The sequence below is a fragment of the Hibiscus syriacus genome, unplaced genomic scaffold, assembly GCF_006381635.1.
Source record: "Hibiscus syriacus cultivar Baekdansim isolate YM2019G1 unplaced genomic scaffold, ASM638163v2 tig00111621_pilon, whole genome shotgun sequence".
Taxonomy (NCBI): domain Eukaryota; kingdom Viridiplantae; phylum Streptophyta; class Magnoliopsida; order Malvales; family Malvaceae; genus Hibiscus; species Hibiscus syriacus.
Genome location: NW_024063138.1, coordinates 2,093,635 through 2,222,343, shown reverse-complemented (window position 1 = coordinate 2,222,343; position 128,709 = coordinate 2,093,635). Strand labels below are relative to the sequence as shown.

General features: G+C 33.9%; 5 protein-coding genes, 1 long non-coding RNA gene and 5 pseudogenes across 7 annotated transcripts; 8 read left to right on the top strand and 3 right to left on the bottom strand.

Moving 5' to 3' along the window:
- Positions 1-9,364: 9,364 nt before the first annotated feature.
- On the top strand, positions 9,365-10,837 carry LOC120166000 (FCS-Like Zinc finger 8-like). The gene is made up of 2 exons (XM_039175416.1): positions 9,365-10,650; positions 10,753-10,837. Exons 1-2 carry the CDS (start codon positions 9,944-9,946, stop codon positions 10,820-10,822), a joined length of 777 nt encoding a protein of 258 aa, XP_039031347.1. The 5' UTR covers positions 9,365-9,943; the 3' UTR covers positions 10,823-10,837.
- A 4,630-nt stretch (positions 10,838-15,467) lies between these two features.
- On the top strand, positions 15,468-19,935 carry LOC120166043. The gene is made up of 5 exons (XM_039175432.1): positions 15,468-15,472; positions 15,750-16,119; positions 16,202-16,259; positions 19,274-19,392; positions 19,549-19,935. Exons 1-5 carry the CDS (start codon positions 15,468-15,470, stop codon positions 19,705-19,707), a joined length of 711 nt encoding a protein of 236 aa, XP_039031363.1. The 3' UTR covers positions 19,708-19,935.
- A 3,946-nt stretch (positions 19,936-23,881) lies between these two features.
- Positions 23,882-24,953, top strand: LOC120165924 (annotated as a pseudogene).
- A 6,516-nt stretch (positions 24,954-31,469) lies between these two features.
- Positions 31,470-33,945, top strand: LOC120166042 (annotated as a pseudogene).
- A 363-nt stretch (positions 33,946-34,308) lies between these two features.
- Positions 34,309-35,813, top strand: LOC120165993. 2 transcript variants are annotated; one of them, XM_039175411.1, is made up of 4 exons: positions 34,309-34,692; positions 34,848-34,955; positions 35,271-35,304; positions 35,650-35,813. In XM_039175411.1, exons 1-4 carry the CDS (start codon positions 34,415-34,417, stop codon positions 35,731-35,733), a joined length of 504 nt encoding a protein of 167 aa, XP_039031342.1. In that variant the 5' UTR covers positions 34,309-34,414; the 3' UTR covers positions 35,734-35,813. The 2 variants fall into 2 exon arrangements, 1 of the variants encoding a protein (XP_039031342.1); XR_005519884.1 differs by having other exon boundaries at positions 34,312-34,692; positions 34,848-35,010; positions 35,163-35,304.
- Positions 35,814-43,202: 7,389 nt separating this feature from the next.
- LOC120165899 (mavicyanin-like) lies at positions 43,203-44,063 on the top strand. Its single transcript, XM_039175330.1, has 2 exons — positions 43,203-43,463; positions 43,548-44,063. The coding sequence occupies exons 1-2, from the start codon at positions 43,295-43,297 to the stop codon at positions 43,928-43,930; spliced, it is 552 nt and encodes a 183-aa protein (XP_039031261.1). The 5' UTR covers positions 43,203-43,294; the 3' UTR covers positions 43,931-44,063.
- Positions 44,064-57,894: 13,831 nt separating this feature from the next.
- Positions 57,895-58,744, top strand: LOC120166040 (annotated as a pseudogene).
- A 4,015-nt stretch (positions 58,745-62,759) lies between these two features.
- LOC120166039 lies at positions 62,760-64,622 on the bottom strand (annotated as a pseudogene).
- A 2,668-nt stretch (positions 64,623-67,290) lies between these two features.
- Positions 67,291-68,856, bottom strand: LOC120166002. Its single transcript, XR_005519887.1, has 2 exons — positions 68,768-68,856; positions 67,291-67,834 (listed from the first exon to the last, which is right to left on the bottom strand). It is a non-coding gene; the product is annotated as an uncharacterized LOC120166002 (long non-coding RNA).
- A 5,627-nt stretch (positions 68,857-74,483) lies between these two features.
- On the top strand, positions 74,484-75,254 carry LOC120166038 (protein FANTASTIC FOUR 2-like). The gene has a single exon (XM_039175431.1). The coding sequence runs from the start codon at positions 74,484-74,486 to the stop codon at positions 75,252-75,254; it is 771 nt and encodes a 256-aa protein (XP_039031362.1).
- A 39,256-nt stretch (positions 75,255-114,510) lies between these two features.
- Positions 114,511-120,874, bottom strand: LOC120166037 (annotated as a pseudogene).
- Positions 120,875-128,709: the final 7,835 nt, after the last annotated feature.

The following is a 128,709-nucleotide window of genomic DNA, read 5'->3' as shown; positions in this document are numbered from 1 at the left end:
TTCATTATTATTATTATTATATTAATACTTTTTGTTTTATTTTTTTATTTTTTTTTTACAATTTAACATTTTTGAATTTTTAAGGGATAATTTCAATCGATCAAAGGTAAGTAATTTGAATTTAATTTTTAAATTTTAATTTCGAATTTTCGCAACTAAGACAACCGACAAATTAATTGGTATCGAAAGGGCGGTTCAAGGGTGCTAATCCTTCCTTGATCGTAACCGACTCTCGAACTCGACACATTTCTGGTAAAAACGCAGATCAGATAAGATGGTGTCCGACCCACCTAAATTCGTTTTAACGTGGTCGGTGGCGACTCCAATCCATTTAATTCAAGTCGAAGCCCAATTCTGGGTCCAACCGAAAGACGGTTCCGACAATATGTAACATGTTGAATTATATATATCTATATATCATTTATTTAATTTTAAAATATATTTACATATTTTCTATTAGTAAAATGTTTATAATTTTTTTCACAATATATATATATATCACATATTTTATTTTTGATATCATTAGTCGTCTTTTATAATTTTTCTTTAACTACTTAAATTATAACAACATAATATTTTCAAAAATATTTAACAAAACAAATTAATATTTTAATATAAAAACTTTTTAGAAACAAATCTTAAAATTTATCATTCAATGATTCTGTTTAACAAAACAAATTAAATGATAACTTTTAATCAAATGTCATTAGAGATTCATTCTCCTTTTATTCTTGGTGTTCAAATCTAAAACTTCAAAAAAAAAAATAAAAATAATTTATCTATTATTAAAGTCGTTTAATTCGTGGTCCAACGAAAATTAGAAGTAAGAAATTGTTAAAAAAAAGTTGTTTTAAATATTAGAAATAAGAAGATAAAAGCGACGCGTTACTATAAAAAGGGGGCAGCACTTCCACTAATGGACCCAATCATACAAAAGAAAAACATAAATAACTGGTGGGCCCAACTTATTTTGTTTTGATGCTGAATTTGTTGATTGGTAAAACTGGGGGGCATATCTTCCACGTGGTTTTGTTTCCTTCTGTTTTAGGGTTATCATTACAATTGACATTTGTCATTTCAAGTGTAACCTATACCCTACAGGTTACGTCCATTAAATTTAAATGCCGTATTACATATTAGTAATTTATTTTATCTGTAGCTTTCTTTTATTTGAATATAATAAGTTATCCCACTCTTATCATGATTTGGATTGTTCTTTTCCTATCTCAATTGGCCTTAAATGTCAAACTATTGGTTTTTTTTAATGATGTGGGGTTATAAGATAGAACATATGTATAAATATGTTTTTAACATATTATTAGCGTATATAATATGCTAATCTAGTTATTCGAATTTAATATTTTTTTAAAAAAGCAAACCCTTTTATTACTATTCCACCAATGGATTCATAAATTATTTGAAAAAATACCCCCAAACTATTTATGTAGGACTACCCTACGTTTCGTAAAACGTGTAAAAAACCTCACGTTTTATAAGCACGAAACTCGTCCGACATGAAAGAACTTTTCAGATGAATTAATTTAATATTTGGATAAACGATCTCACGTTCTTCAAAACACGAGGTCCACAAGAAATTGAACTGATACTCTCATGGCAGTACCATACTGCCTTTTGGTTTCAATGTGTTTAGATTCCAATAAGCAAAATTAGTACCGATACTCAATGGAGTATCGACACTATTGTCATCCGATAACCGATACTCCCTCGTCTAGGCAATTTTATTTTGTAAAAAATCAATCTCCAACGCTCCAAAACATTCCAACGACTAGAAACGGTCACAAACTCATTCTAATATATAAAAATAAGTTGAAGATGCTTGAGAAATGTTACACAACACCTATCAAAGAATTGATCATCAAGAGAAAAGCTTTTCACTCTTTATATTTCTTTTCTCTTGTACATAGTGTTTTTGTGAGCTTGATTTGTAAACACCCACATTTTAGAGGTTTTCTTTTTTACGTTTCAGTTATCCTTTTGTAAAAGGGAATTGGTTTTATCTTAGTCATTCAAAAGATAGGGATTTATAAAGGTTACTATTGAGCCTAGAAAAAAAATGACAAATTAGTGAATTTGTTAGAAATCCTTATTGTGGAGCTAAGGTAGTAGATGTAGACTTAGTTTAAAAGTCAAACCAGTTTAAATCATTGTGCAAATTTCTTATTCTCTCTCTCTCCATAATTCCTAAATTTTTATTTGGCCAATTCAACCCGTCTTGGCACCATTTTCGGTTGATCGATAGAGCAACAAAAATCTTAACAAATGACGTTCATGATAAAAGAACTCGTTGTGGCTGTCATTAAGAACTATAATATATGTCGCTCAGATACGTCGACTGTGAAAAAAAACATATGTGATAAGTACATTGTTGAATGTGTCCATAAGAACTAGGGATGTAATTGGAGGGTTCATGTATCACGCTTGAAGATGATAAATAACCTATGGAAGCTGACAAAAAAAATGTCTAACCTCATACATGCACCATCAACAACCTCAGTCAAGATCATTATAACTTGGATGTGCACATGTTTTGTGATGCATTCATTCCACTAGTCAAAGCAAATTCACATATAATAGTTGGCACTTGTATTGCTATAATTACATTTCACTACGACTATAGTTGAAGCATGGTATGCAAGGTCTCGAGCTCAACAAAAATTGTATGGCCAAAGTGCGGAATCGTACAAATAGTTGCGGTCGTGGCTAAAAATGATGCAGAAACGCATACCGGGAATGGTTATGAAATTGGAAATGGTACCAATGTACAAAAATGACTGTGTCATAAAAGGTATGTGCCAATTCTACTGGTTATTTTGGACACGCAGTGCTTTAATGCATTATACCACAAGCTGATGGTTTATAATCACAACACTTGGTTGTACAACAAATACACACAAATATTGTTATCAGCGGTTGCGCAAGACTACAATTGGAAAACTATTCCAATAACCTTCGCAATAGTCGAAAAGGAAGATATAGATTCTTGGAAATTCTTCCTTAAGAACTTATGAAGACATGTTCTATCACATGTTTTGTGTGATAGAAATAATGTGATATATTATTTCTGGCAGATGCGTAGGGATCAAATACGCAATCTAGCGTATGGGACAGTCTTGGCAACCTCCATATATTTATCAATGGTATTATTTACACCATATGGTGCTTCGAATGAGTACGTATTCCACTCTTTTGGGTTTAAAATGTCTTTTCATTTATTATTTCTAGTTAACTATTGCATTTTTAATGGATATGCCACACACATTCCGTACGTGAGGATGAGGAACTGCTTCTAGAATTGAGAAACAAGAATTTACAAGGCTATAACTACCTTGCTAAAATCCTAAGGAAGAAATGGCTTCGATCATTTGGTGAGGTATACGATATGGTCATATGACAATGAACTTGACTGAGGCGATCGATTCATCACTGAAGGGAGTTCGACATTTGTCTATCACTTTCGTTGTCAAAGCGATATATTATCAGTTAAAACCCTTTTTGCCACCCATAATAAATTCAATTTCTCGTGGTCCTTGCGTTCTGCAAAATGTGAGGTCGTTTATTCAAATATTAAATTAGGTTATCTAAAAAGCGCTTCCATGTCGGACGAGTCTCACATCCTATATAATGTGAGGTCCTCCTATGTGTTTTGTAAAATGTGAGGTAATCATACATGGAAAGTTTGAAATTATTTTTTCAAATAATTCTTGTTATGAGTCATTTTTCTAATAAATGAGTAAAAATGATATTTTTAATAAAAGCGCCCAAAAAAGGTGCAGTTTTGAGGTTCCATTTCATGTCCTTCCACACCAACACAGCTCTGTTTTAACTGGGCGTCAGAGTTTGGACAAGGAGAAATTACATATTAAACTTATTCAAGATGTAACATTGCCATAACAGATAATCAACCCACGGCTCTGGTAAGATTATAATTCATTAAATTAATCTCATTGCAAACAAACCTAAGAACTCTCTGGGAACACTTCAAGGCTTCTCAAATACTCTACCAATAATAATATTGAGCAAAATGGCCAACATATGATGAATTGTTTATTTTAAATGAATGCCCCCACCATATAAATCACAGAGTTAACTGTATCATATGTCCCTAAGTTATGACTTATTTCAAATTAGTCTTTAAATTTTTAAACATTTCAATTCTATTCTTAAACTTCGATTCTCATTCTAAATCATTCCTTAAACTTTTAAACATTTAAATTTCATCCCCAAACTATGAATCTCATTCTAAATTAGTCCATAAACTTTTAGATCTTTCAATTTCATCCCCAAATTCATCCAAATATGTAATCTATTTCAACTATAGTTTAACCTAAATTTTATTTTTTTCCAACCATATAATAATATAATTTGCTTAATGATTTTATTAATGAGATATGTGATTAGTACATACGAATAATTTAAGATAGAATTGAAATATTCAAAAAGTTTAAGACCAATTTAGGATGAAGATCATATCTTGGGGATGAAAATGAAATGTTCAAAAGTTTGAGGACTAATTTAAAATAATACTCATAACTTAACGATGAGATTATAAACATATAATGCAATTAACCCTAGATTACATAAACTACCATTTCACCTTTCGTATCTCATGCTTGTTTATTTTCATCCACGGAAATGAGTAAATGATTTTTTTGGCCTGCCATACCACGTAGGCTCGAATTTGGTGAACGGTGGAAAAAAATAGTGTGAAAAAAATAGTGTGAAAAAAATGGTGTGTAATAGTTGTTCATTTTATAAAAGGTACTGATTCTAAAATTTTATTATGTTTATTTTAAATTTTTATATATTAATTATTCATTTAACTAAGATATCAACTGTAACACTCTCAACCCGGATCTGAGTCCTAGGTGTCACATTGACTTTTCAAAACATTTTCCTTTACAGGTGGATAAAAATTCAACTCACTATTCGATAAAATTAATATTTTTCATTAATTGACATAACTGGGTTTTACAAAACATATCAAAGCTTATACTATTCAAATCTTTATACTACATGCCAACTACATTCTAATAAACATAATACATATATTTAATATGTTTCTGATCCGATATTCGTAAGGAAGATGCTGACATGTCTTGCTCCTCTTAGCTTCTCTTCTCGCTTCTATAACCTACGTGTGAAACAATCACACGCTAAGTCTATGACTTAGTGAGGCTTATAAAACATATAATATAAACTAAACCTCTAACAATGCATATGAATAATTAATGCTATTATAACATACATCTTCATGTACACTTCATAAAATGAATACATACATACACAAACCTTATAATATCACATATGAGTTTTACTATTTCATATTCTTATCATCATTTACTTTACACTACTTAGCTTATATCACATTCTACAATCTTCATTTAAATCGTTTACTTACCTTATTCTTAATCCTGTAATTTTGATCGCAATCCTACATATCTTATCTCTCCTTTCTATATGTTTCTATTTAACATTTCACCCATAAATTTTCGTTACATATTCTAATATCATAATTTCTTATATTCTCTTAATTCATTCCTCACCAAATCTTCATTTAATAAACACACATTTGCATAACTTATTGTCATTTGATTCCTCTGGTATTCTCATATGATTTCTTAGATTCTTATACTAAATTTCATATCCCTTACGAATTTAGCAAGGTTAGTTCACAGTTCTATTTTAAACGTATATACCTTCTTACACAACTTATTTAATATCCTTTTATACTTATTTATATACCTTTTTTCCTCAATTAATATACTATATGCTTTGTCTCAATTCTCATTAATCATATAGTTCACCACTTCATTATCTATGTATATATATGTATATAGCGTTCACTAGATTTCTCATGGAATTACTTCTAACATATCATATAATTATATTATATTCACTTACATTCCCATATATCATATCAACATATTTCACATAGAACATATCATATATGCAATAAATGAAACTCATACATTCACATCCAAATGTTCAATCACATATGACAATTATGTTAAGTTTATGTATATTATTTCTTTATTGACCCATGTACATCTTGGAGAACTAAAGATATGTGAGTTCATCGTTGTGCACTGATGCTGTCACCACAGCTCGAATAAATTCCCACTAGGGGCACTATATATTTGTCCCGAAGGACCACTATGTCCCAAAGGACCACTATGTCCCGAAAGACCACTGATTTGTCTCGAATGACCACTATGTCCCGAAGGACCACTCCTTAAGAACCATACACATAATACAATGGACTAAATAAGTGTACCGAAGTACCACATATATGTTCCACAGAATTACATATATGTCTCAAAGGACCACGTAGAACCCTCGACTCTTGGCATGCCAACTATACCTCTAGCTCTCATGTCACGTAACATGGGCATTATTATTATGTTTACCATATATTCACATAGCCATATCACTTAAACATATGTTCTTATCATATCACTCATATCATATGGCTTATCTCTTGAAATCTTGCAATCATATCACTTATACTCTCATAAATCATATCTACATGGCTTATCTTATATACATATGTTCACATACTTTAGCTTACTTCACCTTCCATATATATCCATACAATTCATTATCACATGATTGATATCTTAATCACATAACAATAACATACATTCACACATATCATACCATATATACAATAATATATCATAATTATGCCCATATCAATAACATGCTTATATGTATGTTATTATAGGAAATAGACTTGTCGCAAGTCTTATTTCTATTCATCATAATATACCAACTAATACGCACTCACCTTAGCCTTGCTTGCTTTGACTCGATCATAATCTTTCGATTGTTCCGGAACAAGATTACGTTCTAAATCTACATAGTAATACATTGACACATATCAGCATACGAATTGATATATTCTAAACTATCACTCCTTAGGCTAAAAAGAAAGCTATTTTCATCTTTTAATGAAGGTATGCATCGATGCACTACACCATGTATAAATGCATCCCTTGACGGGTGCATCGATGCACTATCTATGCATCGGTACATAAATCCCATTCGATGTTTGTATTTTAAGGGGGGTGCATCAATGCACTCTTTATGCATCGATGCACTAATTGCATTCGATGTTCATTTATTTGAGAGTGCATCGATGCACATTGAAGATGCATCGATGCACACAACCATAAATTCCATTTTATGCACGAAATTCACTCTCTTTTCATCTCAACTCTTCATATTTTACCTCATTTAATATTCCTAACTTTCATACACACACTTAAACTCATTTCTACTCAATAATCACTTCTTTAAACTCAACATCCTATCCTTTATATGGCATTCAAGAATTACACTCAATTTCCAACATGTTCTAAATCTAATTCTAACACTTCATATCCCTTAATTTAACCATCGACAAGTCAAATTCATCTTCAAACTCTATTAACTCCTTCTATTTCAAATATTCACTTAAAACTCATTTTTCTTAATTTCTCATAACTTGTTAATCTTTGAGTTTTAAGCCACTTAAAGCTTTCCTTAATCTTTCTTAACATCCCAAGAATCAAAACAAGCTTTAAAACGAAAGAATTAACCAACTGAAGACCCACTTACCTTATACAAGATTTCACGGTGGAGAGGAGAAAGAAGAAGACTTAAAAAGGCTCTGGAGAAATTATCTCATTTCTCACGTGCTTATTACCTTTATAAAGGGAAAATAAAAATCTTTCCTGAAAAATGACCATAATACCCTTATTACTCTCAAACTTTGTTATTAAATCCAACATCAACACTTTTCATTTAAGTCCCCACTTCCAATCTTTTCTGAAATTAGTCACTAAATTTACCAAAATTCTATTTTGGTCATTGACCCGACTTTTGGAATGTTACATCAACCCTAAAAATTTATTTATATCTATCTTATATAAAATTATTTTTATTATTAATATATGTATTCATTTTTAAAAATATTTTTGAATCTTCGTGTGTGTTTGTGAGAAAAATACTGTAAATACTCAAATGCTAGACGGTAAAACTATTTTGTGGTCACTTGTTATACAATGATCATTCCCTCAAGAGTGAGTGCGTTTATTTTTGAGTTCGAAAAGCCCTGCACACAACAGTCAATGACTGACAGCACAACAAGAAAGTCTGGACAAAATACCATTAAAATCTGTACCTCCAAAATCATTTTAATAAAAGGAAAAAATACAAATGAGATTTTTCTTTTTTAAAAGATAAAAAACTATAATGAATTATACAGTGTAATCAAAAGTTGTCTACAAGTGCTGATTTTTCAAAAAGTCTCACACATGAACATAGTTGAAACCATTTTTTATTTTAAAATATTATTGTGGCATAATTACTTTTTAAAACATTAAAACAAGTACATGATAATTTTGTATTCATATAATTAAATTTATTGGTATATTAAAATCTTTTTGATACTTAAATTAACTACATGATATGACTTATTTTTTTCAAAATCTTATATTTTTAAAATCACAACCTTCAATAATAACATCAAAAAAAATTCTAAGAAGAAAGGTAGTCTAAGGGTTGATGATTTCTACACAGCTTATTTTTAATCTAATTATATAATTCATTATATTCTGTTATATATTTTTTTCTTTTCTTTAAAAAACTTAAAAATGAAAAAAAAAAGAATGGTTGACGTTAGTGTACCACTTTTACGGAAAAGTAAAAAAGCCCACTAACATACGCCTCTGTCTTTAAAAACCAGCTTAATACAAAAATAATTGTTTAAATTTTATCTCTAAAAACATTTTAATATTTAAAAAAATTAGTTAAAAATATATGAGTATAATATTTAAAAAAATTAGTTTGGAGTAATTTTCATGATTTCTACTTTTTTATATGGTTCCTGTCATTTGAATTTATGAAGGCTTAGAATCAAGGTAGCAGAGTAGTGTTACCTAAGTTTAAGTTTTAACCCAATTGACTTTATTCTTTCGCGTAACTTGCTATCGCTGACTACTAAATATCATTCTCTTCATATTTTCTTTTTTATTTAAATCTAGTCGGACTTACGTTTCTGTTTATATGTAGAGATTTTTACACAGGGATTTATTTACAGAGATTACTTCTCATTATAGATGTGCATATGAAGACTACTTATGAAGACTGTTCAACTATGTATTTATTTATTTATACATGCATTGTATTTTATCTTTATTTTTTAATTTTTGACTGCCGGAGGTCTTTCTCGAAAATTGTTTTCTACTTAGTGTTGGAGACAACATACTACTCTACCTCCTCTGATCCCATTACATATGGAAATAGGGTTTTGTTGTTGATTTATATTAATCCTTAAAAACCAGCATCCATCGACCAAACTCTTACCTGTTTAAGCTTCAACTTGTTTTTTCCTTTTCTCTTGGCTCTTGCACTTCTCTCTCTTTTCGCACATTAGTGGGGATTGTTGCAAGAGCTGAAAGGAACTGAATAAAGAAAGAGATTGTCAGTGGAACAGTTAAAGAGCCGACTAACGGAAAGTAAAAGTCCCATAGAGAGAAAGAAGAATGCGCAAATTTATGCCATTTTTGCCTGAGACAACCATATAGTTCCTTTGCAGTAACAGAGTAGTTATTCGTGCCTGCTCTTGATCGTGTGCTGTGCATGCGAGTTATTATGATGGCTCTCCAGTCTAGTACTTGTTGAGCCAGTCGATCCAACAATCTGGGGGGGGGGGGACAAAAGAAAATAGGGAAACCCAGTTTTTTTCTGTTTCTTTTTCAATGTTCTGTCATGGAGGCTACAGAGATTTAGAAAGCATTTCAATTTCCCAGATTATGTGTTTCTGCTTTTTGAAATAATTATTAACATAAAAACTTTCATTTTTTTCTTCAATTTATCCTTGTTTGTGTTTTATGTTTGAACTTTGTTGGGTCTGAGTCTGATTTATATAAGCTTAGTTATGCTGAGGAATAGGTCTAGAGCAGTGACCAGCAAGCAAGCTTTAATGGCTGATCACAGCTCTCAAGCATTCCCTGCCCAGAATTACACTAACCCAATCCCATCTTTCTTCGATTCTTCCAGATTCAAAGCTTTCACCTCAAAATCCCTCCCTGAAACCGAAGTTATCAAGAGCCCTACTTCAATCCTCGACAACAGACCCTTCTTTCCCTTGTGTAATACCTTTGCCTTAACTCGTCCAAAATCGCCGAAAGTTTTCTCTCCTGGAAATCCAGAACCAAAAGGTATCGGTCTTGCTATACTCGAAACATTCATCAACGATAACCGAAGTGAAAACAATTCTTGCGAGCCAAACAAAAGAAAGGTCTTGTTTGGGACGGAACCCAGAGTCCAGATTCCTCCACTCACACCTACTGGTTTTGGAATCAAGACCAGGAATTCACATCTATCGCAAACATTCGGGTCCCCTGGTTCTTGTATCCATACGAAGGATCTTCCCGTTACTGAAATGGAGCTGTCCGAGGACTATACATGCGTGATATCTCACGGTCCTAATCCCAGAACCACACACATATTCGGTAACTACGTCGTGGAAAGCTACTTTACTGTACCGGATAATGAGCCCAAGCCTGCAACCGGGAGTTTCCTTAGCTTTTGTCACACATGCAACAAGAATCTTGAACAGAAAGTTGACATTTACATTTACAGGTGAAAACCCAAGTTTGTTTTACAAAACGAACACACGATTACATTAGGTTTTAATGCTTATTCTGATCAATTTTTTATGCTTTCTTGTGTTTGCCATGCCAGAGGTGAGAAAGCTTTTTGCAGTCCAGAGTGCCGATATCAAGAAATGCTCCTGGATGGAGACGAGAATTAAGAATTTTCTTCACTTATTCTTATTTTGTTCATCTTTTTTCCTCTACCTGCAGATCTGAGATAAGAAGAGGATGAGAATAATTTTTGTTTGAGTAAATTATTTAAATGATTGGCTTAATTCCATACGTTAAGTGATGCATGATTGAGAACTAAACTCGCCTTTATCTTTCTTTATTCCTATAATTACTTCACTCATACAACTGTCTTCCTTTTCACTTTGTGATCATACCGTCTACCCAACTATGGCGTTTTTTTAAATAAAAAAAAACCTCATTTATTATTTTATTAGAAAAACAACCCCAGACAATATTAATCGAAAAAATTCACTCAAACTGTATGATCTCGTATTCTGTAAAAAGTGAGGTCAAATCTCGAGTTTTGCAAAACACGAGATCTGTCAACTTTTTAAATGACTTAATTTAATATTTTGATAAAAGATACAATAAATACTTTAAACTGCTTATCGTAAAACATAAGGTTTGATTTTATTTTTCACAGAACACGAGACCATAATTTAGGAAGTATTTTTCAAATTAACTATGTTTGGATGTTTTTTCTAATAAAATAATAAATTGAAAATCTTCATTTAATAAATCCCAACTATGATTTATCTTGGTTCAGAGTATATTGTCACGCCCCCAGAACTTCGACGCCTCACACCGTCGGAATATCAGAGTCAAGGTCTGACGGGTCGTGCGGCCTTAGACGCTTTAGACGCTCCTTGGTCTTCTCGGCGACTAAGTAAGCCTTACCCAAGCTAAGTGAGTGTGCAAACTCACAAAGGTTGGAACCAAGCCCTCAAGGCTTCAGATTGCGGAAGCTTTAAACACCAACGTGGCTACTCGGAGCCACAAGGTCGGACTATCGTGTGGAAGTGCTAACACGAAGGTGGCTACTCCTGGCCACCAAGCTAGGCAACAAGAACAAAGAAACTAAGAACTCAGAAAGAATAGAGCAAATGCCTCAGAGCTTTATTATTCTCTCACAAAGAGAAGAATGGAATTGGGTCGATCATTCTGCTTCCCATTACCCCCTGCTGGCTTGTTGGAGCCTCCTCTGGCCTTCTCTCCCCCACCATTACCTTTGGGTTTTGGCTTTGGTTTGTGAGAGTCGATCTTCTTTATTTCAAATAGGGAAATGGCCTCGGCTTCATCCAATGCCTTGGAGAGAGTTTTCACTCCCCCTCCTCTGGATCTCCAAGTTGGCCCACCGTTGTAGTCCATCCATGAATGCAAAGAACCCTTCTGACTCACCTAAGTCGGGAATTTGCATCTTGATCTCAGTGAAGTTCTTGACATACTCCAAGATTGTACGGTCATGCTTCAACTGTTTCAGTTTTGCTCGAGCCTCGAGCACAGCATTCTTCGGGTAGAAATGCTCTTTGAGTTCGCCCACGAACTCCTCTCATGTCCCAACCGGATCCGTCCTCTCGGAACACCTGTGTCGCCACCATAACATAGCAGCATCAGCAAGATAATTTGAAGCAACATTTACCTTGGTGGCATCATCCCCGATGCCCATGCCTCGGAAGAATTGCTCCATGCCCCAGATGAAATTCTCCACATCTTGGGCAGTTCGACTCCCCTTGAACTCCTTCGGCTTAGGGACGTCGATCCTGGGTCTTGGTGCTTGCGCCTCCCCAGTCACTCCATTCAACACTGCAGCCTTGTAGACAAGCAGCTCACTCTTGAGCTCCTTCATATCTCCCGCATCAGTTCGGCCCTCATGGCCAAGTACATGCTCTCGAGACCTCGGGTACGCTCATCCACCGTCTCTGTCATGTCGTTGATGAGTGTTTGGGTTTCTTCGCGAAGCACATCCTCCACAGACTCCAGTTTCTCCAAGCGAGATTCAACCGAGTCTTGAGTCTCCTGAACTTCGTTATATCGATCTTCCAATCTGCCAACCCTTTGCTCAAATGATGCCACGACATCCTTCGAGCTTCCACGCTTCTTCGCCGCAACAGCACGAGTCTCCATCACTTCACTGGCTGCTGGGACCTCGTCATTGTTGTGTTGTGCCATTTCTCGCAAAACTAGCTCTGGTACCACTTGTCACGCCCTTGGAACTTAAACACCTCGAACGTGCGGCCTTAGTCGCCTTCTCTGTGATTGCGGCTAAGTCAGCCTGAAAACAACCCAAGCAAAGATGCTTAGATTCCCAACGGAAGCAAAAACAAGAGAACTTAGCACAATAAGCAAGACTTCTTCATTTTGAGAAATCACAGAGCATTCTCTCAAAGTTCTCTTGTCTTGCTTATTGTGCTAAGTTCTCTTGTTTTTACTTCCGTTGGGTATCTAAGCATCTTTGCTTGGGTTGTTTTCAGGCTGACTTAGCCGCAATCACAGAGAAGGCGACTAAGGCCGCACGTTCGAGGTGTTTAAGTTCCAAGGGCGTGACAATATAAAACAACCCTTAATCATATCTTAATTACGGATTTAGTTTTGATGAAATAGATATGAACTCTTGTCTCTTTCTAGATCAATTCGTAGAGGAGTGAAACAAATAAATAATTAGTAGTAGTTGAGAAGTTTGATACTTTGATAAGTCCAAATTTGTGAACGTGAATTGATTATCATGACCCCTAAAAGGATATATTTAAATGATGAAGAGGCATCACAATCATGGACTGTGGTGCAAAACTCATTCCACCTTTTGTCCAATTGATGATCGGATCTCGCTTTCCCTTGCTCATCTTTTTTAATACAATATGGTGTTGCGTGTGAAGGATGTAATCCATAACGTATACAATTATTTGAATTGAGATGAAAAATACTTTTCAATAGTAAAAGATAAAATTTATCAATAGGGGAATAAAGTGTAGAAGCTTCGCCCACAAAACTAGCCATACAACACAACTTCAAATCTTCAATGACGGAGGGAACCGCCAGATTTTGAGACCGGCCGGTACGAAACCAAAATGCACCTCTTTGTAATTCGATGGAAACCAATATGTGCCACCCGATGTAATTGATAATATATATGATTAATATATTACTTCTATATATTAATTAATGATTTTATTAGGTTCGATTTTTGATCAATTGAAAACCGTCAAAAGAGATTAATTGGCTTTTGAAAATATTTGGTGTGAAAACAATAAAATATAGAAAATTTAACAAGATTTATAGTAGTTTGATTTCTTAACCAAATCTATATTCACTACCTTAACTCCACACTAAGGATTTTCTAACAAATTTACTAATTTGTTCTTTCCTTTCAAGAATAAGGTATAATTTTTACAACTCTCTAGTTTTTCTAAAGGTCAAACTGGAATCTCTCCTCTTTTTACAAGATTTATATTGTATAAACAAAAAAACTTCTTATGATAAGTGTTTATGAGAATTAAGCTCACAAAAAATAAATTAAAAAGATACACAATAAACTCCATACACTTATGTAGAAGATAAAATGAAAAAAAATAAAGAATGTATTTTTTTTTCTTTTGATCTCTAAGCTTAGATAGGTGTAGTAATCTTATTCAAGTGTCATTGACTTATTTTTATAATATGGAATGAGTTTTTAGCCGTTTATGACAGTTGGAGATAAGTTATAACCTTTACCTACAACCAAAAATAACATTTAATGCACAAGGGATCAATAATTTTTCAAATAATTAGACTGTTGTAAGAAAGGGATCGATATTTTTTCGAATAATTCGCCCGTTGCAAGAAAGGGATTGATCCTTAAGGTGAAGAGATTGATCCTTTTCATCGAGGGATCGATCCAAAATTTACTGGAATCCAAGGGATCGGTTATTTTTCTAGGAGATCGATCCTTTTTCAAGGGGATGGATCCTTTGGTAAAAGAGATTGATCCTTTTGCTAAGGGATCGATCCTTTGAGCCAAAAATCCTTCAACATTAACGTGTGAAAACGGTCGAGTAAGTTTTTGAAAAGTTTAATTAAGTTAGAAAACATTTAAAACATATTTTTTTAAAGTTAATTTAGACTTTGAATTATTTTTACTAAATTATAAATTTATATTATTATATCAAAAATATTAATTCAACAAAATTATAATACTTTTATTTTATTTAACAAATAAAATAAAATTATAATTAATTTAAAATTTACTGTTTAGAGTTTACTTCAACTTAAATGGTTAAATTATTATTTAACTTTTGAAATAATAATAATAAAGGCAAATAACTTTCTCCTTAGGTTTGGTGAAAATTTCACTCACCCCTATTTAACCCAAGAGATTTTTTAATGAAGAATTTACCCTTGATCAATTGTTTATTATTTTATTTATGTTTATTATCTTTAATATTTTTATTGAATAAAATTTAATTAAAATTAATAAAAGCATAGTTAGTTATAAAATCATTTTAATTATTAATAAAAAGATTTATAGTTTTATGTTAAACATATATTTTTTAATCTATAAATTTATGATACATATTTTCAGTTTGTTTCAATGTATTAATATTGTAGCTTCAGATTTGTATTATTTGTTCTTTAGTTCAAATTTTTATAGCTTTAATAGAAATTTTAATTATGGGTCAATCAAGTGATTCGAAATATAAGACATTTATAAATTCTAAAGATATTTTGTATCGAATTAGGATGCTACAAATTTTATTTGAGCTTAAATCTTATTGTTTTACTTGCAATAATAATGCAAATTAAAATTCGTAAAGTAATATGAAGTGTCTACTTTATGTGTTGTTTCTTGGTATGATTATATAAATCAATCTATGTTTATATTCGGACTCGTAATTATAATGTTAATATAATTGGAGACGATAAAACTTGGGCTGTTGCTCGTATTTGGAGGCTAAATATTACGCCCGAAACTCCACCACATATGCTCCAAATGTCTCTTTACACGGCTGAAACATGCAGACTAAGTTACATGTAGAATACGCATTTATATGCCCTCTAATGCTTCTCCCGAACCCTCCAAGCCTTCCAAAAATGAGCCAGCGACAACCCAGAAGACCCAGCCTTCTTACCAGGAAGGCATCAACTTCGGCGATGTCTTCAATGTCATCGGTGCTGCGCCTTCAACCCTTTCCCCATCTCCAACTCCAACTTTGGTAATGTGCGACCGGCACCTGCAACGGCTGCGGTTGATTCGAGTGGCATCTCCATAGGAGAAGCTTTGGAAGCAGCTGCTATCTCTGTCGGCGACAAACCGGTCGACCGAGGCGTTGTAGCAGCAATACGAGCAGCTGAGGCGAGAGCCGCGGGTAGTAACGTAGCCGGCCTTGGGGCCAAAGCTCAAGCTGCCGTTAATTTCAATGACCATGTGGCTTACGATTACAATAAGATCACTATATCTGATGTTTTGTCGGTAATAAATCATTTAATCGATTAGATTGCAGGCAAATTACCTAGTTATTTCCCAATTAATTGGTCCTTTTGAGTTGGGACAGGATGCTACTGCACAATCAACCCAACATTATAAATGTTACTATATCATCCATTATCCCCGTAAGAGTTTTTAAGATTAAATATACTCGGTAAATCGACCGACTGTTAATTGAATTGCGACCATTAAACCATTGCTGTCCTTGGATCTCATAATTGCTCGAGAATTTTCTATATATCTCCAGGCTGGGCCCTAAGATGGTAAAATCAACCCACATGAATTCAATGAAAGCTGGAAATTTTTTAAGATGAAATGCATTCCCCGTAATAATATAATTTAAATATTTATTTTTATATTAAATCTTGTTCGAGTTACTAAAATTTTGGCCTGACTGAGAACTATTTAGAGGGATTGCCAATTATCTTTTAACCCCTAGTTATAATCGGAACTCTAAATCATCTCAATTAATTTTAAATTTTTACTCATCTGCTAATTCCATAACTTTCATGTTATGTGGGGTATTAGTATCTTTTCAGGATTTAAAAAATAATATTAAATTTTAAAAATTTTAATAATGGGATAATTTAAAAATTTTAGACATGAATAGTTACGTTCACAATTATCATGCATCAAGATTAACTATATATATTTATCATTTTCTTCCCAAAATATCTATTTAATTAATAATATTCTACTTTTGTTTGAATACTTTTCATTAAATTTCAACATATACTCTTCATTCTTCAATCATTATAGAGCATATATATAATTTTAATTTTTTTAAACGGTAAACTACATAAATGATTATTTTAGTTTGAGTTTTATAAATTTTTCTTTACTAAATTCAAAAAATATAATATTTGCTCAATTTCATTTCATTTTAATTAACATGTGGCCAATGAATGTTAACAGTCGTTACACCTTTAACGGTTTATTGACATGACACGATAAATATATAAAATTAAAATTACATCATTTTCAATTTAGATAACACGTGGATTATGTTTTGGTCATTTTCCTTTCATATTTATATACTTTTGCTCACTAAATTAAAAAATATAAGTTTTGGTCACTTATGTTATCATTTTATTAAGTTTTGGTCACTTACGTTATCGTTTTATTAAGTTTTGGTCACTTCGACGGTAAATGCCGATAGTTTGATGACGTGGCCCGTTAGTAAAATGATTTAATTTTTATTTTAACCTACACTTTAGACAAAATATTGATTATTGGTCTTTTTGTAAACTCAAATTAATTCAGGGACAACTTTTTAATTGATCCATTTTTAATATGTTTTCTTCCCAACCCTATTATTATTCATCTTCTCCCTACTTCTTCCCAACCCTATTGTTATTCATCTTCCCTGCTTCTTCTTCAGACATCTCTGTTTCATTGCTCCATTTGTCTTCTTTCAAGGACTCATATTGCATTTCAAGAATAATACAAGATTTCCAATTTCCAATAACAAATAATAACACCACAAGTTCAAGTTCAGAGAAAAATGAGAGGATAGGCATTTAGAGATAAAATGAAGCATGGTAATCTCAGTTATTAAACTAAAATTCAATTTCCAAAGATTGAGTTTGCATGATATCAAATCTAACAATGAACAAGAAGACAAATCCATGGATACAAATAACCCGACAACCAGATATCACTATTTATGGTGATTTTTCCTTGAGAAAATGCCTCCGGTAAAACATAATCGATGGATCCTTTTGTGACGATCCGATCGAACAACTCACTGTCGGAGCATAACTCTAATATTAAGTGAATTTCGGCTTGATCCTCATAAACGTCGTGGAGGTCGATCACGTTCTGATGTGACGAAATGTTCTTGACAATCTTTCGCATCACGATAATTTTGTTGTTCAACAACGCACCGGAGATGGAAATCTGATACCGTGTCATCAATAACGTCGTCGTTGATAAACTCTAGTTTTCTTGGCTCGAGAAGGTGGCGTTGCCGTGTGTTGAATCTTTTCAGAATTTTGATGGTGTGTTCTCTACATTTTTCACGATCTTCATTACTTCTTTTTATACCTTTATTACAATTGAGAACTCACCTAATTTGACTTCAAATAATTACAAATAATAGTTAGAAACAAGAAGGCTATTGTAATGGAGCAGAGATGTCTGAAGAAGGAACAGAGAGGCAATATTAGAGGTTGGAGAGAAAAATATTAAAACATGGGTAAATTGAAATGTTGTCTCTAAACTAATTTGAATTTACAAAAAAGACTCATAATTAGAATTTTTGTCTAACGTTTAGGGGTTAAAATAAAAATTAAACTATTTTACTAATAGGTCACGTCATCAAACTAACGACATTCAATGTCTAAGTGACCAAAACTTAATAAAATAATAACGTAAGTGACCAAAACTTAATAAAACAATAAGTGACCAAACTTATGCTTTTTGAATTTGATAAACAAAATTGTACAAATATAAAAGGAAAATGATCAAAATTTAATCCACGTATTATTTACCAGAAAATGATATAATTTTAATTTTATATATTCATCGTGTCACGTCAACAATCAATAAAGGTTTAACGACTGTTAACCTTAAGTGACCATACCACAATTAAAACGAAACGAATGAGATCAAATATTATATGTCTTGAATCTAATGTAAAAAAATTATAAAACTCAAATGAAAGTGAACAATTCTACAATTTACCTTTTTTTAAACACATACAATTTTTTTAGAAAAAATTTTATTATGTAAAACAGAAACAGTTATTATTATTTATTTTTGAAAAAGATATGAACCATAAAAGCATGGAACACATTTGATAGAAGGCTTAAAGAAATGAAAAGACGTCTCTAATTAGCCTGCAAATGCCAGGCTGTCTCTCTCGTAAGCCGAAACGTGTAAATCCACGCGTCAAATATCAACAGGATTATAACTCTATCCTGGCGCATGTCCAGCATGTATTTATAGACGAGTAATTAAATTTAAAGCACCCCCAAATCTTTCACCCGTTGTCTCATTATCCCAAATTTTGGGTCTGGATCGATCGATCAATCAAAATGAGCCAACCACCGCCGATGAATTCTCAGATCGACAAATACTTCGACCTGGGACCCATCACCATCGGCGAAGTTCTAGAGACGGCAGCCGTATCTGTCAGAGATGAACCCGTTGAATCAAGCGACGCTAGTGCAATACAAGAAGCAGAAAGGAGATGCAATACAACCGGCGACGAAATGCAAGGTGGTGGGTTGGGCGGAAAAGCCTAAGCCGCCGCCAGTTTCAATGCCAATGCAGCGCGGAACGTTAATAAGTTCACCATTTCAGACGTATTAGCGGTAAATATTAAGATACCACGCACCTATATAAGATTACATATTTAGGTTAAAAGAATGCTAATTTATTAATCTGGGGAATTGTTTTTCATTGCAATAGGATGCTCTTTCAAAGTTGCCTCAGGATAAAGCGGTGACAAGCGAAGATGCTGAAGCGGTGAAAGTTGCAGAGCTGAGAGGGAGGAGTCAAGCCACCGCAAGGCCCGGTGGAGTGGCGGATACGATTACAAAAGCCGCTAAGGTGAACATGCACGATTAAGATGATTCCGCCGGAATGCCTGCATATATTAGCTTTTGTATTCGAATTTTGCAGCAAGCCAAGGGTCGTTTTGGAGATGATATAAATTATATAACCAGGAGCTTTTGGAATATCATGATATTTCAAGTTGCGAGTTTTATTATTGCTGTGGATTTTAATTCTTGTTGTACAGTCTTATGAATTAAGATGATACTCCTAATTTTAATTATATAAATGTAATTTTATTAAGTTTTAATTTTTAATTTAACATTGTTAATGATAAAATGCTGGTATAGTTTCTGATGTAGAGGTCACGAGCACAATTCGTAATTGGAGAAATGAGGTTTTTGTAAAAGGAAACTGAATTGGGTTGGCTCAAGAAAACGACTCCACAACGAAAATGCAAATATAAATTGAAGCTGCCATGTCAATGTTACTATTTGATTGGTTGAGCTTACAGTCCCATGTCGATATATATATGGATTAAGATTCATTTATAATATTTCAAATTCTTTTAATTTTATATTTTTTTATAATCATTAGATTGTGGGAAATTAAAAATTAAGATTAATTTCTTTTTTATTTTTTCAATGAATATCTTCTCATTTTCTATTATTAATCTAAATCTTTAATTTCTCTTTTTCAATATTACTAGAAAAATAAGTTTTACACCGTATAATTAGATCTTACTAATTTAAGATATCATAAAATAATATTTATTTATAGCTTTTTAGATATTATTAACATATATATCTTATAAATGTCACGACTCGAATACGGGTACTATTTATTTTTACTATTAAAATTTCTCTAAATTTTAAAGGACAAAATACATAAATGGTCCTCTAGTTATAAGATATTTTTTGTTTATTTCATAATTAATAAAATTACAAAATAGTCACTCAACCATTCATATGTTTCAAACTCGTTATTCATTATTAAAAAATCAACTGACATGACATGAGGTATCGAAAATATGACATAATGTGTCTTTAACTCAAATAGTTTTATGATCAAATTTTATAACATCACGGTTAACAAGTTAACGTTTAACTAATACGATCTTTAATTTCTTAATAGTAAAAGACGAATTTAGAATATATGAATCGATGAGTGATCATTTTATAACTTTTAATAGTTAAGAGACTCGACAAAAAATATCATATAACTAACTTACTATTATAGTTATGATAGTCGAAAATCATAATAAAGTAACATCATATAATCAAGTTTCTATTTATATACTCCACTCTAATTTAAAATATGTGGTTTTAAAATATCTAAAAAAATGATAGAAAGATTAGGTGAAAGCAGTGAAACATTATTATTTAAATAATAACAAAATCGATAACATATTTTTTTAATTATATATTAAGGATATCAGATTGTAGAACTTTATGCACATAACAGGCGACGAAGTTTTTTCACAAAGCACGTTTGGGTGGCTTATGGGGCAGAGATCCCAAACCACGACAGCTCCTACAGCTCGCTTCTAAGATCTGAAACCTCATCATCTGGTCGTACACATGACAAGTACGATAAATAAGCCTTCTTCTTTTCTTTAAATATTTATGGGTCAATGATTAGTCATTTTATGATCTCCCTGTCCTTCCATATAATTTATATGGATAATTATACGTTGGTACTTATACTACTATTTTTATTTCGTTTTGATACTCAAATTTTTTTTAAATCGTACTTAATGTTTAGTTTATATTTTAATTTGATACTTGTAATTAAAAAATAACAGAACATATGAGTTGCAATTACTTTATGATGACATGTCAACATCACTGTTAAGTTTTTAACGATGGGGTAATAAAATAAAACATAAACTAAACGTTAGATATGATTTTGAAACAAAATAAAGTTTGAGTACCAAAACAAAATAAAAGAAATAATCTAGATACTAAACATATAGTTTATGCTATTTATATTAGAGATTGCGACTCAAATTTATTTGTTCTAATCAGAAAAAATCATAATACGATCTACTTGATAAAAATACGATGTAATATTGAACACTTTGGGATAAGTTTTAATCCAAGCAACGAGTACAAAAACCCTTAGTTGCCATGTGATGAGCGATCACGTGTGGACGTTGCATTGAAACTTGTTGGTATTATTTATTGGACAGCAAAGTATATAATGTCATTGTTGTGATTGTGTGATATAATAAGAGCAAACTGAGACATCTGTGTGTTTGCCAGCAGAGTTTTAGCACGATTGAATTCACAGCTCTCCTACCAGATCAACGACGATTTTCATGCCCCAATGTTCTAATGAGTAGTAATTAGTTGCAAACGTGTCGTTGATATCTCATGCTCGACTTTTGATTTTGTAATGTGGCAGTGGTTGCAAACGTCCTTATCTGAGGACTAGAGCAGCAGCTGCTTATTTTCTTCACCGCTTCAGGGTTTGGAGTGGAAGTGGATAATCTGAACCGGTGGTTGCGGGCCCTTCGGAAGCAAGATGTGCATGTTAGTTGGATTGGTCCACCTTGGGGCTCCCACCACCATGTGCCTTTGGTTCTTTTAACATTCACTGGACCATCTTACTTTGTCTTGCAACCCACCACACTGACCTCTCCCTTTCTTTCTATCGCATTGCGTTACCATTTCATCTAAGACCCCCCCCCCCCTTTCCCTCTCTCAATTTATATATAACTCCACGACTCACAACTTTAACATAATATATTGGATCCAATTATAATAAATTTAACATTTGTTAAATTAAGTTTTATTTCTAAACATATTAATAACAAAATTTAATGCATGTTTAAAGTTTAACTTTAACTTTAAATATAATGACACTCAATCTAAAACATCAAATAGTGTGACATCATATTATCTAGTACATTAATAGTATATAATATATTCCTTGCACTATTTGATATATATATTTGAATTTGTCACCTTTTGTAATTGTGATACTTATGTTTTTTTTTCTTAAATTAATTTGGTATTTATATTTATCAAACGATAAATATTTGTCATCTAAATATTTTAATTTACAAATATGGAACATGTGCTTTCTTTTTAAACAATTTGATATTTATATTTGTCAAACATTATGCATTTAGTACTTATATTTATTAAATCAATGTAATATGTATAAAAATATGATATGGATTTCACATTCTAATATATTGTAATTTAAAATGAACTAAATATTAATTTAAACTTATTTTTTTATTTTTAATTATTTAATGTGGATTATTTTATGTAATGTTTTATAACTGTAAGTACTGACTACGTAATATTTGATTAATATAGATTCTAAAATCGTTTAAAAAACAAATAATATACTTATAAAAGGTGAAAATCTAATTACCAAATATATAATTTTTTGATAAATATAACTATTTTTTTTAAAAGATAAATACAAAATTTATCAAAAACGCCAAATATAAATATCGAATAGTTTATTAAATACATATAATATTATAAATGTATCTAATATAATCTTTAAATATAGAAGATCCTAAAAGTATACAAATAAAACATTTTCTTTAATTTGTGTTTAGGGAAGTGGCGGATCCAGAAATATTTTTTTAGGGTGGATATATATATATATTAACAACATAAAATTTTTAAATGAACTAGACACAAATAAAATTTCAGGCTATACACCGTTCTTAAAATAAATAATTAATCGAAGAAAACTTAGATTTCAGGATAGACACCATCAATAAAATAAATAAATAACTAAAGAAAATTAGAATTTTTGCCTATCTTAACCAAGCCGAAGTCATGGCTCCGCTACTGCTTTAGGGTTGTGGCGGTCTTTTTACGTTATTCTTAAAGTAAAGTTTTAAATTTATTCATTGAAAATGTAATATTCCTTATTATTGGTTGATACTTGGTATATAAAATTATAGTACTGGTGAATGATACCTGATATATAAAATGATTTTGGTACCGAAAAGTTTAGGTTATGATAACTCTCCTAATTTAAGATCGTGACATATCTAAAATTCAATTAAAATTTATATAAAAATTTATAAATCATTCATTAAAAATAACAATGATAGAATTTAAAATTAACCTTACCATATTAAATTATTAAATCTCAATTACTTTCGTCAATATTCTTTTTGACACCTTATATGTAAAATGATAGTACGGGAGTAATCGTCGTTGAATTTAAATGATGAATCATCAAAAACTTGGCCATCATCACCTCATCTCTGCCTTCCTCCAATATTCACAAATATTTTAATTCATCCTTCCCCTTTCATACTCCTCTCCACTTTCTTTCTAACCAAACAGCAACACCGAAATAATCAGAATTACTAAGCTCGCACTCCATTTTCCTTCTGTTTTTTTTTGGGGGCCAAAATTATGCCAAACGGCCTGGGCAAAAACCTTAATCTCTGCTTCAAAAAGATCAGATTCCCTTTAGCCTCCCAACCTTCCTCTTCGCAGCCGCTAACCCCAGATGATAGCCGCCGTCTATTAGCCTCCTCCGCGGCCACCACCACCGCATCATCAGCCATCTTCAAGAACTATAACTCCCTCTATGACAACACCTTCAACTACTCAACTTCCAAATCCTTAACCCACTCCTCATCTCTCTCCTTCGACCAAGAGCCCGAATCCGACTACGAACCCGACTTCGCCACCGTTTTTTCTTCACAGCGCTTCTTCTTCACTTCTCCGGGTACCTCCAACTCCATCATTGAATCAACACCGCCTTCATCAGTCGCCACTACGCCGGAATCATCAGGTACCGTATTAGCCAGCAGTTCTATTAACCATATCGATAACGCAAATGAATCCTCCAACGACGGTCACGAACATAGCCCCCCGAGACTACAGTAGACGACAGTGTCGCCGTCCCGACTGTTTCTCCCAACCCATACATTGATTTCAGGAGATCCATGCAGGAAATGGTGGAGGCGCGTGACTTATTCGACGTCAAGGCTAACTGGGAATACTTGCATGAGCTTCTCTTGTGTTACCTTGCATTGAATCCTAAAAGTACACACAGGTTCATTATAGGAGCATTTGCCGATCTTCTTGTTAGCCTCATGGCGGTGGAGGACAGCGGCGGTGGCAACGACGGAAAGATCGCTGAGGTTACCGGCGTTAAGATTAACCAAGATCGCAGTGCATGTAAAAATATGAACCACCAATTGGTTATCGATCAGAATATTAATTAATTATTAAATCCAGTAATATATACATGTGCGTGGGAACAGAAGGTTGGTCCCATTTTTTTGTCTTATATAATTACATATGCAATTATATTACCTTATCTTTTAAGCTGTCTTGCTTTGGTTCTGGTCCGAGACATTGCAAATTCTGACACAACAGCTAATAAAACACACTAGAATGTGCAAGTAAAGCTCATGTTTGGAGCTGTGTTCTCAATTCTCAATACACGCGAAGCTCTTCTGTGTTTGCACTGAAACAATTTTGCAAAACTGGCTTCTTGGTACTCGATTTCTTACATATTTTTGTCAAAGTTTCATATTTATCATTTGAATTTGAAAATGGGACACATATATCATCTGAATTGATGATACAATAATTTAGGTATTAATAGTTATAGGCAATTTACTCCTAATTTGGGTGGGTGGGAAGCTGTAACGATAATTTCAAATAGAAGAATGAGTCAAGGACAATGAATCCTCTAAGATTTAGTGAGTGCCAAATCTCTTTTCTCAGTCTTGTATGAAAGTTTATATATCGATTTTTAGAGATGACGTAAGTCGTAGGGTCATAATGATTACTCATAGATTGGCAGGAAAAATGAATATGATCGTTTGATAATATATTTAGCTTTAACAAAGCATGTGATTCTGTCTGAAATCATATCTGATCATGTCAAAGGATTGTGGATGGTTGGAGGCTCTAATCAATAGAAGAATTTCTCCCGAGATTTCGATTTCCAAAGGCTTCAATATGTTTAGGAGATTCAAAGGAATTATAACAATACTTGATTTCTTTATTCAAATTAATTAAAATAACGAATATCAAATCGAATAAAAAATCTATGTTTGAATATCAATTAGAACCAATATACTAAAATTATATATCTTTTAGGTACCAAATAAAATTTTCAATCTAAATTCAAATATCTAATTAAATAAAAAAAATCAAATTGTAAGACTAAAATATATATTTAATCCTCTCTTGTGAATAAGTCCTGCAAGGCGTCATTGTTTATATGATGGGCATTGTTTCATGGCCAAATATTTCTTGCATATTTTCAGTGGTGTTAGCATCATCCTCTTTTATTTTTTTAAAATAAAATTTAATTTACCATGTTATTCTCTAAAATTTATGTAAGCCATTTGCCTTTTACACGCACGGCCCGTCGTCTCTTTCGAGCTAAGTAACATTATTATATTGAGAAAATATTAAATTCCATGTGAGTATGGGATCAGCGAGCAATGGTGGTTGGTTTTCTAAGCACAAGAAGTCATGAAGGGGTAGGCATGGACGGTAGAAAGTTCACTTACTTCAATTGGACGCAGAAGCAAACACAAATCATTTTGTCCATTTTACATATGGAGCCAAAATTGTCATCATTTAATAAAATAAGCTTGCCGCTAAGAATCCTTTTCAATGCGGACAGATCGGAAATGGGTAAAAAAAAAACAATTACCATCCAAGCAGAACAGGAACGGGGAATCTTCAACTTTGTCCTTTCATTTTCTTTTATATATATATTGGAAATGGCATGAGAATAATAAGCTTAGTGCAATTTCACTGAAATGTGTCTTTGACGTGAAACCCTCTTTTGTTTTATGTTTTTTCCCCTCTAAGGCGTAATACCAAAACAAGTGTTCAAACTATACCTCTTTTCCTAAATAGTCGTCTAAACTATTTTTTTTACTCATCCCAGTACCTAACGTTACAAAAGTTACCCATTTTGGTGCTCAGACCGTCAACGGTGCTAATTCCTCCTTTTAAGTGACACATGTCACAACCTGGTAATTTTGAAAATTTTATTTAAAAGTAAAAAATTAAAAGTATATATATATTTAAAAAGAAAACACAATTTTTGAAATAAACTCAAAACTTTGAAAACCTTTATTTCAACCCCTAAACCCACATTGACCGCCACCTTTTGCCGTCGACGAAGCTCCACCTGACCTCCCCTCCTCGGGCGACCAAAACCCCCATGAAATCGTGACCAATCGATGACGAATCAATGTTTTATACCCCATGAACCCTAGGATAAAAATTGTGATCCCACGCGATTCCGACGATCAATCAACGAAAACTACGACGACTTATGAGTAGGAGGATGGTAGGGACTATGTCGGTGGCAGTGGTCGTGACCGAAAAGGGAGGCGGAGATGGATTAAGGTTAGGATTTAGGATTTGGGGATTGTTTTATAATATGAGAAAAGTTAGTGTTTTTTTATAAATATCATAACATTTTTAATAATTGTTTTAAAAATAAATTTTAAAATCACCATATTATGACACATGTCACTTAATGAGTGAAAATAACAATATTGACAGCCCAAACATCTAAATGAGTAACGTGGTAATATTAGGCACCTATTTAAAAAAACCGGTATAGTTTAGGTACTTATTTTGTATTGAGCCTTTTTCTAATAGTGGTTAATAGTTGTCTACATGATTAAAAAGTTGGCACGGAACATTGGTCCATTTTGTACCCATCGGAGATTATTGCTCTGAATTAAAGAGTGATCACATGGTTATATCTCTAGTGACAGGGAAGTGCCGGGAGAGTCTCATCCTCTTAGCTAATAATTATTGTTTTCTCTTTTTCTTTTTCCCCATCAACAACGCGTTAAATGATTTGATATTAAACCTTAATTTAATACTAATTTCAGATTCAATTCATATACAACAGCTGCTATTCTTTTTATACAATTCATGATAGTTTGAGTATCTTGAATCTAAAGAATATGAAGTGTTTAATATTAAATATTAATTGATTAAGAGTTATTTTTAAACATATACTATCTTATACATATTTTAGATTAATAAAAAAAAATTAAACAATGAACTCTTTAGATGCATATACATAAAAGAAGAAGCCATTGGATTGCATTTCGGGGCCCCAGATTGGGTTTTTCCCCACTAGGCTATCGGGTTTTTTATTTAGGGTTATAGGCCACCTAACTTTTATTTTGGGGAATACGATAAATGTTACGGTGTAGCTGGAGCTAGTCACCTCCTGATGAGTGCGTCCCACGCAGGGCATTAAATTATTGTATTAAATGGGACTTGACCCTTATTATTTTTTTAAAATAATTATAAAAATAATTTAAATTTTGAACTTTTTAAAAAATTAATGAAACTCATCATCTCGAGGTGACGAGTTCCCTCGAATTCAAAAAATATAGTCATTTATAGTTGTTGGTCAACGGGCAACAACAACGGTCACTTGGGCAACAATCATCATGGAACTCGTCACCTCGAGGTGACGAATTCCTCCAGAATTTTGAATCCCTTAGACGTTTATAGTCGTTGAGATTAGGTCTATAAATAGGGTTTTTATTTTTTCACCATCCACAGTTTTGGAAAAAATGAGAAAAATCATATTTTCTGTGAAAATCTCAAAAAATGATTTTTCGAGAAGAAATTTTACACCTCGATAATGGTCATTTCGTCTATCGAACTCCGGCCGGAAGAAGAACAGAGTATTCGTCAGCGCGGGATGACATTGAGAGATCCGCATTCGCGCATGATGATATATCTTAAGCAATTCGGTCTATTTCCAACCATATTTGTACATGCCTTTATGGTGTACCTGGCGTTGATTGTGGCTCTTATTGAACGTTGGCAGCCCAAGACACACACTTTCCATTTCTCGAGTGGTGAAGCGATTATTACTTTGGAAGACGTCGTTTACCAAATAAGTGTTCCTATGAATGTGCCACCATCGTGAGGCGGAATGATTACGATCCCATGATGTTTGGTCTACGAAGTTTTGGGAAAGCTGCCACCATTCGAGGTCATGGATGGCTATCAGATACGAATGACGTGGTTAGAGTCCGAATTTCAAGTGATGAACAACTCTACTGAGGACGAGGTTATTTTTGCATCCCGAACATATATTATCCAACTAATCGAAGGGGTATTATTACCGGATAAATCCGATAATTTGGTGCACACTCGGTATCTGCCTATATTATATAACTTCGCTGAGTGTCGTAATACCAATTGAGGCTTGGTCATTTTAGCCTTTTTTGTATCGGGAGCTTTGCAAGGCTGCAATTGTAGAGCGGGGTCGAAAAACTGATGTAGCAGGCTGTCTAATATTGTTACAATTGTGGGCTTGGTATCGGTTCCCTTTTATACTCCAATTACAACAGTCTAGTTGAATTTCCTCTTGCTAAAAGTTAATTTTTTAACTTCATTTTTCAAATATTTTTAATATATTTATTAATTTTTAATCATTTTTTTATTTTCAAATTTTTTAGATGGCGCCGTAAAATAACCAGGACGACGAATTATAAATAAATTTTCTTTGTAAACAATTTATTTTTTCAATAAAATTATTAATTTAATTTGTAATTATTTTTTTAAAAAATTTAATCTAGCATAGTTCGTCACCTCGAGGTGATGAGTTTCATTAGTTTTTTTTATAGGGTTTAAAATTTATTTTTTTAAAAAAAATACTTTTTTCATAATGAGTCCTATTAATTACATTAAATTAATAAACAAAATAATCTCATGCCACATCTGAGAAATAAATATTAATACCATACAATATATAATCGAGACCACGCCTCCAATAGCCAAACTGGTCCTATATCAGGTTAATATGAAAAAGAAAGATAGAAACAAAGTTAGCTACAAAGCTTAGTGTGACCTCTAGATTATATCAGGTAATATCAAAATGCAGAAAATTCAAAAGTGAAATAATAAACAAAATAATAATCAAACAATATTCAAATTCAGATATTTTACTAGCAGAATGTCCTAACAGAAATTCACAATCTTACCTTTCATTCCGAATCGACAGAATATGTACATTACCTTACAATGAGACATCCAAAACTGAATACCAAAATCAGAATGAGGATTTAGCCCTCCGTAGAGGATCCCAACAGAAACAGAACAGAGATATAATCTCATGCAGATGTCAGAACAGAGAATTAATCCCATGCAGATGTCAAAAAGGGGAATTGATCTCATGCAAATGTCATAATGGAGAATTAATCCCATGCAGATGTGGACTAAGCCCATACAAAAATTAGAAATGCATCAACATGCAAATTAATGGTGATGTCACAACATTCAAAAGTCAAATATGTCACGTATATATATATATATAATCAGATTACGAATATAGCAACAAATAACATAACACGTTCAATATATCAAACATGTCAAGGGGACACAACTATAAAAGATAATCAATATCGACTAGGTCTTATGTTTCCCACGATCAGTAGTACTAGATCCTACAGATCGGGAATCTAAAACAATACTCTTCCATAAATGCGGATGCCAATAATCTAAACATAAATATACTATAAAATCATTAATTTAATACTTACACGTATCTCGGGTCGAGTGAGCGGACTCAACTAAGCAGTCCGAGAATGATCAGGGTCTACTGGTGAGCGATCTGGAGACAAGAGGACACCTTCATAAAATTAGACCCAAAAGTGAGTTCAAAACCTCACAATTCACTTAACGTAATTAGGATTTAAAATGAAAAACGATGCAAAATAGAGCTTTCAGGTCAGAATTTAGCAAAACAGACTATGAAAACGTACCCAGGATGTCGAAAAATATCAAAATAGAGGTCTTCAGAAAAAAGTCAATGATCATCGAAAAAGTCAGTAGTCAATAGTCAAAGTTAACGGGTCGAATCGATCAAAGTCAATAGGTCAGGACTAGTTTAGGGTCAAATCGGTTCAATCAAATCGGCATAACGAAGATCACTCTCGTCCGACGGCACGTGAGGCGCATGGGGACCTCTTCCGGTGATCGAAAAAATACAAAAAATATGTTGAAGCACGAGAAGTCACTTACAATCATCGGTTTCCCGAAAAGGTCGACAGAAAAGAGATTTTCACAAAACCTTACTATTTGAACCTTCACTGGTTACAAACGGCGATGGTAAGAATACTAGATGAATGAGGTCGACGAAACGAACACAATAGTATCAGAGGTGTCGCACACCACCACACTTAGATAGAGAGAAACGTTTCTGGTTTTCACGTTCAGGGGAAAAAGAGTGGAGAAGAAAGGTGTCGGTTTTTAAACCAACTTAAACTTTTGGGTAAATTCTTCCCTAAGTCCCTAAACTTCTAGACTTTTACAATACTTTCAATTTAGTTCCAATTTGAGATGTGACATATATTGTCATGATTTTTTTTATTTTTGAGTATTTTTTTCTTGACCACTATTCATCCAAAGTATATATTTTTTTAAATTTTGAAGCAACATTATTTATTTATTGGTCAGTTTATGTTACGTCGATGACGGATGAACGAGATGATATTGATGAGAATAAAAAATAGTGACCGACATATTATTTGACCAAAAAATGTAAAATAATAATAGGTAGAAGCGTACGTGAATTGCAAATAAGGGAGAGACCCAGTTTGCCATTTCATTTTTATTAATTAATTTATTGAATTTTCTTCTGTTAAAATAAAATATTTAGGCCATTCCTCAGATGGACTTAAAATAGACATAGGCAGTAAAGCAAATCTAAAAGCTCCTCTCTCTTTCTTGTTTACAACCTTTGAAGTTGTCCGACACCCGTATCACTCTTGAGCATTGAGGAACACGGTTTTCAAGATTTTCTGGATTATTTTGTGTGTGTTTTTTGTTTTGACAGGGAGGAGGATTAGCAAAAGAGGGGTGGAAAAAGTTTTGCCTTTTATGGTTATTATAATAAGGGACTTTCCTTCTTGTTTTGGTGAATACGGTGTTCAAGTAGCCGATTCATCGTCTTCAAGTGCAGTCAAAGCTGCTCAAAACTTGGTGACTTGTGTTTATCAGTGTAAACTACAAGGTCGTTCATTGATAATTACGGTTTCATGGACCAAGAATCTGATGGGTCAAGGCCTTGGTGTTTCTATTGATGACTCAGCCAATCAGTGTTCGTGTAAAGTCCACATAAAGCCCTGGTTGTTCTCCAAGAGAAAAGGATGGAAGAATTTAGATGTAGATTTGGTAAAGTTGTTATATGTTGGGACTTGTGAAGCCAGACAGAATAACGATTATTCTGCAGGTTAGTTCCAACAAATGATTCACAATAGAAAATTCGTCCAAAAATCAGAGAAAAAAGTCTCTAGGGTTTAATAAAATATTATGAAATCAAAATCATCGAAAATCAGTCCACAAGTCGGACTGTTATAGCAAAAAATATTGTTTATCGAAATTTTATCAAAAATAGCAAAATCTCGAAAATCACTCTAAATTGAAATTTAAAATAAAATAAGCAATCTGCAAAAAAATCCGGCCGAAATCGGATTTAAAATGACTTTCTAATTGACAATCGAAATATTATCATAAATAGTAAAAATATTTAAATCTAGTGATTTGGAGGAGAAAACGACAGAATTTGAGGTCGAAAAAAGGTCACATGGAGCGTAGCTCGATGTGTACAGCGTGCGCGTCGAAAAGAGCTTTTCAGATTAGGGTCTTATGCGCGATTCTGACACCCGTAGCCAAAGTTATGGCCAAAAGGATGAAACACACTCAAAACGGCCCAATAAGAAACATATCACAATCAATTCTCGCATTTGCGTTGATCTGTCAACTCATGGTATCTCAACGCCATCAAGGTGCAATCTGACATCTCATCATCATCTGTCTCGGATCTCCAAGCATCAACTTGTCTAATGCTAGATTTGGTTCTGGTCCAGAACCGGTTCAAGGATTTTACCTGGCGGTTGCATTCGACCAGGAGATGGTGTTGCTCCTTGGGGATTTGAAAAAGGAAGCATACAAGAAGATTGACGTTAAAACTCCTGTGAATTCAGATGCTGTTTTCATTGCAAAGAGAGAACATGTTTTTGGAAAGAAGTTTTATTGTGCCAAGGCTCAGTTTTGTGGCAAGGGACTGATTCATGATGTTGTGATCGAGTGTGACGCTGTTGATCTTAACGACCCCAACCTTGTTATCCGCATCGATATTCGATAGTAAAACGGTGATGCAGGTTAACAGGCTCAAGTGGAAGTTCCGTGGCAACCAGACCATTTTGGTGGATGGAGTTCCGGTGGAAGTGTTCTGGGATGTGCACAACTGGCTATTCGGCAATGCTATGGCCACAGCCGTTTTCATGTTTCAAACTTGCGACGTCTCCACAGAGAAGTTTTCGACCGGCCAGTCTGCACTTGATCCGTCTGCATTGACATGGCCTTGCCCTCAAAAGTTTAGAGATCGCCAAGTGCAGAGTCTCGGTTTTTCATTAATCTTGTATGATTGGAAACATGAATAGAAGTAACATCCCCCCCCCCCACACAAACTTTTCTGCTATGATTTTTCACAGATGTGCTTCAAAAATAGTACAAGCAACATAGATGTTGACATGTTGTGGTTCATTTGTTTTGTGTCTTTGTCTTGTTGCTATTTCACGTTAACAGCATAAACCAACTGCTCTGGTTGCTTTCGACACATCAACCAGAGTTCTAATTAGTTTGGAGAATTGGTATGTAGACTAATGGATTGCAGGATCTGCTAGCAATCAGTAAGATTCCTCTTGTTCTGTCCGGCATTGACGTTTGCAAGAAACATGACCCTCTGTTATTGAAGACTTTCGATTCCTCAAATTGAAGGCCATGGCATTCGGGATCGATACAAATTGGATATTCTCATGAACTACAATACTACATTAAGGATGGTCATGGAACAGGTGTGCAATGTTTTTCTCATCTGCATTTATTTAGCTTCTTTTAAGGTGAAAAAGAGGAAGGTGACGGAATGAGAAGCAGTGGAAAGTGTCGATGGTATTGCAGGTACCATACTGCGTTTGAGTTTTGAATCCATGCAAACAATATGCGAATTGATCTCATGAAGCTATTCATGTTCAGATTCAAAACGTTTCCTTCAGATAATAAGATGAAGTTGGAAGCATAATTAGTGACAATAGTTGCAGACTAATCTGCAAATAGCTGTTTCTAGTCATCTGAGAGTTCTCCTTATCACACTCACATTAATGTCTTCAACATTTATTATCTAATTATCTTCATTATGTTTTCAGTGTCAATAGTGCAATTCAAAGCGGAACAACCTTACATAATACAGGTAGATTGTGTATATTGTTGCAGGGAACAAATCGGTCTCGCCGACGATTGACTATTTATTCGTTTTAATTTGAGTAAAGAATTGTAATCGACTAGAGAATGACGTTGACTATTATTTATTTACGAGAGAAATAATCATAAAGAATAAAATTGAGTGTGAATTATAAAAAATTCCAACTCTTAACCGGTGGTATAAGGAATAAGATAGGTTAAACAAATATGATAATCAAATCTCAAATTTTGTTTTCCCAAGTTCATGAAGCAGTAAACTGAAGAGTTTATGGAGGGTTCATCCTAACAAAGAGCTTGCCGCGTCGCCTTTAAGAGATTATTCTTCCCAATGACGACATGTATCCATTTTAGAATCCCAATTTCTTTATATTATCAGGATAATCGCCGCAGAGTCAAAAAATATCTAAAAGTATAGTCTCTAACCAGACCGAACGGCGTCGTTTGCTGAGACCAATAAAAGATCCTACGCGGAAGAGCTTTCAGTTGTACCCGAAAGGCCAAAAAAAAACATGGGAACTCTATCGTCTCTGTTCCCTCTCACACCGTCTGCAGTCCCAAAACCTCTCAATAACTTTGCCCCGAAAACCCACTTTTATGACCCCATTTTCTCCGCTACTTTCACTTCAAAGCTTCAATACAAGGCAGTGGCTTTCGCGGGGAATCCGAACGACCCCAAACAGAAAGAATACCTATTCTTGGACGAAAACGGTGTCGTCGAAGACATGGATGGTTATCTTGACAACCTATCTCTCGAGTATGAATCAGTTTGGGACACAAAGCCTTCCTGGTCACTTCTCTTATCTTATCTTATCCTTTACTCTCTTCAATTATCAATTATTTTTTTCAGCTTTTTATGGATTGGGGTTTACTTGGTTGTTGAGCTGATTACTTATGCATCTGTCATGGTTTTGGTCTGATCTTAAGCTCCCACTTGGTTGGTAGGTGTCAACCATGGACGATTACCCTTACTGGATTGTTGGTGATTACCGCTAGCTGGCTAATTTTGCACTCGGTTGTGGTCACAGCTTTTGCCACTTTGGGGATATGCACATGGTGGTACATCTATCTCTCGAGTATGAATCATTTGGGACACAAAGCCTTCCTGGTCACTTCTCTTCTTATCTTATCCTTTTACTCTTCAATTATCAATTATTTTTTTCAGCTTTTTATGGATTGGGGTTTACTTGGTTGTTGAGCTGATTACTTATGCATCTGTCATGGTTTTGGTCTGATCTTAAGCTCCCACTTGGTTGGTAGGTGTCAACCATGGACGATTACCCTTACTGGATTGTTGGTGATTACCGCTAGCTGGCTAATTTTGCACTCGGTTGTGGTCACAGCTTTTGCCACTTTGGGGATATGCACATGGTGGTACATCTTTCTCTATTCTTATCCCAAGGTACACATTCTTGATTCTACTTGCTATTATAGTGTTTTATTTTCATTTATTTTCTTCTTGTTGAACTAGAATGAGCCCTCTTTCGAACTTAAACCTAAAAAGGTAAAATGCTTTGTTGATTCATGATGTGTAAACCCAATATCCACCGGCCACATTTTAAAAAGAAGGTTCTATCCTACTTCGGTGGTAATGATATTTATTTCTTGTGTTTTGGTATATAATTTAGGAATAATTGAGTTTTTTTTTTTCCTTTCCTTTTGTGGCATAAGGGATTCTATCTGGAAATGCTTATATGGGTTGTCTGGACCTTTCTAAGAGCTTAATCAACTTTTAATATGGTTTCAGGCTTATATGGAGATGATATCTGAGCGGAGAGAGAGGGTGATGAATGGTGCAGAAGATACATTTGGAATGAGCAAGAATGAATGATTTTGCATATTCTCTATTTGTATGTAGCACGTAGATGTTGTGTTTATGGCTTATCGAATGAAGATGTTAATTTAACATCAGCCATCGTCATTGCAATTTATTAAGTGGATAATAATGGTGTTCTTTGCAAATGCATTTTTTTTTCAACAAGAGAGCTGTAGGGATAACCGGATAATGAAGAAGTAAATATAGGGTTTGTCGATTCTCTTTTATGATGATACAATCTCAATGGAGCATGTGGAAAGGGTTGCAATAAGGATTATATACTGCCGTTTACAATTCAATTTGTCAACCCCTTCAGCCTCCTCACTGTAAAAACATCCTTCTTGTTGTGGGAACTCAGAAGCATTTGCTGAGAAGGTAATTGTCAAATCACCTAGCTGGTTGATCATTTCAAAAGCGTAAGTAATTATAGTCTTACACACGTATGAGAGTTTCAGAAAATTTTGAAAGCTTGCTTGACAGGAAATGCTAATAACATTTGGAAATCATCTCTAGTTCTTGTACTTTAAATTCAGCTAGGGTGATTTCACAGTACAACTATGAATGATTGTACCAGTATTATTGGTTTAAGTTCCATGTAATAGATTCTGTAATCAGAATTGGTTTTCATGGTCATTGTATACATTAACCCAGTTTGTTTCAATGGACAAAGGCACCCAAAAGTGCTTTATTTCATGCCTCTCATGTATTTGTGTATGCAAATGTGTATAAAATGCAAGAAAGACTCACCCCATTTTTCTTCTTTTACAACTTGGATACAAACTGGTACTGGGCTATCATCCTAGAGAGGAAGATAGGTGTGGGTTTTGAAATGTGTTGGAAATTCCAAATTAAAAAAAAAAATCATATTAAAAATCTAAAAATATTATTTTTTAATAAAAATTATCACCTCAATGATAACTTTCACAAGAAATATTAAAATAATAAACTTCAAATATAAAAATACTCATGAAAATCATCACCTCAAGGCGACAAATTCCCCTATACTATAGAAAATGACGAATTCCCCTATAATATAGAAAATGCCTAAATCCAAAAATAATTTGTTGACACTTTTTTTCCCTAAATAATTTTGAGGCCCATGGTAATTGACCAAAAAACCAATTAAATGAACCGAAACGACAGATTTAGGCTCATTCTCATCCATTGTTGAATGTTCACCAACTCAATGGTCACGTTATAGATCACCATTTCTAGACCTCCAGAATAGAAAAGGGGATGCTTTCTTCTCTTTCAGCTAAAAAAAAGACGATGCTTTAAGAATAAAAATAATATACAGTAAAACGTTGTCTATGGCCACCAACAAATAAATAATAATCCTATGTCACTATTTTATGGATGTAGATTTTAGACAAACTGCAGCTCCTGTTGCTCAAGGGAGCTGGTATAGATCCTCGACTGTTCTTGGTCAAAGACTATATTAAATTTGAAGAGATTGGAACCTTAAGCCTCTCCTCTGGAGTGGAAAAATCTACCTATTGACAATCTCAGTCCAATAATTTTAGGTATCAACATTCTGAAATTTAAACACCATTCTCAAACTTGGACTTGCTCCACATCTTTTACATCAACACGGCGGGAAAAAAAGGCCAGTATTTGTTGGCTACTTATACACCACGGACCTCTCAAAATCAGTGAGATAGTTTCAGTGATCACGGATTTTGATTTTTTTCCCACTTTGTTTCAAGACAATGTATCTTACCTATAACATATTAACTTTCAAAATGTTCTTCTGCAAGATATTAGTTACTATGCACCACAAGTTCCACCCATCACAAAGAAAGCAAAGACTACTATATATTCTTTTAGTGTTAATAATAAGGAAGATCCAGACTTTACAACTTTGTACAGAGAATCACTAGACCGTCAGCAACTCCAGCAAGACGAGCAAAAGCAAGATCAGCATGAGTAAAATATTGGTGTATTAAATTCAGGTGCATTAGATCAAATTAAAAGCAAAAAATGGAAACACAAAGAATGGGAAACAATGGACTTTCTTTTTGACAAATCATACCTTTTCTTTTTGTTTGTTGATGCTATCAATTTTCTTCATATACTCATCTGTGAGTTTCTGCACGAAGAACATTTCACAAATATGAACACTGAAGGCAAAGTGCAACACACTAGATTGACTTATTAATCAGACCAGAAATATACATGCATGATTGCGAAACACTAATGCAAAAACACATTTACTGTACATGGAGTTATGGACAAAAGAAACTGAAGACAATTAGAAGCCTCTAAAGTCTATATTTCAAGGGTTGCACCCCCAAAACAGGGAATTGCCAGAAAATCAGATATACTATCAAGGGGGACTTTGGACTATAACAGTCAGGAGGTAAAAGCACCGCTACTTCCAAAGGTATTGGAAATATCCAGGAAAGTTGAATTAATTAAAATGAGTGGTCACCCATTTTCCATAAACCTACAACACTTTGATCATGGCATTTGGATGAAATCATAAAACCCAAGTGACAAAAGACCCATTCATTGCAGATCACCTTGATCATCCAAGCCATTTAGTGCTAATTGGTCTTGTAACCAACAAGCAATTGCGCATAATGTTCTGCCTTATAGTGACAAAAAACACTTCTTTCCTTGACTTTGTTTGCAGGGAAGATGATGATGATGTGTGTGTGTGTGAGAGAGAGAGAGAGAGAGGTAAAATCTCAAGTCACCTGCAAATCACTTAACAATATCAAGAAAGGATGATTCAAAAAACACAAAGGAAAAAATGTAAAGAAAGATAAACCAAAAGTGAGGATGAAAAGCTATAAAAATAAAGCCTTCTCAAGTTTTTCATAGGCTTTAAGGACATCTCTTCTTATATTTCTCACTGCCACCTATAACAAGTGATCAACAAAGATGATTTAAGTGAGTACGTAACCAAATTCAGTCACCATAAGATATATCGACCCAAACCCAATGAATGCACACAATTAGAAATCCAAGCCTCAATACAAGTAAAGCTGAACTCTTCCATGTGCTTGGAGGAATTTTATCCCTAAACCAAACTTAAATGCTATTGGCAAAGAAAACCCAATTTACGTTGAATATCTCCAATTATTATTGCATTTCTTGCTTCTCTCTCTCTTTGCTGAATGAGTGATCTCTTTTCAGGATAATTGAGGACACATGCATCTTGAACTTAAATATCCCAAATATGTTTTAGGAGATAGAGGGTGGGAGTGTATATTTGTGCGTGAAATGGAAATAATTAAGTGTCAAGTGTATTGGATGAAGTACAAACCAAAATTACAAAAGCTTAAAAGTACCTTCCCTTCTTCGGCTTGTTTGGCCACAAATTTTGACAATTCGTGCAATCATGTAAAAGTATCTTCCCTAAATATTGGCAAACTGCCATCAATGCTTTCATTTTATCTACTACAAAAAGTTCTTGCAAACATTTTCTTAGGAATATCCAAAACAAGTTTTCCACCATGTTAATAACCATATATGCAAACTCTCCAAAGCATCTCCAAGAACATATGTAATTTTCACTGTATTTGCACTTGCTATAGAGCATTGTTAGTGCATCAAAATCCACAAAATGATGAGTCTTTAGAACAGCCAAGCCTCACTACTATAATATCATATGCTTCACAAAATAAAAAAGAAATTCCCACGGCCATGTGTAAAGAAGAAATAATTAATGCCTTTGGAAGCAATTACATTATGCTCATGTCAACTCATGCTCTATGATTCAAAGGCATAAAAGTCGAAAAACATATAAGTGAAGAAGTAGTACAGATAGACAGTTAAATATATACATGGCATGAGAAAATATGAAACAACAGTAAAGACTAACCTCCAAAAACTATAGTTTTAGGCTGCATTATAATACCATTTACAAAGACATGAAAGACCTAAAGTGAAAAAAATATTTTACAAGCAAATTATAATTTTATGAACATAGTACTTCTATAATAGATAATTTTTGAAACATGGGATGCAGGATGCTATAGAAACATTTTTTGCCTCCAACATGCCAAAATATCAAGAAAACAGATAGACCTTTCTTCTTTCAGTTGTCAGTTGAGGGAGAGACAAGCGAATCACTTCACCATCATTGTTTGGAGTCATACCGAGATCAGAGTTGACTATAGCTTTCTCTATAGACTAAACTAAAAAATGTTAAACATCAAAAAGCATCAGTCGTTGAGAGGAAGCATATAGATGCTTTCATAAGGCACACTTTATCTCTCTTAATCTCTTAGAAAAGTTTGTCGAAACACTACTAAAAATATAATGCGTAAAATAGCCGACTTTTATGTGCCATACCATTTCCAAAGAAAAAAGTTTGATACATCCATAATTCATAATGTATGCCATATATATGGCAGAAGATGACTGAAGAACACTACATGCACCAGGGACAAATCTGAACTAATGTTTATAAGATCTGGCTTATTTGTACCATACCTGGACTTACCAAAGGGCTGAATCAAGAGAGAACTTGAACCAGGAGTACTGATTTGAGCAATATTCTTTAAGTTGACTGGAGTTCCATTATATTCCACCTAAAACAGCACACAATTAAATCCTTCTAAGAAAAAAAATATGAATTTTAGTTTCTAAGCAAATTAGAAAACTTTGGCCTCTTACATAGATGAATACAATTAGCTATATCGAATAATTAATCAAGAAACCAATCCTTCTTTGACCAGTCTCAAATCCAGTCCAGAGAACACAATCTAAGATTCAGCAATTTGAAGATATTTAAACTGTGCCCTAACAATAGTTTTTGCAAACCACTTTCAAGAATAGCTTGTCCATGATCCCAATATAAACCATGTGAGCTTCTATGAGATTTTGTACCACGACTTTGTCAAGCATTGCTGGGTTTACCCTCCCTGTCCTTATTGAATTGAAATTCGTTCTAACCGTCTCAATTGTCTTCTCCATTCTCGCTTTCTAATAAGTAAACGAAAAAAAAAACAGAGAAACTTAATTTAAACTCCAGCTCGTATAAAAACGTTGCATTGGTTTAGTTGAATTTATAGGCACTCACAGCATCTTTCTCAATGGAAGATTTCTCTGCTTCGATTTCTTCAATAGTTGCACACCTCGAGTCCAAAGATTCCAAAACAATAAACATAATAAAAACCCTAAAGAGAGAACCCCCCCCCCCCACAACTATACTATCCTAGAATATCGCTGTAGCATTTCTTCAAACACAAGAAGCATTTCCAGCAACCAACTTGCCTCTTACGTGGAAAGTGTTTAACAACGTCGTCTTTGCCCGTTGTGACGAATATTGACGTAGTATGCAGCCGAGCTCCATGAGTGCGCAAGAATATTGCCGGAATGATAATTAACGCGGTCTCAATCCTTCAAGAAACAATCTGAAAGCATAAAAAACCGTCTAGTTAAAGCACAATGATTTCAAATGAAAAAATACCAAAGGAAAAAAGAGGAAGAAATAAGAGAGAACCCAAAGGAGAGTGGAAAGACTTGGGAGGAATAAGATTAGGCCTGCAAAGGGACCCAACGGAGGTTGTCGAAGAAAAGGGCGCCGCCATTCGAAAGCAGAAATGGGTGTGGATTTTGTACAGGGAATAAAGTGGGAATGGGGGAGTGGGGATAGGATAGTAAAGGGAAAGAACTTTCCGCTGTCGGGCTCTTCGGGTGAAGCTTTTGTTTGGTTACACGTATACGTTTATTCTAAGAGTCGGCTTTACCTACCTATATGGGCCGGTCCATCATTGTTCGTTTGAATTTACTATTTAAATCAACCTTGGACTGAGCGTATAAAGTGTCCATGTTACTATTTAAGGGTTTAACTGATATAATTAATCAAATTAATTTAATTAAAAAATCAAGGCTATATTCTCTAAATATTGATAAATATTATAATAACAATAAAAATAAAATTATCTTTCATAATTTTAAATATAATATACGAAATAGATATGAATCGAATATAATAAAGATTAATTAGATGTCGAGATTCACATAAGCAATATGATCATGATAATTTTAATCTTATGAATCACAAAACAAAAAAAGAGTTTTAAATTTTATACTCGCAACGAGTCACGAACGAAAATAAGTGCACCCACCCTGCTCGATTCACATCCTAGTAACCTCCGGCTATGGTAAGGTAAATATTAGCATTTAGCAACTAATATTTCTTGCCTTTTGAATTTGTTGTTAATAATAGAGGCAAAATAATTACCACCCGTGCATGCACAGACTGATGCACTCATGGTTGAGGGTAGGCAGTTTTTGTTCAATTAGTCACATGATTTATAGATGGTACCCACTCTAAAATTTTATAGTGTTCATCTTGATTTGATTTTTTTTTCGACTTATTTATTGATAATTTTTATCTTGAAATTTTATATATGCTTACATATTTTAAATTTTTTACATCATTAACATATATGTGTCCATCATCAAATATTTTTCTTGATCCCCCACTGTGTGCATGCGATCTCCATTTGACACAGCATGATAGCATGATTTTCGGGTACGTGGCTTATAACTCTTGCGGTGTTGATCATACCAGTGGTGGTTATAGTTTACACTTACCTATTTTAAAATTTGAAAAAAAATATAGATATTTATTTTTTTAGTTGTATATATTTTAAAATTTATTTATTTTGACTTTGTATAAAAAATTATATTCTTATTATGAACGTGTTCATTATAAAAATATTTATGAATATATACATTCGTGTACGTGGAAGTAGAACATAATTAATTTGTATTTTGGTACAAGATATGGATTGGATGTGCGTAGTAAAAAGAAAAATTAATGAAAAATAAAACATATGAAAAAATAATGAATTAAATATAAAATACAAAGAAAAAAAATTAGAAAGTTGTTCAACGAAAGATAAGCAGCTTGTTGACTGAAACAGTAGAAGACATGTGGGCTTTGGTTTGTACCAAAGCAACTGTTGCAGCATCATATAACCTGTCAGACAATTGTCTGTTAAGCTCTGAAAAGTTTCCAGTACAATCAAATTTCTTTCCTGTGAACTCATTTACTCCATGGGAAACAGCTGTCCATCTTCTGAAAACAACAAAATCGAACGCCGTGAAAATCTGCGCTCCATCAAATTATTTCGCAGTTGTTATTTTGTCCATAAAGGAAACAAAGAAATGAGTGTAAATGCACAGTCCCTGGTCCGGAGTGGACCCAAACCTACTAATTAATCTTTCACCGATGGAAAACCAGTTGTCAATGGACCACCGAGTCATTGATTGTGTTGGACTCGCCTCTCATGACTCATAAGGTCCCACTTTTCAAATTTCCCAAATCTCAAGAATTGAAACAAACTTTGACACTATATTCCCGTTGGAAATCCGAGGGTTTAGAGTCAGTCAAACGCACACATCTACGTCCCAGATTCAACATGCAGAATGTTCATATCTTTTGCACTTCATTAAAAGTAGCAGCGGAACCGCAAATTGCTCTTCTTTTTTTCCTTTATAAATGTCGTTGGGATTAGGAAATCTTTCCAGGCGAACAAAAACTCCTTATTTAGTTATTTATAGCGGCCACGCCCCGAGGTTTTCTTTCATAAATCAACAACTGTCATTGAGGATGGCTGCTACCAAGAGAACCGTGGGTTTCGTTTTGATGCTGGCTTTCGTCGGTGTCTCTCTCGGTGCGGTTCACAGAGTGGGTGACTCCACTGGATGGACGAGTCTCGGCAATATTGACTACCTCAAATGGGCTTCCTCCAAGTCTTTTCACGTCGGCGACTCTCTTCGTAAGTAGCTTTAGTACTAGTCAATCTTTTGGTAACAAAAACATCTTTTTGGTAATTAAACCCATGTTTTGCTTGACGGGGCAGTTTTCGCCTACAACCCACAGTTCCACAACGTGATGCAAGTGACCCACAACGATTACAAGTCATGCAACGGAACATCGGCCATCGCCTCCTACACCTCCGGATCTGACTCCGTGACCCTCAAAAGACCCGGCCATTTTTATTTCCTTTGCGGCGTCCCAGGACACTGTCAAGCCGGCCAGAAAGTCGATGTGTTGGTTAAACCGTCATCCAAAGGCCCAGCCGCAAGTCCTAGCCCTTCTACATTGGGTTCGTCTCCTGCAAACTCACCATCAGAAATGGTGAGTGCACCTGGCCCTGCACAGAGCAGTGCCCTGTCTCTCGTCTCCTCCGGGGTTTTGGACCTCATCGCAGTTTGTATCGTTGCTTTTGCCTTCAACTTCTAGGCTTGCGGTGCTTATGAATTTGTGTTTAGAGCTTGGACTACATCGGAGCAGCGTATCATGTTTAGGTCATATAGTACGATTGTATTAATTAGGCTTTGTTGATTTACCGGATGAAATTTATGTTTAAAATTAATGCTTCATTAAACAATATATAATATTATAATTTTACCATTTTATACACCTTTTTAGCATTGGTTATTTAACTTTATGGTTTGGTTTTCTTCATTTTGTACCATCAAAATTTATTATGAAAATAACCTATCAAATAACTTCAATAATAAGAGAGAGTGCCCATCAAACAATCACTACGGTGAATATACCTGGTTAATCATTAAAAAATGTTATTAGCATCATGAACTTATGGGCGAATTTGGCCCACAACAGACTACTTGTGGGGTCGTAACCAGCACAAGGTTAACCGCTCTCGCAGTGGTGTTGAGACTAACACCCATCAAGGTGCGACAGACGCAGCCCAGACAACCCACAAGGGCCACACCGAGATCAAGGCGCACATAGAGTCAAATAAGGTCAAGACACGCACACCACCAAACTACCCACAAGCACAACCATCAAACATTAAGAGTTGCCTAGGGTCGTGACCACCACACACCAAGGTGTACTTAGAGTCGAGGCCAACACACGACAAGGTTAGCCAAGGGCTTTAGCCAGCAAGGAAAGGGATGCACTCGGGGTCGAGGCCAACGCACACCGGGTGTGTGCCTAGAATAGAGATGAACGCACAAAGGGGGCCGTTTGGGGGCGAGGGCAGCACACATCGGAGGTATATAGGACCAAGGCTTGAGCACACCGAGGGTGCACCGAGGTCGAGGCCAGCACTGACTTAGGGCATGTCCGCCTAGCAAGGCCGATAATTAATTGGAAAATAAAGCCAAGTAGCATAGACCTTGTTTGAATATGTTTCAAGTATTAGAGTTCCAACTAAAGTATATAGTTTTACTTGTAGTTAAACTAGGAGTAGTCATGAGATGTAAGGGGACTTAATTATAAAAGGAGGTCTCCCACCCCCATTAGATATAGAGAATTTTATGTGAATAAACTCAGACATTCAGGACAAAAACTTTCCTACACACGCTTACTTACGTTTTTCAATGCTTTTCCATTGTTCTTATCGCTATAGCAACAATAACCGAGGAGTTTAAGTTGACTTAGACGTCGAACAACCAAACGAGACATCTAAGGGCCGCACGGACCAACTAACCGACAGTCTAGCCCTGTAACAAGTGGTATCAAAGCCACGTTTGTGATTAGACTATATGACTTCTCAACGTGGCGAGGCAACAACATCCGAGGGTGTCGAGACTCCAACACAGAGAAAAAGAGAGGAACGTCGAAGGACATGCTCTCATCACTCTATGGTAAGATCACCAAACTCGAAGACTCTGTGAGGGAAGCTAGGGATGTGTTGGATCAATTGGAATCCATCGACCTTGAAAAGCTAGGGTCTATGGATCTCTAGAAGCTTGAAGCCTTGGACAATATCCATGAGGATGTTCATACTGAACTCAACGAATTAGATGCGAAGAGTTCCAACAAGACGATGCTTTGAAAGCCCAAATCCTGGCTTAACACAAGAGGTCGAAGAACTTAAAAACCAGGTGTCATAACCATTTTTCGTAAAACAAATAAATATTATTTTAAAAAACGATTATGACTTTAATTTGGATAAATTAAATGATTTTGAATTAATTAGAATTAAATTGAAAGGAGTCGTCATTGATCTTTGGGTTAGGTAGGTTGAATACCTAAAAATGTCTTTAAAAATAATTTTAGGAAAAATCATTTTTTAGACAAAAATAGCTTGCGTCACCAAGGATTCCATTTGAATGGATTCAGGAGTCGTTTACGTGTGGGGAAGGGTTAGCACCCCCACAGCGCCCAAAATTGGTACTATGTCGCTTATGTGTTGTCGTAAATGGTGGAACTGATAAATCGAATATAAAATTAAATTGTGATCCATTTATCGAACATTGATTAATTTGCTTCGAATTAAATTAATTACAGAAAATTCTTTAACTCGAAAAGAAATATCAAAATTAATAATCCTCCATCGGGGAAGCTAACTCGACTATTTCTTGTCAATAAAAGAATATTCCCTCATTGATAAATATGCAAATCGAATATAAATAAAATTGACGTTTGCATTCGAATAAAAGGAAATAAATAGTGAATTAAAAATAACACATATTGCATTATTAAAATAAATTAATTAGTAAAAAGAAAATAGATCTATTTTAAGTTCGTATCTGTTCGAATGTCGTATTGAATTACATCACTTCGATCAAGTGGCGCTTTCCACCCCATTCTACAAATATATTTTCTCGAAGATATTCGAATAAATAACATAAAATGTTGACAATTAGATTTAACAAATTAACATAAATCAAATTAAATAGCATGGAACAAACATTGGTAATATATATATGAATATGAAAGGGTAAAAATAAATTTATAATTTATGTATATAGGCATATATGATACAACACGTGTATGTAATGAAATAAAATAAAAATAAATAAATTAGTACATGCACACAGACATGTGAAACATAATATGTACATGCATATTATAACCTAGATTAAAATGAAAACATGTAAGCATGGCAGACCCAAATATGAAAATTTAAAAAATATATATATAATAAATAAATAATCATATCACAACTTAATAAGTGAAATTAACCAATTAACCAAAAACAATTAATAGTGTAAAAATGACTAAAATATAAAAAAGGATGAAATTTAAAGTTTGAAGTAAAAAACCAAAGTTTCAATTAAGGATTGAAATATAAGAAAGTAAAATATCATGATAGTAAAAAAACTTCCAAAGATAAAATAACATAACAACAGGGGACTAAAATGTACTAACAGAAACTTTAGGGGCTTAACCACAAATACAAATAAATCAGATCCCTAATCAAATACAATAAATAAAATGGGTACAAAAATGAAAATAATCCAAAAATAATATTAAGGATTAAAATAAGATAAACCAGAAACATAAAGGAACAAACAAGCAAATAACCCAGAATAAAACTAAACAGTGACTAAAACATACATCAGGAAGATCTCATGAACTAGATACGTAAATTTCTATTTCCATACATAAAATAAAGGACTAAAATATAAGGAAAGTAAAACATATAACCAGGTCTCGGTATTTAACCCAGAATACAAGGACAATGACCACAATGTAAATTTTATAAACACAGAGTACAATGTTTAAATGTACAAAATATCAATAATAACTGCCAAGTGACCAAAATATAACACTTACAAATGTGAGACATGAAATATAAAACAATTAAAATATATCACATGATTATAACACAAAGTTACGAAAACTCCAGGCCCCATTACATAGGTTACCCACACACAAAACATAGAAATGCCCCCCTTTTTCACGATATTGTTTAGTGTTCAGCATTTAACCCCAAAACCAAATAACAAATTAACATTCTCAGTCACTCACCCGTTCCTTTTTCTTCTCACCAAACAGGGAAACCTAAAGGTCCTCTCAAACTCTCATATTCCCTTACGCCCAGACCACCCCTCAATCAGCTCCGGTCACCGTGGTTTGGTGGCCGGAAATAATAAGACCACTCTATGTTAACCTCACTAGCTCACTAGAAACCTAAAAGTTAACTCCTCACTCACAAACCCATATTATTTTTAAAGAAAATCATTCTTTTCGCAACCCTCACAGCTTTAAAAAAAACCCAGATCTATGGTGGAGAAGGATGTACCTTCAAGGAAAAAAGATTTTTGTTTCCGATGAGATGGATTCTCAACTTCTAAAGGGTATGAACCTTCCTTTCTTTTCTTTTTTTTTCGGTTTCTTTGGCTTATTTCTGGTTATTTAGCTAGTTTTTTTTATTTTCCGAATGATTTCTCTCTAGTTTTCTCTCTTTCTGTTTCTCTCTGAAACCCTAATGCTCCCCTTTCTCCTTCTATCCTTTTCCTTTTATCTTGCTTTGCATGTTGATTTGTTGATGGATGTGAGGCCTCAAAAATAGGATAATAATATCCTATATTTCTAGGATAATCATTCTCTGACTTGATGTTGATTCTTTTCACTGTTGGATGTATGTTGTTACTGTTTTGGTGCAAGGAAGGACGACGACGGCGTCAGAAGCTGTCAGGGTGAAGCTCGGCTGGAATCTGAAGAGTCACACGGCGGCTGGAAGTCTGAACGGCGGCGGCGGCTGAGTATATGAATAGAAACCCTAAAAAATTAGGGTTTCATAATGGGCCGGTTTGGGTATCCAGCTGGGTCTGGTGGGCTGCTTGTAGTTGAGTGGGCTGAGTGAGTGGGTTCATTTGTTGGGCCTGATGTACTGGGTAGGTTTGTAGTGGGCTCCGGGCCTGCAAAATATTGTAATTGGGTTGCATATGTTTTGGGCCTCGATTGGCCTACAAAATGTAAAAAATGTAAATAAAAAAATAATAAAAATAAGCATAATAATAATAATAATAATAAAATAACGATAATAATATTTAAAAAAGACTCGGACAAAAACGGGTGTCTACACCAGGGTTCCGAAACTGAGGTTGAAAACCTAAAGAAGGAAAGTCTAAAGGGATTAGGTCGATCAAAGACGTTGAAAATTTATATGAAACATGGATTAATACTTTCGAGCCATGGTCATCGAGATGATACTGAGAAAGCAAACAATTCTTTTGTTTATTTAACTGATTTAGCACTCTTATGGTGGTGACGTAAATGCATCGAGATGACACCAACGTTAGAACCTGGGTAGAATTTCAATCTGAGTTCAAAGAATAATTTTACCCTTATCATGTCGAGAACGAGGCACAATCAAAACTAAGGTATCTTAGGCAAGAAGACTCTTTAAGGGAGCACATTCGATAATTTGTTGAGTTAAGCCTACAAGTCCCGAGCCTAATTGAAGAGAATGTGTTCTTCACCTTTATGGATAGATTAAAGCCATGGGTCAAAAACGAGTTGGAAAGAAGGGGTGTAAAGAATTATATAAAGTATTGACAACTGTCGAATTCCTCATCGAATTTGGTGTTAAGAAACTCAAGCCTTTCAAATCAAAAGCCGAGGGTCCTAGTAAGAGAAACCAAGATGAATGCAAAAAACAAAGCCTATCAAGTGATGATGAGGAGCCTACAAAGGCAAATCCTACTGACACAAGTCAAAAGAGAAAGGGACATCTAATTAATTTGTTGTTTCAATAACCATGAACCAAGACACTAATTTGCAAGAGATTGCCCCCACACTGAAAAACTTGTCGCCATTGTCGAGGAAGACAACACTTGAGAGGAAGAAATATGTAAACTTAGCTCAATCACAATTGTTAAGTTGAGGGTAAGTTCCAAGCGACGAAAGGATCACCTAAAATATTAATTACAATTGCCGACGAAAGTTACAAGTGTTTGCAATTTTGGTTACAACATAATATATTACTTGAGATTTTAAATGATAACTTTTTAGGTTGTAATTAGAATAGTTATACAAATTATATAATTTGTTACGAAAAATATAATATTTTTGATTTTAACCTAAAATATTATTAAATTTAGTCTGAAGAGTTGCACATTCGATAGGTTTTTAATTACAACGGATGGCGGCCTTTTTTTAATTTTAGATTAACTTATTATTTTTTACTCTTCCGCAAATTACATGTCACCTGATGTGCTCATATGGGAGAAGTAGTCATTTAGATGTTGAAAATCTTTTTGGGTGTGAGGAACCAATTTTTGGGGGTTTCTTTGTTTATTTCTACTTAATAGCTTTAAAAAAATTAGAACAAAACCCATTAAATGATTGCAAACCCAGTTTTCTCTCTCTCTCTCTCTCTCTAGTTTGAGTTTGACTATATCATTCCCCTTTTACTGTTCCATTCAATCATTTTTAATTTCCCAACGTAAACTACAAAAGTTGCATGTGCAAACCACATGGATGAAACTGGTCATCTTCCTTGAATAACATGCATCGGATCCTTGGTCATGGAAGCACTTGGAAGCCATGCAGGGGCGGCGGGATCGTGTTTCGATAGACCTCGTGCACCCTCTCTACACACTACTGTCGTGTCGATCTTCTAATGGCATGATCATTCAGACACCATAAAACATCAAAAAGCTCAATGGATTAGAGATTAGTGAACCCTTGGTTAAGCGAGTGATTATATTCGAGGTAGTTTGACTGGCAGGATCTTTAGGCTTTTGGGTCTTAATCCAACAGGCATTAAGTCAAACTGCAGCTTATGGGAGGGTATCTAGATTCAAAAGAAAATCTTGGTCTTAATTAACCAAGTAGCCCAAGATTCCCCCCAAAATTAAGCTGACCTGATTGGAACTTAACGATACAAACAATTCAAACAATATTTGTTTATACAATGATAATAACAAAGCACTAGTATTAATCACAAGGGTTATATTTCTTTTTTCTTTTTTATGGTGGGGTACTTGGTAAAACAATAGTGGCTTAAGCAATCAGCAATGAGGCAGGTGACACTGGATGGAACGGGGTCACGTGGTTGTGGAGAAGGGGCTGCCATGAAATGGAGGGTCCAATGCTGTAGGGTTAGTTTTTGATTGATTTAGATATAAGATGACAATGATAAAGTAGAAAAGAAACGATAAGATTCTTGAGCAGTTAAAAATGGCAGCAAATGGTCGGGGTATATGCATTGTATCAAATTGCGGTTGTATATTTTTATTACGGAAGCAGTTGCGGTGTTGTAGTTGCGGACGGTATGGACATTAAGTAACGTGTTGCAGCTGTTGCGGGCGTGATTTCTTCCTCAAAAATCACAATACGTCTAAAATATTATATTTATACATTTTACAGTTATCTTTTAATATACTAATATTAATATACCCTTTTAATATTTTATTTTGAAAATAAAAATTTAATTTCATAGATAAAAAATTATTAAAAACAAATATAAACCATAGAAGTGTTATCATACTGGATAATGAGTAATAACAATTATAATGTTAATGAATAACATATAAACAATATCACTAAAATCATATCGAATTTTTTATATTGTAACATAAAAATGTTCATTTTACATAACATAGAAAGAAAAAAAACATAATTACAAATATAAAAATTTTATATCTTACAGTTCACCACCAAAAATGAATGGTGTGGCGAATCTAAAGTATTTTCATCTTCGTCATTGTCTTGGTTTTCATTCTTTCCTATTCTATGTGAAGGAGACATCACATTATCTGCATCATAAGATGCATCATTGGCAAGAAACATGTTGTATGATAAATGATGACGAAAAAATCCATAACTTGGATTTTGTTCAAGGTAAGGTGGATAACATGAATTTGGTTGGTAAGAATGAGAACCATGAGATGATTCACTAATTCCATTATCATTTGTAGCTGAACTATATGATGATGAACCTACAAATGAATAATAAAAGTGTCTCCCATCCTCCTATGAGTTCTATCATCACCATCTCTTCTATTTTGTGATGCATTTGTTCTATACAAACCTAAATTATCATCGTAAGGATATCTGGACGTACCTTGATCTCCATGAAAAGCAGTAGAATAAATGTGTTCATATTCTGGTTGGTACGTACCTTCATTATCGCCAACATGATCATCACAACCACCAACATGATCATCACAACCACCATCATCGTCTTCGTTATCATCATCATAATTGACGTCAATAGTTGAACATTTTCCTCATTAGATGGAGTAGGTGAACTGTTCACATCTTCACCTTGAGTTTTTTCATCAGTTTCATTAAGTAACTCATCAGGCAACCATGAGAAATTTTGTTCACTATCAAGTGTAGCATTATCTCTTTCTTCAATCCATGCATTTAGTAGGCCATCTTCTTCAAAAATATTTTCAAGATTAATCAGATTAAAATTCATTTCTAATTCTTGTGCACTTTTTCTTTGTATGTGTCTCAGCTTCAACATCATATTATAATGGACATAAATCAATTTTTGAAGCTTTTTATGCTTGAGTTTATTTCTCTTCTTTGTATGGATCAAACTAAAAGTACTCCAATTACACTCACAATTTGAAGACGAAGTTGTTTGACTCAAAACTTTGACAGCGATGCGTTGATATTGCGGTGCACAATTTTCATAATTAATCTACCATTCAACTACAAAATACATAAATATTAAGATATAATCCATAAAGTATTTATACAAATATCTTTATTATTTACAAAACTATAGATGATAATTTTTTTGTTTATCAGGGTTAGTCTTCAAAATTGCAGCTTGAGCTAATGGTGTTCCAAAGAATCCATTTTGTCTCGATATAGCAACAACTAAAAAATAAATGAATTAGTAGTTTAAAAATGATAATTTATGATTTTTCAAAAAATTTAAGTATATAAAATACATACATGGTTCATTGCAAGAATTTGATCATTCAAGTTGGGTTCTAACCTTTGTATGACATTTCTAACTCCATTCATAGTTGTATAAATCACTTCACTTGTGTAATTGCCTCCGTAGAAATTGTGAATTTAAAAATATACTACATAAAAAATAGCATAATAAATATCTAAACAAGATATCACAATTTGAATTTAAAAGTTTTATAACGTACTAGTAGAATGTAAATCATTATGAAGTTTTTTACTTTATTGTCTATCAATTATTTCCCAATATAATAATAAATAAACATATAATTATGATACTTAATGTTAATATAAAAATTTAACTTAAAATTAATCACGTCAATTTTATATATGAGAAAAATTCAATTTAAAATTAATTTTAAAATAGCGTTAATAAATAATTTAATTAATTCAAATTAAAGTAACTAATTTTAAACATAACTATTACGATATTATTAATTATATATATTTATAATCCAGTTTTAAGAATTAAATTAGTACAATTCATATATGTAATTTTATATTTGAGATAATTTAAAGTTTGTTGCGGCATTACGGCGTAATTTATAGCGTGTTGCGGTTTATGTAACGGTTTTTACCGCAACAATCGTGATGCGGTTCCTTTATTGCGTTGCGCCGATAGTGCGTCACGTAACCTTAAAAAACGTTACAATGCAGGCATTAAGCTATGTTGCGGCCACAATTTAGTACTATGGGTATATGAGAATCTTAAAAAGGGGTCAATGTCTTTTAGAAACCAGCAGGGGAAGGTTCTTACCTATCCTTGCTTTTAAATTACATGGCTTTTTTAACACCCGCCAAGAACTACTTCTTTGTGCACGTTGAATTACAGGTAAAATGGTTAACTTCACTGCAGTTTTTGCAAGTTTATTTCGGTTGTTTATTTATACTTGTAATTGTCCACAAGTTTTATGTCGAACGATGGTGATGAATTTTGAACATATGGTGTTTAACACTTACCATAGGCATGCATGGTAGATTATTTGAATAAACTCTATAATACACATAAATATCAGCGTTGAACCTGTATTCAAAAGCTTCATATCAAATGTTAATATACATGTTGGTGTTCTTGTACATTCTTTTCCAGGTTCGAGGCTGGAATAGTTGGGTATCCAAATGTCGGGAAATCATCTTTAATTAACCGTTTGCTAAAGCGGAATATGTGCCCTGCTGCTCCTAGACCTGGAGTTACAAGAGAAGTGAAGTGTGTATTCTGTTGGTTTTCGTGTCCTAACTGTCATGTACATGTGAAAGTATCACAAGTTCTAGTCTTGCTCTGTGAAATCCTAAGAACAGAGTCTCGTCATCATTGACTGACAGTTACTGCAGTTTAGTCTTGTGCTTGCCAGGGATGAAAACTCGATACATGGTTGATGTGGATGGTCAGAGTAGTAAAATGCATGTCTCGATCTGCCACTTTATAGTTGAACTTTAAAAAAGCCAAATGATTCCTTTTAGGAAGGACAAGCCAACGAAATAAATTAACAAGTAGCAACCATTGCCATAATAAGCAAATAAAAACCCATCTTATGCACACAGGAAAAGGATGTAATTTAGGAAGTTTCATAGAGATGCAACTCCTCCAGATATTTCCTTTTACCTGAATTCCTGATTGGTTCGGTTGCTCATCTTCTGCGTTTCAGATTTATTAATAAGTAATTTATACTATATAGTGTAGCTTTTACAAGCGTAGAATGTGATATGTTACAGTGTCCTAAAATTTTAGAGTCCTCACACTTAAATAAATCTATTAATAAAAAATTATTTTCCCAAAAAAATACTATCATTCCTTTATTAATTTTCATGATAAGATTTAAAAAAATCTTTTAATTTTCTCCTTTATTATCTCAATAAATGAATTATAATCATTTCTTTCTAAAAAAAACTCCACAATAAATGAATTATAATTGTTTCTTCTTAAAAAACCTACTAAAATCATGATTTCTAATAGAAAAATATATATTTTACGGGTCTCATTTTATAATTTTGTTTTATTATAAAATATTTTAAAGACTTCATTTTAAAAAGTAGCACGGGACCTCCACATCTTTTGGGACAGCTGTATTTTGTCATTCAGCATCTCATCATGTATTGCAATTACATGTAAAATATTCCTTTCTAGTGACAAGTCCCTTTGTCACCCATTCTATCATTTCTGAGAATTGAACTGCAATACAATGAAAACACATGATTTTACCTTTATCTCAAGTTAACGCTAAGGGGGCTAGTATCATTACAATATTTTTTAGTTTTGTTAAATATTAGAAATGTTTTGGATGTTTATGATTATAAGTTTCTTTTATGTTCTAAATCTAGGGCTACTTTTAAACTATCTTTGTAACCTTAATATTCCTTTTATCGTCAAAACTATTTTATTAGAATAACGTGGATTGGTTTCAAGAGAAATGAGCTAAACAATCTGATGGAAGACCAAATAGAAATATCCACTCGTTCATGGACCGGAAAACATCAAATTAGGCGGAAAGGGTGGATGGATTGAACAATGTTGAAGGCAAGGGCTTACCCACGGTTGTAAACCACAAAGCAAGCGGTTCAGATGGGGACAAACTGAAGATCCCTGAATTTTAAGCGAACTCAAAATCTTCTAAGGGAAGAAAATACAGATTTCTACAATTACTCCAAGATAAAGTCAAAGACAGTGCTGATCAAACTGGAAAAAATGAGAAAAAACTTTCTGTGGGGAGGACCCAGAAAACTACTAGAGTTAATTGGGGCACAGTATGCTTGCCAAAGAAAAATGGTGGTGCAGGGGTGACTAATATAAAAGCCAAAAACAAATCTTTGTTAGCAAAGTGGGGTTGGTAGTGCATCTTGGAAAAAGAAGCTTTATGGTGTATGGTGATCACCTCCAAGTACAGAGATCTGATCCAAAGCTGGCCGATAGGATATAATCACATAAAAAAGATGTCGCTTATTTGGAAAGGAATTTTGCTCAATATTGCTCAGAAGGATGTGAAAAAATGGATAAATAAATTGGCATTCCGATGGAAACTAGTGGATGGTAAATCAATCCGGTTTTGGGAAGACCTTTTACCTTAGTTTTCCTCGGTTATTTAGATTAATGAAACGATCACGGAACTAGCCGAGCATAGGAGCCTTGATGAAATGAATTGGTCTCATAGTTCCCTAGAACCCTTTTTGATAAAGAAAGAAAATGGGAGGAATCGTTACTTAAATGCTTTAAAGGAGAAAAGATTAAAGATAAATGACGATTTAGTAGAACCGTCCTTCAATTTGACCAAATCTGGAAACTCAAGGTACCTCTAAAGGTAAAAAGTTTCATTTGGATGGTGAAAATTGGCAGGATACCAACTAAAGATTTTCTTTTAGCTGAATTAAATTAGATGAATCTGTGACATTCTGCCCGTGGTGTAAGATCGGTCTAGAAACTGCATATCACTTGCTTATCGATTACATGTTCAATTATTGTTTCTAGAGGAACTCTGTAATTTGTGGTCTGTTGGTTGTTCCACTCCCTGCGAGCATGGATGCTTTTTTTGAATTTTGTCTCTCAGTTCCATGGTCTGGTTCAGTGAAATCAGTTTGGCTAATCGCCGTGGCAGAGGGTTTATGGAGAGTATGATTGGTGAGAAATGATGCAGACATGCAGTTTTTGAAAATAAAAATATATCACAGAAAGATCTGTTGTTTTTTTTTTTGGTTTAATGAGAGCTCTCATATGGATTAAAGCAATAAACAACGCTCTAATTCTCTGCGAAGTTGACTAGTGGAACAATCCTAAGGGGTGTCTATCTTCAAAACCAGATATCGTAGAGTGGCTCCCTCCCTGGGCATGTTAAATTCAACGTTGATGGAGCCTTCAAGGAGTCAACAGCAGGGTGTGGGGGTGTATTAAGAGACAACATTGGTAACCTAAAAACAATCTTCTCAGAGCCGGTTGAAGCTTCGAATTCGGATCTTACCGAATTGGCAGCAATTAAAATGCTTAGAACTCTTCCTGGAAACTGGTTGGCATGGTCGTTGGAATCTGATTATTGAATCAGACTCACAAACAGTCATGAACTGGATTAGCTCCATATCCTTGAGACCCTGACGATGGTGGGATCAGTTCGACGAGGTTGATAATTTGTTGAAAAAGATTCCTCAAGTTACATTTGTATTCGTTTCGAGGGAAGGAAATGGTTTGGCAGATCAACTGGCAAAACAAGGGTTGTCTCGTTCTAATATATTCAAAGCTTGGTGGGATTAATGGCAGTCGACTGGCCTCATACTCCCAGGAAAAGTGTTATTTGGTAAGTTCCTCGTATGGGTCTGGGTTGCAGCTAATTTGGAATCCCCATTTTGTTTGTAGTATACTTGTTCTTTAGTGGCGCTTTTATATAAACGCCGTTAAATAATATACTTTAGTGGTGTTTTGTATAAACGCCGCTTAATAATGTATTTTAGTAGCGTTTCAAGCACAAACGCCGCTAAATACTGTACTTTAGTGGCGTTTTAAGCACAAACGCCGCTAAGTGCTCGTTCTTTAGTGGCATTTTTGTATAAAACGCCGCTATATGCTATACTTTAGTGGCGTTTTAAGCACAAACGACGCTAAGTGCTCGTACTTTAGTGGCATTTTTGTATATACGCCGCTAAATACTATATTTTAGTGGTGTTTTAAGCACAAACGCTGCTAAATGCTTGTACTTTAGTGGCGTTTTTGTATAAATGCCGCTAAATACTATACTTTAGTGGCATTTTAAGCACAAACGCCGCCAAAGATTCGTACTTTAGAGGTGTTTCTATATAAACGTCGCTAAATACCCGTACTTTAGTGGCGTTTTTTGAATAAACACCACAATTTATCAGTATATTAGTGGCTTTTGTAAATACAAACCACGCAAGGTTACGGTTTCTAAGTCCCACTCCTTTTTTAACCCTTTTTCATTTTTTCTAGAGATGAACCTGGAATACAAATCCAATAAGATGAAACCCCGAGATCCAGCGAAAGAAGCCAAGCTACGTACCCCCAAAAACCTAAAGAGAGTACAAAAGGGGGAAATTTTATTCGCTTCGTCCTTCTCCTCCGTCTGAACCCTAGAAGAAGAAGAAACACCTAAAAGTTCCAGCTTTCTGCTTCTGCTTGCTTTAGAATTCTCTCAAACTTTCTCTGATCTACCATTTTTACCCTTTTACTCTCTTCAATTCCTTTCCAATTCCCTTCCCTTCCAACCTTTCTCTCTCGCCCTTCACTTCACTGCTTAATTTCTCTTCTTTTCCTTTTTTTGTTTTAAATTTCGCGAGGTTTTGGTTTTTATTTGAATTTGACAATATTTTTGTATTCTTTTTATTGGTAGAGAAGCGTGAGTGAGTTGAATATAAAATGCATGTTAGATGGAGGTTCGAGAGAAAGTTCAGCTTCAGTTATGCCGCGTTGAAGAGGAAACTAAACATTTAGCCATGATTCGTGAGGTAACTTTGAACAAAATTTTACCTTTCTCCCATTGTTTCTATATAGCTTATGTTTCACTGTTCGCGGATTTTTATCGTGGGTCTGTGTTTTTAAATGGAAAAACAAGCTTTTGGACTGTTAAAAAATGGGAAACTTTGTTGGGTTTTTACCATTTTGATTGTTTTTTTTAATATTTACAGAGCAACGACAAGAAGAATCAAAAACTATTTTAACCAGATACCCAGATCGAGTTCCTGTAAGTTTTAATTATATATTTGTCTTAATTCATCCCAAAGCATTACACTATGTGTAATTAAGATAAGCATATGAACTGCAATATGGTCAAGTCTATTGGAATCTCTGATCGAACAAATTTTGGTCCGGAAATTGTTTGTTGGTGTGTGTAACATCACACGAGCTAGGAATTGTTCTCTTCGGATGTCGTTGTGCCAAAAAGTGACTACTAAAGAGCTGCGCTTCGGCTCAATGACACCCAAAGAGATTGTTTATCACCTTTTGCCTGCCTGCCTTGTGTTTGTTTATATCTCCAGTTGATGATTGAAAGATATTCAAGGGCAAACCTCCCAGATATAGAGAATAATAAGTATTTTATTCTTCTTTTCTTGTCATTTCTTTGTTAATAGAGTTTGAACACCAAGGTTCCTGGTTCCTCGAGACATGTCGGTAGGTCAGTTCATTCACATTCTAACTAGGAGGCTGCAGTTGAGTCCTGGAAAAGCTCTCTTTGTGTTTGTGAACAACACATTGCCTCAAACAGGTAAAAGAACATATGTATTCATGGATGGTTCTTGCTTACCGATCGATTAATCAGAACTTGTTGACCTTTTTTTTCATTTTATAATTTCGACCATTAACATCTGCAGCAAGTCTCATGGGGTATGTCTATAATTCTTTCAAAAATGAAGATGGGTTTCTCTACATGTGTTACAGAATTGAGAAAACTTTTGGCTAAAACTCTCATCTCTATCTCTAAACTCCAATGTAAACATTGCCAAATATATATATGTACATGTATATCAGATCAAAGTTTTTAGCTTTAACTTACCTTAGTTAGCCTACAATAAGTGTCTGGTTGCTTCATTATCTTGTTCTATTGCAGTAAACATATATATATCAGTGAGATAACATTCGCTTCACATCTTTTTAAAGTATTTTATTCATTAACTTATTAGATTAGCATTCAAAATTAAGCCTAATTTAGAAGTTAGTTGAGGATTAAGACACCTTTTGTTATCTTCCATGCTAGTCAATTTTTTTTATCATGTCAACCTATAAATAGTCTTGTTCACCTTAATCATAACACCAACATTAAAGGTCTGTATATAAATACAAGATTAGAGAAAGAGGAACTCTCAATCTATCATCCAGTTCGTCATAAAAAATAACACTAAAAAACCACTGCAATCTTATTTCTCTTATAAACATTATATTGTTTCAACTAATAGTTGATAGTTTGCTTTATAGATAGCTAGAATAATAAAATCTTTTTTTCTTTTATGGATATGTAAATATTTTTTTAATCTAATATGACAAGACAACAACCACAATAGAGATGAAACAATAAATGCAATAATGGAGCTCCGAAAGGGTTCGTTTTTATACCTCTGTTGTAGAATCTTTTTCTGCCGCAATAAATGTTGTGTGTGTGTGTGCTTTTATCATCCATGTTGATTCCGCTGAACTTTGTATACTTTGGTTGGTATTCTTACTAAATTTTGTTTAACATTGTCTCTTGTGTCCATATGCAAATATTTTTCCTCTATTTGCAGTGCACATACTGATTGTATCGTTACAGAAGACCGGGAAACTACAGAAGTCTTACTGCATCAAGTCACAGGTAAGACCAGCATGTATAATATTATACACACATGCTAAAAAAGAATAAGAGAGAAATCCCCAACAAAATTTATCATTCCAAACTTTAAACAGTAAATTTTCACTAGGAATTTATAATTTATTCTGAAAGTTACATATGCTATTATTTATCTTGTTTTGGCAATTAATACAAAGGTATGGTCAAACGTTTAACCGGGGGAATGTAGTTTTTAAAGTTAGTGGGTTGATTTCCTTATATTGAATCCATATATTTGAGGCTATTGGTGTTTTGATGTGTTCAATGCAAATATTAATCCTGACTTTGCCTCTATTTTGCATTTTGATCTGAAAACAACAGTTAGATGATTACCAAGTTGGTTTTCATCAGATTTACTTCACATATCTTTTGCCCAAATGTCATATCTTTTGGTATTAGTGATATGATTGTTTTAATATAAATAAATTGTAGAAAATATGACGGAAAAAAATTAATTGCTACGTTGGAGAACTATCTTTGATGTGAAAGTTAGCATTGGAACTGTAAGCTGCCTGTTAGTTTTACAAGTGTGAAACAGAAGGGCAACAAAGTGTATAAGAGATGTACTTACCATATGTATGCATGCATTTTTAGTTTTAATATGTTATAGCCCTTCTACACTACGTAGCATGTTGCATGTAAATCTTTGTTTAACCTTTATAGATGTTTTGAGTCGATATTCATGGATATTTTCCTTGACTTTTGACTAAAAATTTGCAGTTTATGATGGTACATATTTCATGAATCATTACACATGGATCCTGAAGGCAAGAAATTTGGAGGAGGTAATATTGTTTAGAATCATGCTTTTTCTTCTAGTTTATCTTCTTGTAATATATTGTCTTTGAATCCATTGTTTTTCATTGTTGTTTGAATTGAAGGTACATTTCTGATGAAAAGAATCAACTAAAGTTGCATGCCAAAAGGAAAATTGCGACTAGAAGATTGTTTTTTATTCTAGTGAACAATGTTTTTATTCTATTGAAAGAGAAAGAACCTAGAATAAATTCTAGTGAACAATCTTGAACTATGTTACATTTTATTTTAATTTTATAAAATTTGATTTATTTTTCAACATAATTGTGTCGTAATTAAATTTTAAGTTTATTATTATTAGATAATGATGTAGAATATTAAATTTGCGTAATATAAAGTAGAAAATGACATATGCGAAATCAGTTAACTATAGTGGCGTTTGTAAATAAAAGCCACTAAAAGTGAGGTTCTTTTGCGGCATTTTATGAAGGAAACGCCTCTAATGACCACACATTTGCGGCGTTTTAGAAAACAAACGCCGCTATAAAGCTTGACCTTTTACGACGTTTAAAGAAAAACGCCGCTATAGAGTTTGACCTTTTGCGGCGTTTTAAAGAAAACCGGCGCTATAGAGCTTGGCCTTTTGTGGCGTTTTAAGAAAAACGCCGCTATAGATCTTGACCTTTTACGGCATTTTTCAGAAAACGCCGCTACCTTTTGCAGTGCTAGTTTTAGTGGCGCTTCTTGCGGAGTTTTTATATACGTCGGGAAAGTTTTTAGCGGCGCTTAAAAACGCTGCTAAATGCCTATTTTGCTGTGGATAGCTTTATTCGGGAACTCATTTTCCTTGTGTTAGCTATAGATAGTTGTGTGGAGCTATTTAGTCCGTTGTGTCTTGTTTGTAGTCCTTGTTGGACTCTTTCACCTACGCATTTGGGTTAGTTCTACATTTTGGCTTTGTCATTGGTGTATATCTGTTTGGTTCGTCCTTGTTGGTGTTTCTGTATCCTTGCCCTTGGCTCAGAGTTTGAATGTAATCTTTTCCTCCGTTTAGGTTTAGGTTTAGGAAGACTTTTAATGAGATATTCTTTCTTAGTAATCTTATTAAGTAAAAATCTTCTTGCTGAGCAAAAAAAATTCAATTTATCGCTTGGTTGCATGCATCGTTAAAAACACCCTAGCTTAGATGGGGAAAGAATACATACAACTAAGAAAACAAAACAAAACTGAAGCAAAATCCAATTTCTAAACATCATAACATACAAGCAAATAACATAACCACCAGGTAAAGCCAACGACTAGTCCATCTCCCTTGGCAGAACACAACAACAGTAGGGATAGCGATAGCTCCATCCCCTACCGCAGACTCTGATTAATAGCGATCACCGCCTAGCTTTAAAAAAATTCTTGCCTCGACAACTTATCATTATTAATTTCTTTTAATTAAAAGAAAATTAGAGGTTTTTTTTAATCTTCTTTCCTACTCGTTTGTTTAATCTTCTTTTGATTATTGTTGTTTTTCTTCTTACCTACATACCCTTATGCATGATATCTATACCTACCGTCTGTATGATCATTTTGATAGTTTTAATGAATTTTGCGAGCCTCGGTATCAAAACTTAATAAAACTTATATACTAAGATGGGATATCTAAGCATGCTCAAAACTTTCATACAAGGGTTTAGCATCTCTACAAATATTTGACTGTATGCACTTTTATAAACCTATGCAATTGCTTATTGTATTGGTATTTTTTTTTGCGTTACAAATATGTTCTATATATTAATAATTTTTATGTTTATAATTTATTTAAGAATAAAATCTAATATTTTAAATTTGTATTTTTTTCTAGTATTTTTTCTTATTTTTTGTTTACATTAACTCTGATGTAGGAGTGAGAATATAATTTTATTAATGTGTTGATTTCTACCTGTATAATTTTTAGAAGGACTAAATCTTAATTATATCATTTTATGAGTCCAAATAAAAATTTTAACACGTTGGTTTCTAAAATTATATTTTTTTAGTTTTTTCTTCATATTTTTACCAATTGAAATAATATCATAATTCCATACAATTAAAGGGGAAAAATTAAATTTAGACATAGAGTTTAAAAATACTTAAATCTTAAAATTGAAGAAAACAAAAAAAAATCAAAAACCCAAGTTAGAAGAAATTATTTCCCAGAAACGTAGACATAAAACTTAAATAAAGTTTAACAAACAAGTAGTGAGAAAATAAAAAAATATTTAATACGTATTTCAAATATTATACTATAAAAAACATTTACAAAAATCCTAAAGTTATCCTATGAAAAATGAAAATAATTTAACAACCCCTAGGCCTAATATGAATATATATATATATATATCATCCCCCGTTCAATTTTCATCGGCTGTAAACTTTTTCCAGACACGGTGTTTATTCCAGACGGTGTCGACCATGGCATCGATGGGCACATTTTTAGTCTCAGGTAGCAAGTAATACACGAAGATTCCCATGACAAGTATCCAGCCCCCGAAGAAGAAGAATATCAAGGCGCGCATATGGCACAGCATCGACAAGAATGCTTGGGCTATGATGAAGGTGCAAAGCATGTTGGAGCTGACAGCGAAAGCGAATCCAGCCGTTCTAGTCTCGAGAGGGAATGTTTCACTAGGTATCAGCCACCCAAGAGGACCCCATGACCAAGCAAAAGCCGACACAAACAAACACACCAAAAACACGACCACAATTGCTTCGGGTTTTGATAGTGAATCCGTGGCGTTTAGGTCACGTTGAAGAATTACCCCAATTACAACCTGCAGGTATCATATATAAACTTGCTATGAGGACTCAACATTGGTGAAGATTTGGATATCTAGGTTAAAACTGATGGATAGATGCATACCTGACTTATAAACATCTGAACACAGCTTGAAGGAGTAGTATCCTCCTACCAAACCTGTCGACCGAAACAACCGAGACGAGGGTACAGCAAACGTTTACGAGTCCAGTAATCACCGAGGACAACAACGAAGCATCGTTCTTGAATCCGACTGTTTGGAACAAAACGGGAGCATAAAACATAATGGCATTGATCCCTGTAAACTGTTGGAAAACTTGAAGCATGACGCCAATAATCAAAGGGGGCATGCTGCTGCGGGTCAGGAGTTTCTTGAAAGGTTGCTTCACTCCCTGGGCTATTTCACTAGCTCTCTTAATCTGCTGGAACTCGACATCAACTTCCTTGACACCCCTAATCTTTTGCAGTGTTGTATACCCTGACGACTCCTTTCCATGCTCGACTAGGCTCGCTGGAGTTTCGGTGATGATCAAAGAACCTATGAACAATATAGCGGCTGGTACGCCGGCAATCCCCAAAGACACTCTCCATCCATAGGGGTGCAATTTTGATGTCCAATAGTTGACCAGATTTGCAATTAATATCCCTATGGTTACAAATAGTTGAAAGAGAATATTGACGGCTCCACGATGCTGGACTGGGGCTATCTCCGACAGGAACAATGGAACAGCCTGCACAATTAACTTTTATCAGTCACCGGAGCATGATCGAAGATAAAATTCAATAACATAAATATGTATGATTTGAATCCAATCTAACCTCATTCCCAAAGCCAACGCCAATGCCAAGGAGCACACGTCCGATAATAAGCATCCAGAGATTCGGAGCACCGGAACTTAAGGCAGCTCCGGCAAGGAAAAACAAAGAAGCCGCTAAAATCGTCGGCTTTCGGCCAAATTTGGTGCAAACTTTTGAAGCAAAAAAGCTTGAAACAAGAGCTGCTAGATAGAGTGAAGACGTAAAAAGCTGAAGATATTGATCATCATATTTGCAGTAATTATCCTCCTTTGCATGCATCTTTCTTTCATGGACTTTGGGAAAGAATTTAATCAGAAAGTCATCCATGGCTGTCACCCCACCTGCATATTTTTTCATATTCATTTTCATATTCATAATATTAGTATATGAGATCCAATCATGAACATCACATAGAAAACAAAGATTCAAGCTTAGATCTACAATATAACAGCGAGACAATAATTGGACAAAGATTCAGGGTCATAATATTTTCTTCATATATAAAAAATTGGATATATATATATATATATATAATGAAAGAAGTTGGCAGACCTGAAATTCCAATGTCGTAGCCAAACATAAGGCCACCAAAAGCAGCAAGAATCCAACATATTCCGACATAAAGAGTGAACTTTGATGGGTAAATCGGATTTCCGCTCATCTTTTTACTTTCTCCTGCCCCAGATATCGAAGACGACTACTTCTGGTTTTCTTTATAGAAAAATTTGTTTGATTTTGGACTATTTATAACCGATCAATTAGTGATATAATAATCCCAAAATTCTTTCGCTGAATACATTAAATAATACTAATTACCCACGTATTTCATAAAAAGAGAAAATCGATAAGGATAGGGATCGCCAATTTCATTCCTCATCAATTTCTAATTCCTTATATTCTTTTCTTACCATATTTAATTGTAGTAATTATAAATTTAAATTTTAAAATATATTAATTATTATAAAGAAAAACTTTAAATTTATTTTTAAAATAAACTAAAGAGTTGAAAAGCAATGATATAAGTACTTTTCTTATATCTAAAATTCATATTAGTGACCAATTTTAATTAAAATTTAGTTTTGACTGAAGATCTTTTTAATAAATAATGAATATTTTAATATATATTTGACTCACCAATTCCGAAATTAACATATAATAAATTTATATATAATATTTATAATGATTGACATAAGTTGTGAATGATAATGATTATTGTATTAACTCTTATTTCTCTTGAAATCGAAGAGTACAATGGAAATTATTTTTACATACAATTCAAATTATACTAATTAAATATAGTAAATATATGCAACTGAAATTATTTTTACATACCATCAAAATTTTCCATTATAGCCGACCAAGTAGGTAACTTTTTTGTCTTGCCATATCTAGTCCTTTTCCTTTTCTTTAGTTATGCATGCATTAGGACGAAAGTGTATATATTCATTCTTGTTATTGAGATTCGGTACAATGTTTTTAATTATTATTATGTACAATGTTTTTAATTATTATTATTATGTGCATTAACAACTCAAATGTATATAAATATCTTTATCCATATTTATCAATAAAATTATCCCATGCCATAGTTTAGTTGGGTTTCAAATTTAATGGCTTGTCTTAAAAACATCTTAACGTGGCATAAGTTTTTATTTTCGTATCTTATTATAATTTTTCATCATGCTTACAATTCTACCGATTAAATATATAAATCACTTTGAAGTTTCAATTTCAAATGAATTATAAAAAAAATAATGTATTCGATGCTTCATGCGGATCTAGTTCCTAGATAATTTGGTTTGGTACCATTGTCAGCTATTTGTTATGATATTTATATGGGTACTATTTTCCTCTGTATAGGACTATGGAAGTTTTTAATGAAGTCCGTACTCATATCTTCTCGTGTATGATTCCCTTTCTTGATCATACCTTTCACCAAAAAAAATTAAATAAGCATTCGATCGAGTCGAGCAAAAAAATTAAATTTGTTGACTTTATAATTATTGTTTTATTATTCAATTTTTTTATTTTTTTCGTGTCGAGATAAGTCAAATATATTTGTTTAAATATTTATTTGAATTTAAATATAATTATTTATAATATTATGATACCGGTTAATTCTAATTTAATATGAATATATTCATTTTCATGTCTAAGTAAGATTTGTATTATTATTTATAAATAAAATATAATCTAAAATTATATGATATATTTACAATGTTATTTTTTAAAGAAAGGATATAAATGGCAAAGAATTGATGTATAAAGGACTCGAAGAATTTACGAGAAGAAAGAATTTGTAAAGAATTACAATTAAAGAACAATGTTGAATAAAGTACATAGTTGAGGGATTAAAATGAAAAAAATAAAAAATTTGTTGACAAAAAGAGAATTAAAGTTACATAAATATTCTACAAGGCGAGTATAATTCAAAAATGATCAAAATGAACTTAAAATAAATGATGAAATGAAGAAATAAGAAAGTCATATAAAATTAAAAGAACTAAATTAAGAGAGAGAGAGAGAAATTTGTTGTCAACAAAAGTAATTAAAGCTACATAAGTATTTCATTGTGACCGAAGAACTTGTGATTCAAATTTGATCGAAATGGACTCAAACGAAAAATGAACTAAAGAAACAAGAAAATTATAGATCAACTCTCAAAACAATCAAATAGTTTAATTAAATACCAAAATAATATCGTTTTAATTTCTATTTTTTTAATTATTCCAACTTTACAAATTTAAAGGGAACTTAAACTCAAAATTCAAACAAAATTTTGAATTGAATAAATAAATCAAATTATTCCTTTTAAAAATTCAATTTTATCAAGAGAAAATGATTTTTGCTCGCCCTAAATACATATGATATATTTTTTAACTTTTATTTATAAAATAAATATTTTTGTTCATCTATATGTACTATAAGATTAAAGCAATCTCTATGGGGTAACTTCTTGACATATAGCCTGACTTTTTTCTCTTGATAGATTTAATTTTTTTTCGTACCTTTTAGTGTTTTTCCTTTACTTTTTTCTTTATCATGAACTTTTAATTTTTTTACTTTTGTATCTACTGAAAAACTTAGAATTATTTTAGGTATAATACTCAAAAGTGAAGATTGTGATTGTGTATTGTAGTTGACATCTTTTGATTTGAACAAAGAATCACATTTCATAGTTATTGGGCACGTGATCGAAGTCCATATTATTTGCATGGATCGTAAAAATGTCTGGCTCATGATGATTCATTGACAAGCGATATTCATTTTCGATTCAACATTTTCCCAAGGATGATACGATAAAGTTGTCAGAAAGTACCAATGTTCTCTGGAAACATCAAATCGCTGATCATTGATGGTTATGGTCTGTACTACATTTTTGGTAACTCCAAGCAAATTTGTTACAAATGAAGGATAACAACTCATTGTGAATCAAATGTACATAGCGTATCATCAACAAGATAAGCTCGCATACCTTGAAGTTTAAGTCACCTATAGTCCGTCGTTGTTCTTCAATTTGTCGTAAAAGATAGTCGGCTTTCTCTTCCAAGCTCTTCTGTGTCTGGATTGGCTGGTCCTCATCAAGAGGCAAATTATCCTTTTTACCTTCACTAAGAGTTCTCTCTTTCCATATCGTTCAACCATTAACCGATGAATTTGAATGCACAACTTTTTTTTAAATAGAATAATTAATCCTTTTGCCTTAAATTGGTAAGAGTATGCATGGGAGTTTAGTTTCAAATAAATAAATGTGATCAGATTAGTTACAGGAAGAACAGATGGGATAAAGAATAAACTTATGCGGCAACAAGGATGAACCATACATGAGTAAAGATAGAGGCAAGCAAAATTGAAGCCACCTCCGAAAGAAGCCTAAAACGTAGAAAGCAACGCATGAATCAATACAATCAATATCACTAAATTGAATCACAATCACATGCGTGATGCTTTATGACTTGTACAAGTAAATTTTATCATCATGTGAAGTATAAAATTTTATGGACTACAATCACGGATGGACCGAGTGTCACTCCCTAAGAATTTCAAATTCTCATATAATTATGTATTTTCTTTGGATTTCCTATTGATCTAATTTCGTGCCCCTGAAATTTTGTAATTTCACACTCCTAAATTTCTAATGAACTTATTAAAAGTTCACACCACTGAGATAAAATCATTAATTCATCCCAGACTACAATGAACCGCATGCTCAACTGAGCTAGCCCGGAAGTTCTAATTCACAAATAAAGACTCTAATAAGGTGAGTTCTAATTAAATAACCCTTGATACAGATGTTCAAAATTCAGAAGAAATCATTTTGTTTTGATGCTAGGAACACAGATTTCCTATCCCTTTATAATGCTTTAGCTGCAATCATTTGTGTCTGCGGAGATGTTAAATTAGGTTATAGGAATAGAAAATGAATCAGAAAGTACAAAATTCTGTATTCATTCAGTCAAACAACCCATCGGATGCTCGGTACAGTACAAATTGACTGCACCAGAAAAACATCGAGGCTGGAAACGGTCATAAGTACCTGCTGTACTTCATCACCTTCATTTCTATTCAAAAGTACCTCTTTATAAGAAAAACATTCCACGCTGCTAAGCAATGCTCATCACAAACATATATTAGTTAAACATTCATTAAAAACGGCATTCGAAGTCAACAATGAGGCTTAACATCAAAAGTTTATTCACATTTGAAATCCAAGACAATTAAACTTATTCCCTTATCCATGCATATCTATCTCTTCACACAAGAAACTTGACAACAAGGTGAAGCTTTTTACAACACATAGCTTACCAGATGCACGGAAAGTCCAACAGATTACTGCCGTGACCACCGGCTGGTCTGGCGAGGGGGCGGAACCAATTCGGCTGGTTATAAAATGATATGAGATGGTAAAGATAGGCTTTTAGGGTTTAGCTTTCTTTAATATTTTAAATAGTTGGGTTGGGTTGGGCTAGGTTTATACATAGTTGAGCTAAAGCCGAACTTTTTGTTCGTTGGGTTGGACAGGATGGAGTGTATATTACTTGGATAATCCTAATTTGATTAATTGGGCTAGATTGAGGCGATTGCATATTCCTCCGAAGATGGTGGAAATCATGAGGAGGGCTTTACAGAGACTGTAACCGTCAAAGGCTCAGGTTGTTGAGAGAGGCATAGAGGTTATCCTTACTTGCAATCGATGTGGGAGTGCGGAGTGGACGATTCCGGTCATGCTTTGCTGTTGATTGTTGAAATTTTTTGGGTGGGGTCAGGATTTTCCATTACCTGTCAGCTCTTTTGTTGATTGTTTTAAGACCTTGACAGAAAATTATTTCAACAACATTGTGGAGGAGTATTGCATGATCTGTTGTCGGTCCTGGTGGACAAGGAACGAGTTGGTATGGAATAATAATAGTGTTCATTCCTCGTTTGTTGTTAGTAAAATCCTTAGGGTCACGGAATGTAAGATTATCGGTGGGAATAAAAGATTATTAGGGAATAGAATTATTGGGAATATATTTTGTGTTTGGTTGGTTTAGCAGGAATGTAAGATTACCGTGTTTGGTTAAAGGAATAAAAGATTATTGGAATACATATTTGATTAAATTGTCCTTATTATATATTTATTTTTTTAACAAGTTGAAAAATATTTATATATTATCTTTTAAAAAAAATTAAATTCATAAAATTTATATATTTTTTTTACAAAATTAAAAATATAAAAATGTTAATGAAATAGTAAAATTTTATTTTAACCCCTTCACTTCATATAAAATTTTAATTATAGACTTTTTTTTATAAATCTAAAATAATTTAAGGATAAATTTGTAATTTAATCTTCGTAGCATTTTTATTATTCAATGACAGAAGAATATTTTTGAAAAAAAAAATTAAGGACATTTAATCCAAAACGCCGGTAATCAACAATACATAAAAAAAATAATATTCCCGATAATATATCCCAAACAATACATTAATAAAACTTCTAGTTAGACTCTTAGATAACTGTGAGTGTCAAAGCATGTTGCCTTGGTTTCCGCTTTAATTTATTTATTTTACTTACTTTTAAGGAATTTGCAATTATATAAATATACGAAAACAATGGAAAAAAGAATAGTCAAAAGTTACGTGCAAGAGAGCGGCTCCTTGGTCTAGGGTTGGATTGACATGTTTGCGTCATAAAGGGTTGGGTTGGGATGAAAAAATGGAAATGTGGTTATTGGGTTTTTTTTCTCATTACAGTAGGCCCCAAAATTATTTAAGGAAAAAGTACTAGTAAATTATTTTAGGATCTACAGTATTTTTATAATGTAAAGGAAACTTATCATTTTAAGATAACGAGTTCTATGATATATTATTTTCATATTCGAGGATCATTATTTTAATATTTCTTGTCAATATGACGAGTTTTATTAAAAAGTTATTTTTTTCTTCAGATTTTTAATATTGAATTTAGATTTTTTAAAGATAAAACTCGTCACTTCGAGGTGACGAGTTCCAATTGTATTGTAAAAAATATCGTACATCCGAAATAATTTGTTGGCACCCCTTTTCCCTAAATAATTTTGGGGCCCACGATAATGGCTAAAAAAATCGGTTATTGGTGATGGTTTATATACAAGGGTAGGGCTGAGCAACGAAATCGAAAAAATCGAAAAACCGACACAAACCGAGTAAAACGGTTCGGTTCGGTTCGGTTTGGCTTTAAACGGTTCGATTTTCGGTTCGGTTTAAAGACTTTATTTTTTTGATTCGGTTCGGGTTTTCCATATGGAACCCATTTGTTCCATATTGAACCGAATAGGCAATTTTTGTAAAAAAAATTATAGTTTCAAGTGATTTTTTTATTGAAAAACCGATAAACCGAACCGAACCGAAAAACCCGAACCGTTAAAAAAACCGAACCGAACCGAAAAAATCGATTTCGGTTTTTTTCGATTTTTTAACTATTCGGTTTCGGTTTAAATATTGAAAACCCGTTTATTTCGGTTCGGTTCAATTTTTGGTAAAAAACCGAACCGAACCGAACCGAATACACCCCTATGCAAGGGTGAGTATTTGGTCCACTCCAGTTGAATTGAATGAAAAAAATTGAAGTTGGACGTTAATATGCTGACTGAACTCGAAAAATCTTATTACAAAATGGTCACCAACTATTTATAAGTTCTAAACTAATCATTTTTAGTTAAAAAATTGCCGACCTTCTAGGCTGGACAATAACATGCTGACTGAAACACGTTAAATCTTATTACAAAAACGTTAAATCTTATTACAAAATCGTTTGCGATGTATTTTATAGAACGAGTATCCATTTACATTATGTCATCAATTAGTGCTCGAAACATTATGTCATCGAGCTAGTGCTTGAAAGCAGCGACGGTGCCAGTAGACATCATTAAAATACGATTTTATAAAATTTCAGTCAGTAAGTTAACGTCCAACTCAAACAACCATTATTTTTAACAAAAAAAAAAAGACTAGTTTGGGATATATGAATAGTCAGATGATCATTTGTAACTTTTTATAGTGAGGAGACTCAACCAAATTTCGTCTTATAACTGAGAGACTATTTTATAATTTTCAACAGTTAAAAAACTTAATAAAATAATATTTTATAATCAAAGGATTATTTGTGTACTTTATCTTAAATTTTAATCAATGTTAATATTTTCTTTTGTCTATATTAATCGGGACAGATAAGCAAACACGTGTCGGGGGATGTAACAAATAACCAATGGGAGGAGCATGGCACGTTTTCCTTACTATTTTAAAGAAAAAAGGTTTCTTTTTCCCGTTGATTGGTTGGCTACCCTAAAAAGAAAATAAGAAGGGAGATTTTGAAAGCAATTTCAATGGTTAGGGTTATGAGTGTGTACAATCGGTACATGTTCTTTGTCGGGATAAGTTTAAATCAAATTATTTATTTAAATCTAGATTTTTATTGGTATATAAAATATATGATATATGTTAATTATTTAAATTTTAATATAAAAATAAATGTTTAAATTATATTTAAAATTATTTTTTGGTGTTTAAAGATTTTTCGTTAAAAAATAAATGTCAAATGTTTTCTACATTACACTTTTAGGGGTATGTTGTTAAAAAAACCGTTAGATGAAACATGTCACGTTCAGTTTTTAAAAAATATATATACTTTTAAATAATATTATGTTTTTTTAATATAAATATGATACATGTCACTTAACGATTTTCTTTAACGGTAAGCACCTAATAATATAACGAAGAAAACAATGGGCACCTATTTTAAACCAAAAATTCTTTAAACACCAAAAATTAATTAGAATTAAATCAATTTAAATTATGTAGTAATATAAAGTGAAACTTTGATTCGATCTTTCACCATAAAACACAAAGAAATCTGAATTATAGTTTTCTTTTTGTTATTAGGCTGCTTATAGTTTTTCTTTTGTTGATTGGTTGTAGCAAACAGTACTATTTTGGGTAATAAAATCTGAATTATTCAAAAAAAAAAAAACACAGAAAAAAAATCAAGCTAAGAATATATAACTCTGAAACCCTATGATTTCCTTTTCTGTTGTAGGATTTCAGGTGGAAACCTTTGGGAGAAGATCATTGTACAAATGAAAGATCACTTGCAAAAGGAATAAATCTGACCACAAAATCAAAGGTTCAGATATTTTATTCCTAAATTCTTGCATGTAGATGGATTTCTGTTGAATGGACAGTGTGCTTCATCAATATAAATGGCTCTTTTTGTACAAAAGATTATGATTGTCCGATTAGTTTTTGGAAGGACAAGCAGTTTACATGCCCGCCGGCCGCAAACAAAGCAAATTAGGTGGGATAAAAATCTCACTCGTTCGTACAAGCCTGCTTTGCCTTTGCCCGTCTTGTTGTGAATTTAGCATGGGATATTTTCAGTTTTTACGAGTCGGTGCTCCGGCGGAGACAGACAAGCAGGCAGACAGGCCTCTAATTTTGACGTGCTTTTGTAAATCACTAATTTTTAATTTTCAGGTACAAAAGTTAAAGAGATTATTATTTAAAAAAATGTTGTCAATGCCTAAATTAAGATGAACAAGAAGGAAATAAATTATAACTAACAATTTTTAATAAAAAATTAATTTTTCATTAAACAAAAGATAAGATAAAAAATAATATATTCTCAATACGAAAATTCAAAAGACAAGGAGAAAAATAAAACCAACGCATTCCTTTAAATATGTGTTTCATTTAAAAAAAAATAGTAATTATTAATGATATTTTTGTTTCTATTTAGAAGTAGATATAATATTGATGTAGGCGTGAAGAATAAAAAAAACTAAATTAATTGATTGTTTCGCGAATAATTTTAAATGCATTAATAAATTGTTGCAAAAAGAAATATATCTATATAAAATCATCGATTTTTTCTAACCAAAAGGTGTGTCATGATAAATATAACATGGAATATTAAACTCTAATAGTAATAGACAAAATTATATCATAAATACATATGAATAACCATATTATAAAAAAGGTAAAAGAATTATAATTATATTTTATTTTAGAAAAAACTTGACATATTATATGATTACAAGCGCATTGCATGATATTAGTGTTTCTACAACAAAAGTAAATACGATGTTACAAAAATATAATAGTACGTATTGAGGATGATTTTAAAATTTAAATTTAACCGTTAATAATCTCAAGAGTAGGTAGTTAAAAGTTTTCATTTGATACTTCTTTTCTTTCATAGATTGTGATTCAACACCAATTAAGAGCAAAATTTTCCTTTTCCTCTCTTCTAGGTAGGAATTGTTTTAAAAAATAAATTTAATTAGAATTTATTAAACCATTTTAGTGTTTAAAAAGAGTCTTATCGAGAGACACTAAATTCGAACAGTTGTATCTGTAGGGTAAGTATTACTTTCATTTTCTACTAAGTGTGAGCGAAAGGCACGAACTAAAATATTTTAGTGGTTGAAAAAGTCGTCGTTATTCTTAAAGATCATAAGTTCAAACACTAGCAACAATCAAAGTGATTGAGTATTCTTTATCAAATGACTGAAATTATTCAAAAACAAATATTACTTTATAATGACCTTTTAATTTAATTAAAAAAAAGCCGCGAGTGAGAGCAATTGATGGAATCGAGAGCACGACATGGATTGGATGATAAGAGGCAAAAGCTAAGACAAAACTCAGCAATGTCTTTGCCATGTTTCAATTAAAGTTTACTACAATATTTATTCTGCTTTTATTTTCTTTGGAATGTGTGGCATTGTAAAAGTTTCAGTGGGTTTAACTTTTTGCCCTCGATTCTCTTACTATAAATAATCCACCACCCTTCATTTTTCTTTCATTGCTCACTGCGTTGTTATTTCCCTTCTCCAAAACCACCCATCTTCATTTACTTCCAAATATCAAACAAATATCTCTTTCGTTTATATCCTCACTTTCCCATGTGTTTTCAGAAAGCTCCAAAAATCCCCTTCATTTAAGCTCCCATGTTTCTCCTCTGCTTCCTTTCCGCTTGCAAGTTTTGATTTTGGACAAGAAAATGTGCTCAAGTGCTTGTCAAGGGTGCCAGGAGGTGGTTGAATCACGTTTCTTGAGGCTGAAACTGGGCTTCACTGAGCCATATAATGGAGAAACAAACACCACCATCATGGGTGGCTGGAGTTTCCTCCACACCCTGTCTGACGCAAAAGCCCCGGCCGTGAACCAAAGAGTCTACGTGCATCCTCTTCTTAATCGTTCGGGTTCTAGGCTCAGTGATGAAAGCCTCGAAATGTGCACCGAACAATTAGGTAGCGAAACTGGAAGCGAAGGTTCCTTGCTTTCCTTGGAAACTCAAACCGTGGCTTGCGATATTAATCCGTCGAAACCAAGGGAAAGTTCGTCGACCAGAAAAATTAGGCGTGGCTTCAGCTTTCCGCCTCCTTTGACGTCCATTAGCGGTTCGAATGGTGTTCAGATCAAGCCTCATCGGGAAAACGGCCGCTTAATTATTCAAGCCGTTAGTTTCCCTACCTGTCATAGTTACTTCCATGCAGAACGTAGCGAGGGGAGGTTTAGGCTTTCCCTTTTCAAGGACACTACCACAATTCTCGGCATCGAAGACAACAGCGAAGAACAAGAACAAGAAAATGATGTCGAAGTTGAAGAAGAGGAGTTTAGCGGGGAAACTGAGAATAGAGAAGGAAACAACGGGAATGTTGGGGATGAAATCGGGGCAGGGAAGTTGCCAATGCCAAGCAGCTGCAAAGAAAGTAATCGAGGCCACAAAGGCGGCTTGCTTAATTGGAAACCATTATTGGTGACAACTTAAAAAATATGGCCAAAATTGGGAGAATTTGCACCACTCCAAACTGAGAAATAGATTTCTAATTTTCAGTTATTACAAGTTTAAGATTACGTACCATGGATTTCCAAAAATAAGCTATTGTTGGTAGTTATTATCGTTATAGGACCATCCGTGTATGTTTCTTTTTCTATCTTGTTTAATCTTACCTATACAAATTCTTACAATTACTTGCAAAGCAAAGATTTAGCAAACAAAGGACACCAAGCGAGAATTGCCCTTATTTTTTTCTCAACCACCGGGTGTAGTGAATTGTCTGGTCCTCAATCCAAGCACGATCGATTACTAGGGTTGACTTTAATTTCTGTGCTCATCGCTTCCATACGGTACATTTTGTTGGACCATCACCATGAAAATGAGAAAAATGGAAATAGCAGGCATCAGGCGTGGACATATTCTAACATACACAGAAAGTCCTACGGTTTACTTACATTATGAAATTATTGAATGAAAACATCAAATAAACTCAGATTCATATATAAGAATGCTTGGTAATTATAGAAATTCCGGGGCCACCAAAGACAACATACAACTGATCATCTCATAATGACAGATCATCCATGTGCTTTGGGTACCTGTTGCTTCCTCAATTATACTCGAATTCTAATCAGTTTAAACTTCTTTCCGACGTCTTTGACAATGAAGATGATAATACCCTGAAAATAAATTGATCTCGTTTACCATTGATGGTTTGTTCCTTCTAATTTGTATCGAGAATCGCGATAAGAGGATGGTCGTTAGCCTATATTTTATGAGAGATAGAATTGTTCATGATAAAGAAGAAGATGAAGATTAAATGCGTATATTCGAGGATTCAACATAAGATATAAGATTATTATGACTATTCTTATTTTAGCAATCTAGATAGCTCAATAATCAAATCTTTGATTTTGTCCTATTAGATCAGGAGGATCTGTTGGGGATCTTGTCTAGAGGTCTTATCCATACGTTATTGTATGTATGAAGGTTAATGGTGTTATCATCCCTGAAAGCAGTGATAGATGTATGTACCGTTTATGGTGGGCACGTGCTATCTTGGAATTCGAATTTCTTTATGTTAGTTGTCCATTTTATTGAAAGTGCCCAGTTTGAAATTTTATTTGTGCTCGCCTCTTATGAAATTTTATTATTATTAATACATATGTGTCTATATTGAAAAATATTTATAAATCTGTCATGAGGTCAGGGATCCTTTAATAACTTACACGGACGAAGGAGTCTACCTAAAACTTTATACTGAAAGAGAGTTGGTAGTTTTCGAAAGTTATCTCCGAAGATATAAAAATCATGAGTTTATCTTATTTAGTATAATGTGAAAGATAATAAATAACCCGACAATTCTCAAGTTACACTTTAAAACGTATGATCCGAACAACATCTTTACGAAGGACAATTGAAAGAATGTTTGAGTGTAATGAAAACGGAAGATCATGAAAAGCATAGATTATAGATGTTGAAAACAAAATTTGTACCACAACAATAAAAGAAAGGGACGTTTCCTTGGGAGGACATTATATACAAAAGGTAACTTTTGGGATACGGGCAATCAGCAAAAGGCTTAGAGGCTAGGAAATTTATTGGTTGGTTTTGGGTAATGCTTATCGAGAAAGTCGATCGTGAATTGGGTAGTGCTCGACTCGTGCTCGTTAAAAATTTTTGTTGCTCGATTCGTGCTCGTTAAAAAAAATTGTTGCTCGTTAAGCTCGTTACTTATTAAACTCGTTAAAATTTTGCTCGACTGGTGCTCATTAAGAAAACTTGTTGCTCATTAAGCTCATTACTCGTTAAGCTCATTACTCGTTAAGCTCGGTACTCATTGCTCGCCTCGTTGTTCGTTAAGCTCACCGGAATTTTTACCTTATTTTCTTAACCATATGTAAAATCTACTAATATTATATAAAACTTAATATAAACATAAATTAATAATTTAACCAACAAATTTATCAAAAGAGTGTATGAAGTACTAAAAGATTTTTGAGTGTATAAAATAATTTTTTAAGATAACTACTAAAAGATTATATAAAAAAATTAACGAGCTTATCGTGAACTTATCGAATAGAGTTGGACTTTGTTCGGCTCAACTCGTTAAGGTCTCGAGTTGAGTTTAAACCGCTCACGAGTTGCTCAACTCGTTAAGCAGCCCTAATCCTGGGAATGGGGTAACATTCCTGAAAAGAGAAGGGCATCGTCCCACAGTGCAATTGGGGTTAGGTACCCTTTTTTTCTTAAAGTTTTTAGGGTTATTTCGGTAATAGTGGGGATGCTGAATTTGTCAAATGTTAGTTGTCCAAAATGCATCATTGTGTCTTGACGTCCATCATGTGCTTTGAGAACCTTAGAGTGCCTTTCCTTTAATCACACAAATTATTCTCTCACCGTATCACACCCGCAGGCAAGTGAAATCTTGAGGCTATCACCATGTCTCCTCGTATTTATTTCTTACTGTCAATTAAAATCATATATGTTGGGCTAAAAAAAGATGCTTAATTGAATGGCAATAAAGATTTTCGCTACTTAGCTAGGCAGGGGTTGACGAACGATCACCTTCCTTTTCAAATTTCAACGACACAACATCAAGGGGTGCAGCTTGCGGGGATTACTCAACGTGCAAAAAGGAACATAATGTACCGGTTCAAGATTCAAATTTTAATTCTCTCAATAAAAGAGTAATTATATGATGAATTAAAAATATATAAGTGAATGTAATTTAGTGGTCGAAGGAGTCAGAAACTTTACCTGCTTGAATATATTACAAGGTGTACGGAGATGTGAGCATCACAAATTTGGTGGTCCTATTTCTTTTGTTTATAATTTTTATTTCCCGAGTGATCAGTTACATTGGTTGGTTTATTCAACCTAACCCAGCAGAAGCAGTTACTTTGGCTGGTTTTAGTTATGGGTTCAGATTTTCATTCAAATTCCCAACTGTTCATTAGTGTTCCATTTGAAATAAAACTTTGAACTTGATTCCTGTTGATCCCACGTAGAGAACCGGCTGTTGTCTTTCTTACATTGAAACTGAAGTAGAAAAAGAGATAAGGTTATATTATGTGGAATTCTATTGGTTTTGATTTGTTTAAGTGATCCACTTGTGATTTGGGGTGAAAGTAGGGGGGAGCTTTGTCTGGCCTTGAGGGGGCACTCTCATCTCATCCTCTCAGAAACTTTGGAAGATGAAGCTCCAACACTAGGCAAGAATGGAACTCAGTTTCCTAATCAATATTAATATGATGATAACCATAAGATAATGCAATACACGTATGGAAATATAACATTAATATTCTCGGAAGAAAACGAAAAAGCTGAGAAAATAGAAAAAGATGTTAAAGTCAAAATCGGTGGCAGCTAAATTTGACAAATTTAAGTTGCAATTTGGTGGCTTTCGGTGCACACCGAAATTGTTGAAATTCATGGATGATAAAATTACACATTTAGTCCTTGTATTTTAGGGTATTTATAATATTAGTCCTTAAGCTTCAACTATAAATACCCTAACCCATTTAGCTTCAAAACCATCCCAAATCATTCTAACTTTCTCCCAACATTAGAGAAATTAGAGAGCTTTTTTAGAATTATTTTCTCTTTGTTAGATTAGAGAGGTTGTAATTCATATTTTCTCATAGTGAAATTCTTCTATCGTTGTCCGTAGTTTTTACCCTATATTATTTAGAGATTTTTTGTTGAAAACATTTTGATGTTTCGATATAACAAATTAAGTATAAATGAATTTTAAGATTTTACAAATGATTTTCTAAGTATATTCTATTTAATTACTCGAATATCAAAATATTACTCCAAGTCTTTCAAGATCAATTTTAAACCCTACTAAATGTGTAAAATTGTGTTTTATACTTAAACTATTTTTTAAACAATTTTCACTAAGTATTTTGAACCAAATTCAAGCCTAAAATCAAATTTTCAAAGTGATGCACCGATGCACCAATCCATGCATCGATGCACCAATGAATAAATTGAACATCGAATGCATTTTATGCATCGATGCACATACCATGCATCGATGCACTCATGCACAAGCCATGCATCGATGCACTCAGGCTATTTTGAAACATCGAATTCATTTCATGCATCGATGCACTCTTAGTGTACCGATGCACTAAGGGTCTAACGATCAAAATATTTGAATTTTACACTTGATGCACCGATGCACCTTGTGCATGCATCGATGCACTAATGCTCCCAACTGATTTTATTAATTATTTTCACACTTAAACGACTCTATTGACTCCAATAAGTATCCCCAACATTCAGAATCAATTGAATGAGTATTTAAATAAGTTCTGAAGCCATTGATCAACAAGAAACAACAAGAAATTATTGAGAAACAAGAGATAAAGCATCAAACATCAAGTTTGTGCAAATCAAGCCAATTTTCCTTCAATATTCATTTTGCTTTCAAGAACACAATTTGTGCTCATTTGTAATTATCTTTGAGTGTTCTTATCTTGTTCTAGAATTGTGTAAACAATTACCTTGTGAGGTTTTCCTTGTAAGTTTGCAAATTGTGTATTTCTCTTGAAAAGGAGTGTGCTCAAGAATTGGGGTATAATTCTTGAGGAGTTGTAAGGTTACTCTTTGTCCTCAAAAGAAAGAACAAATTAGTGAATTTGTTGGAAAATCCTTAGTGTGGATAGCTAAGGTAGTGGATGTAGACTTTGGTTGAGAAAGTCGAACCACTCTAAATAGCTGTGCAATTTCTTTCAATTTTCTGCAAAGCTTCCACTAACTTTTTAATTGCCAATTCACCCCCTCTTGGTCGATTCCGTCGATCGATTAACTCAATAATTGGTATCAGAGCCTCACTCGTTTGAAGGTTTAACCACCTCTTGAGTCGATTCAGGAAGAGTTAAATCGATTAAGATGGCGTCCACTTCCGGTTCATTCTCCATGGAAGAATTCATACCAATTGACGTGCCTTCTTACTTCAATGGAACAAATTATCGTTGTTGAAAGAGGTTCATGATGATATTTATCCAAGCACATGATATGGAAGCTTGGATGATAATCGAGAAAGGATATTCCTCTCCTACGAAGAAGGCAAAGAAGTGGAGTGATCAAGAACGGAAGAAAGCTCAACAAAATACAAAGGCTATGCACATGTTGTGTTGTACAATTGATCCTAATGTATATAAAGGAGTTTCTTCTTGTTCAAATGCCAAGGAAATGTGGGATAATCTTGAGGAGATCTATATAGACAATGAAGAAGAAGAACAAATAAAGGTGATGTCTTTATTAACTCTCACAGAGCCAAAGGTATCTTCTAACTCAAATAAATTAAATTCAGAATCTTTTAATGAGTTACAAGATGCTTATGATGAAATTATTTTCGGAGTTTGAGATCATGAACTCCAAAAATATAGGAATTTGATTTCTAAATTCATAGCTAAAAATGATCTTCTTTTAAAAGCTAAAACAGACTTGGAAAAACAAAATGAAATGTTGAAAAAAGAGTTAGAGCTTTCAAAACTAAAATCTGAAAACTTTGAAAAAGAAATTTTCAAATTAAACAAACTTCTTCTAGAAACGAAAATGGATTTTGAAAATCAAAATAAACTCTTGAAGAAGGATTTAGAGCTTTTAAAAATGAAATTTGAAAGTATTGAAAAAGAAAATTTTGATTTGAAAGTTAAGCTTGAATGCTTAACAAAAGAAAATGAGACCATTTTAAATAATTCATCTAGTTCAATAATGACAATATGTTCACATTGTCATTATCATGGTCATAAGGAACATACTTGTCCTTTAAAGAAAGGAAAAAGATTTAAAATTAGACAAGTATGGGTTCCAAAAGGAACAAGGGGCATTGAAACTAACATTCACGGATCCAAAACAATTTGGATACCAAAATTTACTTAAATGTCTCTTGTAGGTGTGTGGGAGCAATGGTGATGAAGATGATGATATTCAATATGCTCTAGCCACACATAAAAAGAATGGGTAACCTCTAAACTTGATGTATTTATTTTATTTAGTTGCTCATTTAGTTTATGCATGCATGAGGTTTTAAATGTTCTAAATGATTATGTGTTATCTCATGTATGTTGAAAGATATTGTATGATGAACATAGTAATTTTTGGTAATGTTTTATAAACTCTAGTTCATCATATTAATTTTTGGTCAAAATTGTTTTTAAAATGTAATTTATATCTATTTAACAATTGATATCGATTTTTCAAGAACTTTGGTTTTACAAATTTTTGACCTTAAACTTTTTAATGTTTATGCATAGATTTCAAATTTTCAATGATATCAACTTTTAATGCATAACATCTTTAAAACTTTATGCATATGCACTTAATCTCTATAATCATCATTGCATAATGTTTTATATGTGAATGGGTTAAAAGCATAATCTTTTGAAAAATGAATTTGATAAAAGATACAATGTCTTATTTTAAATGATTGCAAAATTGATTGACGTTGCATCTATTTTGATTATGCTTGTTTCCCATAAAATAGGGACATATACATAGTGCATTTAGATTTTATTGATATAACTAATTTATGCCTAGTTGCTAGGGATAAGCATGATAGTTGGTTATGGCATAGGAGACTAGGACATGCTAGTATGAGTGTTTTGCAACGGCTAATTCAAAGAGATTTAGTTCAAGGGTTGCCTAAATTAAAATTTTATAATGATAAAATGTGATGCTTGTGCTAAATGAAAACAAAAGCGAATTTCTTTTAAATCCATTAATGACGTATCCACTAGTAGAGTATTACAATTGATCCATTTAGATCTTTTTGGTCCATCTAGAACTACTAGCTTGGGTGGAAAACAATATGCATTTGTTTTGGTAGATGACTATTCTAGATATACTTGGGTTCTATTCTTAAGTACTAAAGATGAAGCATTAGAAAAATTCATCACGTTTTCAAAAGTAATCCAAAACGAAAAAGGTTACTCTATAACTAGTGTTAGGAGTGATCATGGAACTGAATTTGAAAATCTTGGATTTACTGAATTTTGTAATTCTAATGGTATTAGCCATAATTTTTCAGCACCTAGAACCCCTCAACAAAATGAAGTTGTTGAGAGGAAAATCGAACTTTAGAAGAAATGGCTAGAACCATGCTTTATGAAAACAATTTGCCAAAATATTTTTGGGCAGAAGCCACAAATATCGTTTGTTATGTTATTAATCGAGTAATGATTAGGCCTATTTTGAAGAAAACTTCATATGAACTTTTTAAAAATAAAAAGCCTAATATTAGCTATTTTCATCCTTTTGGATGTAAATGTTTTGTTTTAAACAACGGTAAGACAATCTTGGCAAATTTGATGCTAAAAGTGATGAAGGAATTTTTCTGGGTTATTCCTTAAATTCTAAAGCTTATCGAGTATTTAATAAAAGAACTTTAGTTGTAGAAGAGTCTATACATGTTGTTTTCGTTGATAATCTCCTTCCGAGGAAGGATTCTTGTTTGAATGATGATGTAGGTATTATAAATACAAATGACGTTATACATGACGTTGGAAAACCATCATCAAAGGAAGAAACGAAAGATAAGGAAACTCATGATCCTCTCAAGAATCCAACCATTGAAGAAAGGGAAGTATCTTATCCAAGAGAGTACAACTATGTCAAGGATGGTGAAATTATAGGTGATCCATCAAAAGGGGTAACAACTCGATCTTCTCTTAGAAATATTTGTAATTATGTTGCATTTATCTTATGCATAGAGCCTAAGAATATTAAAGAAGCATTAAATGATGAACATTGGATTATGGCTATGCAAGAAGAGTTAAATCAATTTGAGAGAAGTAAAGTATGACATTAATTGAAAGGCCTAGTAATAATCTATTGTAGGTACTAGATGGGTATTTAGGAATAAGCTTGATGAAAGTGGTAATATAGTGAGAAACAAGGCTAGACTTGTTGCTCAAGGATATACTCAAGAAGAGGGCATAGATTATGATGAAACATACGCTCTCGTAGCTAGGATGGAAGAATTAAATGTATTAGCATTTGCATGTTTTCATGAATTAAATTATATCAAATGGATGATAAAAGTGCATTTTTAAATGGTTTTATAAAGGAAGAAGTGTATGTGGAACAACCTCTTGGTTTTGAAAATTTAAAATTTCCAAATCATGTTCTTAAATTGACAAAAGTGTTTTATGGTTTAAAACAAGCTCCTGGAGCTTTGTATGAAAGATTGTCAAACTTTTAATTGAAAAAGTTTTTTTTTCAAAGGGAAGGTTGACACTACATTGTTTTTAAAGCATAAAGGTAAAGATTTATTAGTAGTTCAAATTTATGTTGATGATATAATATTTGGTTCTACTAATGATGTTCTTTGCCAAGAATTTTCTAAGCTAATGCAAAGTGAATTCGAGATGAGCATGAAGGGGGAGCTCTCATTTTCTGGGACTCCAAATCAAGCAAAGAAAAGATGGCATCTCCATCAATCAAGCTAAGTACGTCAAAGATATGCTCAAGAAATTTGGGATGGAAAATGGGAAAGCTCATGACACTCCAATGAGCTCATCAATAAAGGTTGACATAGATGAAGGAGGTAAATGTGTGGATGCTAAATTATATAGGTCAATGATTGGCTCTTTGCTCTATCTAACTGCAAGTAGACCGGACATTATGTTTATTGTTTGCTTATGTGCTAGATTTCTATCATGCCCTAAGGAATCACATTTACTAGCTGTTAAGAGAATCTTTAGATACCTTAAAGACACTCCTAGTTTAGGACTTTGGTATCCTAGAGACTCTAACTTTAGCTTGCATGCCTTCTCTAATACGGATTATGGAGGATGCAAATTAGATAGGAAAAGCACCTCCGGTACTTTCCAATTCCTTGTAAATATATTGATTTCTTGGTTTTCAAAGAAACAAAATTGTGTTGCATTATCTACCACTGAAGCAGAATACATTTCAGTCGGTAGTTGTTGTGCACAAGTTTTATAAAATGAAACAACAATTTTTTGATTATGGAATTGAAGTAGGTACCATTCCTATCAAGTGTGAATATACTAGTGCTATTTGTCTCACTAAAAATCTCATCCAACACTCTAGAACTAAGCACATTGAAATTAGACATCACTTCATTAGAGACCATGTCGCTAAGGAAGATGTAGTTCTAGAATTTGTTGATATTTTGCACCAATTAGCGGATATCTTTACAAAACCTTTAGACAAAGAAATATTTTGGACACTTAGGAGAGAATTAGGTTTAACTGACCTATCTTCACTTAGTGTTTAAAATAATTTTAGCACTTTTGAGAATAAATGAAAATTGCTTATAATAGTAATTTTTATTGCATTCATTACTATTAGTTAGGGGGAGTTTATATTCTTTGGTGAAAATTAATTTTATGTTCAAATGTAGTTTAAGGATTAATTTGATTGATTGAACATGATTAATTTTCAATATATGAGTTGCCAATACCACTAGAGCTAATTAATTTAGCATTTTGAGTGTTTAAAATAGATTTTTGACATTTTTGTGCTTCATGCATCAATACACTTAACAGTGCATCGATGCATCCTTTGAATGTGCGTCGATACACCATGAAGGTGCACCGATGCACGCCTTGAATGTGCATCGATGCACAAGGCCATGCATCGATGCATCAATCGAGTTTTGGGTTTAAAAAGGCTTATTTTCTTATTTATTTTAAACCCTAAAATTAAACCCTCTCTAGTCATACGCCTCTCTTCTTCTCTAAATTCTCCTTTTACTCAAAAAATCAACAAAAATTTGTCGGATTCTTCGAGCTTTTCATCTCTATATCCTGCTACTATCATTAAATCATGCAACACAACATTACATTCCTCTGAAATCCGAAATTTTCAAGGTTACATTCCTTATTTCGATTCTTTAATCATGTCAAACCCTAAACGTCCTAGGACTTCATCGAGTCATTCAATCTGACCTTCTAATCCCGTTCCTCCTCCACCTTCAAGTCTTATAGGATTGTGTTTTAATATGCCTGAACATCGTAGAGATGACCTGTACCATAGGTATATAAATTCTTTCCAATCTTATAGAATCCGGGAAGAGCGTATTCCTTCTGTTCAAGCCATGATTGGTATTGACTTTGAATACCTTCCGATTCTCAAAACATGGAAGTTTGATAAAATATTTCACCTCAAACCAATCGTCTATCATCAGTTAGTCCGTATTTTCTACTCTAATGTGGTATCTATTCAAAACCAGACTCAATGTGGAACTATAGCAATCAGATCCTACCTTTTAGGACAATATATTAATATTGACCCGGAAACTATAGCTTCACATTTTGGGCTAGATGACGATGGTCTTTATAATGAGAATGAAACTGTGGAATATCCCTATGTTCCAAATGCTAGTGTTAGTACTCTACGATCTCATCATGATCATCCTCTTCATTTGATGATCTCTTGGTGCTTTAGACCATCCGGAGGTAGATACTCCACTCTTCGTATTAGGGATTTATGGTGGATGCACTGTATCAAGAATAAGAACAAAATAAATTTGCCACACATTATATTTAGTCAGCTAGTGGATATCATAAACATTGTTCCTTCAAAACATGTCGAAGCATTAGTTTATGGATGTCTTCTTAGTAACCTTTTTATCAAACTCGGTCTAAACGTCTCTCTTGACAATCTCATTCCTCTCCAAAACCAAATCAATCTTACTTCCTTAAAGAAAGCAAGATGGAAAAAGGATAAGGAAACGTGCCAATGGATTTATCATCCCGAACTCAGAACTTTGAATTATGAAACATTTTGATGTTCATGGATTGTTTTATTTTGGATGTTTGAATTTGTTTGATAATTGGATATGTATATATATATATATATATAATCAATTGGCTATGTTTTTCAAAACCTTGTTTAAAACGTTTTAAAGTCTTTTTTATTTAACAAAAAGGGGGAGAAGTGTAAAAGTGTTAACGGGGAGAAGTGTTAGAGTAAGAGGGAGTAATTTCAAACTTGATTTCAAAATCTTAAAATTACTAAAATGTTTTGTTATATCAAAAAGGGGGAGATTGTTGAAAACATTTTGATGTTTCGATATAACAAATTAAGTATAAATGAATTTTAAGATTTTACAAATGATTTTCTAAGTATATTCGATTTAATTACTCGAATATCAAAATATTACTCCAAGTCTTTCAAGATCAATTTCAAACCTTACTAAATGTGTAAAATTGTGTTTTATACTTAAACTATTTTTTTAAACAATTTTCACAAAGTATTTTAAACAAAAATCAAGCCTAAAATCAATTTTTCAAAGTGATGCACCGATGCACCAATCCATGCATCGATGCACCAATGAATAAATTGAACATCGAATGCATTTATGCATCGATACACTCAGTGCATTTGATGCATCGATGCACAAGCCAATGCATCGATGCACTCAGGCTATTTTGAAATATCGAATGCATTTCATGCATCGATGCACTCTTAGTGCACCAATGCACTATGGGTCCAACGGTTAAAATATTTGAATTTTAAACTTGATGCACTGATTCACCTTGTGCATGCATCGATGCATTGACGCTCCCAACTGATTTTATTAATTATTTTCACACTTAAACGACTCTATTGACTCCACTAAGTATCCCAAACATTCAGAATCAATTGAATGAGTATTTAAACAAGTTCTGAAGCCATTGATCAACAAGAAACAACAAGAAATTATTGAGAAACAAGAGAGAAAGCATCAAACATCAAGTTTGTGCAAATCAAGCCAATTTTCCTTCAATATTCATTTTGCTTTCAAGAACACAATTTGTGCTCATTTGTAATTATCTTTGAGTGTTCTTATCTTGTTCTAGAATTGTGCAAACATATTGCCTTGTGAGGTTTTCATTGTAAGTTTGCAAATTTGTGTATTTCTCTTTGAAAAAGAGTGTGCTCAAGAATTAGGGTATAATTCTTGAGGGAGTTGTAAGGTTACTCTTTTTCCTCAAAAGAAAGAACAAATTAGTGAATTTGTTGGAAAATCCTTAGTGTGGATAGCTAAGGTATTGGACGTAGACTTTGGTTGAGAACGTCGAACCACTCTAAATCACTGTGTAACTTTTTTCAATTTTTTGTAAAAAACTTCCACCAACTTTTTAATTGTCAATTCACCCCCTCATAGTGAAATTTTTCTACCGTTGCCCGTGATTTTTACCCTATATTATTTAGGGGTTTTCCATGTAAAATTTGTTTATTTTTTATCTTCATTTTTATTTTCTCAAATTATCAGTTGTGATTTTCCTCTATCTGATAGCCGTATTCCGCAACAATTGGTATCAGAGCCAGATTTGAGTGTGTAATATCTACTTATTTTCTTTATGGTTACCACCAAAAGGTGGATCCTCTAACATAAGAAAGTAAGAAGATATCACCCATTTTTTTAAGGTCCCAGAGAATTATTCACTATAGTGAAATAGTGGGAGCTATCCGTAATATAAGCTATGGCAACGAAATTTGATATTGAAAAGTTCAATGGGTGAAATTTCTCATTGTGGAAATTGAAGATGAAGACCATCCTGAGAAAAGACGGTTGTCTAGCAGCTATCAGTGAAAGGCCGATAGATTTTACATATGACAATAAATTAATCGAAATAGATGGGAATGCTATAGCAAACTTTCATCTAGCATTAGCAGATGAAGTATTGTCAAGTATCGAGGAGAAGAAGACAACTAAGGAGATATGAGATTATCTCACCAAACTTACGAGGCCACATCGTTGCACAATAAAATTTTCCTTAAGAGGAAATTGTACACTCTCTGGATGCCAGAATCTACTTTAGTGACGGAGCACTTAAACACGTTGAATACTTTATTTTATCAGCTTACATCCTTAAGATGTACAATAGGAGAACAAGAACGTGCTGAACTTCTACTTCAAAGTCTACCTGATTTGTATAATCAACTCATCATCAACTTGACAAACATTAATGTCACCAGTCTAGTCTTTGATGACGTTGCAGCTGCTATTATACAAGAAGAAAATCGGCGTAAGAACAAGGAAGACAGACAAGTAAATCTGCAACAAGTAAAAGTATTGACAATAATGAGAGAGAGATCAACAAAACGTGGCCAAAGCAGCAGTCACAAACATGGTAGATCAAAGTCGAGAAGAAAAAAAAATTTTAAGTGCTACAACTGTGGAAAGAAATGTCACTTAAAGAATGATTGTTGGAGTCTAGGCAAAAACTCCAATCCACAAGGCAATATCGCAAATACTTCAAATGATGGAGATGCTCTATATTGTGAAGCGTCAACCACAGTGGAAGACAGAAAAAAATTTACAGATATATGGCTCATTGATTCGAGAGCAACATATCACATGACCTCAAGAAGAGAATGATTCCATCATTATGAACCTGTCTCATGAGGATCTCTGTATAGTTGCAATAATCATGTCTTAGAGATCGTTAGCGTGGGAACCATCAATTTGAAGATGTATGATGGAATAATTAAAGTTGTTCGAGATGTGTGGCACGTGAAAGGCCTGAAAATTTTTTTATTATCCTTCAGATTGTTGGATAATAATGCAAGAAAGATTGAAACACGGAAATGAATCATGAAGGTGTTTCATGGAGCGCTTGTGGTGATGAAAGGTGAAAAAATAGCAGCAAACTTGTACATGCTGAAGGGAAAGACTTTGCTAGAAGCAGAAGCCTCTGTTGTCTCATGTAGTTCAGATTCTGCAATGCTATGGCAACATAAACTTGGACACATGTCAGAACAAGGAAAGCTACTTCTAGGCTTAACAAATGTATCACTTACTTTGTGTGAGCATTGCATAACAAGTAAGTAGCACCGGTTGAAATTCAACACGTCAAATTCTAGAGGTAAAAGTGTTCTAAAATTGGTTCATTCTGACTTATGGCAAGCACCAATTACATCCCTAGGCTGAGCAAAATACTTTGTCTAATTTTTTATGACTACTCTAGGAGATGTTGGGTGTAACCTATTAAGAAGAACTCAGATGTGTTTTCAACGTTCAAAAACTTCAAAGCTCGGGTGGAACTTGATTCTGGAAATAAGATCAAGTGTTTCAGAACAAACAATGGAGGAGAATACACAAGTGAAGAATTTGATGACTTTTGCAGGAAAGAATGCATCAAAAGACAATTCACAGTGGTGAACACTCCTCAACAAAATGGAGTAGCAGAGCGGATGAACATAACCTTGTTAGAAAGAACAAGAGCAATGCTGAGAGCTGCAGGCCTAGAAAAATCATTTTGGGCAGAAGCAGTCAATACCGCCTGTTATTTAGTGAATCGAGCTCCATCAACTGCAATAAGGCTGATGACACCAATAGAGATATGGACTGGTAAACCAACTGATTATTCAAACCTCCATGTATTTGGAAGTATTGTGTACGTGATGTATAACTCACAAGAAATTTCAAAGTTGGATCTAAAATCCAAGAAATGTAAATTCTTGGGGTATGTTGATGGAGTAAAGGGGTATCGCTTGTGGGATCCCACTGGCGGTAAAGTGATCATCAGTATGAATGTTATCATTGTAGAAGATAAACTAAAAAGAAAAGAAGACGATGATAGTGCTGAAAAGTCAGAGACTACACAGATACATGTGGAAAATGAGTTTGAACAAGGAGATTCTTCTGAAGCAGAACCAGCACATGATGAACAAGAACCAGAGAGTTCTGAAGCTCCAATAACTCATCAATCAGATTGTGTGAGAAGAATGAAATATTGCATAATGCCTTTTAGCAGAGGATGGCGAGCCATCAAAATTCTATGAGGCAATAAACAACTCAAATGCTTCACTTTGGATGATGGCGATGCAAGAAGAAATCGAAGCCCTTAATAAAAATAATACATGGGACATTGTGCCACTACCATAAGGAATGAAGCCAATTGGTAACAAATGTGACTTCAAAATCAAGCGAAATGGTGACGATCAAGTTGAAAGGAATCGTACAAGATTGGTGGTCAAAGGATATGCTCAAAAAGAAGTTATTGATTTCAATGAAATCTTTTCTCCTGTGGTTAAACTAACAACAGTTCGTGTAACACCCCCAACCCGTATCCGACCCGGATACGAGTCCGAAGTGTCACATTGACTTTTCAAACATTTATTCGTATAAAATAGTGAGTAATTTAAAAACTTGATAACATTTAAATTATTTCAAACGTTTACACATATATCAGAGTTCATACCATTTATATCTTTAGACTACATGCCAACTACACTCTGTAAACAGTACATATATTTTCTGATCTGACATTTAAGGAGAACTGACCTGTCTTGCTCCGCATTACTCTTTATTCTTCTCGAAACCTACGTGTGAAACAATCACACGCTAAGTCGTTGACTTAGTGAGGCAATAATTAAACATATAACAATAATTCATGAACGTGCATTCATACCATTGAATCATGACATTTCAATATGCATGTATCTATTGCACGATAACAATATATAATCATGTCATACACACACGCAACATATCTTGTATTACTTTCACTTTTCGTTTGTCTTCCAATTGCATTGCCCATGTATATTATTATCTTTATCAACATCATTATAATTCAAGCAACACATGACATATCACCATAAGTATATACTTCACATATCTTACATTACATTCAATGTTATCTCTTATTAGCCCATGTGCACCTGTGAGAACTGTAGATATGTGAGTCTATTGAGGTTGTGCACCACTATGCTGTCACCACAGCTCATATAAAGTCCCGAAGGACCTATCCAGAGGTCACCAAGACCCCGGTAACTGTCCAGAGGTCATAAAGATCCTCGGTAACTGTCCAGAGGTCATAAAGATCCTCGGTAACTGTCCAGAGGTCATAAATCCTCGGTAAACTGTCCAGAGGTCATAAAGATCCTCGGTAAACTGTCCATATGTCTCGAAAGACATAGGTAAACCCTCGACTCTTGGCATGCCAACTATACCTATAGCTCTCGTATCATATAACATGGGCATTATATTCATATCACTTCACATATTCACATGTACATTTCACTTTTCGTATGATTTCATAATCATCTATCACGTAGCTTATAACACTTCTCTTGTGTTCATCTGGCATGTAACTCATTGTCATCTCTTATTCTCATATGATTCTCATACACTAAGTATATCACATAGCACATAGTATAACCTATAAACTTATACAGTTATCCATATATACTTTCATATACTTCGAATAACAATGCCCTATAACTTCTCACAGTTTTACCTAATCACTTATTTCACATTCATTATTTCTAGTTTCATATATTACTTAATTCCATTCACATAGCTTGTTACCTATATAAATATTTCTCATAACTTCATCACATAGTTCCCATAACATTTTCCTATAGATTCATAAGTCTTTACCATATGACTCATGTAATTTATATCCTTCTCTGTTATCATATAATCATTGCTATTTTACATAATTCACTTACACGTAGAACATTTCCATGTGATTCACATTCACATGTGCATATAATCGCGTAGTTTACTTTCATGTAATACATGTCACTTTTCATATGAATTCATATTCATATATCACATAGCTTATACTTTGTTCTTATGTCTTCTCATAGACATATATTATTTCTCACGTAGTCACATAGATTCATATCATATTACCTATATTATTTCTCATGTATTCATGTAAACATGCATGTCTTATTTTGTTCACATATGTTCATATATACATCATATAATCCCTTCCTAAAGTTCACACTCTAATTTCCCATATGACATATCACATAAATCACATAGCACATCTAAGCACATATCATTTCATATAATCAAGTATACATACCTTTTCTGTCATTCACATCATTATAAATAATCCATACACAACAAATATTGAAAATAGACTTATCACAAGTCCAATTCCTTATAATCCTATAAACTAAAATGCACTCACCTGGCCTCACTAGTCAATATCGTCTGTTATCTTCCTTGATCGATCTTACTTGCCAAACGTTTCGGAATTGCTTTATGCGTAGAATCTACATACATGTACATTTTGAGGCAATCATTAGATACCTACCTTGTAATTGGATACTAGCAACTTAAACGAACTTATTAAACCAATATTCGCATTTTCCTTTAGGGGGAATCGGTTCCCTCTGTGGGGGTATCGGTTCCCCTCTGGCATTCTGGAAATGTTGTTCGTTTGAAGGGGTATCGGTTCCCCTTGAATGGGTACCGATTCCCCTTGCCCAGAAATCATATTTTAGCCCGAAAATTACTTCATTTTCTCTCAAACACTTCATATATCATCCCCTTTTCATTCTTAACTCTAGTACACATACTTAAACCAATCTATATCATTTATTTCATCTTAAACCTCAAATCCTATCTTCCATATGAGATTCAAGAATCATACCAAATTTTCAATGTGTTCTAATTCCAATTCTATCACTCCAAATCTCTTAATTAGATTGATGACAAGTCAAATTCATCCATAAAACTTCAACAACCATACCATATCAAAATTTCATCTTAAAACTCATATTACAAATTCCTTCTTAATTCCTTTATCTTATTGTTTAAATCCCAAATAAGCTTTCCTTAAGCTATTTAATACCCAAAGAATCAAAACTAATTTATAAATTCAAGAATTAAGAAGCTGAAATTAAACTCACCTTTATTAAGTAAACCAACGGGAAGAAGAAGGAAGAAGAAAGTAGCTTTCCAGATACTTCCTCACCCATCAGCTTATCTCTTTAAATAAGAGATAATTATCTTTTACATAAAAATACCATAACACCCTTTCAATTCTTCCATAATTACCATTTAATCCACTATCAAAATATTACACTTAAATCCCTAAACTTTTCAATTTTCCCTAAATTGATCACCAAATTCTGAAACTTTTCAATTTAATCACTAACCCGGTATTGCGGATGTTACAGTTCGAGTAGTCTTGGCAGTGTGTGATATATTGAATTTACATATAGAGCAACTAGATGTTAAAACAACTGTTCTTCATGGAATCTTGAAGAAGAGATTTCATCCTCCAGTCTGAAGGTTTTGAAGAAAAGAAAAGAAGAACTTGGTTTGTAGGTTGAACAAATCTTTGTACGGTTTAAAGCAGGCTTCAAGGTGTTGGTATAAGAGATTTGATTCCTTCATTATGTGCCTTGGATACAACAGACTTAATACAGACCCTTGTGCTTATTTCAAGAGGGTTGGTGATAACGATTTTGTTATATTGCTGTTGTATGTGGATGACATGTTGGTTGTAGGACCAACAAAGATCATATTGAAGAATTAAGGAACAACTGGCTAGGGAATTTGAAATAAAGAACTTAGGATCAACAAACAAGATTCAATGGATGCAAATTCACCGAGACATAAGTAATAGGAAGATTTGGCTTTTACAAAAGAATTACTTGAAGAAGATCTTGTCACGATTCACATGTAAGATTGTAAGCCAATTTCTACCATCTTCCTATTAACTTCAAATTATCCTCTAGTACGAGTCCTAGCAAGAAGAAGAGATGATAGAGATGTCTCGAGTGTCGTATGCATCAATAATGGGTAGTTTAATGTTTGCTATGATGCACAAGACCAGACATTGCACAAGTAGTGGGAGTGTTAGTTGGTACATGGCGAATCCAAACAAAGCATTGGAATACAGTAAAGAGGATCCTATGATACATCAAAGGGACCTCAAATGTTGCATTATGTTACGGAGGATCAACTTACGTATCAATAGGTATGTCATTCTGACTATGCAGAGGATTTGGATAAAAGCAAATATACAACATGATATGTGTTCAAAGTGCTGGTGGAGCTGTAAGTTGGGTTTCAAAATTACAGTCAGTTGTGGCTACATCCACAACAGAGGCAGAATATATAGCAGCTACACAAGCCAGTAAAGAAGCAATCTGGTTGAATATGCTATTGGAGGAGCTTGGACACAATCAAGAGTATGTCTCTCTGATTTGTGACAGTCAAAGCGCCTTGCATCTAGCAAGGAATCCAACATTTCATTCAAGGACAAAGCACATACGAGTTCAGTACCATTTCATTCGTGAAAAGGTGGAAGAATAGACGGTAGATATGCAGAAGATCCATTCCAAAGACAATATAGCATATTTCATGACGAAGGGGATCAATGTTGATAAATTTACTTGTGTCAATCCTCTTGTGGCCTGACAGAAACATAAGCAACATGAAGGTACAAGGTAGAAAGAATTGTGTGAAGAATATGATTCCAATCAATCTTCAAATAGGAGATTGTTAAATTCAAAATCGGTGGCAGCTAAATTTGATAAATTTAAGCTGTAATTCGGTGGCTTTCGGTGCACACCGAAATTGTTAAAATCATGGATGGTAAAATACATATTTAGTCCTTATACTTTAGGGTATTTACAAGATTAGTCCTTAAGCTTCAACTATAAATACCCTAACCCATTTAGCTTTAAAACCATCCCAAATTATTCTAGTTTTCTCCCAACACTAGAGAAATTAAAGAGTTTTCTTAAGAGTTATTTTCTCATTTTTATCAAGAGAGAATTATCATTGTTTTCTCCTTGTTAGATTGAGATATGTTGTAATTCCTTTTTTCTCATAGTGAAATTCTTCTACCGTTGCCCGTTGTTTTTACCCTATATTATTTAGGAGTTTTCCACTTAAAATTTGTGTCTTCTTTATCTTCATTTTTATTTTCTCAAATTATCAGTTGTGATTTTGTTATATCCGATAGCCGTATTCTGCAACAAAAGAGATATTAAAATATTCTATGGGCTCATTTAATTTATATTTTACACTACGTATTTGTTGAGTTAATCGAATGACGAAATTGGCCAAGAGGGGGGTGAATTGGCAATAAAAATTTTGTGGAAGCTTTTGCAGAAAATTGAAAGTAATTGCACAGCGATTTACAGTGGTTCGACTTTCTCAAACAAAGTCTACGTCCACTACCTTAGCTATCCACACTAAGGATTTTCCAACAAATTCACTAATTTGTTCTTTCTTTTGAGGCCAAAGAGATAACCTTACAATTCCCTCAAGAGTATACCCCAACTCTTGAGAACACTCTTTTCTCAAGGAGAAGATTACAAATTTGCAAACTTACAAGAAAACCTCACAAGGTAAGATGTTTGCACAATTCTAGAATAAAGAAAAGAACACTCAAAGATGAATACAACTGAGCACAAAAAGTGTTCTTGAAAGCAAAATGAATATTGAATGAAAATGGGCTTGAAATGCTCAAACTTGAGGTTGATGCTTTCTCTTGATTCTCTCTTGATTCTAGTTGCTTGATGTTCTTGTTGTTGATCAATGGCTTCTAAGCTTGCTAAATACACCTTGGATCACTTCTGAACGTTGGGGATAATTAGAGAAGATATTAGCCGTTTTAGTGTGAAAACATTTAATAAAACAGCTGGACAGTGGGGGGAATCGGTTCCTCTCATAGGGAATCGGTTCCCTAAGTGTAAATTCAAATATTCGACCGTTGAACAAGGGGGAATCGGTACCCCCTTGGGGGGAATCGGTTCCCTCGAGCATTCTGGAAATCTCGGAGCCAAACCATTCAGGGGGGAATCGGTTCCTCCTATGGGGGGGAATCGGTTCCCTCTGAGTATTCTGGAATTTTTGGCTTTGAATTGGTTCGAAATACTTGTAAAATTATTTTGAAATTGTTTTATGATTAAAACTTAATTTTACACTTAAGTAAGGATTAAAATGATTTTTGAAATATTTGGAGTAATGTTTGATATTCGAATAGTTATATCGATATACTTAGAAAATCATTTTGGAAAATCTTAAAATCCATTTAACTTAATTTGTTATATCGAAATATCAAAATGTTTCAACAATCTCCCCCTTTTTGATATAACAAAACATTTTAGTAATTTTAAGATTTTTGAAAATCAAGTTTGAAATTAAAATTACTCCCCCTTACTTAACACTTCTTCAATTTGTTATGTAAAAACATTTAACACCTTTTCTCCCCCCTTTTTGTTAAATCAAAAAGACATTGTAAAACAAGGTTTTGAAATCATTTAGCCAATTGATTTATTAATTATAAGCTTAAGCTGCTAAGATCACAATCAAAAGAGAGGTTAGCCATTAGTTTCATAAATCAATATTCATAAATAATGTGATATGGCAAAATTAGTCATATTGCTAATGATGATGTAAATGATGCAAAAACGATAAACACACCAAACATATAGTTCACACTATCCATAAATCCAAATCCAACAATCCACAAAATCAAACAATTCAAATGTTGAACAATATTCATTTTGTTCAAAGTTTTAAAGCTAAACATAAAATCAAGCATCCGGATCGGTAGGAGGAAAACGGGCTCGCATAGCAGCCATTTCATGAGTTAGTTCATTGATACGAACGTTGGTTGATTCATTGTTGCAAGCATCTCCCGAAGATCTCTATTGTTGAGCTCCCATTGTGGATACTCTATAGAGGAAAAGCGCGAGTCCATGGTAGCGTATCGGAAATCGAATGTCTCCATAAAGGATTGAAAATATGGAGGCATTTGATGCGTTTGTTGCTTGCTCCTCGGGCTGCCTTCGGGCTGATCAGGCTCATCTTCGGCTCATCGATATCTTGCATTAATTGCTCGAGCTCGGGATCTTCGTCAGCTTCGGTGGAGCTTGTGAAGAACTAGCTCCCGGAGTAGAAGATCGAACCCATTCACCGGTTTCTTTGTCCTTTACCCATCCCGCTCTCGTAAGGAAAGAAGATTTATTTGTTTCTTAAGAGGAAAAACGGCATCTAGACCTAAGCTCATCTTAAAACAGATTACTCAAAAAGCAACCGTAAACTAGAGAACAGTGTTTTCTTGTTAGGAACAAGATTTACGGTTTCAACAATTTCAGCAAAAATAATCTGAGGTAGGTTAATTTAATACGGTTTTCGAAACAATGTAACCACCAAAGATCCAAAGCTCTAAGAGTAGAATAACGACCTCCGGATGGTCGAAACCACCAAGAATCATTAGATGAAGAAAACGCTCATGTAGGTCTAAGACACTCGCACTATCTCTTCTTTTATAACGAGAACCTAAAATTTGTTTTTCATTCGAAATACCATCATTATCTAATCCAAATGTATTGGCTATATATGCCGGGTCAATATAGAATTGTCCTAGAAGGTAGGAACGAATTCCTATGGTTTCGGTTTCAGCTTGGTTTTTAACACATACGACATTAGAGTAGAATACGAACAAGTTGATGGTAAACGATGGGTTCAAGATCAATAGTTTATCAAATTTCCATTCTTGTAAAATGGGAAGATATTTAAAATCGATAGCTAACATAGCTTGACGAGAAGGAATACGTTCTTCCCGGATTTTGTAAGAATCGAAATATTGATAATACCAAAATCGGTGATTTCTAGACCCAGGATGATTGAAACACGAATTTTGAATAGTCAAGTTAGGATCAGTGGGATTGGGATTAGAATTGGAATAGAAGGAGGATTTGGAGGTGGATTTGGTGACGACTAGAACGACTAGATGAAGACCTAGGACGTTTAGGATTTGACATGGTGAAGGAAATCGGAATAGATAGAATAACCTGCATTTTCAAAACAAATGTATGCAACTCAATTAATCCCAAAACTCAATGAGTCCTCAATTTCAAGTTCTCTAAATCAATCCTAAGGGCAAAGTTTTTGAGAAACTTTTGAAAAATATGGTTTTGAGAAACAATATATGTAAGTTTTCATAATAACAACATAATTTAATCAAAACACAATAATTTAAAATAACATTTTTTTTATTTCGAAAATTAAAAAAAAAATTGAAAAATTCTTGTGTTTTTGATGAAATTAGTTGTAACATCTAGTTTCTAACTAAATAATCAATGCCCGATCACTATTTCAACCTAGAACTAATTAAAACTAATCCTATGTTCAAAAATAATGAAATAAAGAGTTTAGAAAAATTACCTTGAATATGAAGATTGAGGGGATTTAGATGTTGTTTGCACGACTTAATGATTTCAACAGGTTAGAAGATGATATATGAAGTAAATTCCGATTAATATCGTCGATTTGAGACAAAAATGGAGATTTGAGGGTGTAGGAGGTGAAGAACGGCGGAAGAGAAGAAAATGAGGGTTGGGATTTTGGGGGTGTTCTGTCGATTTAACAGAACCCCAGGGGGGTATCGATTCCCCTGTGGGGGGAATCGGTTCCCTTCAAAGGGGGAATCGGTTCCCTCAGGGGGGGATCGATTCCCTCTGCACCAAAATGCTAAAATCCGATTTTTTAAGCACAAAATGCTAAATTAATCTTTCTAGTGGTATTGGCAACTCATATATCAAAAATTAATTGTGTTCAAACAATTAAATTAATCTTTAATAGATTTTTGAACATAAAATTAATTTCACTAAGAATCACAAACCTCCCCTAACTAATAGCAAGAATGCAATCAAAAATTATTATTATAAGCATTTTTCAAGATTTATTAAAAGTGCTAAATTATTTAAACACTAAGTGAAGATAGGTTGGTCAAACCTAATTCTCTCCTAAGTGTCCAAAATCTTTCCTTGTCTAAGGGTTTTGTAAAGATATCCGCTAATTGGTGCAAAGTATCAACAAATTCTAGAACTACATCTTCCTTAGTGACATGGTCTCTAAGAAGTGATGTCTTATTTCAATATGCTTAGTTCTAGAGTGTGGATGGGATTTTTAGTGAGACAAATAGTATAGTATTGTCACACTTGATAGGAATAGTACCTACTTCAATTCCATAATCAAAAAGTTGTTGTTTCATCCATAAAACTTGTGCACAACAACTACCGGAAATGTATTCCGCTTCAGTGGTAGATAATGCAACACAATTTTGTTTCTTTGAAAACCAAGAAATCAGCATATTTCCAAGGAATTGGCAGTACCGAGGTGCTTTTCCTATCTAATTTGCATCCTCCATAATCCATATCAGAAAAAGCATGCAAGTTAAAAACTAGAGTCTCTAGGATACCAAAGTCCTAAACTAGGAGTGTCCTTAAGGTATCTAAAGTTCTCTTAACAGCTAGTAAATGTGATTCCTTGGGACATGATTGAAATCTAGCACATAAGCAAACACTAACATAATGTCCGGTCTACTTGCAGTTAGATAAAGCAAGAGCCAATCATTGACCTATATATTTAACATCTACACATTTACCTCCTTCATCTAAGTCAAGCTTTGTTGAAGAGCTCATTGGAGTGTTATGAGGTTTCCCATTTCCAGTCCAACTTCTTGAGCATATCTTGATGTACTTAGCTGATTAATGAAGATGCCATCTTTTCTTGCTTGATTTGGAGTCCCAAGAAAAATGAGAGCTCCCCCATCATGCTCATCTCAAACTCACTTGCATTAGCTTGAAAATTCTTGGCAAAGAACATCATTAGTAGAACCAAATATTATATCATCAACATAAATTGAACTACTAATAATCTTTACCTTTTCTCTTTAAAAACAATGTAGTGTCAACCTTTCCTTTTAAAAAATCTTTTTCAATTAAAAAATTTGACAATCTTTCATACCAAGCTAGGAGCTTGTTTTAAACCATAAAGAGCTTTTGTCAATTTTAAACATGATCCGGAAAATTTGAATCTTCAAAACCTGGAGGTTGTTCCCGTACACTTCTTCTTTTATAAACCATTTAAAAATGCACTTTAACATCCATTTGATATAATTTAATTCATTGAAACATGCAATGCTAATAACATTCTAATTGCTTCCTCCTAGCTACGGGAGCGTATGTTTCATCATAGTCTATGCCTTCTTCTTGAGTATAGCCTTGAGCAACAAGTCTAGCCTTGTTCCTCACTATATTACCACTTTCATCAAGTTTTTTCTAAAAACCCATCTAGCACCTACAGTAGATTTATTACTAGGCCTTTCAACTAATGTCATACTTTACTTCTCTCAAATTGATTTAATTCTCTTGCATAGCCATAATCCAATGTTCATCTTTTTAATGCTTCTTTGATGTTCTTAGGCTCTATGCATGAAATAAATGCAACATAATACAGATATTTCTAAGAGAAGATCGAGTAGTTACCCCTTTTGATGGATCACCTATAATTTCACCATCTTGACATAGTTGTACTCTCTTGGAAAAGATACTTCCCTTTCTTCAATGGTTGATTCTCGAGGGGATCATGAGTTTCCTCATCTTTTGTTTTTCCTTTGATGATGATTCTCCAACGTCATATCTAACGTCATTGCTTGTACAATACCTACATCATCTTAACAGAAGAATCCTTCCTCGGAAGGGGATTATCATCGAAAACAATATGTATAGACTCTTCTACAACTAAAGTTCTTTTATTAAATACACGATAAGCTTTATAGTTTAAGGAATAACCCAGAAAAATTCCTTCATCACTTTTAGCATCAAATTTACCAAGATTTTCTTTACGTTGTTTTAAAACAAAACATTTACATCCAAAAGGATGAAAATAGCTAATGTTAGGCTTTTTATTTTTGAGAATTTCATAGAGTTTTCTTTAAAATTGGCCTAATCATTACTCGATTATAACATAACAAGCGGTATTTGTGGCTTCCGCCAAAAATATTTTGGCAAATTATTTTCACAAAGCATGGTTCTAGCCATTTCTTCTAAAGTTCGATTTTTCCTCTCAAAACTTTTTGTTGAGGGGTTCTAGGTGCTGAAAAATTGTGCTAATACCATTAGAATTACAAAACTCAATAAATCCAAGATTCCATGATCACTTCTAACACTAGTGATAGAGTAACCTTTTTCATTTTGGATTATTTTGAAAATGTGATGAATTTTCTAATGCTTCATCTTTAGTACTTAAGAATAGAACCCAGTGTATCTAGAATAGTCATCTACCAAGACAAATGCTATTTTTTTCCTCCCAAGCTAGTAGTTCTAGTTGGCCCAAAAGATCTAAATGGATCATTGTAATACTCTACTAGTTGATACATCATTAATAGATTTAAAAAACTCGTTTTTTGTTTTCCTTTAGCACAAGCATCACAGATTTTATCATTATCAATTTAAGCTTAGGCAACCCTCTTACTAAGTCTCCTTGAATTAACCGTTGCAAAACACTCATACTAGCATGACCTAGTCTCCTATGCCATACCCTATCATGCTCATCCTTAGCAACTAGGCATAAATTAGTCATATCAATAGAATCTAAATGCACCATGTAAATGTTTCCTATTCTATGACCAACAGCATAATCCGATTAGATGCAATGTCAATGACTTTACAACCATTAATTTCAAATAAGACATTGAATCCCTTATCGCATAATTGACTAATACTCAATAGATTATGCTTTAATCCATTCACATATAAAACATTTTTAATTTTGTATGGAAGAGGTATTACCTATTGTACCAATACCTTCAATGTGACCTTTTGAATTATCACCAAAGTCACTTCTCCTCCATTTTGACGTTAAGCTCTATGAACCGGCTTTTTGTCTCCGTCATTGTCTGAGCATCCACTATCAAGGTACCATGATTTTGAATTTGTTTCTCGTGCCTTGTAGCAATGCTCCTTTCCCTACAAACATAAATTAATTTTCCCAATTCTTTTGGGTCCATATTCATTTTCCAAATCCTAGTCCCCTTAGGTATACCATTTGTGTAGGATCTTTATCTTAGTAGTAATGAGTCCTTTAGGAACCCATATACTTCTAAAGATTTTACCATTTAAGGTTCGTTGAGGATTTCTATGATTGTAGTTTCTAAAATCTTTTCTAACAAGGTTGGATTTTGAATTTTCTCCTTTTTCAAAAGGTTTTGTTCCAACTTTATCAAAAGAGTTTTAAGATCATCAATTTTCTTTTGATGATCATCATTGATCTTTGAAAGTAATTTTTGCAAATCTAAATTTTTCTTTTCAAACTCTTCTAGTTGATTTGCAAATCTTTAATTTTACTTTCAAGATCATTGTTGGTTTTGGATATGAGTTTATTTTCATTTTTCAACTTTGAAACATCATTTTTATATTTTAAAAATAATTTCTCATAATCCGAAGCCAACCCATTATATTCCTCTAATAGCTCATCATAAGATAAATCATCAAATTAGATGAGTTAGAGGTTACCTAGAATCTTCCCCAAATGCCATCAAGCACAAGTTGCTACTTCTTGTTCCTCTTCATCGGAACCTTCTTCATCGCTCCATGTAGCCACATGAGCCTTGGCTTATTCTTTGATTGACCCTTCTTCTTCAATTGTGGGCATCATATTTGACATGCCCTGGCTTTTTGCATTCATAGCAAATGATCGGGTCCTTCTCTTTTGGTTCATCTTTGAGGCATCATTTCGTTTGAATTTTCTTCTTCGGTAAGGTCTCATCATTTTTCTGAACCGTTTGGCAAACAATGCCATTTCCTCGTCATCATCATCATCATTAGAATCACTCTCATCTTTGTGGATTTGAGAGCAACTCCAATGTTTTTCTTCTTCTCCTTCTCCTTTGGTGTCTCTTCAACTTTATCAAGGTCCACCTCATCTTCAAGCATCATCTCATGAGTGAGGAGTGATCCGATAAGTTCTTCAAGAGTTAGGACGATAGGTCCTTACGATGATGCCGTCTTCTTTGATTGCCATGATTTTGGGAGGGAGTAGACTAACTTCCTCACAAGCTTTTCATTTGAGATGATCTCTCCATATGATTTGAGACCATTGACAATCGTTGAAAATCTATCCGTCATAGCTTTGATGTCTTCATTTGGTTTCACCTGAAATTTTCATAGCTATGCGTTAGAATACTAATTTTGATTTCTTTACCTCATCGGTACCTTCATGTGTGACCTTGAAGCTTGTCCCATATTTCTTTGGCGTTGTACACGATGAAACTCTTCGTATCATCTGGTCCAAGAGCACAAAAGATAATATGGATGGCTTGGAGTTGAGCTGGAACATTTTTGTATCTCCTTCACTCCACAACCTTGGATGAGTGATAGGCTTAATGTATCCTTCTTCTACGGCATTCCATCTCTTCCCGAATCGACTCAGGCGATAAAACCTCAAATGAGTTAGCTCTGATGCCAATTGTTGAGTTAATCGAATGACGAATTGCCAAGAGGGGGGTGAATTGGCAATAAAAATTTTGTGGAAGCTTTTGCAGAAAATTGAAAGTAATTGCACAGCGATTTACAATGGTTCGACTTTCTCAAACAAAGTCTACGTCCACTACCTTACTATCCACACTAAGGATTTTCCAACAAATTCACTAATTTGTTCTTTCTTTTGAGGCCAAAGAGATAACCTTACAATTCCCTCAAGAGTACCCCAACTCTTGAGAACACTCTTTTCTCAAAGAGAAGATTACAAATTTGCAAACTTACAAGAAACCTCACAAGTAAGATGTTTGCACAATTCTAGAAAAAAGAAAAGAACACTCAAAGATGAATACAATTGAGCACAAAAAGTGTTCTTGAAAGCAAAATGAATATGAATGAAAATAGGCTTGAAATGCTCAAACTTGAGGTTTGATGCTTTCTCTTTGATTCTCTCTTGATTCTAGTTGCTTGATGTTTCTTGTTTTTGATCAATGGCTTCTAAGCTTGCTTAAATACACTTGGATCACTTCTGAACGTTGGGATAATTAGAGAATATTATAGCCGTTTTAGTGTGAAAACATTTAATAAACAGCTTGGAGCGTGGGGGGAATCGTTCCCTCTCATAGGAATCGTTCCCTAAGTGTAAAATTCAAATATTTCGACCGTGTAAGGGGGAATCGGTACCCCCTTGGGGGGAATCGGTTCCCTCCGAGCATACTGGAATTCTCGGAGCCAAACCATTCAGGGGGGAATCGGTTCCTCCTATAGGGGGGAATCGGTTCCCTCTGAGCAATCTGGAAATTTTGGCTTTGAATTGGTTCGAAATACTTTGTAAAATTATTTTGAAATTGTTTTATGATTAAACTTAATTTTACACTTAAGTAAGGATTAAAATGATTTTTGAAATATTTGGAGTAATGTTTTGATATTCGAATAGTATATCGATATACTTAGAAAATCATTTTGGAAAATCTTAAAATCCATTTAACTTAATTTGTTATATCGAAATATCAAAATGTTTCAACAGTATTTATTGAATTCAATGAAAATTTCAATAGTTAAAAGAGAATATTAATCTCTCTATAAATTCAAATTTCAATAAGTTAAGATAATATCTTAGAATGTCTCATATTATTCAAAACTCACGGTTTAATTTTATTCTTTACAAAGGCAAGACGTACGTACGCTAATCTACCACTTCGAGCAAGATCCACCCAGCCATCTTTGGACAGCAAAAGAACATATATCCCACTTTCAAAACTGACCATGAACTCGCGACTTTTTGTGTATTTAATTTCCCAATGGAAATATAGCTAAGATCCAGTTGTCTCTGTTGCTATACGGATGACTACTGACAAGGCAAAATTATATATCCCCCAAGATGTACCACATAAATGAACACACTCGACAATCTCACGGAGGACCGCACCCGCACCCATTAACACCTTATATACTTGAATGAGTCAAGAGCTTTTTATTTTATAAAGAAACTTTCAATATTATATCAAATAATCGACCGTGAACAATAAGTTTAATGTTATGTGTAAGGAAATATTTTTCCCCCCCACCAATTTTGTGGTCTTCCACTTATGTAACCTACTTTGCTTACGTGCTCTACTTCATTGCCCTCCACATGTATTTGATTGCAACAATTCTATACATGGATAAAGTCGTTGACATCCATGTCACCCAATTAATCCAATTCATATCGCTTTAAACTGTCTAAGTTTATTTAAAGATGGATGCATGATTTTTAAGATGGTAGAATGACCCGAACCCGACGGGGAAACCCGATCAAGTTCGAGTCGGGTCGGGTTTGAATAAAATCAGGTCGGGTCGGGTATCAGATATTTTTTCGGGTTCGGGGCAAGGTATCCCCACCTCAATTATATATATATAATATTTTTAATTTTTATATTAATTATATATATAATATTTTTTTTATTTTTTATATTAATTATATATATACTATTTTTTTATATTAATTATATATAATATTTTTTATTTTTATATTAATTATATATACAAACCCTAAACATTTAAACCATAAACCCTAGTTTTTATAATTATGTATGTGTTTAATTATATATGTGTTTTATTTTGGAGTTTAGGCAATTATTTATAATTGGGTTTGAATTTGTGATTGTAGTTTGAATTGTAAATAATGTAGACTAATTTTCATTTTTTGTGATCGTTTTTCCTATTTTTTAAATGAAAAATACGGTTTTTCTCGGGATCGCGTCGGGTTCGGGTACAATATTTCGGGTCGGGGACGGGGACGGGGCAAAAAAAAATTTCTGACGGGGATTAGGGTGGGGACGGGGGGAGAAAAACCCGCCCCGTTTCCATTCCTAATGATTTTTTGTTAGTGAGTAAACTTATAAAATTTTAAATGATAAATTTTATGATACTAATACATGATGTGTGTCACCGAACATATTATCTCTTTGCTGCGTGTATGTGTGATCGTTAGCTAAGTTAATGTGTTGATGATGGACGTGGTAGCTGTTCGAAGTTTCTTCGGAGCTTTTACAAGGGTATAAAAAACAGAAAATTAATACCACTACTTAATTGAGTGGCTATACCTTTTTTTCGTGATGAAATAGGAAGGATAGTTACTTGATCACGTAAAGAAAAAAAGGCAATACAAACAATAATACTTTGTTTCAATATTCATAGTTCTTATCGTGAATGATAATAGGCAAGAAATTCTACCATGGCTGTTGATGACAGACAATCTGTCATGGAAATACAATTTTAGAATGCTTGTATTATGCCGCAGAGAACACGTTTCTGGAATCTCTTGATTTCACACCTGTAGGGGAAATTGGTGCGCTTAAAAGAAATTTGAGATTGTTACACCAACCCAATTAGCTAAGGGTTAAAGTCCACAAAGCCCTAGTAACAAGATCTGCTAGCAATAAAGCAGCCCAAACGAGGTATCTTTCTGCATCTCTTTCAACTCATCACATTACTATTGACACCATCATTTTTACCATTTGTCACCGTCATCATATACCTGTTGTCCCTTGACAACCTTCACTTACTGATGACAAACCCCTATCCACGCCAACAATCTGTTGTCCTCTCTCGAGTTATTTTTCCTCACATTGCTCACAACATCGAGCCCCAACAAGCACAGCCCCTGCCTTCACCTAGCTCACCAGGGACCACCAGACTTTCACCCTCACATTGCTCAACCATTGAGCCCTACGAGCACTGCCTGAGGCTTCACATAGCTCGTAACGACCTGGATTTTCGACTCAACATGAGGATTGATCCGAGGGGTCTATAGAATAATGTGAGAGTGTAGTTAAAATTGTCGGACAAAATGTAGGCCTAATGATTATAAAAAGTGAATTTTTAGTTAAAGAGGACCACATAGTAAATTATTCCATTAAAGGGAAACAATACTGCTTCACATAGCTCGTAACGACCTGGATTTTCGACTCAACATGAGGATTGATCCGAGGGGTCTATAGAATAATGTGAGAGTGTAGTTAAAATTGTCGGACAAAATGTAGGCCTAATGATTATAAAAGAATTTTTTAGTTAAGAGGACACATAGTAAATTATTCCATTAAAGGGAAACAATACTGAATTCCCTTAATTATCTTATATATACGTGAGAAATCTGGGGGCCGGGGAAAAGTTAATGCTTTTTCACTCCACTCTGCTTCATTTTCCTTTCTCGTTTCACCTTTATCTTCCTAGCTTTAGAATCCCATGGCTCAAGGTGCAAGCTTGGTCATTTTGTGAGGACTTGGGTCAAAAGAAGATAAGTTTTAGTTCTAGAATTCATAGAGCTTGAATTTAAGTTCCATATCTTTTATGGAATATGGTGTAGAGCAAGCTTATGATTTCTTGAGGGTTTTGACCATTTGAGTGTTGTGAGCTTCATTCATAACATTCACGAGCTCTAATTGGTTCTTATGTTTTCCTATAACATGGTGTTTGATTAGAATCCTCTTGTCTTGCTTGTTTGATTAGAGAAAGAGATGAGACGATGATAGCCCTCTTGTGTTATAAGAAAGGAAAAGCTCTGAGCAAGGTCGTTTGAAATTAAAATGTTTCTTTAGCTTCATAATTGTGACGCCTTGTTTGCTGGTGTATGTGTGTTGAATGTTTGAGTGTCGAGGATAATTTTTGTCTGCAATAGGTGGCTTTTAATTCTAAAAACAGTACGGCTCTTGCATAGGATTTGTCTGCTTGGATAGAAATCATGTAGATATCCTTGAGGCTGGAGACGATCTAGAAATTTAGAAATGGAATCTAAAAACTATAATATTTTTTTAGTATAAGGGTATACAAATTTTCTTATTTTTTTTCTTCTTCCTTTAATATATGAGAAAATAATTTCAGTGACCAAAAATGCCTTATAATATACGATTTTAACCAACTTTTTTTGGATTTACCAAAATAACCAACTAAATCGCAATGCGATCGATAATTCGCAACGCGATCTCCGGTATCGCAAATCAGTTTTCAGATTCGCAACGCGAACTTCGACTATCGCATTGCGATTTATTCAAAATTCGTTGCGATAGTCAAAGTTCGTTGCGATAGTCGAAGTTCGCATTGCGATTTATTCCAAATTCGTTGCGATAGTCCAAGTTCGCGTTGCGATAGTCCAAATTCGTTGCGATAGTCGAAGTTCGTGTTGCGATTTATTCCAAATTCGTTTGCGATAGTCCAAAATCGCAACGACTGGTGGTATTGCATTTGTTTATTAAGAATTTTCTCTAAAAAGATAGTATTCCACGGACCTGTCGAAGACAACGTATTACCACGACCACGCCACGACCGACCCCCGAACGGGACGCCGCCAAATATCATCCCAATAGTTTTCCAATACTATGTGGGATTGAGCATTACCATACTTGTTCCCATACTATGTGGGATTGAGCCTTAAATAGTGATATTATTTTGAATGTTTTGCTTAAATTGCAATAATCGCGATTGATTGTAGATTGACTTTTAATTATGACATATTAATCGTATAATACTAATGCAATTGGTTGTTGATTTAGTTGTTTTAAGGTGCATGATTGTAATTGTTTCCTGAATATCACATAGTATTGGGAAACAAGTGTTGGTAATACTCAATCCCAATTCCTTGTTGAGTGGTAGAAGAACAAGGGGACTCTCGCGTGCCGCCGCCGTCATCCGTCTCGTCTCGTCTCGTCTCGTCTCGTCTCGGGTCGTGGTCGTGGTCGTGGTCGTGGTAATACGTGTCTTCGACACGTCCGCGCGAATACTATCTTTTTAGAGAAAATTCTTAAGAAACAAATGCAATACCATCAGTCGTTGCGATTTTGGACTATCGCACCGAATTTTGGAATAAATCTCAACGCGAACTTCGACTATCGCAACGAATTTGGAAAATCGCAACGCGAACTTCGACTATCGCAACGAACTTGGAATAAATCGCAACGCGAACTTCGACTATTGCAACGGCGAACTTGGACTATCGCAACGAATTTGGAATAAATCGCAACGCGAACTTCGACTATCGCAACGAATTTGGAAAATCGCAACGCGAACTTGGACTATCGAACCGAACTTGGAATAAATCGCAACGCGAACTTCGACTATCGCAACGAATTTGGAATAAATCGCAATGAATTTGGAATAAATCGCAACACGAACTTTGACTATCGCAAAGAATTTGGAAAATCGCAACGCAAACTTGGAATATCGCAACGCGAACTTGGACTACCGCAACGAATTTGGAAAATCGCAATGCGAACTTCGACTATCGCAACGCGAACTTGGACTATCGCAACGCGAACTTGGACTATCGCAATGAGAATATGTAAATCGCAATGCGATAGTCGAATTTCGCGTTGCGAATCTGGAAACTGATTTGCGATACTGGAGATCGCATTGCGATTTAGTTGGTCATTTTTGCAAATTCAAAAAAAGTTGGTTAAAATCGTATATTATAAGGCATTTTTTGTCACTGAGGTTATTTTCTCTTAATATAATGAACTATATTTAATATCTAATCTAAAATAATAGGTATGTATTTGGCCCCTTACAGGTAAATATTTAAATATCAAACTTACGGTATATTAAATATCAAACTTCATTTTTTTTTGGGTGGGGGTTGCATGTTAGAATTTACACGTGCTAGGAAGGTAATTTGTTGTGAACGGTTTTGCAGTTACAGTCAGTTAGGAGGTTAACACTTGTGTATAAATTGCATTGTGGTGGCAATGAATAACCTTTTCTGCATATGAAATGTACAAAGAAAAGAAAGTCAAAGAAGTAGGAAAACTGACAATGCAGTTCCTAATAAAAATGGCTCAACCGAATGATAAGATCAGGTGGCAGTGGTAAGAAGACACTACTATCATAAGAAGATTTGGAGAAGATGGAAGCATGCATGAAATGTTATTAAGTCTCTTCTCATTTACACTAGAAAACAAAGGGATACATCTACCATGAACAAATTTTTGAGTCTGCAACGTACAACTTAATCACCAGGTTGTCCTACTTCCCCAAGTTCTGTAAAATTCTGGAATTTTGTCAATTAGGAATAAGAACATCGAATGCTTAATGGCACTTACAAGTTTAATCATTGTACTTGAACAGGTTTGTTTCCCTCGGCGTTTCTTTTATTTTTATGTTATATTACCGATAATATTAAATCAATAATTAGACTGACATTTATGGGCGACGATGAACTCTCTCTGGGCGCACGTTAGTTGGACTAATGGGTTTTCATGCTAGCTTCGCCGTTGCTGATTTCTCTTCTTTCTTTGTTGATTATGAGTATCGAGAGTTGGTTGGAGTTGTTGGGTTATCAAATGGCTTCGAATTTGGATTGGAAGAAGTTATTTGGGGGAGTTAAAGAACAATCCCTAAATTTCTTTCCACCTGAGGTCGAGGAGGGGATTTCCATTGTGAAGCCTCATTCTACTGTGATTGACGAGGGAATTGCTAAATGGAGACATGCAATTGTCGGACAATTCATAGGGGCAGCTCCAAATTTTGGCTCGATGCAAAGAATTGGAGAAATCATGTGGGGGAAAACCTCGTCTGTAAAGATCAGTCTCACTGGTTCAAATCTCTACATTTTCTCTTTTTCGAATAAAGATATTAGAGATTGGATACTCGAGAACGGTCCATGGCATATACAAAACAAGCCGCTTGTATTGAGAAAGTGGGAGCCAAACTTAGAGAGGCTTGATTTTGATTTTAAGCATATCTCGATCTGGATCCAACTGTATAATGTACCCTGGAACTATACACTAGGTTGGGCCTTATCTACATTGTTAGTGCTATAGGGCACCCATTGTATATGGATTCTATCACCGCATCTAAAGAGAGGCTGGAGTACGCTAAGGTATGCGTGAAAATTGGAGTAGGTGCTGAGATCCATGAGCTTATCCAAGTTGTACTGAGTGATGGAACTGTAGTGAGAGTCAAGGTTTATATTCCATGGCTGCCTAAGTCCTGCACGAGATGTAAGGTCTTTGGACATCATTATAATGCATGTTCAGAGCTATCATCAACTGCCGCTTTGAAGAATAAAGAAACTCTGATCTGGAGGAAAAGGCTATTCCTTTTGAGGTTAAGGGAAAAGAGGTTGGCTCTTCTACTTTTCCTAGTTCTTCCAGTTCTGATGCTAGGATTGAGTGCCCTGGTAGTACTGAGCTGCAGGTTGGTGCTGCTGAAGAAATTCCTGTGGAGGCCATCTAAGAGAGGAATGATTCTGCTCCTTTGGCTGTCGTAGATCATGCTCAACTGGATCAGGCCCTCTAGTAAAATGGAATTATTGGCAGGTGGTGGAGGTTGTGATAGTGTCAGGAAGCCCCAAGCAACTGCTTTGGGGGTTACTATGATGCTCAATGAGATTAAAACTAAGAAAAATGACATGGGTGAGAAGGCTAAGGTTAGTGTGATTGGTGTTGGGGTTGGTAGTATTGGTCCACCTATTCTTCCTTGAATGATAATCTGTTTCTGGAATATGAGGGGTATAAATAGTACCCTCAAGCAAAGTACGGTGCTTAGAAAACTTGATAATTTAGGGGTGGATTTGGTTTGCTTAATGAAGACTAGAATTAGAAGTATAAATGCTCCCAAGCTGTCTGCTGTTATTTTAGATGACTGGAATTATGATACAAATTACCAGTTCATTGATGGTGGTAGACTTTGGATTTTGTGGAAGAAGGGTATGTCCTTCACTGTGATTGGAGGCTGTGACCAGACCCTGACCATCATGGGTGATACACAGTGTGGTTGTTATTGCAGTATACGGAATCAACAATAGTCAAGCAATGAGAGGCCTTTGGGATTACTTGAGGACTTTGGAGGAAGAGATAGGCTCTAAGTCTTGGGTGATTGGGGGTGACTTCAATGTAATTGCTAAAAGCCAAGAGAGTTCTGGTTCTACTTCCTTGGATTCCTTTTCTTCACCTGATATGGAAGAATTTAAAGATTGTATTGAAGATGGAAGAATTAAAGATTGTATTGAAGATCTGGAGATGCTGGACCACCCTTTTACTGGACCACTTTTCACTTGGTCAAAAAAGCAAGAGCAAACTTATTTAGCTAAGAAATTAGACAGAATTCTCATCAATTCTCAATGGTTGTTTGACTTCCCAGACTCCTATGCAGAATTCAAAGCTCCTGGAGTTTCAGATCACTGCCTTGGGATTCTTTGGACACAGAAAGCAGCTCAGGTCTATAAACCAAAGCCATTTAAGTTCTTTAACTAATGGACTACAAATGATAATTTTCTGAGAAGTGTTAAGGACTCTTGGCTTGTACACAATGATGGTAATGCCATGCAGGTGTTGTTTAACAAGATGAAAAGATTAAAGCCAATCTTGAAAGAGTTAAACAAAAATTACTTTTCTGATATTTCTGCTAGGGTTGTTGCTAAGTGGGTTGAATTAGAAGCTATTCAACTCTCTAACCTAGCTGGTATTAATCAAATTGGAGTGGAGGTGGAAAAGAAGACCCATGCTGGGTGGAAAAGAAGACCTAGGCTGGTTGCAAGAAGATGACTTAAGTACAAAATTCTTTCATCAAAAGGTTGAGTCAAAAAAGAAGAAAAACACTATAAGAGTTATAAGAGTGAAAATGGGCAGTCTTTTAAGACATTTGATGACATGGCTACTGAACTGCTTGATTTCTAAGTAAGCTTATTGGTGCTGCTAACCCTAAGGTTATGAGTTGTTCTTCTTAATGGCTTAAGGACCTCTTAGGCCATTCCTTGCCTGCTGATGCTGTGAGGGTCCTTGATTGAGAGATCTCAGATAGAGAATCAAGGAAGCTGTTTAGGCAAAAAAGACAAAAGTCCACGGTCAGATGACTATACCTTCTGGTTTTTTCAAGGTTGCTTGGGAAATTGTGCACAAAGACTTCCTCAATGCAGTGAGGTATTTTTTCCAGTCCTCCTACCTTTTTCCTGCATTCAATGTCACCACCTTAGTCTTAGTGCCTAAGTCTTTAAATGCTTGTATGTCCAAAGAATTTAGACCCATTTCCTGTTGCCTAGATGCGCAATTAAAGTGGATCTGCAGAAAGCTTTTGATTCTGTTAGCTGGGATTTTTTGCTTAATGTTTTGGGAGAAATGGGTTGCCTGCTAGATTTTGTAACTGGATCAAAATATGTGTTACTACCCTCAAATTCAATTGCTCTGAATGAAAGCCTTGTTGGTTTTTTAGACGTGCTAAGGGTGTTAGACAAGGGGACCCTTTGTCCCCTTATATGTTATGATAGTCATGAATGTGCTATCCAATCTGCTTGATGTTGTAGCCAAAATTGAATTTTCAGATTTCATCCTAGATGTAAAAGGATTTCTCTTACACATCTCTGCTTTGCTGATGATTTGATGTTGTTTTGCCATGGCTCCTTGGATTCGATGGGGAGTGACAAGTATTTTAGATATGTTTTGAATTATCCGAGCTCAAACTTAATGTTAGAAGACTGAGCTTTTTACTTGCGGTATTAATGGGGATGACTTAGCATGTATTCAAAGGATAACTGGTTTTAGGGTTGGCCAGCTCCCTGTCAGTACTTGGGGTGCCCCTAGTGACCCAGAAACTCTCAAAGTAAGACTGTGTAGCTTTGCATGGAAAAATAAAGGACAAGTTAAGGCAGTGGTCTAGTAGAAAGCTAAGCTTTGGTGGTAGATTGTAGCTTATAAAAGCATTTTTGTTCAAGATTTTTAATTACTGGAGCAGGCAACTTATTTTGCCTAAGGGAATCATCCAGGAAATAGAAAAGACTAGTATGAGGTTCTTTTAGAAGAGAAACGATTCCTCTTCTCGAGGTGTAAGGGTTAGCGGAACCAGATATGCACTACTAAGTCTGAGGGTGGCTTGGGACTGAAAAGTCTGGTTGGGTGGAATAAAACATGTTGTCTGATGCTGATTAAAAACATTTTAGCAAACGCTGGATCTCTATGGATTGCCTGTATTAAGGCATAATGTCTTAAGGTTGAGGATTAATGGAACATTGATAACAGACTTCACTTCAGCTGGATACTCAAGAAACTGATTAAGATGCACGAGGAGGCAAGAGGGTTATTTACTGCTTCTGTCTGTTGGTCACAAGTAAATAGGAGTTGGATTTGGGATAAGATTTGGGAAAGAGAAACAAAGTGGCCTGGCACCGTATCATCTGGTTCCCTGCCCATATTCTCAAGTTCTCGTTGATTACGTGGATGGTTATCCTTGATAGGTTGCCTACAAAGGAGCTGAGCAGATTTGTCATGGTGACTAATGCTAATTGTGTTTTGTGGTGCTAAGCAGGAATCCAGAACGCATATTTTCTTGGACTGCTCTTTCTCGAAGGAGGTCTGGAACTCCGTTTTGTAGCTCTGTGGGCTGCAAAAGCGTTGGCTGAACTGGGACGATTTGCTTTGCTAGTTGGTTAGGAATTTAAAAGGTAGATCCATGTTTGTTCAGATCCTCAAACTTGCTTGGACTGGTTTCATTTACTACATATGGGAGGAGCGCAACCGCAGATTTTTTAGAAGTGTGATGCGTTCGACCGATTCTATTGTCAATATTATTAAAGAGGCTGTTAGAAATCAACTGTATAGATATAGTATGAATAGGTTGGATAATGTGAATAGGCAGTTGTATAATAACTGAGCTTGATTTAACTGTTCATTGTACTCTGTAGTAGTTTGTTGCTTCTTTGGATGAATATAAATTGATTATCCAAAAAATAATAATAGAATGGGATAAACATGATTGGACTTGAGAAATGGATCCTTTACAATGATTGTAGTATTTGATTTATGGCCCTCTTCACCTCCGTTATGCTTACTTTCTTCCTTTTACACTATCCTTCACCTGCCATTGACAGAAAAAACATAGCATACAACTGTCAGTGTAATTCCCAAAAGAAATAGAAATATGATCATGGTGTTTACCTTGGCTCTCAGCTCGGCTACAAACACCCCTTATTCAAACAAGACTGAACCGTCGTTATCTCAATCCGAAGCTTCTCCCTTAGCATCTTCATTATGTCAAGCAACAATCCTTCTCTATACCCCATTGCAACTCCAACAACGCGTCACTTTCGATTATCGACACCTCCACCGTCGTCTCCCTTGTTACGTGCTGCGTCGAATCCACCGTCTTCCTCATCTTCCTTTTATCCCTCCCCGGTTCCTGACTCAAAGACCTTGCCCTCTCCGACTCCGACACCATTATCCCCACTTCTTAATTCCTTCATACTACTCGTTCTGTTTAGCCCATATGCTGATCTCGACTGTTCGTTGTTGGCCTCTATTCCCTTGCTTTGTGTTTCGAGTTCTTCAATTTTTTTACGCAAGTGTTTCACGTACTCGATGGTGTCCCCTAATATGAATCTTTATCCATTTTGGTAACGAATGGAACTAACGACCTTAATATAATGAACCGTTCGTTCAGCTTCTCGCGTCGCCTCCTCTCCACTGGTACATGTTAGCGCTATGTTCCTCCGGCGGGATCCCCCATCGGAACCCGGCGCCGGTTTCGGTGTCACGTGTCTTGGAGAGTTGTCGTTTCGATACTGGCTATGGAGGTACGGAATGGTAAACAGAATGTATTTGAGGAGACACTGGGACGTGCCTTCGACGGCCACTTGGAATTGTTGGTTGTCTGAATCAATTGTCCACTTGGAAAACGCTGACTGGATTAACTGGTTGGGTAACCGGCTGACTGTGAGACGGCCTGAGAATTGCCGCTGATTTCTTGGTGTAGTCCATCCAATGACTCTGGCACTGCATAATACTCAAAAAAAAAACCATTATAAAATCCAAGTGAAATGATGATATTAAACACTCCAAATCAAATTCAACAAATCTCTTTGATTGATTTCCCGGAAATCTAATTAAATCCAAGATATTAAGTTGTATATTTAAAAAAAATATTTAAAATATTTAAAGTTAAAATTTTTTATACTTTTATATCACTTTAAATATTTTAAATAATTAAATTCTTTAAAAAATTTATTAAAAGTTATTTGATTGATGATTTTTAAATGTATATTTTTATTAATAATAATTAAAATTTTGATAAAAAAAAATTAATAATAATTCAATGATACAGAGGAGGATTAATTTGAAAGCTTGCATACCATAAATGCAGACTGAGGAGAAGATGATTAAAGCCTAAATGTAGACACCATTTTTATTGTTCAAGACACCGCTTATTAGAACCAATGTCTCCCCAACAGGCGCCACATGCTATATGGCCCTGCCATTGCATGGACGGGAAATAAGCCTGCAAGCAATTTATTATTCCCCAACTACAACTGAGATTTTGTACTACATTTTCTACTTACGGCTCACGATTTCATTTTACACAAAAAGAATGAATTATAGTTTAGTATTTTATTATCATTTTTTTATTTCATTTTGATTACTTAATTTTTTAAAAAAAATTGTTTAATATTTAATTTTGATTTTATTTTAATTATTAATAATTAAAAAAATTAACGGTTATGTTGATATATCATCGTAAGTTAATATCATAAAATCATCTAAAAAATTTAAAAAAATACTTAGTCATAATTTTGTTAATTTATTAAAGGTCGGTGATCCAAATAAATTAGAATGTGACGTTAAATATAATTTTAAAAAATTAGTTAAATAATCAAATAGAATAAAAGCGATGAGTACTCAAGTGTAGGTTACCAGAAAACTACGGACCTCTAAAGACAAACTGATTTTTTTTTACCTGAAAGACCCGAGTGAACGCCACTGTTATTTGGTTCTAGTATCATGTGAAAATATGTGTCCAAGTTATTCGAAGCGTCGTCTGGTGACGCTAGCCGGATGTCTTCTGATGTTTCCAACTGCATCAACTCGATTGGCTCAGTTGCGGCAACTGCAACGGTTTGCGTGTTTCTATTTCGACCCGTTTCCGAAAAGTACGATCCGATTTCTTCTCCGCCTTCTTCTTCATCATTTTCTTCTTCTTCTTCTTCTTCGTCGTCGTCATCATCTTGGTTAGGGTTTGGAACTGCTTGCATAGGAGAAGAACAGGAGAGGGGAAGCGAGTGTATTCGGCGGAGTCGGTGGCGGGGTTCGAGGTGGAGTGTTTCGGAGAGACCGGTTTTGGCGGGGGATTCGGGTTTGATTATGGTCAGTGAAGAGGTTTTGAAATGCTGGACTAACTCTAGATCCTCTTCAACCTGAAATGCAATTAATTGCATGAAGAAGAACCCTTCATTATCATTTCATTTTCTAGTGAAACAGCAGATTACCTTCTCCGTAGTTCCAAGTTCAAAAACTCCGTCAAGGACAGGAATGCAAAGCACAGTCTACACAAAAAGAAAAAAGAAACGAAATGCTTCATTATCAACCCAAAAGTGAATTCATTAACAAGAAGCGAACCAGAGAAGCAATTTAATCTGCATGGATTCAATAGTAGATATACCTGTATACAAGCACTCTAACCGTAAGGCGCCATTTGTATTTATGTTGACAACACCAAGATACAGCATAGTTATGCACTGAGTTATAATCCTCAAGTACATTTTATCAAGAAACAAGGTTCCTTTTGGCTCTGAATTATTAACGGTGAAAAAAAAATCCTCAAGTTAATATACCTTGGCAAGATAACTCTTGAAAAAGTTTCACTGTCAACCTCATCTGCGCCTGTAAGCCATTCATGCTGCCTCCTTGCATGCCTTCCCTGGTAGCCTACAGCAAACATAAAATATGTGTACTTGAAATACAACTGCTATTTGATGTTAAGTAATGAAATACAATAAATTAATCAAGACATTCAGTACCCATATCCATATATGTATGTATATATATATGCTAATTAAGTTGTTTTTATACCGAACACACCAAGTTCAAAGAGTTTATAACGTGATCATCCTAGTTATTAGTTACAGAATACTAAGTACGTCTACAGTGCTACCTTAGATTCCTTGGTCTAAGTAAAAGGAGGAGCTGGAGATGGACTGAGGAGGAGTGAAAATTTTAATTTTATATAATTTTAAATTTTTTTATTGATAATCTACTCTAATCTATCTCGAGAGCAATGATTACTGTGGTCGCTGAGTATGGTTTAGCTTTCAAGGTTATGAAGGTTTTTGGTTCTTGTTTCCTCATTGTATAGAAAAAAATGCCATGACTGTGAACCACCACTATGCATTTAGCATTCACTCATTGGTTATTATTTAACCAATTTCAAGTGCTTTGACAGCAGTTTCAGGGAAAATTGTATGATGGAATATATTCTTCATGAACCTGTTTACTTTTCCAATCAAGTATATCAAAGACAAATTGGAACTGCAAAGGAGAGAAGAATCTCATTAGCCCCAAAACTTGAATAAGACAACCACATTAATAGCGTTAGGGGTGATTATCGAGCGAGTCGATCGTGAGTTAGACAGTGTTAATTCGTGCTCGTTAAAAAAATTTATTGCTCAACTCAACTTGTTGTTTGTTAAGTTCGTTAAAATTTTTCTCAACTATGTTCATTAAAAAAACTTGTCGCTCGACTCGTGCTCATTACTCATTAAGCTCGTGCTCACCTCGTTGCTTGTCTCATTGCTCGTTAAGCTCACCAAAATTTTTATCTTATTTTTTATACTATAGGTAAAATATATTAATACTATATAAAGCTTATACAAATTTAAATTGATAAATTTAACTAAAATTATCAAAAGTGTATAAAACAAATTTAAAATCTAACTTCAAAATAAAAATTCACAAATACATTAAAATAATTAGGGTTTAATTTTTGGGTGTAGTAAAATAATAATAATTATTTTATAATTTAGTATTTTATTAGAAAATTAATAGATTAGATATTTATCATCTATTAGTAAATTAGTAATTTTTTTAAAGATAACTAGTAAAAAAAATTATAAAAAATGAGCTGCTCGTGAACTTATCAAGCCGAGTTTAGACTTTACTCGACTCAACTCGTTAAGGTCTCGAGTCGAGCTCGAGTTTGAGTCGAGTAAACCCAAATCGAGTTTTATCGAATCGAGTTCAAATTGTTCACAAACTACTTAACTCATTAATCACCCGGAAGGGCTCTCACCTAATCTCTCATCAAGTGCACCTCAAACCTGAATCGATTGCTTCAATTTCTTTACACAAAAAATTCGTTTGTAAATTTGTAGTAATTACTCTATTTTACCTTGAATAACGGTTGTAATAGCTAAATCCCCATTTTCTTACACTGAATGAGAAAGAAAGAGAATCCATCGGGCGATCTCGGGCGTAAAGCAAGAGTTATTTTTTTATGGAGATTTCGGATTCGAACAACTTTGTCTGTAAGGTATGCACATTATGATGATTAAGAAAAATTCTGAACAAATAATAACTTATAACCACTGGATTATTTAAAAAAAGAACAAGGAAGAAAGAGCACTCCATTAGCAAAGTTTATCCATGTAGGAAGCAAAATACTGAATTGTGTGGTGAATATGATAATTGTAAAATCTTGGAATGGAAAGAAGAAAATAGCTAGAAGCATGACAAAGAGTTTACAACAACAAAAGATCATCCCACTCATAAGTTTCTATTCTTCATTTTTTCTACTTTTGCTGGCAGATTCCAGCACCTATGAAGCACGGGACGGTACTACTTCCACGTTTCAAGTACCTGCTCCCGGAACGGGATGTTCCGGAGACGTACCACGGTGGTGAATACGGTTGAAAGAATTCGGGGACGGCATGTGACCATCACATGCGTCTCCGGGATAATTTTGCATTAAAAAAATTAATAAAGAAAACCTAATTTTGAGAAGCACAAGACAATCTCAGCATTGCACTTCTCTTCTAATCTTCTTCGCTTGTTATTATTCGAAATTGTGGGATGTCTTGGAAACGAAGGGGAACCAACTGAGAAAGGAAGGAGGAGATAAGCAGCTTTGAAAAACTTTTTATAGAATCGTTTTTTCAATGTTCGTTTTTCTTATTTTATTGCTTGTTTTCCATATTTTGAAACTTGAAAAATGCCCCAATGTAATTTCAGTCTTGAAGCTTAGTTTAAATTAACATGTTTTTTTCAGTCTTGAAGCTTAGTTCGGTTAAAAACAATTCGCTTAGTCCTATTAATTTCCAGTGTGCTTAGTCCGGTTCAAATGATGGTTTCTAGTGTGCTTAGTTCAAATTAGCATGTTTAAGTGCTTATTTTGATTGATTTTTTTTTTATCAAATCAAGTCTTTTGTTTGAACCTTTTTTTTTATCTAAACAATGTGCTTAGTCCGACTAATTTCCAGTGTGCTTAGTCCGGTTCAAAGGTTGTTTTCCAATTTCTAATATTTTTTTATCTAAACAATGTGCTTAGTCCGACTAATTTCCAGTGTGCTTAGCCGGTTCAAGGTGTTTTCCAATTTCTAATATTATGGTTTCTTTCTTGATTACATTGTTCTAGATTTTATATTATGGTTTGAATATTGAGATTGACTTATTTATAAAAACAAAATTATATAATACCTTAAAACTTTAAAAATTACCCCTTTAATATTCGTATAGTATCCGTCCTCGTATCCATATCAGGCAACATAGTCAAAAAAAAATTATATTTAGGTTAATGGAAACATAGTGGAATTGAGAGAAGAAAAGTACAGTACTGAGGAAAAAATTTGGGGACTTAAACTCACCCTACGCCGGGAGGGAAAGAGAAGGAGAAACACAACAAATAGAACCACTCGGGCTCGGTTAAGTCCTCCGGCGACAATGCTGCGAACGGTCGCCGGACTGGTTCGTCTCGCCAGCTAATAACGACTCGTATAGTTCTCTAAGCTGTGGCTTTTCAAGGACGCCTCTTCCGAAGTTAATTCCATGGTTGCACTGTCTTTCGTGTCTTGATTGCTCCATTGTAGTATCCGTCCGACCATACTAAGATCCTAATTAAACAAACTCAAATTGATAATTATATCCAAGTACTGAACTAACTTGTATTTCAGAAATAGTAAAGAAGAAGTTCACCCTTCTCGGGGACAAATTTTCCAGAAAATACTGTACGTCCATTGAACTGACTGCACTATCGCCTGCAACATATTCCGGAGCCTGTTACTATGCTGCACAGCCATTCACTCCACTCTCAAATTTTAGCTGAATAATATCAATGTCAGAAATGAGAAAAAGAAAGGAAAAAAAGGACCCTTGGGGATATAGATTTAGTGAAGAAACATAATCAAAACACACATCAGATATCTTATCATGATCTGTAGCTTAAATCATAAAAACCCTTTGTTCCTACAACAAAACCTAAAAAAAAGAAGAAGAAGAAGCAAAACGCAAACTACAGAAAAGGAAAAAAGAAGGGTAGACAGGGAGAAGTCCGAGGAAGAAGAAGAAGGGTCAGACTAAGACAAATTTAAGAATGGATGACTTTGAGGAAAGATTTGTTTTTGTTGCTCAAGAAATAACCCGTAGCTCCTGATAAATATATATATTGAGGGGTAGGGGTGTAAACGAGCCGAGTCGAGCTCGAGTATTGTTGAGCTCGATTTGACTCGAAAACTTTGAAATGAAGCTCGACTCGACTCGAAAACTCGCGAGTTTAAAATTTTCAAGCTCTACTCGAACTCGAAATCCTAAACTGAAGCTCGTGAGCAGCTCGAAAAGGCTCGAAATGAAAAAAAATTATTAAACTTAACGCAATTGAAGCCTCAAACTCGAACTTTAAATACAAGAAATCTTACTGTATTTTTTTTAATAAAAAAATCAATACATAAATATTAATATTATTAATAATTTATTTCTAAAAAAATAAAATCTTAATATATTATATTTTCGAGCTGCTCACGAACTTTTCAAGTCGAATATCGAGTAGTTCGTTTCGATTCGTTAAGAACTCGAGTCGAGCTCGAGTCAAGTCCATTCGATCCGAGTATTTATCGAGCTTTGATCGAATTAATCTCGAGTAGCTCGCGATCTGTCTCGTCTCATTTACAACCCTATTGAGGGGTCGTTAGCTTGAAGATTGATGGAAGTGAAACTGGTGCAATGAATGAAGAAGAAATATGATTAAAAAAATGTAGTAGTTACGTTTGTAAGTATTATATATTGGTGTACGAGAGAAGAAACATACTATATATAAAAATTTGACTGGTCGGTCTGCCAGTTTGATGAAAGATACTAAGATATGTATGTAGGATTCTTTACGAGGATGGTATCATGTTCAACCTATTTAAAGAATTGACACTTATTTTTAACTATTATTAAAACAATATTTTATTTTCCAGGAACCTTGTTTTTTAATTTTATATATATTAAAAATTTTAGTCTGTTTGAAATTTAATGATTTGATAGTCATTAAAAAGAGGCGGCGTTAGATAAAATAGAAAAAACAAAAATGATACATATTGACTACATATGGTTCTTAATCTTGAGGTCGTGGGATCGAGTCTCACGGAGTGTATTTCATAATTCGGAGGTCTCTTACGGAAACTGCTCTCAACCTGTTGGGGGTAGCCTACTATCTTACCCCCCCCCCATACATATGAGAAAAAATGACAGCCATTTTTATTGATTTAAAAGTCTCAACTGGTAATGAAATTTGATTTTATTTTAATTTTACAGATTAAAAATTATTTAATGACTAAATTGTTTATATAAGAATTCATAGAAAGTATCTTTTGTGGTTAAGTTTATTTCAAGACTTTACTACTCCAGCAAACGGTCATTGAAATTGTATTTTAAGTGTATGAATATAAAATTTAGAAAAGAATGGGTGTCGTTGTGTCAAGAGGGGAATAATCTTGTCTATTAAGTATAAAAAATATTCTTTTAACAGGGTTAATTCTTTATATTTTAAAAAGTATTAAAATAAAGCAACTATTGTTATTGTATTTAATTTTACAAATATTTTTTATATAATTATATTTTCTATTTTTAATGTAGTATACTTTTGCTTAAGCCTCTTACTGAGCTGGTGACATAAGTTAACTCGACACTAATGTGGATAGTTTTATAATTATAATTTTTACATAAACTATCTTCTTTTAATGTATCTATATTATTAATTAAATCTTTAACTGAGATGGTGCAATGACTCATGATTCAAGTTGACATTAACTTATGTAACAACTTATATCCAACCTGAATGATTTCGTGGAGATGTGTCACATTCAAGCCATTAGAGTGATCCACAAATTAAAATTCAAAATTTATTAAATTAAACCAATTCATTTCTTAAAATCAATTGAAGTCGATAACAAAATATGAACTTAAATATTATTGTCCTATAAACAATATTCTGAACAATCCACTAAGACTCTTCCGATGATGTTGAATAAGGCAATAACATGTGCACGGAAATTATTTGACGTTGATGCGAACAAAGTTTCTTGTAGTTAACTTGTAAACTTTTTAACTCTTTACTCATGTAGTCTCTCTTTCTTTAATCCTTTTACTTGGATTTCATGAAATATGAAGTCAAACTTCAACCAATATTTTATCTTTTAGAAGGGTGATCTTCTTAATTGAACCTATTGTTTCAACATCATCTTCAAGGACGGGGTTAAGATATAAAGGGGACAAAGTATAATTAATCGTAGAAAATAGGGGTAAAATATAATTACCATAAAAATGAAGGACAAAATAATAATAAACTAAAACTAGAATGTCTAATTTGATATTAGCCCATATATTTTTAGATAATTAAAAAATAGGGGGTAGTGGTCCTTAATAACCTTCAATTAAGTAATCAGTCATCGAATCAAGTTGGCTTTCCACTTTGAACTTTCACATTCCATGTTTCATGAGGTATAAAACTTTCCCTGCAAATTTCAATGAAATGTCCATAAACTCCACCATGATATTCACAATGAATCTCAACATCATACCATTTTGTTCATAGAAGTATCGAGGGTTTAATGTGGGAAGGCAGAGTCAATTGAGTGTTGACTTAACTTCAAGTTCCATGTTGGATCTCCTCTGAACTATCCATATCTTCTTTAAAAATCTTCCATGGAAAACATTTTTATCCTAAATACTTAATAATTAAATATTAAAATCGTTCCCTTTTGAAAAGAGCAAAACAAAGTAGCAGGTAAAGGACAGTAGTAGCTGCTAAATGCAGTTTTCTTAGACTGGACCATAGAGGAGTTGAAATGAAATTGAGGTGTCGTGTGATGCGAATCTTTGATTGTGGGTATCAAAATATCCAACTCAATGCTATGGTACTGAACTTCATAGAAAATATGTAAAGGCAAAAGGTAAAACATTAACCACTGAATGCAGTCATTTAAACTGGACAGTAAATGTCAAGTCGATATGACACCGACGTGTCGTTTGATACAAATCTTTCAATGTGGTTATCGAAATACTGAACTTTAGTGCGATTGGACGAAAATTCATAGAAAAGATGTCGAAACGTGGATGTGTTGGAATCCAAACAAACTCCTAAATTTAGGGCGTTATTAAATAAAAAAAAATCATTTATTGGAATATTAACCCAAACAACATTGATTGAAATATATCTCTAAACTGCACACGTAAGATTACATCGCGTCTTAATATGTGACAATGCCTCATGTTCTATAAGGTGAGAGACTCCTCTAACATGGAAACATTTTTGAGATAATATAATTTAATATTTCAAAAAAAGACATCGCATTCTGCGTAACGCGAGGTTCTCGAGATATTAAAACATCTCAATAATTTATCGCTTGTGATATTTAACAATCATTGTGTTATGTAAAACCAAGTTATATTGATTTCCAACCCAAACCACAAGTATTTATAATCACATTCGAGGAGTATTTTCGGATAGTTAATCTAAAAAAAATTATAATCTACAAGGGGGCGTTTGGATGGGGGAATGTGGGATTCTCATGAGAATAGAATCTACATTCCCCCGTTTGGTTAGTCCGGGAATCATATTCTCGGTAATGTAAGATTATCAATATTAGATTTTTTGGGGTATATTACCGGAAATGTCATTACCTCTCTTTCCTTAGGTATTGTTGGATTACCGGCGTTTTGGACTAAAATGTCCTTAAATATTTTTTTTCAAAAATATATTTCTTCTGTCATTTAATAATAATAATTCTACGAATGTTAAATTACAAATTTATCCTTAAACTATTTTAGATTTACAAAAAAAAATCTATAATTAAAATTTTATATGAAGTTCAGGGATTAAAATAAAATTTTACCATTTCATTAAACATTTTTATATTTTCAATTTTGTAAAAAAAATTATATAAATTTTATGAATTTAAATTTTTTAAAGAAAATATATAAATATTTTCTAAATTGTTAAAAAACAAATATATAATAAGGACAATTTGGTCAAATATACATTCTAATAATCTTTTATTCCTTTGACCAAACACGATAATCTTACATTTCTGCTAAGTCAACCAAACACAAAATACAACATTCCTAGTAATCCTATTCCCCGGTAATCTTACATTCCCATTGGTAATCTTACATTTCGTGAACCAAACACACCCTAAGATTAAATGCGTAATATTGGAGTTTATCTTTAACTTGAGGCCAATGTCGACACATACGAGATATTGTAAATAAGTTAAAGATCGCGTTGAAAATGGTTCCAAAGCTTGTTTTGTAAATGAAGAAAACATTAAAATGGTTTGATTGACATATTTAAGAGTGATATAGTGGTAAATTTTTTCGTAATTTATAAGATCAGAGACGTATAATTGTAACTTATCTTTCAATTAAGAGTAATATCTACATATACTATCTATATATACAAGATATTGTAAGCGGGATAAAAATCACGTTCAAAATGATTCTCAAGCTTGATTTTATACATGAAGAACAAGATTAGAGGCGTAGTATTAATATTTATGTTTCAATTGAAACTAGTATCTACCCATAATAAAACATGGCTGCAATCATTAACAACTGGACGTGACAAATAGAAAAGTGCTTCCATGTAATTCTTCCCTTTGGATTTGCAAAATGCAACCAAAAAGCAGTGCTAAAGGCCAAAGCTGATGCGTTTCGAGCGAAATCAAGTTTAGAAATTTGGTTTTTGTTCCAAATTTGAAGTTTATTAGATTGATATATATGAATATGGTCTGTCAATTTTGGTTCATAAAAATATAATATACTCTTTCATGTTTGCTCAAATGGAAACACCAACAGCAAGGGTGGTGTAAACTAAACGCTGATGCTATTGGACCAGAATCTACGGGCATGGCAACGGCTGGCAGTATTATTAGAGACGCCCAAGGACAATGGCTATCAAGGATCGATATTCTCAAACAATTGGATGTTAATAATAGTGTTAACTTATTTTATTATTTAGCAAAAATTAAACACCGAGGATGGAGAGATTTCAACGTGTTCTTTACCTAACGATTGCAACTTTTGCTTTGGTTCTAAGTTGTGCCATCCCCAAGCCTGCTTCTCACGTTTTTTTCCCCTTCTTTTTTTATCACCATTTTTGCCACCAAACAGAAGGTATATGTCTGCTAATTTTATCGTATTGCATTTACTGGCGTATTAGGGACTCTCATTATCCAATTTTACTTGTGTTTTAATTCTCTTTCCAACTACATGAAGCTTTACCGCCTGTCCTAATTACGTCAGATTACGAGCCTTATCAAACTAGCAATTAAATTTGCTTTTGAAGGAAGTTACAGAATTTGTAAAAATAATGGGGCAAAGATGAAGTTGAACAAGGGCTTTGGAAATTTAATAGACAAAACAAATGATTTAAAGAAGAAAAGAAAATGATGGAAACTGACAGATGGGAGGTCATTGAAGCTTGTGAAACGAGGGAATTAAAGGGGAAATGAAAGGTAGTCGGAAAAAGAGAACCCACGGGGAAGCTTAACTTCAAGGCAATGTAGACTCTGCAACAAACGACAGTGTCCCATAAGACACATCACACTTGTTCTGCTCCCAACAAAACTCTATTTCATCCCTCCCCTCCTTTGTCTTGTTCCTCGTTCATTCATTGATTCCCTCCTCTCATCATCTCCATTGGAAGCCAGCGCTGGGCTTGTTGCGGGCTCACACAACCGCAACGAACTTGTTGTCATTCATGGTCATGAAGAGGTAACAAAGAAATAACATCAGTTGTATGACGCAGTTTGCTTAAAGCCCATTGTTTTGTTTTAGTTGATAAATGGATTCTTGATTGTGCTTTTGATGCATTCAGCCTAAACCTCTGAAGAACTTGGATGGTCAAGTTTGTGAGATTTGTGGTGATGAAATTGGGTTGACGGTCGATGGAGATCTTTTCGTGGCCTGCAACGAGTGTGGTTTTCCTGTTTGTAGGCCCTGCTATGAGTATGAAAGGAGGGAAGGGAGTCAACAATGTCCTCAGTGCAAAACTAGATACAAGCGTCTCAAAGGTATTGCACCATTTACATTACCAGTAACATGCTTGGTGCAGCAGCCATTAATTCTTCTAAGACGTGATCCCTTTATGTAAGAGCAAAATGGTGACGTACGCATTATTGAAGCGTCGAAAATCCGAGAAAGGAAATCTGAAAAAGGCCAAATGAATGGTGGGCAGAGGAAGGTTCTTAACCTATGTAATATGGAGCGATTTCAAGTTTTTAACCACAGAAACATCAAAGGGGTCGGCGTCTCAACTCTCATCAGTCATGGCTTAACGGCGAATATTAGAGATGATGGAATCGTTATCCTCCGATTATCGTGAGATACAATGCTATGCAAGAACCTTTGACAAATAACTATCAATATTTCACAATAAATCTTCATTGCAAGAATCACCTTGACAAATTCTCTCTCTGAAAGAGCACACCTTGATCAACATCCAAGCTACTATATATGAAAGGTCTAGAAAAAGACTAGGTTGATAAAAATTGGGGAAAAAAGATCTTCGTTATCTCAACAAATATCTCATTATTTATTTATTGGGCTAATTATACCAGTGATCACTTATGTTTATTTTTTATCTACTTTTGATCACTGATTTGAGAATACATAAGATATTATCAACTTCGTGTTTATTTAATTAAGCTATGATCACTTTTGATTTTATTTGTTTAAGACGTGGTCACCACGGGTTAACTACCGTTAATACTTAACAGATTAAGTGATGTGATATTTTGGTATAATCACACATTTGGTCTCCATTATTTATATATTCTCTCAATTTAATCTTACTTTTAATAAATTAAAATAATTAATATATTTATTTTCCACCAATTTGCTTTGCTTTGTTAAACTAAACTAAAATAAAATAAGTTAAAATAAAGTTATTCTTCAAACTGAATGGTGACACACGACACGACACTTGGTAACAATGACAGTAGCATCATTCGACTGGATGATTAAATTTATTTTAATTTATTAAAAGTATAACTGCATTGAGAGAATATATAAATAACAAGGACCAAATGTATGAGCATACCAAAACATTTAACGACAATTAACTCGTAGTGATCACATCTTAATAAAATAAGAACGAATGTGATCATATCTTATGTATTTTGAAATCATTGACCAAAAGTGGACAAAACACAAACATAAGTGATCACCCGTATAGTTAACCTTTATTTATTTATTTATCATATAAGTTGATTCAAAAAGTATGAATTAAGACACAAATCAAGCGACTCTAGTGGTAAAGAAATTGTTGTTATTCCTTAAGGTCTCGCGTTTGAGCACCAATAATACTAAAGGTGTGAGTGTTCAATGTCAAATGGTTGAGAGTTATCTTTGAATATATATTGTCTTGTACTTATCCTAGACTAATAAAAAAAGTATGAATTAAGTGACCTCAATGGTTAAAAGGATAGTTGTTGTCTCTAGATGTTATGAGTTCGGGCATGACTTTAAGAGTATTCATTGTCAAATAGTTGAAAGTATACAATTTTATCGACAAATTTAATTAATAATATAATTTAATATTTATTAGTTTAATTTTTTAATTAAAAATATAAGGTTTCACCTTTTCATAGTTTAATTTTTTAAGTGATTTGGCTAACGAAGGAATAGTTCAGATAATATAAGTATCAATTTGAGAAAAATAATTTGTCAATTAAGCC

Excerpts from the sequence above, each read along its gene's own strand:
- LOC120166000 (XM_039175416.1), top strand. The coding sequence starts at position 9,944 with ATGCTGAGGAATAGGTCTAGAGCAGTGACCAGCAAGCAAGCTTTAATG. Across the intron at positions 10,651-10,752 it reads GTTGACATTTACATTTACAG|AGGTGAGAAAGCTTTTTGCA; the intron begins GTGAAAACCCAA and ends TTGCCATGCCAG.
- LOC120165993 (XM_039175411.1), top strand. The coding sequence starts at position 34,415 with ATGGGAACTCTATCGTCTCTGTTCCCTCTCACACCGTCTGCAGTCCCA. Across the intron at positions 34,693-34,847 it reads TGGGACACAAAGCCTTCCTG|GTGTCAACCATGGACGATTA; the intron begins GTCACTTCTCTT and ends CTTGGTTGGTAG. Across the intron at positions 35,305-35,649 it reads TTCTCTATTCTTATCCCAAG|GCTTATATGGAGATGATATC; the intron begins GTACACATTCTT and ends ATATGGTTTCAG.
- LOC120166038 (XM_039175431.1), top strand. The coding sequence starts at position 74,484 with ATGTGCTCAAGTGCTTGTCAAGGGTGCCAGGAGGTGGTTGAATCACGT.
- LOC120166043 (XM_039175432.1), top strand. Across the intron at positions 16,120-16,201 it reads CTATATCTGATGTTTTGTCG|GATGCTACTGCACAATCAAC; the intron begins GTAATAAATCAT and ends GAGTTGGGACAG. Across the intron at positions 16,260-19,273 it reads CTATATCATCCATTATCCCC|AGATGAACCCGTTGAATCAA; the intron begins GTAAGAGTTTTT and ends CGTATCTGTCAG.
- LOC120165899 (XM_039175330.1), top strand. The coding sequence starts at position 43,295 with ATGGCTGCTACCAAGAGAACCGTGGGTTTCGTTTTGATGCTGGCTTTC. Across the intron at positions 43,464-43,547 it reads TCACGTCGGCGACTCTCTTC|TTTTCGCCTACAACCCACAG; the intron begins GTAAGTAGCTTT and ends TTGACGGGGCAG.